Genomic DNA, 139,879 nt, shown 5'->3' with positions numbered 1-139,879 from the left:
CATTTAAAAAAAAATTTCCACCCAAAAATCTTTCTCTCACCGTCTCTTCCTCTCCCACCCAACCCCACTCCCTCTCCCCTGCCGCCGCACCCTCTCCCTCTGCCCCGCCGTCGCACCCCCTCCCTCTCCCCTGCCCCCATGGTGGGGAGGTGCCGAAGAAGAGGAAGACAGGTCGTCTTCCCTTTCCCGCGGCCGCCGCCGGCGACGACCCGTCCCAGAAAGGGGCGGTGCCGAAGAACAGGAAGAAGAAGGGGCCGAAGAAGAAGGAGGTCCCACGGTGGGAGGGGCCGAAGAATAGGAAGAAGAAGGGGGTTCCTGCGGCCGCCGGCGGTCACGACCCGCCCCCCTCCCGCATCCGCCACGGCCCGCCCGGCGCTGACGGCCTCACGGGAGGAGGGCACTTCCCACGGGGCCAGCCGCGGCCGCCGAGACTGCCGCGGGCGCCGCCGGCCGCGGCCCGGTCCTCTCCCGCGGCCGCCGCCGGCCCCGACCTGGCCCCCTCCCGCGGCCACGGCGGCCTGGCCCCCTTCCGGTGCCGCCGGCCGCGCGGGAGGAGAAGAAAGAAGAACAGGGGAGAGGAAGGAAGGAGAAGAAGAGAAGAAAAAAAGAAAAGAAAAAGAAAAGGAAAAAAAGAAGAAAAAGAAAGAAAAAAAGAAAAGAAAAGAAAATTTAAAAAATAATAAAAAAAATAAATAAATAAATATTTTTATAAATGAATGAATGAATGAATGAATGAATAAATAAGATAATAAATAAATATATTTCAACATTATTAATTATTTACACTAATAATTATAATATTTTATATCTTTATTATTATATTATACTATAAATATTATATTATATTACATTACATTATAATATATTAATATGTTATTTTAAATAATTTAATATTATGTTAGATTATGAAAAATTAATTTATACTAATAATCATAATATTTTATACCTTTATTATTGTATTATACTATAAATATAATATATATTACATTATATCATAATACATTAATATGTTATGTTAAATAATTTAATATTATGTTATATTACCAAATATTAATTTACTCTAATAATTATATTACTATTATGCTATATTATAATTACAATAATATTATACTATATCGTATATTTATGTACTAATATATGTTATATTTTATTATGTTCTGTTGTATAATACTATAAAATGTCCTTTATGGTAATTTTGTCATACAAAAGTACTTTCTTAGTTTGTTTACCAAACACAAAACAAAGTACCACAGCACTTTACGAATGTAGTTACCAAACAGCAAACAGCTTTTTATAACAGCTCTACTTCAGACAGCTCTACTTCCAACAGCTCTACTTCCAACAGCTCTACTGCCAACAGCTCCCCCAAACAGGGCCATATATAGGTTAAGCAGAGGCCTCGATTTCGTCGTCGCAAGTTATTATTATGCGGACGTTTTATAGACCGCCACGTGTAACGAAAATATTTATGCGCAAAAGGCCTGGATTGGTTCGTCAAGATTCGTACCATGAACCATGATGTCCCTACCTCCTCTCTCCCTTCTTAGTGTAGTTATGAACTTGAAAGAATCCCCACTTGCTAATAGTTTCATGGTATAATTAACGCCCACCTTACATCTTATAGACATCCCAGTATTGCAATTTAGATGACACGCCAACGAAAATGACTCAATGGGAAACATCACTAAAGTTCTAAAAAACTTAAAATTCATATATGCATGAGATCTAGCAACACTCTGTAAGTAACAAGCATATAGTGACACAATAGATGAATGATAATTTTGTATTTCATGTTGGACATATTACTTCATGTTTGGATGATGTTCATATGTATTAAAATATCCATTACTTCAAACATATTTTAGATTCAAACAGCATTTGCAACTATTATGCTTAATCCATGAGATTATCCAAATCTTGGTGATGATACGCAAGAAATTGTTTACAATAAGCAAGAAACTTGCTAGCATGTGAAACTTTTGCGCTGCTCATCATCACTTAACCGGCAATTGTTAGACAATGATGTGGCCTCAATCTAATCCGCCCATTACGGCTCGGCACGTGACGAGCATTTTGAAAAGATTTGAATATGAAAAAATGTAACTTTTTCGTAGGGTCCAAACCAGAAAGGAGATTATAGCATCTTTGAATCAAAGTAAGGAAAGAAGTCACGACAGTCCCTTGATTTTCGCCTCCAAATCATAATAGATATATGCTCCCTCCTCTATATAAATAAGGCCAAGGGACTCCAAAAGAGGGAGAGAAAGCAACGGTTAGAGGTTCCTGAGAACAAACGGCGAGAAGCTCCAAAAAAGAAGCTCTCAAGACTCATGGTAACAAGACGAGCTCTCATGGAGAGAAGCTCCCGTGGAGAGGCCTTCAAGCTCTCATAGCTACCTCTGTGCCTAACTCCTCTTCCATAACCATCCCCGCATGCTATCTCCTCTACATATGGGATATGCGTCCTTAGAGAAGGGTAAGCATCCTTAGAGGCCGCCCTTCTATATCAACCGAGATCCAAGCACCGTGCGTATGACACCCGCATCCTTGGAGATTAGGATGCGAGTTTCTAGAGGCCATGCTCTTTTGTGCCACTGGAGACATGAGCGTCATGATGCAGGATGCGCGTTCGCCGACCGAAGCCATGTCGAACTCCTAGTCTGCGCATCTTTAGAGACTAGGATGCGAGTCCCTAGAGACCGGAATGCGTGACCACCGATCAGAGCCAAGCCGAGCTCCCAATCCATACTCCCAAACTGAGCTATTAGTCTGTGCTCCCAAGCTAAGCTCCCAGTTCATGCATCCTCAAAGACCAGGATGCGAGTCCATGAAGGCCAGGTTGCGCGTCTCCCGACCAGAGCTATATCAAGCTCCTAGTTCATGCTCCTAGTCTGCACATCCTCGAAAACCAGCATGAAGTCCCTAGAGACTAGAACGCCGGACTTCCGACTAGAGCCCTGTCGAGCTCCCAATCCATGCATCTTCGAAGACCAAGACATGAGTTTTTGGAGACTAGGACATGAGTTTCTAGAGACCGGGATGCATGGCTGCCGACCAGAGCCAAACTAAGCTCCTAGTCTGCATATCCTTGGAGACCAAGATGCAAGTCCTTTGAGACTGAGACATGCATTTGCCGACCAGAGCCACGCCGAGCTCCCAATCCGCACTCCCAATCTATGCATCCTTGGAAAACTAGCACGCAAATCCCCGGAGATTGGGATAGCGACTACTGACTAGAACCATGCCGAGCTCGCAGTCCATGCTCCTAGTCTTTGTGTCCTTAAAGACTAGGATGCAAGTCCCTGGAACCGGAACACATGACCACCGACCAAAGCCATGTCGAGCTCCTAGTCTGCGCATCCTTGGAGACCAGGATGCGAGTTTATGGAGATCTGGATGCGACCGTCGACCAGAGCCAAGCCGAGCTCCCAGGCCAAGTTTCCAGTTCGTGCTCCCAGTCTGCGCATCCTCAAAGACCAGGACGCGAGTCCCTGAAGACTGAGACATGCGTCCGCCTGCCAGAGCCTTGCAGAGCTCCCAATATGTGCTCCCAAGTAGGGGTGGCAATCGGGTCAGGTCAGGCATAAACAGGTCGGGTCAAATACAGGTCGGGATAGAAAACTATAAATCTGAACCCGACCTGTTTATTAAACGGATCAGGAATTACAAACCTGAACCTGACCTGTTTATTAAACAGGTAACCCGACCCGACCCGTTTAACCTGTTTAATAAACAGGTAACCTGTTTACCCAACCCGACCCGACCTATTTAACCTGTTTGCCCAACCTGACCCGTTTAACCTGTCTAGACCTGTTTAATCTGTCCAACCCAACCTGTTTAACCTGCCCAACTCGACCTGTTTAGACCCGTTTAACATGTTTAGACCCGTTTAACCTGTTTAACCCGTTTAACCCGTTTAACCTGTTTAGACCTGTTTAACCTGCCCAACAGTTAAACGGGTTAAACGGTTTAAACGGGTCAGACATCTAAAACTCGTATCCGACCCAATTAATAAACAGGTTAAACGGGTCGACCTGTTTACGACCCGAACCTATTTAGGCCAAACCCAAACCTGTTTATGGCGGGTCAAACACGGGTCGGATTGGCGGGTCGGGTCATATTTTGCCACCCCTACTCCCAAGTCGCGCATCCTTAGAAACCACCATGCAAGTCCCTGGAGACCGGGATGCGCGACTGCTGACCATATCCATGCTAAGCTCCCAATACGTGCTCCTAGTCTGCACATCTTTGGAAATTAGGATGCGAGTTCCTGGAGACCAGAATATGTGATGCCGACTAGAGCCATGATGAGCTCCCGATCCACGTATCTTTGGAGATTAGGATGCGATTCCTTGAAGACTGGGACAAGCGACCATTGATCAGAACCATGCTAAACTCCTAGGTCAAGCTCCCAGTTCACCCGTCCTTAGAGACTAAGATGCAAGTCTCTAAATACTAGGACGTACAACTGGCGACTAGAGCCATGCCGAGCTCCTAGTTCGTGCATCTTTGGAGACCAGAACACGAGTCTCTAGAGATCCGGACGTGCAATCTCTGACCAAAGCCATGCCGAGCTCCTAGGCAAACCTCCTAGTCTGTGCTCGCAGTTTGTGCATCCACGTAGACTAGAACGTGAGTCCTTGGAGACCGAAATACGTGTCCGCCGACCAGAGCCATGCCGAGCACTCTAGGCCAAGCTCCTATACCGAGCACTCTAAGTCGAGTACTCCAAATCAGACACTCAAGGCCTAACGATCTAGGAAAATCATCCTACTCTGGTGTTTTTTATTTTCTTGCCATTTCATGCTGTTAATCCAAAGCCTGTTTGACTTAAGCATCAGAGGAGGCCCGGCCGGAGCCATCCTGATGGACCTTTCGCTTCTCTCTGTGTGCAAAACTGCGACTCTCTAAGGTAGTTGGCGCTCCGTTGTTTGCCATCGTGGATCGAGCAGGTTGTTCTGCACCCCGCACACCTCCAGATCATCAAAATATAATCGGGCATGATTTAGGCATCAACAGGCACATACACGAACCTGATCAAAGAGCATAAAAGATTGAATCCCGTTTTCTTTTATTTGTTTTTTAAAATAAAACTCCCGTTTTCCCTATTACTGGGCCCACCAATCCATCAAACAAACCAGTCCCACATCATAAGTTTTAAGATTTAGAAACATCAACCATAGTCGACTCGCAGATCTCCACCGTCGAATACACATCCCCCGATCAAACGGACGAGATGTTGTCTCTGAAGCTGGTGGACCCGGATTAACTTTCACGCGCCTCCTCTCCCAGGCTCTTTTGGATTCGGCAAAACTTGGGCCGACGGACATGAGAAGAATACGCCGCCCCCCTTCTTTGCCCATCCTTCGTCTTCTTCTCACGGCATCATTCGTCCTCCCCCCTCTTCTTCTCGATTCCCCGAAAAAAAACTGATCAAGAATCTAATCTCTAGGGTTTCGTTTTCGTCGATCAATCAATCTTGGAATCGAACGGCATCGATGGCGAAGAAGAGCAAGTCGGAGGCGACGCGGCTGGACGAGGTGGATCGGAGCGTGTACTCGACCTTCTGCGGCGCGGCGAACTCGCTGTCTCAGATCTACACGCAGGCGATGGCGCAGCAGAAGGTCGCCTTCCAGGCCGGAGAGCGCCACGCCTTGGTTTGTCTGTCCTCCCTTCTCCCTCTCACTCTTCTTGCTTTCTCTCAGCTTCTTTTGTTTGTCGATCGGCGATGAGATATGTCTGCCCCATATGCGCCTCTTTTCTTTGGCTTTCTTGTGTGGGTTTTTCGTTGATAATAATGGAATCCTTTTGTTTTTCCTTTTCCTTTAAAAGGAATTATGTTCTACTTGATGAATGGGTTTTAGTCGACGGAATAATCTATTTAGTGGGGCGTATCCTATGATTGTTGATATACTTTCAGATCCAAATCTTTTTTTCTTTTGTTTTGATTCAGTTGCTTGTTAGCTTTTATAAAAGAAAGGAAAATTTGTTGGTGTGTTGTTCGATTTTGCTTTAATCATGGGGAAATCTTCTGGTGCACGAGCTTCTCTTTGCTTAATAAATCTCAAGTGGCGATAAATTTGTCCTGCACTGTGAGGAATTTTCCCCCTCTTTAGTTACTGTGTTTATATTTGTTTCTGTCTTCTTCTTCTTTTAATGCTATCTTTCTCCTTCATTGGTGACGGTCCCTTGGAGTATTTTTCAAATGCTGCATACCGCAATTAAAGGGGTGATAGATGAGCACTATTTCTCACTTTTTATTATGAATTATAAGCATGCTCTAACTAGAACTTGTCATTCTTCTTATCATAGACGTGGAAAATTGAAGTGAGGTTACTGGTCCTTTCTTGGATTAAAGGTTTTATCTACTCCAGTAGTGAATGTATTAGGATAATGATAACAGTAGACAACTCAGAACAATGCCTTTCTTTTTATGGATATTTTGCCTTGAATCTATTGCAATTGAAATTTTTGTTTAGAGTGGATCCCAGGCTGTGCCAGTAAATTAATCAAGTGTGACTTTCATTTGCCTGTACTTTTCATATGTCAATTTTGATCTATATGGATTTTCTGTTTTATGAGAAATTCATAAGCAAGCTGCACTCACAAATTCAGATTAACTTCAGCCCTGATGAGCTCTTCACAAAGGTCTTGCCTTTTAGCTAGTAGTTATATAGTTTACTCCATTTTAATTTGGGGATGGTACTTTCAGTTTCAAGGTCTGTTTTGCTCTCCTGGGTTTTGTGCTCTCTTTGTGGTTGTTATATTGGTTATGCTGCATAAGCTTCTTACTGTTTCTGAATTTATGTTTTATGCAGGAAAAACTCTACCAGTGGATTCTGAGGCAGCATGAGGATGGGGCAAGGGTGACTGCAGCAGATGTCATGACTTATTTGCAGGTTTTATTAATTTCTTATTCTTTCAATTTGATATTTTTGTGGTTTTATGCTGTCTGATTTGACATATAGCTTTTAGTTTACCCTCTTCAATAATTACAGCTCAAGCTTCAAAAGTCTCTCTCTCTCTCTCTCTCTCTCTCTCTCTCTCTCTCTCTCTCTTCCTGTGTGTGTGTATGTTTCCCCTGCTTTAACTGGGACATATATTGTGTATTTTTTCATTGCACTTTTTTCCTTGGGTGAGCAATTAGTAGGAGCCTTTTTCAATCATGGATTTAATTGTTGATTTATAAATTGTAATATAATTTCCTTGCCTATTTTGTGGGATTTTGCTTTTTGTGGGTTGGTTGTTTCTCTAACATAATTGGCCTAAGCACTCTAGGCTGACTGTCTTGTGATGTTTAAAACTTCACATTCTTTATTTACGAAACTACAAGTTTTGTTGAAATTGGTCCTCGAATCAAGTCCCTATAAGGTATAAGGTTGTTTCTCTTGGGGGTGTTTAGGTGCCATTTAATTCTGTACAATGATTAGAAAGCTGGAGAGTTCAATCCTTTGGAATAGTTCGAGAAGAAGATGCATGAAAACAAGGTAACTGAAGATGCATAGCTTCTGTTCGAGAGTCCAGCTTTGATCCAACATGAGGTGGTTAATTCTGAGTATCTCGGGTGGATGGCATATTATTTATAGCACGACAAGGCATACAAGTAGTCGTATGGGCTTGCACATATGATGCTTGATGAGTTATTCACTTTTCTTAGTTATGCTTAGCACTATAATGGAATCATGAATGTTAAACATAATACAAACCTGACACTTGTTAGTCCTTACAGTAATTGAATTTTATGATATTGGTTGCATCTTTCTAATACATATAAACCCATCATTTTCATTTAGATTGATTTTCATTGCAGCCATATGCTAGTTTGTGCCCACTTTGCATCTGTTTGTTGGAAGCACACAGTTGTGACACACTTAAAAGAGCAAAATGTTGGTTGCTCTTTTAGTTCCTTAAAGACTCTTGGGTTTTAGTGGTTCATGGGAGAAGTCCCTATTAATATGTTGCTCGAAACCTTGTAGATTTTTAGTTGTACATGGATGATTTTGACTGCTTTTTTGAGCTATTGTCATCAGTGTCCCTGAAACCTCAAGATATCTACCTCATGCACAATTTGTCTGGTTTATTTCATGCGGTGGGAAAATGGAATAAGAAGTTGGAGCTTTTTGATGTTCAGATTCCCCATTACCTCTATCTCGTGGTGAATTAGATGGATGTAAAAGGGATGTCATTGGGTTGGGTCTAGGCAGAGCATATACAAAATTTAGAATAGGCTCAACGGAATGACATGGCTCAAAACTGTGTAAGATGAGGCCAGTGAATCTGTCTGTTGACATCCCTATGGACAACCATTTACTCTATGAGATCCAAAAATGTAATCTTGTACTACATCTATTTAAGCTGCTTGATTATTAATCTGTACCAGGAGATAGGTGTATCATCTTTAATTCCATAGCTTGTTTTATAGGACTCAGGCTTGCTTTATGGTGTGTTGATCTTTATAGCTAAAAGAACAAATGACTGTCTCTAAGTGGATGCGTAGAATCTATTGGATGTTCACTTGGTGACACTTCACTCATTTTATTAGTAGTTTTAAAATTTTAAGGGCTCCCTGGTTCCATCGTTTTCCTTCAGTAAATCTGGGCTTTAGAAGTGGACATATGTCTATCATATTTTACATGTGGCACAAGCGAAAGCACAAATAAATACTATAATGAACCTAGGAAGATGCAGCATGATGGATATGGTAATTCCTTATTAGGTGTGATGAAAAAACCAGTGTGTCACCTTGAGTCCTTGTACTTGCAGTCACCTTTGGTTTGCACAAAATATCTGCAGCGATGCTAACAACCATTCAGCCAAATGCTTGTTTACTTGGTGCCAATTCTCCCATCATCCAAAAATTATCTGTTCGTTCTTCTGAATTTCTCAATCAAATGATTAGAAACAAAATCTTTGAAGGACTGTGCAAGTCAGATTCTTGTTTCTTATTGACCGTGACATGAATACTCAATGGTAGATGTGGCATCTGCCCCTCGTTGACATGTGTCGTATTGTTTTGTTAGCATCATTGTATTGTAGTTTGCTTTGTGGTGTTTTACAAGAACACTAGTTAGTGAACTAGTATAGTGAGATGGTTTGATTTCCTTTACATTTTGAATTTCCTTGGTTGCTTTAGTGTTTCTGATGACAAACAGGTTGTTTTTTCAATATTCTTAAATAGGAAAGCTTAGAACTATCGTGTTAACTGCATATTTTCTGGTATGTAGATCATATCAGACATGTCATGTAACTTGTTATGGTCTTGCAGCACGAGATTGATTGTGGAGGGGAGGATGTGTCAATGCCTCCAAGGCTGCAATTTCCTAGCCATCCTCAACCCACAATGCACTTTACGAACACAAACATCCAGGCCTCTTCTGGTGTTTCTGGACCAACAACTGTTGGACTTGCCCCACGGATTGGGCACTCTGATCAAACGAAGAACCCAGTTTTCTCAAATGCTCTCTCTGGCCCTGTTCCTCACAGCCTTCAGCCTTATCACCTAGCCCAGGGTGGAGGATTTTATCCAAATGGTGTCTTGCTAAATGGAAGTGGAACTCGGAACAATGAAGTTGTCTTTCCTAATCAAATCCGGGGCTCTAACTCCCTCAGCTCCAGCGACTTATCTATGGATATGCATTCAGATAGCCCACCTCATGAATCCTATTAATGTTTTTCAGTAAAGTTGCACCATTTCTTTGTTGTTAGTCTCAGTAACCCTATCTGCAGTTACTTCATTAAAACTCCATCCTCAAGAACTTGGTGAATCAAGAAGGTGCTATAATAGTGAGGTCTGCAGGCTGGAGTTTTTGTGGAGGCATCCAAAGTACATGTTTCTCATGAATCTCGCTCCACCCTCACAGCCAAAGCAATCTGTTAGTTCCAAGCTTACTTTTGGCCTCCTGCCGTTGGCCTAATTCCATGTTAAAAATGGCCCCATTTTGTTTTTTTCTTTTTTGTTTTTTTAGCTGCTTGTCTTTTTGAGTTGGATCATATGGATTTGGCGGACTTGGTAGATAGTATATTTGGTTTTCATGTGATGATCCTGTGAATCAAATAGGTATCTAACAAACGCAGCTTGGTTGAAGCCTCATATTATGCACATGGATGCATGTTTGAAACAGGGAGACTTAAGCCTTTGGTTGATTGCTCAATCTGTTCAGCCTTGACAGCTTGCTGCAAGGAACAATCTGGCTGCATGTTATTCAACAAATGACGGTTTCAAGGGTTGATATGCATTTTTCTGGTTTAGTTTTTCCTATTGTGAACGCTGAAGATTTTAGTTGCTTCCTGTCGTTTAAGCGCTGCCCTCGTTCAATTTTACTCAACCGTGTGCTGTTTCCTATTGGGTCCTCTCTTGCTAGTCGCTTAGACTGGGGACTGTTTTTGGAAGCAGAATAACTAGTAAAGTCATTTAATGTCGTTATTCCTTCTTTTCATGACCACTTTTCAAGAAAGCCATAACGAGTGTTTTTACAAAGTTGTTACACAATTTTTTTTGCCTCTTTACTCAATCCAGGAATAAATTATTTTATCATGTAGAGGAGTAATTTTCCAGAATAAAGACCATCTGCTTATGTTTTAGTATTTATCTTTTTATTGCTAGGTTTATATGAGTCGGGTGCTACTTAGAGGCCTTTTTTTTTGGGTGTAATTCCAAATGCTGTTATATAAAATAAATTACTAGGTGGCTCAGTTATAAAGGAGAAATTATTAGGTGGTTCAGATCCACTGTGGATTCAGGATGAAATCATTCTAGCATGTATTACTGTTACACCTAAAGAAGAGAGAGAGAGAGAGAGAGAGAGAGAGAGAGAGATTATCCGCGTAGATTTGGTCCATTTAATAATTTCTAGACAAATGGGTCTTTTTGGCCGGTGGGCGATAGAGATTCTGGCACTCTGTCGTAGTTATTGTAGAAAGGTATACCTTTCCAATTGCAATAAAGCAGACTTTTGCTTGATGAAGGAACTGAAGCAAGGCCCTGAGCCAGTACTGAAATTGGCATACTTTTTTTTGAGTTTTTAAAAATATTTAATCGATAATCATTTTTTTAATTTTTTTAATAATTTTAAATTTAATTTTTTTTAAATTTTTTTAGTATTTTTTATATTTTTTGATGTTTCGATGATTCCGGCTTAATCTAAATGATGCATTTTATTGTTATAAAATGATACAAATCATAAAATGATTAGTAAAATGTTATATGCTACAAAAAAATAATATAAAATATTTTCAAATCAAGTAGTGACATAAAAATTATAAAATGATACAATCAATTACATGCATTTAAAGTACAACATACATACAGATATCTAAAATTAGGTCGAGTGATGATGGCTCTCGTAGATATCTAGATCATCAGCATAGTCATTAGGACATCAACCTACCCTTCTAATCAAGCAATATTATAGTCTTGTATATTCATTTCATAAGGAACGCCGAATTATAAGCACTCTCAAATCTCTCGTTGAAGCTTTAGCTCTGAGAAGTGTTTTTTGGCTAATAATACGACTATGGAGGGGCCTATCTGAATATGCCGGCAGCAAAATTCGATCTGTAAGATACTCTAGGATGCATAGGATAGTAGCTATAGGAAGATACCTCAAACGCACACATATCCATATCTGTACTCGTATGGGTTATAGACTGTCTGTGGTTGCAAATAATAGGATACGGTATATGACTTAGAACATGATATATCTATAGATTCTACTCTACGTGCGAGGTCATCTGCAGCTGCATCGTGTCCTCCTGAATGATCTTGAGAAGTTCGTCTTCTCGAACATTTCCAACAGCCACCTGATGCTTTAAAAACACCAGGTGGATCCATAGTAACAACCAGGTTTGGAACCAGGTTGACTCGGTGCGAATCGGTCGGTGCGTATTGAGTCTGCACCAAACCGATCGGTTCCAGCTAGTTCCGATCGGTAAGGGACCAGTCCGGCCGGCTTGGTATAGGTTCCGACCGATACGGGGCCGGAACTGATATTATGAGGCGAACCGACCCAGTTTCGCACCAAGTCAGCTTGGTATTGGTCGAATAGGGCAGTTCGGCTCGATTGAGGTGATGTTGTTAATCTATTTGTTTAATATCAATATTATCATGTTTCCAAGAAAAAAGAAAAAGAAAGAAAGAAGAAAACAAAAAACGGAAGCACAATCTACTGCATTGCAAGGGAAAAAAAAATACTCTTATCTACTTATTTGGAGGAGCACTCGTTTTCTGCTCAGCATTCTGCTCTTGCTCTGTTGGATATTTTTCTCGCGGGAAATTTCGTAAGTAATTGATACCCAGATATTTCCTAAGGGGCCGGTGCCGATGCTAGCCACCTGTACCTGTGTTTCTGGCAGCTGGGAAAGAAGAGAGGAGAGGAAAGCAAGCAGAAGCTGTGGTAGCTAGCAATATTACAACGTTCAGGTTTGCATTTTCTTTGCTTAAACTTTCTGAGAATGTTACTGAAACCTGGATTAAATGCTAAAAATCTTTGGATGGAGCCTCTTGAGGAGAGGGATCCTCATTCTCCAGCCATGAGGAGTAATTCAGCTGATCTCTGCTCAAGAAGGATACAATAACCGTCACCTTCAGATACAGTAACTGTCGGGTGCTGAAAAGATTCCAGAATCATCTTCGACTTTTCTATTCCTCTCAAATAATAATAATAATAATAATAAGATCGTCCGAGTCGCCTAATTTTTCTTTTTTACTTCAGCTCTTTCATCGGACCACCGGCTCTTTGGATGGCGGACCAGCCTCACTTTTGAGTGGAACACTCGAGTGAGGCTGGAGAGTATCAATTAATGCGGCAGGTGAATGTCGACCGATCCATCTGGCATTACTGTATCAGAAACAATTTCCTTCTCATACAGTGAGTGGGTTCTATGCTTTGCCTTAACCAAGCACTGAATGCGACACAAATAAAATTAGCGCACCATAAATTACAAAAAAGAATTGTGATCATCCAGTCCAGACTCGCATTAATCTCCACCTCGTATTAAAAGCCGTGTCCCATGACGGACAAGTAGCGTTACTATTATAAAATAAAAACTGATGTTCATCCTCCATTGTTCGGCAACTTTTCGTGTATTTGACAATGATGAAAATGTGTTGCTTCGCATCTGACATGAGAAAACTATGACCGTTTCTGCCTACAGGCATTCTTCAAAACAAATAAAGTTGAAAGAAGTTAATAACCGTTGACATTTGCAAGTTTAATCATGCAATGCGAAACATCATGATAGAGCGTGCAAACTAGGTTGCCAAAAGCCTCCGCAGTTTGCAATCCATTGTCATCAGACCTGCAGGTGAGTGCCAGAGATCCACGGGGATCTCAACAGGTAAGAGGGCAGCCTAATTCCTTGGCAGCAGCATCGAGGAAAGCAAGCGTCAAGCCAGTTGCGCGCCTGCTGTGAGCTTCCCATTTTATGCATTTCTCGATGTCTGCATGCCAGTTGACGATACCGACACTCAAGCATCCGTAAGAGGGATCGCGGAGGCCCTGGCTATCCCCATGCATAAAGCTAGTGGACTTGATTGGGTTACTGTACATTATATCTCGAAGAACTGATGTGCTGAGAGCACGCACATGTGCGCTTGGATGAGAGAGGCAACGGATTGTGGCTGATAGACGACACTGCAGACGATGATTTGTGAATCATATTGCTTAAAAGTGCATACCTACACAAATGCCGGTTGATTGGAATGAGTGAGATAATTACCTTCAGCAGATTTGAGAGCCCATCTGCAACTGCCAAGCCTGATTCTCCCCAGTTGGCAACAAGAAGAACTGCTCTAGCTGTTGCTTCCAAAAGCTGCTCATGTTCATATAGATGGGAGCATGATCTCAGAAATAAGAATCATAAGACACAAAGCAATAACCCATGTCTATAATGTAATTCAAGAATGTTCACAAACAGAAATACATGCTCGAGGCATTAGACATCAGTTAACCTGATAATAGCAAAAGATTTTAATGGAAAAATAAATAATCTAAAGAGAGAGACCCAATGTATCAAAAAATTTTACTGAATCAAACTTTGATGAACAATATCATATATCAATAGAAAATTGACACCAGAAAGTCAGGGCTTGACATTTGCAACATAACCATCGGGTGTCGTCCCAATGTAGTTCATATAGACTATTTGTTTAATTTTGTTGAAAAAAATAGTTCATTCAGGCATTACCTCTAGCTGTGGCAAAGTGCATGCTTCACCATCAACAAGCATTCCATCTGTAGCACGTAGAAGAAGATCTGAAGCACTCGCGAGAATTATTAGTGCTTCTGGGCTATCATGATTCCTCAGAAGTTCAGCAATCAACTTTACAATTCTCTGGTTGATTCTCCACATTCTCTGACCTTGTTCATCATCCCTTGCAATCCAGGGCTGCAAATCCTTTTCTGCCTGTCAAGAACACGAGAGTCCACAAAAGTGACTGAAAAAAATGGGACAGCAGAAATAGGGCAAATACGATTTAACTAATCTACTGACTAAGAATCTGAAGATAAACGAGTTTTGGACCTGTAGAACGATAGCAGTTGATGCTTTTGTTGGTGATGCTGAAACAACATCGCAAAGGGCATCTACTACCTATACATAATGCAAAAGATGATCAGTCTGACTAATCTTTGAACTGCAAACACAGCAGTTTGTGAGTAGATGGAGGGAGATTTAGTTGGCAAACTTCCGTACTATATATGACAAGATGAAATTCATGTTTGCAATTTCTTTATTTACTTGGACATTGGAACACTATGCTTTATTTTTGTTTCTACGTGAATCTAATAAAGATAGTATGCTACTTTAACTCAAGAAATCTACTTGGATGGGTTGCAAGCAGCTATTTTTTAAAAAGAAAAATCCACATATACATAATCACATGGTATGGAGCAAGCATATTGTTGTATACAACAACTACAAAAAAAACTATGCAAAAATTGCTCTAAGAAATTCCTCGAACAAATGAGACTAGCAGCTTGCTACAATAGATGCTAGATCCACTTATTGTAATAGAGTTGAAGGGAAAAGAAAATAGACGAAGTGGTGCATGAAGTGACATCTAATTTCTATGTGCCTTTACTGCTCATGAATAACCAGGTGCCCTTTTTTTAATTACTATCACAAACATAAGGGATCATGAAAAATGAGAGTAATGCTCAAGTTAGAAGATGTCAAGACCAGGTGACCTCCACATGCAACGCATGATAAGGGATCATGAAAAATGAGAGTAATGCTCAAGTTAGAAGATGTCAAGACCAGATGACCTCCACATGCAATGCATGATTTAGCTCATGTACATAGTCGAACTCTTAGAATTTAAGATGCAATACAATCACTTGAGGCACTGATGGATTTGCCAAACTGACTAGGAACCATAATGCTGACGTCCCAAAATCCAGACATGAATTATATGACAATACATGCATTGAACAGTGAAGATGCAAAGCACAAAGCAATGAAACATAAAAAACACCAGAGAAGACAACTGATATTGGTTATAGGATAGAAGCCTTCTAGATACAAAGCATTAGGCAGTGAATCAACGCTATAGGTGGATCAAAGAGATTAGTGCAATATATTAAGACAAATAATGCATAACAAAGATAGTTGCCAGAACAAGCAGTACAAGTACAGGGATTCTGAACCATCTAAACTCTTGCTATATTTCCACTTTCAGTCTAATCTTTTGATCCTACTGTGTTAATCTTTATCATATCAAATGATCACAGTTTTGAGATAGGAAAGAATGTACCTGTCTCCAGCCTTGATGAGCAGATGTACTTTCTGCTGTCATTTGTGTTTCTGGTGCTGCAATTAATTTTTGCCATAACAATGAAACAACAGAGAAACATAATTCCTGTTTCTCTGCAAGAACAGATCTTAGCAGAGCCTGTGCACTGCGGTTGCATCCTCCATTTCGATCCATTGTGAGAAAGTTCGCTAAATCTGTTGCATCCATTCGCAGACTTGCTATATTTTTCCCTGATCTATCTACAATAACATCATTTAATATAATTTCACATGTTAAAAATGCTCGTGAAGAACTATCCTTAGACTCTGATGACGAAGGATCCTTTAATTCAGAGATGCTGCAACTTGCAGAACTGGATTGTCCTCTGACACTGAAATGCACCAGATCATCCTTCCGTACTGGCACATGCACCAAGTGTGCCTCAAGGGGTTCTGCCTTGTCAACTATGGAGGCAACCATTTTTCCATGTATGTCAATAAGGTGATAAAGAGAAGATGCCCTAGTAGAAATCTCAGTGTCCCACTTGCAATGCATTAGAACAGAGAGAGCATTCATGCAGACTTTGGAACGTCCAAATAACTCAGAAACATGAGCAGCAACCATAGCTGCAGCCACTATCTCATTGGAACTGTAACTCCATGATGTACCAACAGATGATGGCTTCAATGAGAAAAGGGCTTCCAGAATTCCGAGGATTCTACGAGTGTGACAAACAGCAGAAAAAACACTATTCTGTAGCTCATTAAACACACCATTAGTTTTTAATGTTTTGGTCATCTTTGCAGAATTTTTAGAATCTGAATGTGTACCATTTTTCGAAACCAAAGGGCACAGTTGAAGTTCACAAGCCAGAGCACATACAGCAGCCAGCACATAGGAATCAAATGTTGCAACGGGCCCTTGTTTTCTCTTGTTTCTGTTTTTTTTAGGTGCTTTCCCGTTAATTATCTGTGGCCCCTCAAAGTTCTCATCAAGCAAAAGTCTGTCACTACCTGCTGGTCTTTTACTCCCATTGGGCAAAGCCTCGTGACTGACGCAAACGGTTAGCACGACGAACAATAGGCGGGAGGCAAGGTCCGTGGATGCACAAGATTCAAGAAATAGTGAATGAATCATTGTATGAAGCTCAGCAACAGCAAGGTTCTTCATTGTAGACCATATACTGCCATGAGCTCTTGATTTTCTTTGTTGATCACCAGAGGTTTCTGGTGGAAAGGTTCTTCGCAGTATAGCTTCTACAGTAGCCACAAAGATCCTCATGAGGCATGCTTCAGATGGGCTTCCACGTGGGAGATACTCCAATACTTTTAGAAGTGGCAAGTACAAATTCCAAGACAAGGTAGGAGGTTGCAATGGGGTTGCAACTACAATTTCTGGCAAATCAACAGCCGAGGAACTCAGAGGAAGCAGGCCATATGCAGCTTCCCATATGGTGCATATTCTCCATTCAACATCAGGACCATGGGCACATAGCATAGAAGCAATTCCTTGTGCAGTTGCCTCAACAGTGGCTTCAGATGCAGGAACTTCTAGCTGATCCAATTTCAATAAGCATGGATGGATGTTAGGCATAAAACAAGCAACATAAGCTAGCTGAGTCAGCATATTCTTAAAGCAGATTTCGGGCACATGGACAAATAAATCATGGTAGTCAATAATTCAAAAAATATGAAACTGGTAATAGTACAAATCCTTGACTCTTAAGTGAAAAAAATGCCAATAATGCAAAACGACTTAAATTACCTGTTTTTTATAGGATGATATGTAGCCACCTAGAGGTTCATGCTGGACTTGAACTCCTTCAGCATGTCTTAGTGGAGGAAAAAGCAACGCAGGCTGTGAGAGTATGCGGAAAAGTAAAGCAGCTGCAGCATCTGCTGCAATACCAGCTCTCATGGACATTGCAGTGCCAATTGCTCGCAAGAAATGCAAATGCATCCAATTTCTTGGAAGCTACAATATGAAGAACAAGAAATTCAATGACTATATACTTTGCAATCAGAAATACTTCATTGACTTAATCAGCTATAGTGATGCCACCTTTTCTCGTGGAACAGGATGCCACATTTTGGATGCTAAATGGAAAACAATATAAAATATGAAGAAAAATTTGTACTCACACTTTATTTATACATAAATAAAATTTAGAAATGTTATACATCAAAATTCATGGAGATGCTGTACAGCATACTTACCAGTTACCCCAAAATTAGAATAATTGTAAAATAATAAAGGAAGAAATAATCTTTTATCTCTGTCTCCACAGGGCAAGGGTGGAGAGAGAGAGAGAGAGATTCACCAGTGGTAATATACAAAGAAGATATATACCAAAGTACCTACATTTCCATTTGTTAAATTTGGTGGTTAACCTATTACGCAAAATATATGTACAGTGGGTTGTAAGTGATTCTTTATATTAGGGCAACAATGTAAAGTATTCCATATATAGAATATATCTAAAACCCTTCTTTAAACTTACTGGGAATCTACTACCAAAGAGTTTGCTAAGAAGGTATTGAATACGGCCAGTATTATGGGCCTTCATCAAAAAACCCATAAGCTGCATCGTAGATGATACATACAGAAGGGAGATGCGGTATGAGGATGAAACCAGCTAATGTAGTGGAAATTATCTAGATGGGCTGTGTCATTCATGGAAATAGGAATAGCCTAATCTAGGTTATATTCTGATTGTCACAATATAAGTGATTAGACCTCTAAGTTCCAGCATTCACGAAGCGATTATAGTAGGCAAATGGTCAAGGTACTTCCTGCATGGTGCCTAAATGGTATGCAGCTACTTACTGCTGATCATTATTGAATAAATGTTAGACGATATATAAATTTATAGTAATATATAATGGAATAAAAAAATAGAAATATCTCAATAGAAATCAGGAAAAAATAAGAAAAATTATAGAGTTCGAGGGATGCATATCTAGAGATTGGGCTTATACCGGCCACAAGGGTACCCACTACGCAACTTGAAAGCTACATGCAAACATAGACTAGAAACTATGCAGGGTGGTGAGGAGGCTGCACATGCATATGCAATCACATAGACTGCTTTTTAAACAGTACTAAAAATGAATGTCCACAACTTAGGATGGTGCAACCAAACAACATCCACAGTTAAGTGACATCTAGAAGTAGCGACTAGAGTGGTCAGTGGTGCTTGATAGGATGCAGGAGTACAAATGAGTCTCATCAGCCAGTTCAAATATTGCCAACTCCAAATGCAATAGAGGAGGACTACGAATCAGTCCCTGAATAGGCTTGAACTTAGGGTGAACCCATTAGTGATCATGGCACCAATAATATATTTTGGCTGCATAAGGAAAGACTGGATCCCAGAGTCAGCAGCTCATGTTGGTGTTGGAACATTAGAGCACAAAACTCTTGCATCAATTGTTCAACCAGTTATATAAAACAGAATAACTGCTGCCCACAAACCCCAATCAACACTACAAACCCCTCTCAATTGCTATAGGCAGGACAGATAGTCTGAAATCTTCTAAGCTATCAAAAAGTTGGCAAGCTGGGGACATATGGACGATCAAATGATGTCATCAAATACAACTAGATAATTTTAACTTAGAAAAGGCTTTAGATCCCAAACAACAATATAGCCCCATAAGCAACACTAAGGAAGATAGGTACAGAAGGGATAGTTATGTGAGAGAATACTGATGGGACCAAAATGCGCAACAAGATGAAAGAAAGGCAGTCAAACCTTAGCAAAAAATGATATAGGTGAAGACTGGTACTTTTCTTCCAACAAATTGGCACTTAGATCAGATATATTGACATAGACCAAGAAGGCCAAAGAGCAGCAACCATTAATAGAAATGCAACAGGTGAAGAGCACTTTTTCTCCAAATTTATACCTAGATCAAATACATCAACATAGCCTGATACGTCAGGTCCAAGAAGATGGGTCCACAAGGTAATAAACTGGCATCCAGTTGCTTGTACTAATGAGTTAAATGTCAAAGGTTAAATAGTAACTGGAATTCAGACAAGCAGTAGCCACAAGAATGAAGGAAGATAGAACCAAATGTGCTACAAGGTCGAAGAAAGGTAGCCAACCACTAGCAAAAATGCTAAAGGCGCACATTGGCATTTTTGCTTTTCCCCCAACAAATTTGATCCTGTCAGATGAGCTTTGTCACATGATTTCCTAAAGAAAAAAAACATTGATAACAGACATATCTCAAATAGAGATGGAATTCTCCTAATGATTAAAAAGATGAGAAAATTATCAAAGAACATGAGCAGTATGATGAAAACAGCACAAAGAAAGATAAAATAGGTAGTAATTTTTCCAACTCTAAACGAAGGGGAAGGGGTAAAATGCATTAGGGGACAGTGGATTATCAAATAGATATTTTCAGGTCAATAGGATGTGAGAGTTCCAGTCAGCTGCAAAAACAATGAAAACAAGGAAATTTGTCCGAAAAAAGAGTCTTTGAATCTGCACTAATAGCAGACAGGCAATGAGGTGAGAAGGAGATGGCAGAGTGCAAGACTAACTTCAGAAGGGGGAAAAACAAAAGGAGCCTCGACAGTCAAACATGCTGGAGAAGTGAAAATAATAGTTAATCCAACTCATATAAAGAAAGAAAAGGAAATCAGACCCTAAATTCAGGCTACTGAAGTGGAACCGATCCTCTGATTTGATTCAATTCCAGCAGTCAATGGCCATTGGGCCATTACTGTTTAACAGATTCTGGCAAAGTGGTTCATTGAAGTTGGCAAGGGTAGCATTACATATGTCTTAGTGCAATGATCAAATTTAATGGTAGAGATTATGTGAAGAGACTGAGTCCTGCACATGCTTCTGTCAATTCTCATGTAATAGTCCTGAGCACATATTTGAGCTATTGTACAACGAAACTTGAGTATGATCATAAATACAGAGAGAGGCATCAAATTACATTGAGACAAGGCTCTAAATGTACCATTGCAAATTACAATGTACTAAGTTGTCCAATGTGTAGTATACAGGGACAATACAAGAATGTATAATTTATACATTTGTAGAACAGTATCTCTAAAAGAAACTGATTACATACTATATGCTTTACATACCTAAGATACAACATATCTGATGAGACATTACAAGTTACTAGCATCCATCTTCCCATATGCATTCATGCCAAACTGATTTGAGAGTGTTTGTGAGGAATAATGTTTAAGCTTTACTCATCTAACTACTAAACAAATTGAAAGGAACCTTTTACCTGCTTAAATTATGTGGTGCATCTGGTCACAAATGGTGAATCTCCAGAAGCCATAAGTAAAAACAAGTCCAATCTTTTTCACGGTGTAGTACTAGCCTAAACAATAATATTTACAACTATAAAAAAAAGAAGCATGTACTATCACATATTCGTAATGGAGTAAAACCAGCAAACTTATCATTAAATTGGCATTTAAGTGGCAAAGGGAATAATTATATGAAGTACAGAAACACTGGATAGATATACCACTAGAACAGCATCATATCACATGGGCATGGTTCAATTTCATAGTTCTACACCTACCCTCATTCCACTTGCATAGTCCTCAGCTGCTCTAAGGAGTTCAACAAGTTGCACTGCAGCATCAAGTGCATCTGGAGCCCATGAGGGTGGTGCCTCAAGGAGTCCAAGAAGCAGCCTCTGTGTAGCACTTGGAGTAGCAATTGCATAGTACCTGACTCAGAAAATTTCAGTTGTATATAAAAAAAAATTCAAACATTATAACATGAAAATAAGTTAAAGGTTCAAATATCCACCTATGAAATAAACGAGCATATGGCTCAAGAGCAGGCAGCCCTGCAACTAGATGCTCATCTAAGGCAGTCGTAGGAGGAGGAAGCAAAAGTGCAGGAACAGCAGCTGCTGTTAAATTTGCAGTTTCATAGCGAGCTACTTCCTCATCACAGACACTCAATATGACTCCAGCTCCATTAGCCACAGCCCATCGAGGAGTGGATGGCATAAGTTGAGGATGCTTTCCAGACCCACGACTACAAGCTAGCATAGGCAAAAACTTAAAAATGATTACTAGTTTTACAGCATATGCTCAATTTCAGAACAAGACATGTCTTACAGACAGGATATAGTACAACTATGACAATGTAGTAAGAACTGCTAAGCCTGATATACATTGCTGGCCCTTTCCCAATTAGCTTGAGCTTTTGGGGTCAATTAGCTAGTTAACATGGCAATGGAGCTCAGATTTGCTAGAGTTCATGAGTTCAGATCCCTTGAATTCAGTTATTTATTTATCCCTAGTTATAATAGTTTATCTTCCTCAGTTATTTTTCTGTGTGTCATCCAGGCCGCATGCGAGTGGGGGAAGTTAAATTTGATATACATTGTTGACCCTTTCCCTATTAGCTTAAGCTTTTGGGGTCAATTGGTTAGTTAACAAGAACAACCAAAAGATTCAACTAATAGTCTGCAAAATCTATGAAATATTTTCTGATTATCCCATAAAAACAACTATAAATGCAATGAATATGGATCAGTAAATAGAACCAAAAAAGGTCCCAATTGCATGCAGAAATTGAAGCAGAAAACTAGAATACACAAGAATATGGAAATCTCATGTATCCATAAGATAAACAAGATGAATAAAACTTATACTGAAACATTCCAGTGATAAAAGCAACAATCAACTCCATTAACCAGCTGCAGGATAAAAACAACAAGTACGAAAAGGAAAAGCACATAAAGAGGACTTAAGTGTCAAGCTAGCAGAATAACAAAAATTAAAGGAAGATTGGACTTGCTAAAAAGGACATTGAAGAATCTATAGAAATAACATATTTTTGTTCCATTAATTCTGTCATTTACGAGTAACAAAATGAATCAAAAGCAACTAGCTAATAGGCATAATGAAGCAGTGGTTCAACTCTCAGAATGGTACTTATATACATATTTTCATAGAGAAGGATGTTGCTGTACCTGCATGCATGTATCCATATGACATTACCTTGCACGACGACAATCTAATGTAAGTTAGCATGTTGCGCAGATGAATATTATATATCAAGCAATGATCCGGACCCTTCCACAAATGATTACAGAGAGCCATTTCACTCTCTACCATAAGCTTCACTTGTTGAAGCAAACTGAATCATCTGTGGTCTCCAACCATTCATCATTGAGATTGATGCCAAAAATCTGAAGACTTATTTTTTCCTGTTAGATAATAATTATGCAAATGGACCCAATTCCATCTTGTAAGAATTGCCATGAGATATTGCTGGATATTGGAATTCAACTTACCATCCTAGACTCTGATAGGTTTCCTGTCTGTTGGCTAGCTAGTGCTTTCTCACTATGATATTAGCAACCTAATTAAAATTTTATCCAGATTTCTCAAACCTCTACCTGTTCAGATCTTGCCATGATATGCTCTCATGTTCTAAATTTCACATGCCCTGATGCTCTATCCTGTTTCTAGCTGCACCTGTTTCAGAATCTTGATCTACTCAAGCCAGTGAAGTAGGATTATTTCTCATGTCTCATGATTTATTTGAATATAATCACCAAATTCATCTATAAAGGAGAAGGATACAACCACAAATTTACTCCTCTCTTAAAATCGATGTTTTTCTGTATAGCTTTCTCTTTGTAGGAGTACCAGTTTCATGCTTTAACAATGGTTTCCCAATTGAATTTGCTCCCATATAACAATTGTCACATTTCTTGTATACATGAGCTAATTTTGAAGTTGGAGTAAGGAACCTGTACTCTAAAACACCTTAATAATTTTAATGCATTATATAGAGAGAATTAGGCTGGAATGCTTTTAGGAGCAGTAAATTCCAAATGCTTCCTAACAGAAATCAATGAAGGGTCTCTCAAAATAAAAATCAACACCATTGATCATGATCTAGGATGTATATTTAGAAAGTAGAAGTCATTTATTTTGGAGCTGCTCGCCTATACATCTAGGTAGCAAGGAAATGAACAATAGCAATATAGCTAGTAAGCAAGAACATAGTATAAATCATTTAATTTGCAATTCTAAACTATTGATCTTGATCTAAATATTTCAAAAAGTATGCAGAAAAACATCACAGCTCTTTTGGATGTTTTTAAGCTATATATGAAACTAAAACATGATATCATGCCATTAAAATAATTGATTTTGTTGTCATTTGACAAATGAGTAAAAGCCCTTAAAATCCATGACCTTTTGTTTCTAACTATTCTAGATATCATAGATCGCAATCAACGTTGCTGATTTTTATTTTTAAGGCCCGTCAATGATTTCCATTAAGAAGCATTTGCAGCCAATTTCTCTCAAAAGCACTCCAGCCTAAATATATACGCACACATGTATCCCCATAACTTTTTCTTTCTTTTCTCATGTTTGACACTTGGATACATATCATACAACAATGGAGGGGAAAAAGCTCCAATGGATATAAAAGTATAATAGGGGCCCTTATGAGCACAAACTAGTCCTTATTAGCTCATGCTCCTCCACCAAACCAGCACATTGCGGTACAAAGCCAATACAGATTGGCACCATCCAATATGCACAGGATAGTATTTTTGCACTTCGCACCATGCACATATTAGGTTGGCACAATATGTACAAACTAACATGGTTAGCTCCTGATACCTCTAATAAGATTTAGAACCATTGCGAAATTCCAAGATAGTCCATTCTAGGCATCTAAATAATCATCCCCAAGTTTCCTTTCAATTCTTGACATCCTGATGCCACTCATACAACCAAAGGAGTCCTATTTTTACTCAAGCACACACAAAAAAATTCCAATAAGCAAGGTATTTAAAGGATTATTGAATAGGTGCATAAAGGGTCTGGACTGAAACTGACTAAACTATCTGTAACTCTAAATCCTAATTAAGGTTCCCTAGGAATCAACCCCAATGCCTTATCCAATAAATCATCATAGTTCCTAGTTCCTCCTATTTTTTTATCTTAATTTATTGATTGCATAGGAATGGACTGATCATTGCTACAATCCAGAATTATTCATGAACATACTTCTCTAGATCTCATTACAGTTTAAAGACACTTCAACTATCTCTTTTCCTAAAGAATAGAATAATGAATCAGAGGGAAAATAATAATCATATAAAGGTATAGAAAAATCATTTCTAAAAGTTAACATGCATTTCAATCTCCTGTTGCTTGCAACATTAAACATCTATAAAGGCTTTCACTTGATCCAATCATCAATCAACTCTATATGCCATTCCATTTTAGTAAAATCTAACAAAAATTAGCAGCTTAAACTTGTAATAGAAATTTAAGAATTAAAATAATGTATTTGTTTATATAATAGATTTTCATAATTAAAGAAATGAGAGATCACTGTTAATCTGAAATCGAATTAGACTCCAAAAGTGAACAAATCAAAGATATTTACTCAAAATCTTCACTAACCAGTCATTGGAGGCTTTAGTTCTCCACCAGCTGCATACTTGCCCATGACCCCGCCACACCTGATTTCACAGGCATCATCCAATGATCATGATGAGCACAACATTCTGAACTTATAATTAATGCAATGCCAATATTCTAATGGGAAACAACTGCCAGTGTCTCATACTTGTTGAATAAAAGAAAATGAGTGCTGCTTTTTAGCACCACTCCAGTCCCTGCTCACAGCACCAGTCCTCCATAGCAGTTGGGGTTTGGTGTAGTACACGGGGTCAAATAATTGACAGGCAGGCCCCATGTACCAGCCTGACAATCACCGTGCATGGGTGCCGTGAGTGGGGAATAGAGTGGTGCGGTGAAGCTTTTTCCGAAGAATATTTATTGGTGCGACATTGCATACCACTTGTGGTATAACCAAACTCAAGATTTTAATGAAGGCATGGAACGTACCATTGCTCTCTTAATATCCAACAAAAACAAGAAAAAAAGAGATTTAAATTAGAACATAGTAATTTTGGCTAAACAAAATTTCCATCTTAATAAAACCATCAACATTTAAGATATCATGTTCTGTGCCTCATGCGGATGATATTCAGTTAATTGACGAGATGGCAACAGAACAGATTATTGTTTTAGAATAGAAAAAGGACTCAAACTGTTAAGGTCTAGATATTGTGACATCTAGAACAATAGTGGGAACAAAAAAGAGAACAACCCTGTGATCAAACTTGATCGACATGAGATATCCCAACATGGTTATTTTTTGATAAACGAAATGTATTACATGGTAGAAATAACGATAAGAAGAAAAATATCTATGTTACATTAAGGTGAAGTACCTAGAGAGGGCATGTGGGAGTTTAAGCAATCATTGCATTTCTTTTTTTCTGGCACACAATCATTACATATCTTTGATTTAAAGGAAAATAACATAGTAGTAACACTACCATGTTGTGTTCTTTAGGATAGGAACAACATAGATTAAGAATATTTACCAGGATATATCATAAAATTAGAAAGGATATAGTCAGTATTTAGTAAAAAATTGGAAGTTAGTTCCCTTGATAAAAGATGCCGATTGGAGAATAGTCCAAGACATTATGAAGTATATGCCAAAGTAGGATTAGAGAATAGAATTAGAATAACGATGACACCACGATAACTGTTAAAGTAAAAAACTTGAACTGACAAAAGGATGCATTTCAGCCCAAATAGTTAGAGTAAGGCTTGTTGACTTTAGTTGTGGCTCAAGCTCCTAAAAGATAGACTAAATCTGTAGGACGTCGACATTGTTTCAGCATAATCTTCAAAGTATCACTTATTAATAATTACCCCCAACTTAAAGGAACTCGAGAGAACAGAGATAGGAGTGAACATGAATAGAATGAATTTCATTGACATCTGTGGATATACAAGGAATATGTATTGTTCTAAGCTAGATATCTTTCATGGCTTTATAATGAAGAAGGATTATGCATTGAATTTTTAAACTATATTAGATTCAAAAAAATGTAATTTTGAGATCATATTATCTAATATACATGAATTCCCTAATCTTTTCAAGAGTTCCTCTTCCCTGCTCCCACAGCAGCTCCTGATTCAGGTATCTAAATTTCCATCATCGCAAATTTATGGTGAACTTTTATATTTTCCAACATAAGGGAAGCTTCTATTTTAAGTCAAAAAAAATGAAGAAAGATAATTTGGAAGAATTATGCCAGAAGATGAGTTCTGTGATTTGTCATAAAGCATGCAAAGAAGGAATTGACAGGCTTTGTCTTGATGTCTGAACCATAGACTATTAAGCAAATTATGCAAGCTCTGAAATCAAATTCTTAAATGAAATGCTACTATTGAAAGCTATTTCTGCATATACCATAATATGTCTGTGAGAAGCAATGTTCCCGACTTATCTAACTATACATGATTGAACAGCATCAAAGAAAAAAGAAAAAGGGAATTGCTCACCATCGAAAATAGTCACTTCTAATGCCCAAAGGTGCAGCAAGCAAGATATCTGTAATCCAAGGAGACAATGGCCGCAATGGTTTCCGATCATGCTCCTGCAGAAGTGAATTGGAGGCTTCTTTCTCCTTGGAGTCACTTGTGGGGGCATGATTGCTACAGCTGCTTCTATCCACTTCACTACTATGATGCTCAGACTTGTAAATTGGTCGATTATAGTGAGTAAGCACCCGAAGAATTTCCCCACATGCTAAAGCCCATTGTTCATTATAATCTTTCTGCAATTAGAAGTAACAAATATTGACGATGACATATATACAACAAAACAAATGCTCGAATGTGTTCGTTGGAACTTACAGATCATGATTTTAGAATCAAATGGTGCCACATGTAGTTAAAAAATTGAGTCTACATCAAAATACATCAGACTGTTGAAATAGAAAACCTACACAACAAATAATCAAGAATGACTTACCTCATTATTTTGGCTGAATAGAGATATAAAAGAACTAAATGGAGGATCATTCTTATCATAAACCAATGTCCCATCAATTATACGTGAAAGAATAGGATGGACAATAGCATGGCCATGCTCTGGATGATGAAGAACAAATATTGCTGGAATACAAAGTAAACAGTAAAGATCAGCAAGTTGTTTCAACACGACAGAAATAAAGGCAATATGATCAGTTTAAGCTGTTGCTACTATATCAGCTGATTAATAGGAGTGTGATTCCAGTACCTAATACATCATCCAAAAGGCGCTTTTCTTTAGATGGATAGTAATTCTGGATTAGCTGCACAGGTAAAATCAAGAAGCAGGTGAAGATAAGTTGTTTAAGCATCATTTTGTTCATTCAAATTTATGTTTTATCAGTACGAGGTCCATATAGATGAAAAGCTCATTATGGTTTCACAAGATTCCTGATTTAAGTTCATCTCATGCCAAATTCTCCTAACATGTTTTGCCAATTGACAACCACCTATACAAAACTAAAAGGTCCATACCTGAGCTACATCTTCTGGGAATTGCTCCGAGGTGAACTGACCAAAATATTCAACATAGGCCACAATTTGTGCCTTACAAAATAGCACAAAGCATATCAGTTTTTGGAGAAAAGAAGAATGAGAAAAATTTAGAAGCTGGCTTGACACAAATAATAATATATACATGCAATAGCTATAAAGGAATAGCTATTTGTTCTAAAAGCAAGTATTGTATTATGCTGCCCCAATTAATGTCAAATCATAAATTCACAATACACCTTCAGATTTCAGCAGAATTGAAGAAACTCAAAGAAGCCCGAAATAGACATAAATGACAAAAAGCAGAAGCTTTGCATGTTTGCATTTCTATCAGTTAAGGGACAATGTGCATGTCAGCATGTCAATTTAGATGTTTATAATGCAAAAGTAACTTGAGAAAAGGAAATGGAACTAATATCGATATTTTAGCATGTAATAGAACTATAAAAGTTTTTTTTCCTAAAGTGTTGTTTTCCTATGGAAGGCAAGACGGAGTTGAAGAAAGCATGCCTGAATATCACACTTATCTTTTTTTAAGAAAAAAGTGCCTCCTATAATTAAGTAATGGTGAGAAAAGTTAACTATTCAACATTCTGTAGCATCAGAAATAGCCATGATAAGTGTGGAATAAGTAAGCAAATTAAGCACCTTACTTACAGAATAATAGAGAAAAGAGACAAATATACTTCCTTGCACCAATAACAAGTAATGGCATAAAGCACCAGATTTGTTTTTCTTTTATTTGCACAAGGATTGCCATGGGTGTAACAATCAAGATTCCATCTTCAATGTAGTGCTTCGTATTAATATTGTAGGAAAAATGTGTGAAAGCTAAAATCTTGACTCCCGACTTGCATATGTATTGGTCATTTGAAGGGATGATTTAAAATAATAATAATAGACACGACATAAGAGGGTGAGCCTTGGTGCGTTGGGAAGGTTGCTCCATTGTGACCAGGAGATCATGCATGCAAAACACAGAAATAATCTTTCTGCATATGGGGGTAAGGCTGCATACATATAACCCTCCCCAATATTGAGAGCCTTATGCATTGGGCCGGCCCTTTTAACAACAGACAAGACATGAAAAGAGAGGATGAGAGTAAGATAAGGTAAAAAGAAGATGAAAGGAGGAGAATAGAGCCACAAAAGAAAGTTTACAAAGGAACAAAGAGGGGAAAGATCAAATATAAGAGTATTGAACAATTTCTCATATTATTTATTGTTATCATAAACGAACACTAGGGAGGTGGCAAACTCCAAGCTCCCAACTTTCGGTACCCAGCCACTTAAGGTTACAAAATATCAGTACTTGGGCATGCCTGCACATGCCATAATCAAGTATAGTGAGCTGTGATAATGAGTTGCAACACAGAAGCACCTGGAATATTGAAATTTATATATAGTTAAAATATTAATTGAAAACACACAAACACATACATTACAGGAATGCCAAAGAGTCCGGCATGCTTGTTGGACTATGTGATTTTCCGTTATATTTAAGGAGATGCTAGCTAGGGTTCCAAACAATCTATGATGTGACTAAGTAACCTATTATGTGAACACATTAAATTCAGCAATGAATCCTACAAATAACAATCGCAAACAACGCATTAGTGCTCCTCTCCGGCTGGCACAAAGTTGCTTCCACATGCTAGCGCCGTGGATAAAACTCAGAAGTGAATTCATTAAGAACATTTGTAAGGAAGGGAAAAATTGTTCCTTTATGAATTTCTATTTTTTCTTTTGTTTTATTTTTTTACATATGCACTACTAGGATTTCTGCAGATGTTTTTATTCACCTTTTTTTTACGTATGCAATACTAGGCCAGTTGACTGTTTTTATTCACATTTCACATGCCAAAACCCTCTAGATAAAGACATTTTGTAGCTCTGTGTTGGATTTATTTTTGGTCAACATCCCGTACTCTAGCAAGTAGGTTTTTTTCTCCAGAGCAAAAACTAAATACTGATGTAGACAGTGTAAAGCAAGGGCACTTAATCAAGTGGAAGCTTCAAGAATTATACAAAAAATTGGCTTGTATTGAAGATAGTGGTACTACAACATGGTTCAAGCCAACAAGTGATTAGATATAACTAAATTAATATACAAGTAAACATGAAATCAAGCCTTAATCCATTTTTTTGGCATATGTTAGCAGATTTTTATTTGTCTTTGGTTCCTATTCAACAGGAATGTATCTCTTCACCTCCATGGCATTCTCTGTGACCAACACTAGACATATCCAAACATTCTTTGACTTAATCTTTGTTTAACGGGAGGAAACTTAGTTAATCTAATCATTGAACCATGCTTCTGTGGAATGCCAACTTGTGATAATACCTTAGTACTTTTGCGGAACCCTTGGCCGATAATCCTAGAAGAGCTCTTCTGAGAGTTAAGATCTCCAAATCTTGGCACATTTTAAGTTTGTGTAGCAGTATTATTGACACAAATAGGAAAATCTTTTTTTTTTTTTCCGCTAACAAGATAAAAATGTCAAGATAGCTTTCTCTTTTCAAAAATGGAAGGTTTGCCAGAATAGTTGTTTATTAATGCCAAACTCATATTAAATATATACACGTGAAACAGGGTTAAAGAAAAATCCAGCAGTGCCCCAAATATCAAGATGTGAGGGTGAAACAAAGAAGGAGAAAAAAGAAGAAATATTTATAAAATATCAAATAAAAATCAAGTGAAGTCATAAGAATATCCTCCATACCTGCCTCTGCCGCTCATCTTGTGGCGGACGCCAGAGCAGAGATGAGAACTGCAGCCCATCGATCCACTTTTCATTAGAAACAGACATTCTAATCCCTTATGAAGAAGACTCAACTCCCTCCTCGCAGCGTTCCCACAAACCCACAAATTGTTCCCCTACCAAGAACCAGAGCACGTGTAACCAAAACAGCCTCCAAAACACCACTCATCTTCGCAATACAAACCAAGGAAACCTAATCCCTGCATCAGAATCGATCTCAACCCCTCGAATCAAGAACCCTCGGCCAACACAACTTTCTTTAAATCCACACAAAACAGAAATCTTCTTCCGATCATCAATCAACCCCCCTCCAAGAGTTCTATCTCCAACGCAAGACTACGAAACATCGGAACTGATCTCGGAAACATCAACGACTCTCCAATTCTCTGCATAAGAAAAAGACAAACAAGTAGGGAAAAGGAGAAAAAGGAAAAAAGAAAAAAAATCTTCTTCACTTCCGTGAGAATAAAAGATTCGAATGGGAAAATTCAAGAATGCAAAGAAAAGGAACATATCCACCCGTTTATGGAAAGAAATCCGAAAAATGCTCCAAGAACTCGAAATTCTTGTAGAAATCAGGCGGAAAATCCAAGAGCTCCACAGGGGGAAAAAAAGAGCAGCAGAAAAAATGGGGGAGAGGAGAGAAAAATAGCGGTACCTGGATGGATCGTTGCTTGGAGACGAAGCTAGGGTTTAAGAGCTGTTGTTAAGGTTGGGACTTGGGAGGAGGAGGAGGAGGAGGACGACGACGAGAAGGCTGGGGAAAGAAAAATAGATTTTTCTGGAGGCCGTGGCGTTTTATTTTTGGTAGAGAGAGAGTAAGATACTTCGCCGATCCTGCTCTGGAGGCTGGGCTTCGCCCTCCTGATCGCCCCGCTTACGTGGCACTTGATATTTTTCGCGCAGATCGGAAGGCCTTCTCATGCCATGACATGGATGCACATATCGATCTCCATTTATACATACATGAATATAGGTTACCACTAACCCCGCAAGCAAAACATCCCCCTTAGAAGAATATGAGTCCGAAATGACGAAACTGCCCTCAAACGTTCGAAAGGGACTTGCTGTCTACCTAGAAACGGGGGTTATATCTTTCGCCCGATGGAAGGATTCACCTTTCTTCGCGCGAATCCACCGTTCAAAAACTGTGCTGATGAGTTTCAGGTGCTTTGATAACTGTGCAATCTGTGATCCAATGGTTGACGCCGCAAAAAAAGATTAATCACTCTTTTGCGCAAAAGATGTAACCGAACCCAGAGAGCTAAAGCCGCGGCAGACAAAACTGGATAAGTGGGCGGTGGGAAATGCGTAAGTGGGTCCCATCAATTACATTATTGGACCTTGGCTGTTACACATAAGAAAGGCTAGATAACAAGGTTGCCGGGAATGGGATCCATGGTTTTCTTATAAGATTAGATTAGAATATTAGATTAGACGAGCAGATTGTGCCACGCAAGACAAGTGCTACATTTGAGGTAAGATGATAGGTAATTCTTTTTTTTCCGTCAATGACCTTCTATGATTGAATTCTCTCTCACTTGTTCGTTTGCGAGGCTCGCGGAGTTTTTTTTCCTAAAGATGGTAATCTATGTCTAACCCATCAATCCGACTCGCAAACGATTCACTTTAAGCATGTTTGGATTTGCCATAAATGAGCTTGGATCGTAAATAGATCAATCCGTCTAAGCATGTTTATTAAATAGGTCGAGTTCAGATTTAAACCTTGGACTTGTTTAATCTATTTTGACTCATTTAGTAATTGGGTCGGGTTATGATCCAACCCATTTAATCTAACATGTTTTTGACTGGTTTAACCTAACTTACTTAATATAATTTAATCTATTTAACCCGTAAAAAACTCCTCTAGCCCGTTTAACCTGTATGATAAATAGATTACACGGGTCGGGTCAGGTTACTTATTTAATAAATAGATTAGATTCAGAATTGAAATTTTGACCTGTTTAATAAATAGGTCGGATTTGGATTGATGAATTTTTGACTCGACCTGCTTTCGATGCTACACATATTTGATTCGACCTGATCCGATTGTCACCTAATTTTTTGGAGGCCATAGTTTGCTTGTATATGTAGCATCAGGTGGTTCCATGAAATATCTACATGCGTTGTCCTACTAGAAGATGCTTTAATAGTTGCTTTCCTGGTGCTCGATTCAATCATTTGTAATACTGGTGGGGTTCCTAGGTGGACAACATGATAAGCTGCTTTTGTGCTGCATGATCTTTTATTACATTGAAACTCTTAAAGTATTAGAGCAAGTTATGCAAGCAACTGCAAGTTTGCTCCTTGCTGTGACATGCTTGCAGTGTGTAGGTCTTTCTTTTTCAATTAACTTGCAATAGGGATACAAATTAGTGCAAACAATTGCAATGGAGCTCCTTATCATAATGCTCTTATACTGTATATGTCCTCTCTCTACTGAGCACATTACTGATTCTCATGGTATTCTATATGCATCAATTGCAATTGATAGATGCTGATCACCATCCCATCACTCCAATAGGTAGATTCTTGGTTGCCAACCTTTTTCCAAGTAGGCCTGTTTACTACATCAATTTAGATCATAATCCCCCATGATCGAGAATTTTATAGATGCTGGCCAGATCTAATTAACCCAAATCCCTGCTTTGTTTTCACCTTTGACAACATGCTTTATGATACTCAAGTAGTGATCCTCCTTACTTTCGCACATTCAATATATGGCTAAAGATCACAGAAAATCAAAAAAAAAGAGCAATCGTTGGCCGTAATTGTCAAAGATTAATGCAGCATTTTAAGATGCCATGGTTAGTTCTCTTCTTTGATGGTTGCTGGGGAGAAAAGAGGGGCCAAACTTAGTCCCACATCGGTTGAGTAGTAGAAAGGATTGTGCCTTATAAGAAGGGGCACATTTTCTTTCTTCGAGAGGCAACTTTTAAAAGGCAAAGCTGTGAGGAGAATATTATCTTCAAAGGCGGCGCATGTATGTCCTTTTGCAAAACAGACAATGCCTCGCACCGGGACGCAACCCTTTTTTCTCCTCTAACAGATGGTGCGGTGAGCGTGGACCCCTCCATAACCTCGTAAAACCTTCGGATCAACATGAATCCTTTCCACTAGAAGAGGCTAGTATTGGAGAGAAGAGAGGGCTCCGGACTTAGTCCCACATCGGTTGAGTAGTGGAAAGAATTGTGGCTTATAAGGAGGGGCACACTTTCTTTCCTTGAGAGACGTCTTTTAAAGAGCAAAGCTATGAGAAAAATATTGCGTTCAAAGGTTGTGCACATATGTCCTTTTCCAAAGCAGACAATATCTCGTATCGGGATGCAACTCTTTTTCTGCTCTAACAATAGTGATCCCTAGTAATTGTAATTTTGTAACCAAAGATAAAGGGAAATCATAAGAAGATGAAATCTTGTTCTCTTCATGTGCAGAAATAAGGTTACGGTATGTCTGACCCTCTTTAGACTCTATTCACATTATTTCCAAACTATATACCTGTTTGGCTCGAGAAAAACCCCAAGGCAGTAAAATATTTAATTTTTGCCAACATTTGAAACTTAACTTCACATAGGTATCCATGTTTCTTAACATTTGGAATTTGCCCAACAAGGTGGATAGCTTACTAATCTGTCGCACTCGCTGCAAAAACAGATAAAGTCCTTGATAGAATTATGAGAGAAGAACACCTCCACCAAGATACAAAAGGGGTGGGGCTTCCAACTTTCCTGACAAGACATTGACCTTCAATAATTGCTCTTCAATAATACTCTGCGAAATAATTAGATTTCCATCTCTAAAACAAGCCTCGGCCCACTCAGTTAATAAAGTTTAATGCTTCTTGGACTGTCCATTACGGCTAAATTCTGCACTGACGTCGGATTTTAAGTAGAATAGCTAATGTCGGTCGGAATCCAAGTGCATTAAGATCAAATAGTACCGAAGTACCCTAAGATCAGTTGAATTCGAAGTAAAAATATCCGTAGATTTTCAATAGAAAAACTTCCAATGCTTAAGTCAAAAATCTACAGCAACGATGGAAAAAAAAAAAAAAAAAAGAGAAGAGAGGAGCAGTGAATTGCTTAACCGAGGGCCTCCAAGTCCTTTCTATATATAGTATGTGTGGGGTCTGCTATCTAATTTATCGGGCAGTGTCATATCATAACTACATAATAACGGCTGATTGTATATTAACTGCATGGTAACGGCTCTTTACGATTACTATTTAGTGACAACCGTACAGATTGTGCATTATTGGTGCAACCGTCGCTAATGCAATTATTGCTATTCATACAATGATCTTTGGCATTATTTTCGTGCTGGACTGACCGGAATGGCACCTCGATCCATACCGAGCTCATTTTTCTCGACTAATATTTAGGTCAGGAAGGTCGAATCAATATGAGGTCAAGATAACCAATATTCTCTCTATCATCATCCATCTTTTGTTGCATATCTCACTTCACGTGATACATACCTAGTTTTTGTCGAGGAAGGTACACATCTATAGTACACATGTAACCAAATTTTTCACGGACAGACGGAGAGATGGTTTCACTTTCGAACGATTGGCTGCCTAATGCCACCGTCCTAGTCCTCTATGAATGCAATCAAACTTCCAATCATGCAGTTGGAGTTTTAGTCTATAAAAAAAAAATTAAAAAATAAATAAATCAGCTTTATTTTCTAAAATTTAGATGTCTTAAAAATTTTAAAATTTTTATTTTTTTTCTTCTAAAAAAAAATGTTGATTCTAATTTCTATAACAGTACAATATAATGCTTCTGAAACATCGCATTTTCGAAAATATTGTACTGTATCTGTCAAATAGAGTCTATAAATAGACTTTAATCCGGTATTTTGGATTACTCAATTCACATTACTATTTGTCTATTTCTTGAGATGAGACATAAAATCCTTCTCTCTTTTTTTTTTCTTTTCTCTTCTTTCAAGCCTCTTTTGAGTTTTCGTTTTTATATGAATATCAATCGTGCTCGTAAAGAAATGGGATCGCCACAGACTCGCATGTAGGAGGCGAATCGCATTCTTAGAGTAATGTTGTTCACATGCCTCGAACCAGACAATTTTTTTTTTAATTTTATAAATTTATTTTAATAAATTATATTTTATAATACTATTATAAAATAACGATATAGTAATTTTTAGATAATATTTTTTTCCAACAGATGCTACGTGTTTGCGTGGCCACGGCATGATTTTGCTACGGTAGACCCCCCTCCCATCCCTTCTGAACCCCACAATCGGACGTACGATGGACCTAACCATTTGCCCATCATCCAATCATGGTCGGACAGGATCGAACGGTCCAAGGAGTGGCCCCGAGGCGCGGATAATACCCTCCCTTTTCTTTCTTTTGTTATTTCCCCCTTACTGTCCTCTTCCTTCTCTCCCGCGGCGGGTGGTCCTAAGGTGGGACACGTGGCAGAAAGGAGTGATGGCGTATCTGGTGGACACCGCACCGCCTCGGCATCAGATATTTCTCTTTCGGCCCGACACCGACACGAGTATGTTTTTTGGATCGCAAGGAAGAAATAAAAAAAAAAAGGAGATGTGATGCGCTGGCCAATGGGCAGCGAGCAACGGATATGTGCGGTCGTCCTGCTGACTGCGTACGTGGCGCGACGCGGTGCGAGGAATATATCTCGATCTCCCTCCCTGCGCTTGCCCCGTGGACCCCACGCACGCCATCACCTTGGATGCATGTATGTGCATGTTGAATGGGAATGGCATCGAGAGAGCGATGATGCTTTGCGGGGCCCGCCATTTGGTGGTTTCCGCGCCACCTTGGTGGGTTTGGGTCAGCGTCAGCGCTGACCGGGGTAGTGGGTTGAGCGCCGCGACGACATTGTCCTCATCTTCTCATCTTAATTACATAATTACCCTCTCAATGACCCGTGATGTGAGACGTCGTCTGGAGCACTGGATGCCATGAACTCTCAGCCGTCTGATCAATCAAACGATGAGTCAGCTGGATCTGAACGTGCCCTCAAGAAAGGGGTTTGAGCAGTTTGACTTTTGCACGGGTCAATTAGTGGAAGATATTTTCTCTCGCAACTCCAAAGGATGTTTGACGGATTTACCAAAAGCATGTTTGTTGGGCTCTCGTTGGACAGCCGTCCATGGAACCAGGACCATCGGATCAAGACTTGACGGTTGCGGTAGGCTCGGAAACCCAACTGAGAACCCACGTAAGAAGCACTTATCATGGTTTAAAAAAAAGGAGGAGTGATGATGAAAGTCAACTGGTCGGCCGAGCATGACTCAGAAACTTGGAATAAATAAAAGAGAGACGGTGGTCAGCGGCTCCCGGCCACCTACGATAAATATATTTTATATTTAGAAAGTTTAGAATGATAAGGGACGAGCAGTGTCTCCACTTAGAATTGAAAAGCAGATGAAGGAGAACAGCATTTGTGTGGATTGGGTTGTTGCTTCTCATCCCTCTCACATCCCCTCACTACACTAATTTATTAACAAATTATACCCTACACTGTATGCACCTTTTTGGCTGTGCAAGTAGATAATCATAGCTGCTCATTTCTATAATGCTGCACTAAAATGAATGCTTGATAAATTGGACTCATAGAAACAAGTTGTCGCTTTGATGCATACATGACAGCTGATGCATGCAGTGTGGAGTATAATTTCTTTCAATTGGTACGCAAGTTAGAAAACCAAGCCCGACACATGGTGTTCTGCTACCTAAAAAAAATGCTTATCAAAATCTACAGCTTGATTGAATATGGAAGGACTTTAAAAAGATCTCGAGTGGCAGATTATATATAAGAATCAAGAGAAAGCTGCCTAAACTAAAGCCGTAAATGGGTCGAGTTGAACCGTGATCTGATTCGGCCTCAACCATTTAGACCCGATTTAAAGGATTCGTAGAACCAGATCGGGTTCTAAAATTAGATTCGTTCCATTTTCTGGGTCAGTCCTAGGTTTACAAAATTTTGACCCGACCCGATTCATTTGATTTTTGGGATAATTTTGGATTTTCTACCCCATGATCCGGCTCGACCCGAACTTAGTATACCGTAGGGCCTGCAGAGATACTTAAAGTTCTCTAACTCTCTATCCTCTAATCTCTTCTTGTGTTTGAGGCTGAGAGAACTGGATGAGACTATTTTTGTGTACTATCGAATGATATGAATTTTATATTAAAACTTAGGTCGGTTACATTAAATGAGAACACTATTTTCCTAAGGAGGAAGTTCAAACTAATGAATGCAAAATAGAGTATAACCTTGCCATGTAGAAGAAGATAGGTTCATAATGAGTCCTTTGCATATGTTGAACTTTATCATATATCATTATCAAAACTATATTCCTCATGTTGGCCCATTTATATTTTTCTAGTAGTATGTTCAGAAAAAATAGAAGTAGATTCATTCTAACAAATTCAAAAAATATCACTGTTGAGTAAAAAGGATTAGCATAGATGCAATTTTTTTCTACTCAGAAAAAAAATGGTGCATACATAAACAAAAAAAATTTCTTGCAGCTAAGAAGGTTGAACCTATCATTATTCACTTAGTTTGTAATGGCATCAATCCTTGATACTTGTGCACTTTCACCTGAATAGTCCTGCATAACCTGCTTTCTATAATTTTCACTCATTGTAAGAGAAACCAAGTATAGAGAATGACAAGTACAGGGATCCGACCTGGACCCGATCTAGAGCTGACCCAGACTCGGTTTGGACCCAAATTTTTGGGTTATGACCGGATTATAAATGGACCCAGCCCGATCCGAATGACCAATTGAATTAGAAATTTTAGTCATGGACCTGACCGACCCGATCTTCTATTGGGTTGGGTATAGGTCCAACATTAGGACCTGAACATAGAATCAGGTTGGGTCGAGGTCACTCATGACCTGGTCCAACCCGACCCATTTGCACCCTTAGCCTAAACTATGCTTTACTTGAAAACTGCTTACTAGTTCATTCCAAATTGATTTGTCACGTACGAAAGATACGTTGACCAAACTCATAAAATACCGCAAAATTTACAATGATCGGAGATGATACACCCCGAAATTTCCAAACAGGTGCACATAGATAACAAACACTAGAAAGCAGAGGACCCATCACTTCTCAATACACCATTCATGTGCTCCATAGAGCATTTTTTCCGCTATTTCCACAAATGATGATGATGAGATCAGTGCTCACTAAATAACGGGGAATTCATGCAAACATCTGTAAGAAGTTTTGATACGTACGTCAAATTTCTCCTGCTGACACACGACATTTTAGGTTAGGTGTCACAGATTGTGGCACATTCGTGGCACAACAAGGCCCTCAAGTCCAGAGTCTTTACAGTATGTGCGGTTGGGTTGGCAGTCTTATATGCGCACCTTCACCACGTTTCCTATTTCAACATGGCCTTCCCGTTGAAGCAGAATTAGGTACGTCTCGTCCAAAATGGACCAAAGTACCAAGCAGATGGAGCACGTCCTGATCGCACATCCGAGTCCAGCGAAGTCGAACATGACCGGCACCGAACTAGATATTACCGTGGAGCTGAAGACAGCTCGAGATAGAAAGAATTGGGTTCGTCTTGATGAGATTCGGTGCATTAGTGCTGGCATCAGGTGGTTGAGAATGGGTGCCCATGGTGTGCTCTAACCGCAAGATAGTTGGTCATAGGGTCGAAGCTTGCCCTGTTTAGGAGTTGAAAGTTACTACAATATGGGTCGAAAGATGGAAGGTGCTTGTGGTAATCTAACCAGCTAAGCTACCTAAATAACCTTTCTAATTAAGAAAGGGCAGTTATATCGTTTCCCAATTTTGAAACTGAGAGTGCAGAGTCACAAGCTGATGAGCTATATTTGAAGTTTAAAAACTCAGTTAAGAAAGAAAATATATAGGCCCAGATCCCGACTCTGTCTTTGCTGACCAAAGGAGTAAGTGCCACCAAAGACAAGCAAAAGAAAAGAGAGAGGGTCCGATTGGTCTTGATCTCACTTTCTTCACTAGCTTGGAATAAGCAACTGAGTCCAAGAGGGAAAAGTAGTTATGGCACCCTCTGGATTTGGGTTTGTTGTGACCGAGGGTGCAGCTCGAGGTGGATTGGGCTGGGCCTCAAGTTGATGGCATTATATCTTATTAGATTTTTGATTACCTACTCTTTGATTGGAGCTAGGTTTGGATTTAGCCCAGCCCAAGTTGAGCCCTACAATGGCAGGCCAGATCATTTTATACTTCAAACCTAATCCAGCTTTCGTAGAACGAAAACCCAAAGCCCCAAAAGAGCCTAGTTGCTTTGGTCTAGTAAATTTGGACCTAAGTAGAACCAACCTTGTTGAGCCACATTAATGGAGTCTGTAAAAATAACTAGGCAGAATTAGAGTGAATCTTCAAATACTAAACTTGATTCGAATGAAACCTATTTGGGATGGACGAAATCGGACATAAGGTGATTGGAGGAGAGCATACTGAATTTGAGAGGCCTGATGGGTGCAGAATCTGGCACATAAACCTGAAAAAGCTCTGCCTCAGGAACAAAGCAACAAAGAAGTCTACGAGCCCAAGCATGTATTAATCTCCCATTGCTGTCCTTGAGGATAGACCAACCCTGCACCAGTGACATGGTCCTTAAGAGACCTGCAAATCTGACCTTAATGACGTGGAGGGGTGGGGCCGCCACGGCACTAACAAGTCAGAAGAGGAAAGAGTCCTAAGCAACCAAGCGTAGCTCCAGTGCCCAAATTTCGAAGTTCCATTCTCAGTGTTCATCACTTGCTGCTGCTCAGCTCTAGAAAAGGAGCTGTGTCCACAATTATTGAGGAAATATGAGATTGGGATTGACAGAGATCTAAAAACATCTGGTTCTGATCCAGTACGCCCTTGTCACGAAAGAAATAATCTTGTGTGAAGTTTCCACGGCCTAACTTCCAACAGCATCTGCATGTAGGATGGAGGAATTAAAAATAGAAATGGATTGGAATAAAAATCAGAAAGGCCCTATTCTCTAGCACGTTTGGTTTGCGACTGAAATCGAAATTGGAATCGAAATGAAATTTGAATACTAGAGAAGAGTCGAAATTGGATTCTGGAGGATCGGGGTATTGCCGTTCTCTATTAAAATTGGAACAAGAATGAAACTTTCCCAACCAAACGGATGGAATGGGAGTCACTCATTCCCATTTTCATTCCAAAACTTAACTTTCTTTGACCAAACATGCCCTAAATGTAATGACCATTGAGCTACTAGGGATTTATAGGTAGAGTTGTTTGTATTGCTGCTGCAGTTCTCTCTATTTATTATGGTATAAAATTTGGTTAGGCAGAGCAACTATGCATTGCCATGTCCAATATTTGAAAGCAATAAATAAATAAATAAATTTTAATTTAATAAATAATAAATAAAGTTTCATTTGTGAAGTTTATGTAAGAATATTATTAAATTAATATTTTATTAAAGTGTCCTACATATCCTATAATAAATGATTAAGAGTTATTACTAGTCCAATTATATTTATGGGTAGAAGACCTATTAAAGGAGTCTTTTAGTTTTCTTGCTGATAGAAAACTTATTAAAAGAGTCTTTTGGTTTTCTCAGAATCTTTTGATTTTCTTGATGGTGGAAGACCTATAAAAGAAATGAGAGACTCTAGGGTTCATACATACAACATAATTTGTGCCTCTAACCATCGTGAGACACTCTTGAGGAATGTTGTTAGGATGATCTTTTTCTTTAAAAGCAAAGGCAGATTTTAGCAATAGATATAGGTATGCCTTTATAGTTTTATATTCCGTGTTATGATTGTGTTTAATATGATAATCCAAGATCTTCTTAATGTATAATTTCATATTTGAAATTATAACAGTCTATCCTTACTATGTCGGGGAGGGGATAGGAATTTCTTCCTCCAATCCTTGACCTGGATTAAAGTCATGTCTCTAAGACATCACATTATTGCAATAGACTTTGGAGGGACCTTTCCCGAATTCTTATCGAAGTTTTTAAGGGTCCTTTCTAAAAGAAAGAAAGGTAAATGGTCAAAAGAAAAGTCTCCCGGTTGCTCCTTTAGGCCTTACTGCGGTATTAGGCCTTTATAGAGTTGGACCCAGATTCAGTGGCCAGGACCAAAGCTGAAACTTTTCAGGCTTCCATCCGCTACTCCTCAGCCAGTAAATATTTCTTTTATTGGAGTCGGAGTCAGAGTCACATTACGTCGGTTAACGAATTAAACAAAAATCAAAACTAATTTCGCTGTTGGAAATGATCAAGAATTAAACAAAAAAAAAAATCCTTGTAAAAGATATGAAACAAAAGCGTAAAAAAAAAACAAAAACAAAAAAAACCATCGGAATCTGCACACCGCTCTATCTGAGGGGGAAAAAGAAAAGCAAAGCTCATGCTGCCCTACAAAAACACAACCTTGTCACACCTATATATAAAAGCGAACATGACCTAAAGGACCCTTACAATTTGGCAGCCTTTCATGCACCATCAACTATTACTTAGATCTCTCATTAAGTTCACATATTGGAAAGCGATGCAGATATAGTTCTTTCACTTGCACCACTCCCAGAAAGACTTAAGGGGACCCAGCCAAAGGCCCTCTTTATTCTCACTTACATGGGACTACCACAAATGATGCATGAAGCACAGAATGTGAGGGAAAACTACGAGCTACCAGAAGAAGCTGATCTGAGATGCAGCAGCAGCTCCGGTGTCATCTTCATCGTGGGACGGAGAATGTGCATGCCGGCCCTCATACGTCGTGATCACCATCCTCGGATCCTCGGCCAAACGCTCGACCCGCTTCTTGACCCGGCAGTTGTCCTGCGTGCATCGGTAGTAGCTCCTACACATGAAGCAACTCATCATGACTTGGCCACCTTTTACAGGAGCCTTCCATCATGAAAAATATAGTAATTATTGCATGGAATATGGCTTCGGGCCCTGGGCATTTGCTTTTCAACAGTAAGATTCGTGAGAGCATTGAGCCAACCCATCAAATTCATGGCCAACCTATGGGATCCCATCGACTTCAAAAACAACAGTGGCTGGGCCATAAAAGTTATTAGAAGGAATGATTGCAATGCCATGGGTTCTTTTCATGTCTAGTGGTGAGCCAGACCCAGGGAGGACCGACTCAGTGGAATCATGAACAAGCAGTGGTTATCAGAGAAGACTAGTTGCTGGAACTATATATGTCGCTCTCTTTGTGGGGTACTAACGGGTTGCACTCTTGCTCGTCATCATTACTTGATCACATGATCCAAGAGGAGGACTTGCTACCTCCTTGCGTCGAAGGCAGCGAACAGTGATGGATGTGGCTTGGTTTGCCATTTGTTGGCCGGCATGTAAAACCCTGGCCATATAATCCACTGAATTCTGCTTTTGAAAAAGCTCGCCGGCCAGAAAGCTAATATCATATTCTGATCATTTTCCTCGAAAAGGATATTAATTCTAATCATTATATAATCCAAGAAAACCATCATATACCTACCATTTTTAACTAGTAAAATATTTCTCTAATAGAATCTTCTCCTTCTTCTTCTTCTTTTTTGGTATATGGTGATGGTTGCAATTGTGATAGAGCTTCTCCAGACCAGCATCTCACTCTAAATACTAGAAACCAGGCATGCGCAGTGCATGCAGGAAGGAAGAGAAAACAAAGAGAAAGTAATAAGGTCCAATCTATATAGGAGTCAAATCAAGAAGTCAAAGTTTATACATAGGAGTCAAATTAAAGAAAGAGATGGAGCCTAATATGATTCGGAGTTTGAAAGGGGTCCGATTTTTCATTTGGAAAAGAAGGAGAGAGAGAGAGAGAGCACACCTGGTCGTTAACATATACAACAAATTAAGTGTGATAATAAACATACTTTTAAGATAATAAGAACAGTATTCTCAGCATAAAAAATGATAGACAGAATTAAGAAAGAATATTTTCCAACTCTGTCATTTTTATATATTATATGGATCATGTTTTTGGGGTAACATATGGCACCATCCATTGTCATCACTTCTTGATCACATGATAGAGCAGGACCTAGCTACGTTTGAGTATCCAAGACAGGAATCAACAAGGAATTAATGTAGCCAAGTAGCAGCTAGCCATGACAACCATTGGATGTACAACACAAACATTGGTAATTATATAATATAATGTTAATAGTAACAATTGTATGGGGTCTTCGATCATTCAGTTATTTACGTAGAAGTTTGATGGGTAACAAATGATGGCTCATATGATTAATTTATTGGAATTAAATATCATTATGATAGAACTTTTGCAATCTAATGATTGAAATAACTTCAGTATCTTTTTTTTTCATTTTCAAGCATGAAAACTTAATTACCAATTGATTTCGCTTTCTTAAAATAACACCTTGCCATCTTGTTCTTCATCAAAAGTATTTACCTGGAACCTTTTCATCCTTATCTTTGCACACTTCAAAATACCAAAATAGATTTATAATGAACAATGCTGTGTACCATAATAATTCCAAAACAAGAAAATATATATCAGCAACATGACTCTTTTCGTTCTAAGTTTATTGCTTATCATTAAAAGCTAAAATTCCTCCAAAATTAATTTATCGAGCACATATGGCATGGAAATCTTGAATAGAGAATTTCTAAGTTTTTTTTTGGTACAAAATTTCTAAGTATTTTACAGAATGGAAATAAAGTTACAGTTAAAACAAAAGGAAGTGGTTTCTCATTTAAAAAAAATAAATGGAGCTGATGCTGAAAGGAAAACCTATACATCAAACCACAATTGCACTAAAAAAAATACAACCCCATTTTCTGATTTTGGTGAAAACAGCACAAATGGAGAAAATCACCAAAGGAATTATTTGTATAAGTTGGAAAATATTCATTCTTATCCAGCCCTTGGTGATGCACAAAAATCGCTAATAATATTCTAAGTTTCAATAAACACAATAAATAAGCTGGGAAGGTTGCTAAATTCTTGTCCTTGCTTTTTTCTATGTAGATTTTTCTGTTTTCTTTGTATTGCAATGAAACAGATTCCACCTTTTCACTCAGACTAGATGGAATCACAGAAAATATACACTTCATGAGATAAAATACATGAAAATGATATGGCAAGGATGTGGAACACCTAACTAGAAGTATCATTCTACACTATGGTCATGCCTCCTTCAATCCTCAAGGTTCTTTAAATAATAAAAAAAAAACTTACGTATTCATGTTATTTTGCTGCGGCAAAAAATAGAGCGCACTGTTTCGGCCATTAAAACTTGTCTACTTCCAACGTTTGAAGTCTCATCCGACCTAGATTTGATCCAAGTTAGTGATAGGAAACTATTATATCAGCGTTTACTGAATCCTAGCTAGTTGAACCCAACTTAATCCTATCCTAAAGTTGACCCGTACGTAGTTAACCCATATAACTCGAACAAGCACTCCATAACTAGCGATTTTTAACAGAGCACTGCATATCGTGTTTCCGTCTGCACCAAATGTAGTGAGACCGATCCCTGGAGCCACATTCTTTTATGCACTGTAAAAAAGGATCCTCATAGCATCTGCAATATATAAAAATCTCTTGGATTTTTTTCTCCTTCATAAGAAACAAAAATGCAAGTCTTAGTATCAATGACAAAGAAATGAAATCTGGACGGGAATTTGGGTCTTATGATATATGATTATACTCATACTTATCATCAAAAAAAAAAAAAAAAGATCTTCTGTCTATCATTTCCATCAAGTGTTTGTAAAGGCAAGCAGTAGTCTAGCTTCATCCAAGAATCATTATAGGTCCATGAGTCTATACAGCTCCTCTATATAACTTTTCCATGAATCTTTTCAAGCACCAATCTTTATCTTCTGTAACCACTAGTGTACCTCCAAGCCTCTGTGATACACTCATTTAGGGATCAATCTTTTTTACTTACCTATCCATTTTAACATTTTCATATCAGTTATGTCCCTTCGTTTGGATATGGATTGGGCATTGCTAGCATTCTCTAAAAGCTGTATATTATTGATGAAACTCACTTACTTTCTCGTTTAATAGTGCGAGACTTCATAGGTAACAAAAAAGAAGTTGAGAACAAAAATTATTTCCACTCTTTTACTCCATACATCTAACTAAATTGTTTTGATAGGTATTCGTAAGTTTGTCTCATTAGAAGGTTGATTGCATTACGAAAAAAACTATAACTTAAAGTTTTCTAACTATTTGGATTAATCCCACGTTCTGAGTTTTTAATTACAGAAATGACTTTTTTTTTTCTTTTTTGTAGGTCTTGACATGGTTTCAAATTTGGAGTTCCGGGTACACCTGATAGTCTTTTAACCTGTGTTTGTTTTTCTCTTTTCTTTTATGAGTCATCCGAAGTAGCTTGACTTAGGTTCGGCTGCGGGCCACGGTGGGATATGTCCCTTCGTTTTGGTTGCTTTTATAGAAGTAGACGGTAACAAATGTTTAACTGCTAAAGAATTTTGAAATTGATATGGCATTAAAGCTTCTCATCTTTCTCAAAAAAAAAAAAAAAAAAAAAAGCTTCTCATTAGACTTTCACCTCCGTATTCTCTACTTGATTATCTGTGCTTAATTTGCAGCTTAGATCTGCCATGTAACTTTTTGATTTTTTTTTTTCAATTGATGTCTTTAGATTTTTCGGGGGTGAATGATATATTTAATTAGATTTTCAGAATTTTAAGTTTCCAATCTCGCATACTCAAAAACGCTATGCCTGCACTAAGAAAAATAGAATAAAGCGAAATCCAACTCCCACCAAACCACAAAGAAGACTTCCATATCACATGTAATGACTAAGAATAAGAGGCTGAAACTGATGGGGAAGTCTCCTTTTTCTTTTCAACCCTAACCCTAAATTCCTTCATGCAGAAAACCATAGAAAAGTAGGTTCTTGTTTGAAGATTTGTTTACCTTGGGTGCTGTGTGTTCTTCACAACCTTCTGGCCATACTTCCTCCACTTGTAGCCATCATCCAACACATCCACTTCACTCATGGTCTTAAAACAAAACCTTGGCTCCCTCACCTTCCTTCTTGCCTTCATCTTCTTCATCCTTAAGGCGCTGACTGAGAGACAGTTGATACTGCTACTAGGACCATTACTGGTGCCGCTGTTGTTCCTATTGTTACTATGATGCTCCTCTCCAACTGATGATCTCTTGTTGTTCAATGACCACTCTTCATTCCATGGCCTAAGTTCCACGAAAGAAACCCAGGTATGGAAAGTCTTATAATTTTCTCATGAATGGTAAATAAAGATCAGATAAAAAGCGATAGAAGAGAAGCTAAATATGTTGCATTCCAGATTTCAGAGTAGATTAATTGGATCGTTTGAGGGAAAATAATAATAATGGGTTTTGTGCTTCACTTGAATTAAATAAAGGGCGTTTTATGCGATCTTACCAAGGACTATTGCTGCTTGATCTTTGCACTGCAGAAGCTCCAATTTGGGGTGAGCCACCAACTCTGAGCTTTAGAGGCAAGGATGGGAGGGTTTCCCTCGGATGAGAGGCAGCATCCCCTCCCAGAGAGTGCTGGAGGCCATATGGGGAGAAGGCCAGATGAGGAAGAGGTGAGGTTTGAGGGGTGAAGCTCATGTGGGGAGTCCCCATGGTCTCTTGACTCGCCACCAACCCTTGGCTCAGCACTACTGCACTGGAGGTGGAAGGAAACATCTCTCCCAATCCTTCACTCTACCTCTCTCTTCTGTCTCATATAGGACAAAGGAATATGGTGAAGGATAATGAAAGTGAGGAAGAATGTTGTCTTTAAGTCTTGGAAGGTGGCATGTACCAGTATCAGTTTCCATCACAAAGCTAATGACCAATTAGTCCTTTGTGAGCTACACCCTTCACTGTTATTCTTTTTGGTAGTAAAAATTAATGGCAATATTCTTTTACTAAAAATCTTTGTTATATGGTGATGCTTTTATTACTCGTAAGCACTACTGTAGACCAGGGAAAGAAACAAATAATCTATACTTTGCAGTTCCACTTTAGCCCATGGATACGGATCTTAGATCCATGCAAACTCCTTTCCAATATTATTGGCATATATAAATTACACACATATCAAGGAGTGGTTTGTTGCTACAGTGTCAAGATTCATGCCTCCCGTGAGCGAGGACATAATCCGATGCTCTTCTCAGGAATTACACCTCTTTCGATTATCTCGCACAGGATGAAGACATGATTCAGGAAAGGCGTTGGCTTGCGTTCCATCTCTCATGACTCCCATTTGCATCATTAATGATGTGAACTTTACTTAAAATATATCCCAGTAACATCATTAATGACGCCAACCGGTGGTTGGCACGCCTCCCCTCAGCCCTCGCATATAGGGGAAATAAGTTCTTGGAGCGCTTACAATGGGGGGACGTTTCAACTATGACTTTGTCATTCTCTCACCATTGTTTTCAGTTTAATTGATTATCTGAATTAAAAGTCTGCTATGGTCTAGAAATGCTTGAGTTGTTCAGCAGCATGATTGGCTTGTATCATATCACATAGATAGCAATATGTATGTGACGATTTATACGGACGTATATTTTATTTTACATCAATTATTTGCCGAAAAGATATTAGATATATATATAGAACTAAGAAACTCAAAAATTACTTTCTAACTAATTTTTTGAATGAAATTTTGAATTGTTATATTGTATATTTTATGTATGAATAATACTAATTTGCTCTTTAAAAAACAAAATTGAACTGTATGCAAATGCTAATGGGAAGCATATTGAGTGGCCTCCTCTCGTAAAGAACAAAACTAAGTTTTGTAAATTATATTAATGCATCTTGAGATCATCATGCTAAATGCGTCTGCAAATGGCAAATGTAATTATATTATAACATGGAGTTAAAACCGTTAGTTGATGCCCGGACAGAGGCAGTAAAAAGACGGGGAGAAGCATGATAGATCTCTTCTACTGACAAGGACTTGTAGTCATTGGATATTAGAAAGATTCTCGTCTTTTCAGCTTGTTTTACTCTCGATTACATATAATGAATAAATAATCTGATGTATATCCATGATTTTTTTTGCAGTCTTTTGATGAGTAAGCAATAATAATAGGGCACTGATGTTTATCCATTCAGCTAGGGCTCTCTTTTCCACGGCCTACATATGAAGCAATGATGGTAAATCTTGGGCGCAGATCTCCTCTCCGGACTTGGGCGGTGAAGATCTCATGATTGTTGAAGAGCGCATTTGGTGACCACCAGTCACCCCTCCCAAAAAGCCGTAAAAAGCTCTCCATCTTTTAACTTTTCACTTGCAACTTTTACTGATTTGAAATATCAATCTATCTCAGAAAAATAGAGAATGAAAATATTTTTAAAAAATTTATTTTTTTAAAAAAATAAAATATATTTAGATAATATTTTTATAGAATTAAGAAAATTTTATAAGAATCAAAATTATAAAACTGCCGAAAGAGAAAAAAATAGCTATAATTTATTTTACTTCCTACAAAATTAAGGTTGGAAAATATTTGGTTGATAAAGCCGTCGGAAAAAAAAAAAAACGATGAAAGCCAGCTACAGTAGAATTGTAGTCAGCGGCTGAGTTAGCCTAGTCTTGCCCAACTGTTGATAATGGTATTTTGAAAAAGCTCATTCTATGGTTGGATATGCTAGTTATGATTGATTTTATGAGCGTAAGACGATCGTGTTAAGTTAAATATAATAACTTAAATATATTAAGTTCTTCTTCTTTCTATTTCTTGAAAAAAATCTATTTTACACTTAAAGAGAGAGGTTAGATGGAGAGATCAAATACGATGCCTTTTTTCGTATTTTGTGCTTTCCGCCTCGTGAAACAAGATTCGTACAAGAAGCATATGTCCCTGCTTGCATTTTGATTACCCAAACAGATTCTTAATTCATCCAAATCCAAATCCAAATCTTACCCAATCCAGCAAATTGGTAACCAAAGACTATTTTCAGACATAGATTCTAAATTAATAAGCTAAAAACATTTTAAAAAATAATTAAAGAGAAATTAAAATATTAGATAATATGTTTATATTTTTTTAATCATGAAACTGAAGATATAACCAATTTATGTCGGCCGAGATGATAATTACTAAGACTCTAGATTTATATTATATTATGCAGAATGCTCGATGAGGATCGGTATGAAAACCTGGACTCTAAAAATAAGGAAGCATAGCTATATACCGTGATCCAGATAATCATGGATGGAATTATTGGAGCCTGTTGGGACCAACCCGGTCCCCAAAGAACTGAAAAAAGATCAGCAATTAAAGCTGCATTCATGCATCAGATTATGCTCTTATAGATCTAGGAAGTACCTGCATTGGTCCAAACAAAGAAATGCGAAATGATTAGGGCCTACTAGATTGCAGATCTCTGGTAATGATAGATAAATGAAATTGCAATGAATCCAAATTTAGCTTCTCCAATGCATTCAAGCTTTGAGACTCAAGCCAATGTATCATGGGTGCAGATTATTCATTAAAATTTGAATTGGTTTGTATATGCATATACATGCATGGCCTCGTGCAAGCATGCATGCATGCATACTGACACACACATATGCATGTATGTATATATGTACATGCATACATATAAATATATACATGAATGATTGCTTGTATGTATGCCTTCTACTTATGTGCAGTTACATGTGTACGTTGCCCTTAAAAAATGAGTAGAAGGGAGGCAAGAGCCACCCAGAGTTTATTGTTGAAACAAATCATATCTACAGCTAGATGAACAGCTTTTGTTTAGGATTGTTCACCATCTAAAGGGTCTCAAATTAGAATATTCTACTAAACTGCAGGAACTGATCAGAAGATAATCCAGCCTGAGACTGCTAAAACTCTACATCTCTAAATTGTTTTCCTCGAAGCATCATGTTACCTAGTATGCATAAATAAAAACCAATACTATCTGTTGTAACAGCAAGGAAAGAACAAAGACACAGAGCATATTGAGAACTTGGACAATGATAAAGAAGTAAACTTAATAACAGAACTTGAATGAGAGCTATTTGTTTCTGAGTTTCCTTTCCAGAACTAATTAACAGCAGATGAAATGAGCTCCTTGTGACTTCATCCCAACAGATGATTCAGCTATGAGTGTAATAAAGAAGAATGCAGAGATTTTACTTTGTTCCATATTTTGCTAAAATCAGGCAGAAGGTTATGGCTGCATAAAGATGAATAATGCTCGAAAAGATTAAGACCGATGGCAGCAGTAGAAGCACAACAAAGAGAGAGTTGCAGCAACTAGATTTTATCGATAGATTAGTTGAAGTTGCCTAACCATGTTCGATAATCTAATAGTTTAAGAGCAGTTTGAGATACTGTAATGATACGGTAAAGTTGAATTAAGTTTGATATTTTTATCATTTATATTATATTGCAAGAACATTAGATGGTTAAGTATTTAAGGATGTCTTGTGAGGAAGAACTGGACAATACTCATCATTACAAAACAGCTTCGAGATATTTTCTGTTTGATTAGACTAAGCTTCCATGATCTTTATGGCTTCGTGATAAAAATTCTAGCTTTGCTTTGTGCAAATGCCAAGTGCACTACTTCTAATAAAATAAAAGGTAAATTTAAAATCTCAGTATAGCTGTGGAGGTAAATTGATTCATCTACGAGATCTAATCCAACACCCAATATAGTTTCACAAATCTATTATCGGCAGGCGTGCATATGCAGCCCTTTTCACATGCATATGCGTGCACCGATCATTGAATGTAGAGAACTCATCATCATGCCATCCACATGTACCGATCATGGAGCTTAAAAAAATGATTAATTGGATGTGTTAAAAAGAATGCTTTAGAAACATGAAAATATAGCTCAAAAAAGGTTCGAGTTGTATCGTTTGCACAAAAGAATGACTGATCTTTTTTCTCGATATCAACTGCAATATCAAAGAAACCCAAACATCTCCATCCATCCACCTGTTCAGATCTCAAAGTGGCCATCACATGATTCAATGGTGGATTCATGCAAAAGAAAGTGAATCCTTTCTCTTTTTCTTTTCTAAGTTATTGGAGGCCTCGTCGGGAACGAAAAAGACTCTCGAAAGCAAATATATTAGCTAAGTCTTGGGCACTAAGAGATGGAAGTAGACTTTGATGGCCATGCCTAGTTTTAGCTAGGCTCTAAATTATGATCAAGTCAAGCACGTGTGAGCTCATTAATTCCAAAGTCATGTTTGAATTGTTCACCAACAAACATTTAAAAATCTAGTAAGAGTTATTATTTAAAAAAATTATTAATATTTATTAGATTTTAACTTCATAGCCAGAATGCATTAGATTGTAAATAATCTATATTAATTTATATTTAATGCTTATAATATAATTATTCATATTGATTCCAACAATAATCAAAATAATATATTATATATGAATTATTTATATATTTATATTTCAAGTTAATTCAAGAGAGCTTCAACAAGCTAAATCTAGCTCTAGCCCGGCTCATTTCTTAACCAAGCAAGCTATTTTTTTAGCACAACTTGAGATAACTGACTAATAGCTTGCCTATTTTCCAGCCTTGTCTACGGTTCAAATCCTCTGTATTGCTCAAAAAATCGAAAGAGTGCAGACCATGTTTATGGAAGATGTTTTGAGAGCTGCCATCTGTGAATTATCTACAAAGTTGTCCATCCGCAAATCTCCAAGCCATTCTGCAAGTTAGATTGTGTGGCATCTGGATCATTATCTTCTTGCTCCATCCCAGAGAATGAAGTTGGGGCAACTTGGGAGGGAATTTACAAGGCTAATGAAGTGTGGTTGGAAGATTGGGTGACTCATTCCCAGTTATAAAATGCAATAATGGCTCTTTCTCTTCCTCTCCAAATCATATTCCCATCCTTCAAACAATCAACCATTTCGTAAGCAAATGAAATGTCAAGATTGATAGACATTATATGGAAATGTGTTTGCTTCTTTTAGGCGGATGCTTTTGCGATAATTAAAGAATTATGCTATGCAAACTTTTAATGTAAATTTCTTAGCATATGGTGGAAATTTTTTGGTCCCAAGGGGGGTTATTCAACAGCAAATGGCCCTCCATCACCATAATGGATGACTCGAGAGTCCATTTTGAATTCATGACATTAAGTTTTGCTGGTACTTGACCACACTCAAACATATATACACATTTAAGCATTTAAGCATAACTCACGCCAGCCCAAGCTACCCTCGGCTCAACCACCGGGACCAAGGTGTCGAAGATCTAGTAGCCACCAGCCGCAATCGCCCTGGACTTGTCCGAACCTCTGATGATAAATTCAACACCTCCCCTTCCCTCGTCAACCAGTATACAATCGTCGAAATTTACCTTGAGAAAACTCGGAAGGTGGGGGCTCTCAGGTAAAAACACCATACAAGACGTTCCAAGAGCAAAAGCAGAGCTCTAGGTATTTCAAGCTATTAAGGATCCATCCAACAGCTGCAAGTGCGCAGTTTCTGCCGCTTGAATCCGGGCCAGCTCAACAACGAATCTCGGTGAGGTATAGTTTTCACCGAACGTCTTAGTATTTTTGGATGGTCAGATCTAATAAGTCATATAGGTCGCCATATTAGCCGCCAGCCAACTGAATAATTTTTTGGCTCGGTAAACGAGGCTTAGCCATTAACCCACACACACACGCACACACACACAGAGGATATCCCTCCTTAGTGAGCCTATTAACCTATCCGGGGCTCAACTAGGCCTATTCCCTCCAAGAGGATATCTAAACTACCATATTATCCCTCTAATTTACTCTTTTATGTCTATCCACTCTCTGAATGGACTAAGAAAAGGTGATATGACATTTTTTGTCCTGAATAAAATTCAAAGTTAACGCTTACCATGAAACTCAAAGTACTTTGTTCCCATTCCTATCCCTTTTCAACTATTCCTCTTGCAGAATGCCAATAAATTCTTATTTCACAGAATAAGCCTATCACTACCGCATGCCAATCACTTCCACATTATCTAGATAACTTTTTTCTAATTCTCTTAAAATTTATTCTGCAGTCAAACATGACTTTAAGGTTCATTTACTGAAAGAAAATTTTTTGGTTATTGTAGCTGGAAAAAAAAAGTAATGGACAGCATGAAGAAAAATTAAATTAAGATATTTTCTCATATCACCAAACAGATGATAAAATATATTTTAACTATCTTCAAAATATAGCATATTATTTTCAACTACCATAAAATTACATTTGATAAATACTATTTTATTGTGCACATATCTGTATACAGTACAATAGTAAAGGGTTAAAAAATTGTTATAATTTTGAGACTTTTTTTTTTTCTTTTGTATGAAGGAACAATAGGTGTCTAATACCGAAATATGTGACAATTTAATGAAATTTTGTTGCACTGCCGCTATAACCATTGGAAGGTGCAAAAAGATTCGGACACCAAGTTGTGGAGCGGAATTATGATGCCATCCGTCAAACCATCTTACGTCAGATTTGCGTATGTGTGGCGTCACGGCAATGTGAAACCGAACCACCGAGTTCCTTTTTTGAACAAAACGGAATTCGGCAATCAAGTGATGCTTAGCCCATTGCTCGCCATGGTTATAGACGGTCTGACCCTGCGGGACCCGACCTAGCCCATTTATTTATTGCCCGAGTTTAAGCCGGGTCGGACTTTTGCTAAGGGACTGGATCCCTCGAACGAACCCAAATCGGAAGGAATCCCAACCACTGCTATTAATCACCTCTAGGTTCATATGTCATGTATTTTATAGTTTTTTTTTTTTTGCATGAATACTCTTCTAAATATTAAATTTTGCATAAATATTCTTCCAAAATGGATATTTGCAAATAGCCCTCGTAAGATACTTGTTTTGCTTTTCCACTCTTTTTTTATCCTTATTTTTAATATATGTATCCACATCATCCAACGCCGTTAAAAAATTAACAGTTTCAAATTAAAATGACTAAAATATCTTTAATGGCAGATGTATAAGAAAATATTTATAAAGTGATCGCAATGAGAGACCTAAAAAAGTAATTTTAAAATTTTATTTATTTTAAATTAAAATAAATATGATTTTTATTAACGGTGTTAGAAAAATCGTTATAATATGGGCATTTGTATAAAATAGTATTTTATGAGGGTACAAAAATAAATATAAATTTTAAGAAGATATTTACGTAAATTTAAATTTTTAGAAGAATATTCATAAAAAAAATTCTTTACTTTATTCTTAGTAACTAGGGTGGATTGAATGCTTAGTTTAAACAATAAAATCAGCAGCATTAAAGGTTTGTTTGTTGCATTACCTCGAATTGGCCTCAAGTGTCTGTATTACCTGTGTATTGGTGTTTCCAAATTTTTGGAAATTCTAACTTCAAGCTTTTGGCACCCACATTTCTTTTTAAATTTCGCATATGGGTCTGAAGAAGTTTTGAAGCCCCGGTTTGTTGCTGTTTATCGGAAAAGTGGGAGTCGTAGACAAATTTATGTTCATTTGTTCTCCATAATTTATATAATTTTAATTCAAGTGTTAATAATATCATGCCAAGACATTATTTTATTTTTCATTTCAAGAACTCCATGGCCAGAGAGGACTTGTTAAAGCTTCCTTTTATCTGGAAGAAAAAAAAGGGATAAGTTTTTTTTTTCTCCTGGATACGCAGCACCAGTAGTTGCTTAAAGTTGGACCGATCTATTTTTTGCTTCTAAGGTTGCAGTATGAGATTATATTCAAAGTTCTGCTACTTGATACTGAAACTTGGGGCTATAATCCCTCATGATGTCTCATATTATAGATCTATTCATGCTTTTTATGTTGTTGGTGTGAATCTCATGGTAACGCCGATAACAAGCGTTATTGAATTTGCTATCTTGCATGGGCAAGAATGTATAATAATCCCTTATGCTTCTTTTCCATGGTACATTGAACTTATTGCATACAGCAAAATCCTCTATTAGATTATTTCATGCACCAATGATGGGAATCTACCAGCATCACTAGCATTGTATGTGCACCTATTATTCGGGAGAACATCGATTGTAAATTTATTGAGAGCTTCTGTTTATGGTCGAAATTCTTTGGATGTAATGTGAAAAATAAAAAGGTTTGCTTTAGTCTTGAGAGTCATCAAACCAAAACTAAGCATTAGGGTTAAAATAAAGTAGTTAAAATTCATAGATACAGAGTGAGAGAAAAAAAGGAAAAGTATGTTAAAATGGTGATATATTTAGAAGGAATGCTTGACTTGATGTAGAATATTTTAGCTACTATGGGTGGGTCTAAAGAGGTCTCAAAACGAGATTTATCAAATTAGAAGCCAAATTGCATACTTAAACTTCTGCTGGCCGTAACTTTTTCTTGCAATATTTGATGAAAATGTTTTTTTTTCTCTTAAAATTGAATAACCTTTTGAGATCTACGACACCGCATTTATCCTTATAAGGTTCAACTCGTAAAGGAATTGAGGATGATTTTTCTCTTTAGGCTTAGATGGCCCAACTAAAGTAAAAGGAAAGAAAAGGTTTTGACTAGAAATACCTTACAATTCGAGAAAATTAGATGAAGCAGCAAAAAAAAAACTAATGCAGAAGTAGAAATCTGGCTCCTATAAGTTATATACTAAGTCAAGATCTAGCTTAAAGAGATTTTATTTTTTATTATTATTTTCAATAGCGATGACTATTTTCAGAAAATTATAATATCCTCAAACATGAAAAGGAATCCGACCTGGATTATATAGAAATAGATTTTATGTGGCATTGTGATCAATTTTATCATGAAATTAATGAAAGAAAAGGGAATCTAGCACCTTACTTCTGAAAATCATTTTTTTTTCTTTTGAGAAATCCAAGTTTAGAAAATTAAAAAAAATCTTTTCTTCTCTTTGATCGGATTACATGATTTACTTATATTTGGTTTTACGGGCATTAAAAGCTTAGCTATTCTTGCTGCAACAAGCATCTATGACTAAAATATGATTTACTACGTGACATCAAGGGCGGTTTTGTAAAATAGAATAGGGAGCAAGAATAATTAGCTATATCATTTACTTGTGCAAACAGCATTGTGTCTTTTATTAAACAAGTAATCCAGATATCTCAAAGCTATAAAATAAGAACCATGAAGTATTTACCAAAGGATCTATGAATTGTTTTTCGCTCCACATATTCCAGGTGAACACCTTTCTAGGATAAGCCTTAGTTAATATAATTTTTCATTCACATATTTAATAACTTGAAGCACATGACAAGTAATTATTGGGAAGTAGATGATGCCCTATACTTCTGTTTAGTTATTCTTCCTCCACATGTTGGTCAACACTAAGCCGGAAAAATGTATTACATTAGTAACTAATTGTTATGTAATAATTTATAGCAAGCTTTAAAAGAGCTCCTTGTATGATGATTACCATTGTTTTGTTGGTTTAAGTACATCATTTATTTTACTTGTGCTACATACATATGCGCGTGAAGTGAAAGTGGAAGTTAGTGATCATGTGGCAAAAACATAGATAATTTGGGATCATGTGAAAAGAAATACTAAAATATGATCATGTTTTATAATTGTATAAGAGTGCAAGCTCTCTACAATATTATTTGCAAGTAATTTCTATAATGCGACAAAATTGGATGCTAGTAATAAGAATTTTGAGATTCTGAAAAATTATATTATATCATGGACTTGTTTGGTTTGCGGAAAAAGAAGCAAAAAAAGTAAGGTCAACTTTGGTTGGAGTTTGTAAAGAAGAAAAATGGAAAAGTAGCATTTTCAGTAAAATAAGATTTCTATTTTATAAAAAAAAATTATGAAGGACATGGACAAATTACTAAAAATATGAATTTTTTTAGCCATCAAAATCTATGGATAGAGTTTTTCACGCTTTCTCTTTATTAAGGGTATAATGGACATTTCATACCACTATTTAAAAAAAAAATGTTTAATCAAATATAAGCCATTATAAAGTATATCTTTTTTTATAAATTAACTAAATATGCTAAAATAATTTTTGTAAGCATCATATTTTCATGAATTAGTTTTTTTTTAAAAAATATTTCAGGGATGAAAAATTTTAATGTGTCTCAACTGCTATTTAAGATATTGTAAGTAACGGTATCGGAGGAGATGCAAGGGAGATATCGGCTTCGTCCAAACGATATATCCTTATGTGTCGGTTATATCGTAAGTCGTAACTCGTAAGGCAACTAGATATCGGCATCACGTTATTTCCATCGAGCGGATACCGTTATTGCAGCGATAATTATATGTCGGTCACGGGCCGGCTATAAAAGGCGAAGTTAAACTCCAATGATGCGATTCGCCATGGAGCTCCTCTCGCTCCCCTTCTTACTCCTTCTGGCTCTTTCTTTTTTCTCCCGTCCGACGGTCACCATCGCGAGAGGAGGCGGTGAGTGCTCTCTATCTAACTAGGATTCTCGAATTCCTTTTTTGCCAGATTTCTTTGTTCCCCGGATTTCTTTCCTAAGTTTTCTTGTTTTCGATCCATTGATCGCTTTCTTTTTTTTCTTCTTTAAATTCTATGAATTGGATTTAGTTGTTTTGGTGGTGGGATCTGACGCGAATCTTTAGCGGGTCGAACGGATCCAAGAAAACCCATTGTTTAGGGTTTATGCGCGTTCTTGATTGTGGGCTTTTATTCCCTAAGATTTATACGTTAATTTTGTCAGTTTTGATTCCAACTAGAAACTTGGGATGTTGCTCAAATTTCGATTTCTTTCCTAACAGTTTTTGTCTTTGTTAAAACTCACTCAAAACGTCATTCAAATGTCAACAAGAATTGGATTTAGTATCTGGCTTTTAGGATCTTTAACGAATCTCAAGCGGACGAACGGATTCAAGAAAATCCGCTGATCAGGGTTTTTGTGCTCTATTCTTGGAATCGTGATCGTGGTTAACAATCTGATCACGCATCTTTCACTCATGAAAGAGTGTTGGTTTAGGTAATCTTGGTAAGAAATAAAGAAAGAGCATTGGTTTATTGATCAGTGCTAGATTTGGCATGCTACATCTTGATTCCTTTCCTGATTGATCGCCTCTATCCTGTGTTCTTTAATCCTATAAGCCGTTGTAATTCAAAATTAGTTACCATAATAGTCACAGCAGAAGTACATACGTTCAGCTGAGCGATAAAAAAAAATTCAAGAAGTTCCTATAAGAGATAGAAGCCAGTGGGTTTGAGCTGTTCCGGCACTTTGCTGGGTAGTTTGGTCGGAATGTAAAGCTCGGTTCTTTTTTCAAGAAGTTCCTATTAGAGATAGAAGCTAGTGGGATTGTGCTGTTACGGCACTTTGCTGGGTAGATTGGTCGGAATGTAATGCTCGGTCCTTTTGTCAAGGGAGGCAGCCTATTATGGAGTGATGTATGAAGACTCGTGCCTTATGGATGAATGGGCTCGAGAATTTGGCAAAAACGAGTTAAGTTCACCCCATACAAGGCAGGGATTGGTCTTCCCGCTTTGATGTGGTGGCTGACGGGAGCCAGACTCTCTTGGCTCCACAGGGTGATCGAGTGACTGAGGTTGGTTTTCTAGGGTGCTGTCTTGGGTGTTGTCATCCATCTTTTTCTTTCCTCTTGTGGATTTCCTTATTCCTATACTCCATTTCACGTTCTAATGAAAACTGTTCTGCTCAAAATAAAAAAAGGACAACGATATGATTTCGTATGTTCAACGTATTATTGCCCATGACTCCATTTTCTGATGATTGTTAACATCGACCAACAAGCGCTGGTTTTGTGATTGAAGCAACCTTAAACTGATTGTTAATTCTTTGCAGAAGAGTTATGTTGTGTGATCAATATGTGCTCTGAAAGAGGCGCATCTTTCTTCGTAAACTTGGAAAACATTATCTAACTTTCATTTTTGGGCACCCATTGTATATTTGTCAGGTCATATGGACTGTACTCATGGAGTATTTGCCCGGCATCTGTTTGAAGAGAGTCAGCCTCGGATATCGTATGTTTTGGATAAGAATTTCTTTGATTATTCTCCTGTTATCCTTTTTCTTTTTTACTGATTTCCTTTATCAGACCACATCCAAAGGTTGATGCCTGTTTGTATTACAGGGAAGCCATGACTCATGAGTATATGAGTAACTCTGAACTTGAGAAGGCCATGAAGGAATTTACTCAAAGATGTGCTAATATTTCCAGGATATACAGGTATGTTTCATTTGAACTTTGATGCTGATGTTGCCAGTTTTTTCTTAATGGGAGTCACAGGTAACTGATAAATCTTGAATGGGAACCAAATGTGAACGCTACAATGTTTTACAATGCCCCATAAACATTGGGGACATTAATGGAACTCTGCTATTCAGAAATACATCCATAATTATCAACTGTTTGTGCTAGAGTGCCAAAATAGGAGATGCCTACTGCATATTAACTTTTTTTTAATCCTCCACTGGTATGCCAGCTTTTACCTAACTATGCTGATCTCTTTTTCTTCTCTCTTTGAGGGATTGTTGGAATCTGCTACCAGCATTGGAAAGAGTGTGAAAGGGATACCATTGGTAATCTTGTTGAAAACAAAAGAGTTACTTTGTCTTTCTTTATCTGAGTGTGTAAAGCATGTAATTTTGGTGAAAATAGTAATTTCTCTTGCTTATTGCATGTAGTGGGTAGTGGAAATTTCTGACAAGCCTGGGCAGGAAGAAGCTGAACCTGCATTTAAGGTTAGTGTTTTTTAATCAACCTTTTCTCTTATCTATTTAATTATTAGTTTTTTCTCTTTTTTTTTTTAAATTTCAGATATTCATGCAAGAATATCTTTTATATGTATATGTGTGTGCATATATTTGTGTATTTCAATTTTGATGTATATTCTGTTAAAGACCAGTTGCCATCTTTACAGAGTGAAGGAGATCTTGGTAAACATGTGAATTACCAGTACTTGCTGGTGGAATTGTTTTTTCCCGTCTTCCTCTTTCAATTGTTTGGGTTAAATCTGTCAAAAATTATGTATGTGCATTCACATATTCTAATTGATAGCTTGGAAAAGAATATGGCATGGATTGGTGGTTCAATTTCAGATGCCACCTTTTAGTTTTTATACCTGACCTCAATCACTTATATGTTAATGCAGTTTCTTCACATATCCTCTTTCTTGTGATTTTTACTTTGGAAACTTCATTTTTTATATCTTTAAAATCTATTGGGATAACTGTATTTTGGGAATATTTCCACTTGCTATTAGACTCTTATCTATCCTAGATGCTGGTCATGTCACCAAAATTTTGATCATCTTGATCTTTGTATTGCTTTTCCCTGAATATTATATTAAGGGAAAGGTGAACAAGTTTGGCCCAAATCGCTATGTATTACATTCCATCACTCATATGAAAAAATATCCACAGGACACCTTATTTCTGCTTGAAAAGTTGAGGTGTCAGTTGAAAAATTATGCCAATTAGAAGTTAGTAAACTTTAAGTATAATTGATCGAGATTTGGTTAGGATTTATCAATATCCTGGATTTTTGTAGTATGGGTCAGCTTTTCAATCCTAAGCCTGACCAAAGAGTTTGAAGTGTGTAGCCCAAGTTTTGGTCCCGAGGACCAAGCAAATGGTTTTCGGGATGAACCTATTGATAATCTTAACCTTCTCATCTTTTCCTATTAGTGGTCTACTGGAGGTATGTGAAGTTGCACTGAAGTCATCTGCTGTAGTTTGTGCATAAGGGTAATTTGCGCTGTTTCTCATATTTGGTTCAGGCAACTTCATGGAAGTTAAGCATCAAGACTTCGACACCAGTTATTCTTCTTTTGTTACTATAGATTGCAATGTTGTTTGGTTCATGTAAGGATTCTTTGTCATGCCTTTTTGCACCAATAATATGTCTAAGATCTTGTTTTTGCTAACTTTGATGAATGTCGATTTATTTGTCATATTTAGGGGCTCCCCCACCCCCCATGCCCTGCCTAATTTATTAACTAAGAGAAAGACATTGCATGTAACACAAAACACCACCATCACAATTTTGCTGAAGAGATTGCTCAACAGTAAACTCTGAATATGATGGTTCATTCTTCAGGTGATTCTGGAGATTGCATTGCTATATATGTATCTATCTACATCGTCATTATGTTGTAGGTTTCTATCTGTTGACTCTGAGGGGAGTTAGTCCATCAAAATTATTGAATCAGATATGTGCTTAACCGCCACCCCTTTCCAGAATAGCTATTTTCAATGTGTTGTTAATATCCCAATTATGGAATAAATAATCCTTTTTTTTACTTGTGTGCTAGCTCTATTTAGTAATTTTGTTGATCTTAGTTTGAGAGACAGTTCTGCACATAAGTCTGCTGTCAACAAATTATGTTATCCCACAACCTTTTAAATCATATTGAGACTAATTTTTTCTATGCTTTCTATATTCTGATATATATCTTATTTTGTCATGTTTAGTTTGACTATATATGAATAATGGATATGACATAATTCTATAGTGTGGAGAGATGAGCAAATGAAGTAACATATTTGTTTGAATTTGAACCTGGGACTGCTTTGAGACTGCCAATATCATATTCTGACCGCATTTCTGTGGATTCTGTGCATTTCTTATGAGTCATCCCCATGGATTATGCTCTTTTGTACTCTGATGTCTAAAATGCACTGAAGATTACCAAATGGATATCGTAGTTCATTGGAAACGTGCACGGTGATGAACCTGTTGGGAGAGAGCTACTTATATCTCTTGCAAATTGGCTGTGTGACAACTATAGGAAGGATCCATTGGTAACTCTTTTCTCTCCCTTCTTTCTCTAGAAATCCCCCTTGCTCTCACAAGGTTTCTTTTTTTTTTCTTTTTTTTTTCAGCACGTAAGTATAAATTTTAATATTTTTGACTAGTCTTGATTATTTAATTGCTTTTTAAGGGATATTGCCATGGATATATGAAAAAAATTGGCTCTCTAGAGCCTACCCTGATAGAAGGGAGAAGGGTTGTGCATTATCACTGTTGAAGTTTTTGGTATATCGATATGCCTAATAAGCTTCATGCCAATGTGGTTCGTGGAATCTAGCATCTTGTTCTTCAGTAAGATTGTTTAGTTTTCCTGGTTCTTGTTGTGTTCTTAGTCAGGGACAGCTATCAACGTGCTGGCATTGTGTTTATATGAAAACTAATGGATAGATGGAACACATGTATGCAGCAGCCATGCAGCCATGCCTGCCAACATGCACACCTAGACACCGAAATCGTGGTCAATGATTGATTAACAATCACCATACTCACATGCGGCACATAGTTATGCTGCAATGGATGGTTGATTTGATGGTAATTGCCCATCAATAAAAAGAAAAGTTATCGAAGTTAAAATTGAGCTTTGAATTTAATTTGTAGTAAGAATATATCTTCAAAACTAGCAAGTAACTGTGAGAGAAAAGGTGGAAAAAGAAGCTAATGTGCACTCCCTCATTTTATATAATGAATCACTGTCAGTGATCAGTTTAACAATCATAGTGCTTACACCTGGAAACCTGATAACCATCACCATCAAGCCCTGTCCAAACTATTTGAGTTGGGTTCAAAGTAGCATAGATAGCAACCGTCAATGTTAAGCCACAATATTCAAACAGTATCATAGGTAGGGAGTCCTTACATACCTTCTAAGATAATTGATGTTTATCTTTTTTCGTAACTCACCATTAAGCCTTGTCCAAACTATTTGAGCTGGCTTAAAAAAGCATACACAGCAGCCACCAATTTCAAGCCACAACATTTAAAGTGTTATAGGGAGTCCTTACACTCCTTTTGAGATAATTTATTTTATCTTATTAACTAGCAGACTGTAGACGGAAGTGCATGGAAAAGAAACTAATTCATATATCTCCAGCTTATATTGAGCTTTTTGGATCTGCAAATGGCAAAGTATTCTAGAAAAAAAATTATATGCAGAAGGAAAGCTAAGAGTTATGTACAATATAAAAAAGATGAAACATTGTTAGAACATTTTGACCGGCTCTCCTAGTTCTATCACACAAAGATACATACATACGTACATATGTATGTAGGTATGTGGGTACGTGCGTACGTACGTACCTAGGTACATAGGTACGTATGTACATACCTACACACACACACACACACACACACACATATATTAATTTAGTCATATTATGTTCCATAGAAGTTATGGTCATTGGACTATTTGTCTATACCCAATTTCAAGACTTGTATATAATGTAGAATGAACTGATAATTTAATGGAGAATGAGGAGTCAAATGGATACCTCATTTAATTAGTGTTACCACTAATTTCTTTTCTGCATTATCTTTGGTGAAAAGAGGAACTAGAACTGTTTTTGGATGAAAAACAAACAGGATCAGAGGCATCACAGATCTCATCATGGATCTTATATGTTCCTGGTTTCTATTATGTGATAACTTGTGCGATCTCCAACTATTTTGCACAATACGAATGGAAGACACTTCAGAACCTTTGAATATTTGAATCCAATACTTTCGTGGTGACAGAGAGTTGAGCGGATCCTGTCTTGGCTATCTGCTACCCCAATTTCAGGGACTTTACAAGTGCAGATATTCAATGGCATTTGCAAACTCCAATATGTGAATATTCACTTAATGTATTTTTCACTACCTTGTTTATCCACTTGATGCAGCTCCTCTCTTTTTCTTCTTTCTGTTGAAATTTTTCCTTTTCCAATGGTAGATAGCTGGTCATTCTAATTGTATAAATGAATGCTCAGAAATTTTTTGTCCACATGTGCTAGAATTTATTACATACAATCTGTAGGATTATGCTGATTAGTTAGAAAATTTTAGTTTATACAACAGAAATTCATGGAGTCTCTGCTGTACTTTTCATCTTATTCTTATAAGAAGGCTAGTATCTTATCATGCAACATTTTTTAAAAACTTCGTTAAGTGACCTCTATATTCTGAATTAATGTTCTGTGTTTATAGGCAACATTGATTGTAAACAATGTTCACCTACATGTTCTTCCTACTATGAATCCTGATGGATTTGCTCTTAGGAGACGTGGGAATGCAAATAATGTGGACCTAAATCGGGATTTTCCTGATCAAGTGAGCACTTTCATATTCACAATATGTCAATATTAATGATTTTATAACATCTTCTATGGTTATTTCTTGCTCCAGTCTGCTGCTAGATTACTTTATTTACTTCCTGCAGTTTACGATTGCTAACCTTTATTTATAATATTACTGAATGAATTTGAATAGTTTTATCCTATGAATGACATTGTAAGCCTGCGACAACCTGAAACGAGAGCAATAATGAACTGGATAAAAGAGCGACACTTCACGGCCTCTGCAAGTTTACATGGGGTAAGATTTTCTTTTTTGTTCTTTGTTTTTTTTTTTTTTTTTTTTGGTGAACATTGCTTATTGTTCTTGGCTCTTGCCCTAATAGAAGAAATTTGATGATTATGGGGAACTTTTTTCCCTCCATAAAATCCATATTATTGCTGATACCTTATGGAATTGTAAATGCTAATCTGTATCCATTATTTTACAAAGTCTGGTATTCGTCACAAGCTTGGAAGGAAAATGGCATGGATGATAATTATATGATTCTGTAACCTGTCTTACCACCGAACGAAGAACAGGAGCACCATGGGCAGTGGTAATAGTGATGGCTAGAGGACCAGCGACAGTCAACTGTTGGCCCTAATTTGATTGTTTTCTAGTTCTGGAGAATGTTTTGATGCAAACATCCAATAAACAAAAAGTCTTTCTAAATTTAAAATTTGTAAAGCTGGTACCCAATTTTCTGTTAAAGTAATTCAAGCCTACTTGTTTGCAGCCAAAACATACTGTTCGTGAAACATAAGATCATATTTCTGGTCTACTGTATCATACAATCGTGGTTGCTTAAGGATGCAATAGTTGTATTTCACTGTCAAACGTTATGTATATCAATTGCATGCTATCAATTTGCATCCCCAAATATTTTGAAGTTTGGTTTCTAACCTTGATTTAAATTGATCAATGAAACCATGGAAGCGGTGAGAGGCAATCAAGTTTATTAAACTGCCTTTGCAGTCGCAGTCAGTAAACCTTCTGAAGGCTTAGATGGAACTTTTAGGAAACCAAGCTGGCACATAAAGTTAAAAGTTGCCTATTAATTCATCAGACTTAATTAAATATTGTAATGTGACATACGATATATAAATCTTAAAGGCATAGCTTTGAGATGAGGGTGAGGTGGAAAAGAGATGGAGTATTTGATGTAATTCTTTGGTCTCATTAATTAATTCATTCAGTGTTGATAAGTTGATAATATTTTAAATTTGTTAGTTTTGCTTCTCTCCCTAAAACATTGTTTGGAAAAGTCAAGAGGGTGATTACCCGTCTGCCCATAAGTAGTGGCAGAGCACCGGGCAACCTTTAGGGTCAAATTGAACATGGCAAATCCATGAAAGGTGTGTATGTGGTGGTTGAGCTGGAAAGCAAGCAATGGTTTCATTGTAGATCATAATTCAAAGTAGCATCTGGAAGAGAACTAGAGAGGGACCAGGAGCATGGATGTGGGAATAGGCACACTTAACAACCCCCGCTTCTCTTGGGAATTGTTTCTTCTGTTGGATGCACAGGAAAGAATCCCTTGTGGGCTTTGAGTGACAAAGGTCATAGTATTTGTCTGAATTTTATCATGTTTATGTACCACTGTGCCTTCATGACGTAACTCATTTTCTGTGGAAAAAGGCTGAATGGTAAGGGCCATGAGTCTTGGATTTCCTTTCTTGGAGATTTAAGCAGTAATGATATTTGATGAATAAACATCACCTAACCTTGCCTGTTAATACTTTTTTTTTGATGTTATTATCATATTTCATTTATCTTTTTTGGATGACATGGTGATTATGAGCACTTCTTTGAGTGAAGCAAAAGATTTCTCCCCTGGTGTACATTAAAACCTCATATATTTTCTTTGATTTATGGAAACTTCCTTTGTGCTTACATGGCATATTGTTCCCCCTAAAATAATGAGAGTCCATTTGGAAACTTTTGTGATGAGTTCTCTATAACATATATTATTGGTTTTCCCAATAAGTTTCTTTCAAACTGACCAGTTAATATCCCTTTTTCTCTCTCACTACCTGCTTGTGATGTAAATCTAGCAGTTCTGGTTATTTTTCGATCAATATATAGCCACAGAACTAATGTAAGGACTTATGAATGAAAATCATTTCCAAATTACTTTTTTTTATATGAATATTGAACTTATTTGATTTCATTTGAGTCTTGAAAATTAAGTTTTCGCTTGGTTAAAATGACAAAGGTGTTTCCTGATAGGGGGTAGGAATTATTTTGGTGGTTGTGTAATCATAAGAAAGGTGTAACAAACAAAGTCATATGATTTGTTGTGTTTTTCTTACCTGAATGACATATCACCCTGGAAAGTATTGAACTCTTGCTGTGTAATATGTAAAACATTCATAAAATTCTTTCACTTACTTTATAAAGTAAATTGGTTTTGGTTATGGTTAATCATGGTGAGTGTTTGAAGCCAGCTGATCTAGTTATACCTCATCTTTGCTTATGGAATAGCACAGCCAATATCTGCTTCATTAAGCAGGTATTGGCAGGTGCTTTCTATCGTGTGAAATTGTTATATTAAACTACTTTTTACAGGGTGCACTTGTTGCAAATTATCCTTGGGATGGCTCTCAAGATACAAGGTAATATATTTTATGAGCATTCTGTATCTATTACTTGATTTATACTGCCACTGTAATATAGGTTGCTTTCTAAGTTTGATGTTGGACTTTGTTAGCAACAAGAGCATATGAATTTTTTTTCTAGCCTTATAAAATATAAATGAACATACATCTGATACTGCTCTATGGTTATTATCTCCTTGCCGCACCCTTATGGGCTTCTTCAACTAATCCAGTTGTTTGACATGATTTATATTTATGTTAGTTTGGTGAGATCCTGTGGTATAGTAAATTTCATAGTTCATTTTTTTTAGCAGAATGTAATCATCCTGCAATTCTCAGATGGATGTTTTTGTCATTTTTTTCTACCAGTTTTATTTTGCAATTGGTATTTGTATGATATTCAGTTTTTCCTTTCTTCTTCTTCCCTAACGTTTTCCTTTTGAATCTCTCTTCCACTACGCACTGAGCGACTTAGGCTAGGAATAAGCATAGTCTGATGGAGGGATGCCACAAGGTTGATGGTGGCCACAAAATGTCGTTTACTCTCTTTTGAAAGTTTTCTGCCACCACTTGAAGTCTACAAGCAACTCTTCTTTTGTTATAAATTTCTGTTATGTTGTTGGCATTATATTTTATGCTATAACTCTGTAGATTATCACAGGTGCGCATCCTAGTCTGCTCACTTTCATTTGCACCTTTTTGTTTTTATTTGGCCACAAATTGACTTGAAGAAAGCAGTCATGTCACACAATTTCTTCCTTGTGTGCCTGTATGGCATGCTAGTGCTGTCAATTTGTTATTCACTTTGTGAATCAATTTTTAGCTTGGTAAGACATGCAACTTATTCTTAGGCTTTCAGTTTCAGTTCTACTAGCATATGACCCATGTATGTGTGGGGTACATTTTTCTCTTTTATTCTTAGTATGTTTGTCTCATACAGACATGACCATAACAATTTATTTTCTAACTTAGTTGGATATAAATCATTTCGATTCAAATACTCTTTTTCAAACAAAGTGCATACCGTGGAAGTCGGTTGTTTAAGCTAACAAGTGTCCGATGTCATCAGACTTATAGATCAAAAGGCAACATGACATAGAAAACTATTCAATTCATATGATATAAAACTATTAGAAACTTTATTTGAATAACAAAATAAGCCATAATTAGAACCAAGTAATCCTAATTGGAACACAGTCGAACTGGACAGGGCTGTCCTAGCCATCCAGTGAGATCACGACACGTGGGATGGGTGCAGGACAACCCCGAAACACACTTCCGTCTCCCTTCTTGGCCATCCCGCCTTCATCTTTGCCGGATCACGTGCTGAAATGGCCGACGTGCCCTTGTTTTTTTTGCGACGTTGCTTCGGCCTTCAGCTCGTTGTCGGGAAGTCAGCGTTGTTGCTGGGAGGAAGGAGGGAGGAAGCTCGGTTCATGGGCTCATCTTTCTTTTGTGTTTTTTCCATGATGAGCGGAGCATGAGATCAGTGCCTTGAATCGCTCAGAAACCCCGCCTTTCGCGTTTTACATGCTCGAACCGCTCGGAAACCGCTCCTCCCATGTTTTTCCCATGATGAGCAGAGCACGGACCTCTCGGGAGGGAGGAGGGAGGAGGGAGGAGTCATGGGGTGCTTAGAAGTTACGGGGCGCTTAGGAGCTACAAGGCATGCCTTTATTATTATTTTTTGCTTTTTTCCTTCTTGATGCGCACACTGAGTAGATGCGGTCCACGTGAATTTGTGCGAAAGTCTCCTTCGCATGAATTTATCCTTTGATCACCAGCCACATCGTTCTCAAATTGTCCAAAACTCCATCATTTACTTATCTGCATAGATCTCAAAGCGAATAGCTGATGATTGAGTGGTGCAGAACTGCAGATGTTGACCGAGAGCTAAGAAATCGTCCTTTAGTTCACGTGTACTCACCTCTTTTTATTTTTTTAAAATTTTATTAGTGATTGAGAAATCGTCCTAGACACGTACCAGGATGCTTGATCGGGACAACCACCGGGATGGGGCGGGACATGGGCGCCTTGTTCCATGGGAAAACCGAGACACCCCTTTCCATGGGATTTAAAACCTTGGTTGAATTGTCATAAGACAAATCCAAAAAAAATCATTATATTTGAACAAAGCATTCAGAAGGTAAAATTTCCTGATGCAATTACATAAAAAATATGTGAAGTCTTTTGTTTTCATGATCTGTTGTAATGCAAGCAATATCCTTGTTCATAAATTGTTTATTTTTTCCTTTTGCCCCTATGTAGATGCTAGTGTCTGAAGACATCTTGATGTATCTTATTTTAAATCTTTTTTTTTTGCAAAATAAATTATATAGTTTTCTATGCAAATTCACTCCGCTAAAAGAAAATAACCCCCCCTAAAATATAGTTTTTATTAATTGCATAACTTTTCAGGAAATAACACCTTTATGTTCCGGTTCATCTAACTATAATGATTTTAGCCCCTCGCAATGAAATAAAACCATTATTGAAACTTTCATGTCAAGGAGGATTTTCACTATTATCCACTTCTCGCTCGTATTTCAATCAATAACTTCAAATTTTACATTGTGATGATGGTTACTTTCTTGAGATCTTTTTGGTGGGGTTGGCCGCAATATTTTTGTGGGGCAGGATGAAGGTAGATTAACAGAGCTTTCTGATATAATTTTCTAACTTGCTTTTGGTTTGGAGGATTACAATCTAAGAAGGCCTTGTGGAATAGTACACAAACAGGCATAGTTATTGGCCAGTTGACGGGGCCCAATGAAGCAAAAGAAGAAAGCATGGTAGGAGTTGGCAACAATATATCATTACCATGCCCCATGATCGGCAGTGCTAGATGTTGACCATCATATGGTTACTATGAAAACGGGCTACTTATTACAGGCCAGGCTACTCTATTTGTGCTGATTCGTCTTGTTGTTATTGTCATGCCTAAAGTCTTCTGTATCTTAGGAAAACCAGGACATTTAATTTGCAAATGTTTGAGAGTTTTGAAAATTTAAATGGAGTATGTGTTTAGCAGTGTTAGAAAAGTAATTTCCATATTGATAATTCGATAAAATATTATGATCTAGCAGTTGCTGATTTTAAGAGAACATTTGATAATTATGTCAAATAAGTAATAACGATATTGTAGCTAGAGCTATAAATGTATGGTATAAATTTGCCTAGATCTTTGTTGGGCTTGTTTGAATTGTATCAAGATATTGAAATTGAAACATAAATTAAAATATAACTCCCAACTTTCATAATCGCTGCTGGGCAGTGGGGCCCCAAAACCCACTAAACCAAGTCTGGGTAATGGTGGCTACCGCCTTATTTTGGGATTGACTGGTTTTCCTTCCCATTTCCATGACAGTTTTATCTATCTTCACCTTGAAAAACGTCCACTACAACACCCTCTACTTAACACAGTGGCAACAAACTCTCAGTCTTTTTGTTGGTTACAGGGTTTCAATCTTGGATTCGAGAAAGCTCGGGCCTCTTTTACTTTGAAATGTTTTGTGATTTTAACTTTTGGTGGATCAGTATTCCGTGAGTACCATAACAACATAATATTTTATGTCCCAAACGATGCATGTATGCATGGTCTGTGTGGCTCATGGCATTAATATTTGCAACTGTAACTGAAAATAGTATAGTACAAGGTAAAATCTGAAGTCTATCTCTTCCTGGAATGCCCTTTTTATTGCTGAAGCATTCATACCGAAGCATTTGTTGCCCTTCGTGGTGGATCCCAGGCGCACTTGCAAGCTGTGGAATTAAATGCCACTTGTACATGTGGCAAATGGAGAGCTCTACTCAAGCAGAGCCTTCATGTTAGTGTATATATATATTAGATGAGCAACTATCCAATGTTGTCTTTTGGAAGCAATATGGTACGCATGCATATGATGTGTTTAAGACTGTAATTTTGCTTATTGTAAATTATTCTTATCTCTATTCTCTTCTTTGATGATAAATGATGAGAGGATATGGATTCTTTATCACGCGATTAGCTTTTTCATGATTCCATCTTCTATGTTTATTGAGCTTTCTTGTTTGATGTGTATACATTTCAGAAAACAGTATGTTGCATGCCCTGATGACAAGACATTTCGCTCTATGGCAAGTTTGTATAGTCGTTCACATTACAACATGTCTTTGAGCAAAGAATTTGAAGGGGGGATTACTAATGGGGCTCTTTGGTATGGTGGAGTTGCATTGATTTTGAATTTCTTTTTTTCTTTATTTTTAACACTTCATGTTACATGCCTCTCCTATAATTATTTTTGAAAAACTTGCTCTTGTTCTTGTGTTACTTCTCTGAACTTGTTCTCAGAAAATGTTATTTTAGGTATCCTATCTATGGCGGTATGCAAGATTGGAACTACATACATGGGGGCTGTTTCGAATTAACCTTGGAAATTAGTGATGACAAATGGCCTAAAGCAAATGAGGTTTGATTGTTAATGAAATCTTCTGCTATTGCAGCGCTTGCTACATTTTCATCATCAATGACATACTTTTCTGGACCATTTTCATGATATCTGTTAAACCTGTGTGACATTCTTTCTCATGCTTTATATCTTCTTGTGAATATTCAAAGTCTTGGCAATATTTATTTTCCTTCATTAGCTAACTTCAACTTTTTTCACTATCATTTACAACCAAAAGAACTTGTATTTGCATGCATATAAAATAGTCCTACCTTGTTTATAGAAAAGAACTAGGATAAAGAATTGATAACATCAAGTTACAGATAAAATTGGATGGTATTGGCAGTTATTGATTCAATTACATGATATATTGATCTTTTTCTCATCAATAAAATAATATTATCAATGAGACTGGATTTTACTTCAGTGTCTTTGTAAATACATGTTATCTATCATGGAGTTAAAATCTCAACCTTCAATGTAGGAAAGGGTAAATTTGGCATGTTCACTTTTATCAATTCAACTGGTTAAGAATTTTAAAAAACTTAAGGGATTCTCATTAGTGCTGTACACTTTCAAGAAATTAGATTTGCTTTGATTCATGATAATATTATTCACTATTCCTTACTATATGGTAATACTCTGGACATACCATGAAAGAGGAGCAAATGAAGCTTCAAATTCCTCCCTTTCAGGTAGAGATCCACCTACCTTTTGTTCTCTCCCTCTTCCCCCCCCCCCCCCCCTCCTTTCTCCCTTCCCCTTTCCAATCTCTAGTTCTGAAGCCCAATTTTTTTCTCTCTCTCCATCCTTCGAAATGGAGGACATTAAATCCCTTGGTCTATAAAATGATATGATACCAATGTTCTGAAACTTGCCCGGCTATCGGCTCGTTTTGGTGTTCAAGACCCGTTAACCCATGACCAAGGATTCAAGTCCCAGCGGGATGTCTCGCGGGACACTAGGGCGGGGTACCATCCCATGTGTCGGGACAAGACCGTCCGCCCATTGTCCTCGTAACTTGATCGGCACATCTTGGGACATTCCTTATCCCAATTGTCGGAACGGGGCGGGATGGCAGTACATCCTATCCCATGGAAAAACTGAGATAGCCCCGTCCCATGGAATTTAAAACCTGCATGTGACATCATAAATAAATAATTAAGTAAATACTAAAAATAGTAGAAATATTTAAAAATCTAAATATATAAATAATAATATATATACACATATATACGTAATGATAATTATGGTACATGGTTAACATTAATACCATAAATGAAGAGATGCTTAATTCTTACAGGTTACTCCTCAAAGAATAATACAAAAGATGTATATATTAGCACCTAATAATGATACCCTATAAGTTTTTCATTCTTCGAAGAAGAGTAAAAATATAATTTACAAAATAATGTCTAGAATCTTCAATATAATCCATCACATCAATCAAACAAGAAGTCTTTGAATAGCGGATGGAATTGGCAGGTGAATACCGGGTCAACTAGGAGAGACGATACTGGGTCGTTTGAGAGAGTCAATAGTGGGTCGCATGGGTTTTTAGGAAATGCAGATCTAAGGTTTATACCCGAGTTGTGTAGGCTTACGGTTCATGGATCAAGCAGGTTGACCCAGTCAACCCAGTCGGGTATTAGAACATTGCATGATACAGACATGGCTAGCAAAGGCTATCACCTTCTTGTGTGTAGAAAGAGAGAAGAGGGGGAGGTAGGGAGGTCTGTGGGCTTGCAAGCTTATAGACAGGATGAAAAAAGGAAAGCTAGCAAAAGCTCCTAGATGGGGGAGGAAGAGAAACGTCACGAACTATACTGGAGGGGCTCCAAATTGTTTGATATTCTATTAGTAAATGGGGGACCTTGCACAAGTGCTAACCCCCCCCCCCCCCCCCCCCCCGCCGCGATCCTCAGCAAGTTCCAGCTGTTGAAAATTTAAATCTGGACCATCTAACTATAGAACATTGACAGCTTAGGAAAAAATGGAAGGCACCAAAGGATCACCTTGAGAAATTTTATCCCAATCAATGTTGATGCTTTGCTAGTTAAAATTCCTAATATGTACTATATTAGATAGCAGCAATATTAATTGTATATCTTTCTCATTTTTGTTCCAAAGCCTCATGAACTAGATATGGCTGTCTTTGACAATGTCTGTGGAAGGTTCAAATGGAAATTGTTGGGTAATGTCCTCTTGCATGTTTTGTGGATTTTATATGTCTTACCTAAGCATTTACAAATGCAACATGTTACTGTGAATTCATGCTTGATTTATCTAGGTTATTATTAAAGAAAATTAAGGAGCAAGTTTTGTGGTGCTACCTATTAGGACATTATACAACCAAAACTCATGCTCTTAAAGGAAACCACCTTCAGGGTGCATTAAACTCCAACTCGTATCTATGTATAAGAGATAGTTTATCCAAAAGACAGCATGCTAAAAATGTCACGCTATGATGTATATGCAAAATTATAGGCTACCAAGTTACTTTCTTTATCATCTTCTCATGTTCTCACTAAACCATTTGTCATTAGTTTGCCATGAGAATGATGGACTGTTAGTTTGTAGTCATGATGACAATTTCCATCCACTAGGATGATTTTTTGAGACATTTTCTACTTCATTGAGAAAAAGGGACCTGACTACATAAGTTTGCCCATAGTCTGACTGGTTCTGAAAGGATTCAATTTATTGTTGTTTGACATGAGCAAAATTTAACCCAGGTTGTACCTATCAATATTTTCATTAATTAACTGATAGGTGCTGTTACCACTTATTATCATGTAAATAGTCAAAGGCGAAAATCTATTTCAGCATATAGTGATTTGAGTAGGGAAACAATGGTTCATATCCTAGCATGTCTCTAGATATATAGCATATGAACTCGAATCCTTATTTGTGTGTTTTAGATGATCCAAATCTGGTTGTTTCTTCATTATATACAATTTGTTTGGTTGCCAAGGCCCAAGGCAGTGAGGAATGGAGGAAAAGTGTGAGGTGATGTTTATGGTAGGTGGGAGTAGAGGAAGAAGAAGCTTCAAGAGAAGAGGGTGTAAGAAAATGGAGGTTTGAACTTAGGAGGACAGGAGTGGAGCCAACAGATGTGAAGAAACAAAGATTTTATTTCTTCAGATTGAAAACTTCTGCCTCAACAAGGGTAAGGGCATCCCTTTATATACACAAAAACTATTAGTGGTTTCCAGTTGATTTTGGAGTCCGATGGTTAGTGGCCGGCTGAGAAAAAAATAAAGTTAGATGTGACTAAAGCAATTTGCTTTTATAAAGTAAGCAATTTGCTTTTACAAAGTAGCTTTTGAAAAGAGGATTCTTTTTTCCTTCGTCTTCTTCTGGGCTGGAGAAATAAGATGCTTTCTTCCTCCTGAAGTAAAGTTGATGTAGACATTGATGTTGATTAAAGTAGCTTTATTAAAGCTGAGGTGTCCCAAAGTAGGCTCCGAAAGTAGCCGAAAGTGGATTCCTTCTGGATGAGGTTGCCGAAAGTAGATTCCTTCTGTCGAAAGTAGCTGGTAACTCAGGAATTGATTTGACGAGTCACATGTCTTGGTCGGTCGACTCTAAGAGGATTAGTTTGAGTGTGCTGGCTCTTTGCCTTTATCTAGTCTTGATTTGACTGTTCCTTTGCGGAGTCCAGTGGTAAGGATTTCCAGATTTTTTCTGTCTTGTCTTTTGCATGGAGAGACTGTGTTTCTTCTTCATAAGGGTCTTGGAATTCTCCTGCTAAGCATCTGTACTTATTGTGGTCTTCTGAAGTGGACAATGATGATGTCCTTGATTCAGTAGATTTTATGGAGGCAGTTGAAGGTGCCTCGAATATGCAGTAGCATTGCTGCTTCATATGGTCAAGACATTTGACCATGATCTCTTTGTCGATGTAGTTGGGGTGGTTCTGAGAGCTTTTGCTTTAATTTAATAAAATAATTATTATTAAAGTTAGCTGATTATTGAGTTATGGCATGTTTATTCATGCTCTTATAAGAAATTAAATTAGTTTTAATAGTGATGATGATATCTTGATATTTTTCTCTAGACATGCCCAGCCACCACTTATATAAATTTTTTTTTTCAGCATAGGAAGATTTTTCTTGGTTTCAAATTCTGCGGATAGGATCCATTTCCATATCCAAGGAATTTTGTTCTCGATGATGAAAATCATTGGACATAATTTTGAGGAGATTTGATCATCCGTCATTTTGTTGATGGTGGGATACTTGTCCACCCATTCTTCAAAATATTCGAATATTTCTTTGGGCAATATGTTGAGGTCTAGCCCAAAGTAAGTCCACCATTCTTCAAAAGTGCTTTTTCTTGGGGTTCTCATCAAAGAACATGTTAGTAAAAGCTTGGACATAGTCCCAGTAATTTGCTAGGACTATTTACCCATTTACTTGGAATGGTTTGCCTTGATTCGGGTCAAGTCTCCATTCATTTGGTCTAATCACCTTGTGAATAGTGCATTTGCTGAAGTTGATGATGTTGCTCCTCATAGTATTATTATGAAAATTATGATTAATTTCAACAGAACTAGTTAGGAGTAAAATTACCTCCATAACTACTCTATTTTTCCCTTCGCATGAAGGATAATTGATGAAGCACCAGTGCGGGGAAAGAGGAGAAGAAGGAAGAACAAGAGAAGGAGAAGGAAGAGGTTGTAGAGACGCAGGAAGAATAGAGGAGAGGAGAAGAAGAGAAGAAAGAACGTAGGGGAAGAAAATTCCAAATCACTTCATTAAACCCTAATCATGAAAATAGTTTCCTATATATAGGGCCCAACTGCACCACTTGCATAAACCCCCCTTACACAGAAATAAATCCTAATAAATCCACAAATAACACAAATAAGCCCTAAAATGCAAATAAGCCCAGAAATAACATAAACTACAAATAAACCCTAGAATGCAAACAAGCCCCTGATACCAAGTTGATGAAGCACCAGTGCGGGGAAAGAGGAGAAGAAGGAAGAACAAGAGAAGGAGAAGGAAGAAGAGGTTGTAGAGACGCAGGAAGAATATAGGAGAGGAGAAGAAGAGAAGAAAGAACGTAGGGGAAGAAAATTCCAAATTACTTCATTAAACCCTAATCATGAAAATAGTTCCCTATATATAGGGCCCAAATACACAACTTGCATAAACCCCCCTTACACAGAAATAAATCCTAATAAACCCACAAATAACACAAATAAGCCCTAAAATGCAAATAAGCCCAGAAATAACATAAACTACAAATAAACCCTAGAATGCAAACAAGCCCAGAAATAAAATAATAAAATAAATATGCAAATAAACGGGTCTGACTCAATCCGGGGGCTCAGGATCATCTGGATGAAGGGCTCTGATGTCCCCATCAACTCCTCCCAGGTGAGAAAAACTCGACCCCGTCGAGTACAGCTCTGGCTGGCCGTCGTACTGCTCCAGAAGATCGGGGTCAAGGCGCTGCAACTGTGCTCTGAAAATCCACGTCACATCAGACTTTGGTCGACCTTTCCACCAAATAAGGTAACGTTGGTAACCACCATTCCTGGTTGAAATAACCTGCTCATCCAATATATGTTCTATTTGTTCTCTGCGTGCATGAAATTTGGGAGGTGGTGGCTCAACAGCAGGTAATAGGTCAGGGTGTCCAACATGGGCAGGTATATCAATAAAGGGGTCAAAAGTCATGAATATTGTCTTTTTGTATGGGACTAAATCTTCAATATTAAATGTCGCACTAATCCCATAGTCATCAGGAAGATCCACAACATATGCATTCGAACTGATTTTCTTTAAGATTTTGAACGGTTCTGCACTACAAGTTTGCAATTTCTTAAACGTATTTGAAGAAAATCGTTCAAGCCTAATTCTTATCATGAAGTAATCTTTTTCACTTAACTCTTTATAACGTCTGTGTAAATCAGCAAGGGATTTATATTTTAAGTTATTTAAGTGACTACAATTGCTGATTTCTTGATGCAATGAATATGGATGTGATGCAATTGATTGTGCAGACTCAACGACTCTATACTGATGAGACATGAAAAACAAGTCTATGGGTTGCCTAGGTTTGTAATCATGCACCACTTCGAATGAACTCATACTTATGGACTTGTTAACCGAACTATGATATGTAAACTCAACAGTCGATAATATTAAATCCCAGGTCCTAGCATATGCATTTGGGTTGAGCCTATGATGTGGAAGGTTGGGCAGAAATATCTCGGGAACTAGATCAATTGCGTGTTGGATATCACGCATTGGAGAAAGTGCATCCGGAAGATCATCAGGGACTACATCATTAAACTCCTCTAGAAGAGAAACTACTATAGGAGAATGTTCAAGATTGGACTCCACATGGGTATCTTTAGCTACAAGTGCCAATTCAGGTGACTGGCTCTCAATATCTGTCACTACCTCTTCCACAGTAGTGATGTGAAGTGGCTTGGTTGTACTTAGATAAATAGTCTCCCTTTGGGAATCATTTTGAACAAAATCTAATTCTATAGGTTCGTCTTCAAAGTCTTCTTCATAGTCTTCTATATTTGGTTCATAGACTTCTTCGACATATTCGACCTCTTGGCTCCTAGCTTCTGGTTCAGTAATCAGGTAGGTCCTAATGGAACATTGGGATGCTATGGGGTCGAATTGTTGACATCTTGAGCATTGGGTTTGGTGCCCAAGAAAATGGGGAAGGATTACAGGTGGTGCAACCAAACCGATTTTAGGTTGGGCTGCAACAGGGGTTGGCAGTGTAGGGGTCCTAGAATTTTGCATGAGCTCACGGATCTCTTGTGTGAATTCCTTGTATCCAGCCCGTATGGCAACGATCTGTTCCTTGATAGACCTCAAAATGTCGGAATTCATGGTAGCTACAGGGGTTTTAGGTTGACTGAGATAGTACTCCATATCACTACAGGTTGGCATGCAATGATGACACTGGGTGATGATGTGAAAGGCAGTGTCACTAATGAAACCCTAATAACTATAATGTAGGACCAAATTTGATGCAGGACAACCTACTAATGCAATCTATTATGATTTCAGAAATCAACAAGTCTTCACAATAATAACTTAAAATTTAAATGTTGCTGATTTTTTACTTCGGTTATTCAGAATTAAGGATTAAGATTATTCAATTTAAGAAATTAGATTGCAATCAAGTAGTTCAGTTGTTCTGATCCTAAAGTAATTTGAACGAATAATGTTGAGAAACGTCCCGTTGCTAGGGTGTGCTAATTTAATATCAAGATTTAATGGGTAATAGGACGGGTTCGAAAGTGAAATGTTTAATGTTCTAAATTTTGACAGCAATATAAGTTTTCAAAATGTGGCTATCATGCAAGAGAACCAGAACATAATTAAATGAACAAGCCAGAAAAAGTAGAAACCTATCACCTGTGGCGGATGCAGTCAACCGGAAGCGTCCGTTGTGAAGTCTCGAACACGAAGTTGGCGCCGGGCAGAGCTAGCTGGAGTTGTAGACCTGGATCTACAGCACAATGATTCCTGGGCTGTCGAAATGGGCTGAAGAACACTCTGGATCGGGCCTGAAACAGGGCCTGCAGCCAAGGGCCTTGGGCCGCGCTTCAGCAAACGGCACACGGGCCTGGACCAAGCCCGTTTTGAAACTGCCTGGACCTGGGCTGCGCTCAAGGAAGGTTGGCGCGCGGGCCGGGTGGGGGAGCTGGGCTTGCGGCCTGCTGACCTCGGGCTAGGGTCAGGCTGGTGGAGCTCGGGTGTGGCGTGATGGCACTGCTAGGATGTCTCCTAGTCTCGGGTGAGAAGAGAAGGCCGGATGGAGCTCGGCGAAGGGACGCTGCAGGTGACCCGCTCGGAGGAGACGGCGCTCGGAGGAGGCTCGGACGAGGGCTCGGGCGGCGGGAGGCACTCAGGCGGTGGAACTCGGACGGCGGAGACGACGACAGCTCGGTCACCGGAGGTCGAGCGGCGATGGCTCGGGGTGCTCGGACGAGGTGGCGGAGCCGGAGGGGCGCTCGGCGATGGGGCGGCGACGGGCAACGGCGGTTGCACTCAGACGGTGGGGAGGCACCGTGGACGAACGGCGGCTCGGCGAAGACGGCGTCGGTGGCGATGGCGGCGGAAACCCCTAGGGTTTCCCCTTCGTCAGGAATAGAGGTAAGCAGGTTTTTTTTTTTTTTTTTTTTGTACGCACATGCGGTCACGTGCGGGCCTTTTGGACCCGGGTTTCGGGTTATCGGGTTTGACCCGACCCGATACTCGTTACGGAGTTGTCACGTGTAAATCACGTGCCGAACCCTTTTTTTTTGTGGAACCGGGCTAATGGGTTGCGGGTTAACGGGTTTGGATCTTACCCGCTACGCTGGCCGTCTTCAATCTCCGACGGATTCGTTGGGGATGCGCCGGATTTCGTGGCGGTGGCTGCGAGGCGGGGCGGAGATCGCGGCAGCGGCTGCGGGCTTGCAGCGACCGACGGCTACCAACCGCGGGACTCCACGGCGGCGGTCCCCTCTGCGGACACAACGCAGGCGGCCGGTCTCAGGCTTCCGCGGGCGGCAACAGGGTGCCCGATGGTGGCGGAGTGCTCGGGGCGCGCGGCGACACTTCGGAGGGGGCGGCGCTCGGCCTGGCGGTGGCGTGATGCAGCGGGGGTGGAGCGTGGGAGTGGTGGCCGCGGGCTTGGCGGCCGGCGGGACGGGGCCGACGAACAGGGGTCTTCCCCTCTTTTTTTTTTTTTTCTCTGATGAGAACCGAGAGGGAGGGAGGGACCTTCTCTCTTTTCCTTCTTTTTTTTTTAAGTGTGTGTTCGTTCTTCTGGTGAGCACCGAGGGGAAGAGACAGATGAAGTCTCGGGTGGGATTTTGGTGGAGTGGATGACTAGGGCGGTGGAAAGGGGTTTCCTTTTTCCTCTGGTTTGAACCGAGAGAGAGAGAGAGATTCTTTTTTTTTTTTTTCCTCTCGGTTTGGAAGAAGTAGCCGGGAGATGGATCGGGGCTTTGGCAGCAGGGGCAAAACCCGCCAAAGCTCTGATACCAAGTTGATGAAGCACCAGTGCAGGGAAAGAGGAGAAGGAAGAACAAGAGAAGGAGAAGGAAGAAGAGGTTGTAGAGATGCAGGAAGAATAGAGGAGGAGAGGAGAAGAAGAGAAGAAAGAACGTAGGGGAAGAAAATTCCAAATCACTTCATTAAACCCTAATCATGAAAATAGTTCCCTATATATAGGGCCCAAATACACAACTTGCATAAACCCCCCTTACACAGAAATAAATCCTAATAAACCCACAAATAACACAAATAAGCCCTAAAATGCAAATAAGCCCAGAAATAACATAAACTACAAATAAACCCTAGAATGCAAACAAGCCCAGAAATAAAATAATAAAATAAATATGCAAATAAACGGGTCTGACTCAATTCGGGGGCTCAGGATCATCTGGATGAAGGGCTCTGATGTCCCCATCAATAATCCTATTCGTCAAAATATTTTTGACGCATAAACCATGGATCATTCAGATTATTAACATCATTATGATCAAGGTACATAATCACCTGTTCGGATTGCTTCTCCGAATAAGTACTGTCCAGGATATTTTTCTGTAGTACTTCCTTCATCGTAGGGTTGGATGATGAAGTTGGCTGGAAAAGCATTCCTTCCTTTATAGCATCAATTTGTTGTTGTTAGTCAACCTTCTTGTCCCCTTTTAGATAGGTTGCCAGATCCACCATTTGCAGATATCTTATGGAAAGTGCATTGGCACTGCGTCCCCTGCTCAAATGAGACAGAACATTCTTTGAACTCATGAAAAGTGCATTGACACTGCATCTCCTGTCATATCGAGCAGAATTTCTGCCTCGATTATAATATGTTCATCTGTGAGGAATCATCCCTGCAAAAATTCTCTAGTCAGAAAATCAGAAAGAGATTTTTTTTTTCAAATTTAGTATATTCTATTTCAAAATAAAAAACATACAATTGTGCTTGCCATCCAGCAAATATTTGCTTAGATACTAAATTCTTAACATCTTTTTGGATAATTTGTTTGAATGCACTGCAGTCTATTCTCAGCAGAAATTGCTGATTTAGCAGATCACTCATAGAGAAACATATTATAATCGAGACAGAAATTTTGCTCGATATGGCAGAGAATGCAGTGCCAATGCACTTTCCATAAGATATCCGCAAATGGTGGATCTTGGCAACCTATGATCTATGGTTCATACGTCAAAAATATTTTGACGAATTGGGTTATCCTTCATGCGAGAGAAGAACAAAGTAGTTATGGAGGCAATTTTACTCCTAATTAGTTCTGTTGGAATTAATCATACTTTTCATAATAATACTATGAGGAGCAACATCATCAACTTCAGCAAATGCACTATTCATAAGGTGATTAGACCAAATGAATGGGGACTTGACCCGAATCAGGGCAAACTATTCCAGGTAAATGGGCAGACAGTCCTAGCAAATTACTGGGACTATGTCCAAGCTTTTACTAACATGTTCTTTTATGAGAACTCCAAGAGAAAGCACTCTTAGTTTTTGCAGGTCAATCTAGACGTGTTACAGAAGCCTCTTCTAAGCTGGTTCTATAAATGGTGGTCTTACTTTGGGCTAGACCTCAACATATTGCTCAAAGAAATATTCAAATATTTCGAAGAATGGGTGGAAAATCATCCCATTATCAACAAAATGACGGATGATCAAACCTCCTCAGAATTATGTCCAATGATTTTCATCATCAAAAACAAAATCCCTTGGATATGGAAATGGATCCTATCCGCAGAATTTGAAGCCAGGAAAAATCTTCCTGTGCTGAAAAGAAAGTTTTTATATAAGTGGTGGTTGTGCATGCCTAGAAAAAAATATCAAGATATCATCACCACTATTAAAACTAATTTAATTTCTTATAAGAGCATGAATAAACATGCCATAACTCAGCAATCAGCTAACTTTAATGATAATTATTTTCTTAAATTAAAACAAAAGTTCTCTCGGAAGCACTCCAACTGCACCGACGAAGAGATCATGGTCAAATGCCTTAACCATATGAAATGGCAATTCTACTGCATATTCGAGGCACCTTCAACTGCCTTCATGAAATCGACTGAATCAAGGACATCATCATCGTCTACTCCAGAAGATCACAATAAATACAGATGTTTAGCAGGAGAATTTCAAGACCCCTACGAAGAAGAAGCACAGTGCACCAATGCAGAAGACAAGATAGGAGAAATCTGGCAAAGAATCCTTGCCACAAGATCCGTAAAGGAGTAGTCAAATCAAGACCAGATAAAGCAAAGAGCCAGCACACTCAGACTAATCCGCTCAGAGTCGACTGACCAAGACATGTGACTTGTCAAATCAATTTCTGAGTCACTAGCTACTTTCGGCAACCTCATCCAGAAGGAATCCACTTTCGGCTACTTTTGGCGCCTACTTTGGGACACCTCAGCTTTAATAAAGCTACTTTAGTCAATGTCAATGTCTACATCAACTTTACTTTGGGAGGAAGAAGCATCTTATTTCTCTAGCCCGGAAGAAGACGAAGGAAAAGAGAATCCTCTTTTCAAAAGCTACTTTGTAAAAGCAAATTGCTTACCTTATAAAAGCAAATTATTTTAGTCATATCTAACTTTATTTCTTTTCTTAGTCGGCCGCTAACCATCGGACTCCAAAATCAATTGGAATCCACTTATAGTTTTTGTGTATATAAAAGGATCTCTCTCTCTCTTGTTGAGGCAGAAGTTTTCATTTTGAAGAAATAAAATCTTTGTTTCTTCACATCTGTTGACTCCACTCCTCTAGAGGGTGGCAAGCGTCATGAACAAAAGGGAAGGGGTTAAAAGATGGTCTAAAGGCAGTGCATGCTGTCATAGGTGGAAGACGATGGAGGATAACAGGGCTTGGATGGTGGTGTGCTTGGAGGGACAAGTCAATTAGTGAAGCAAGTGCATATATTGGCATTTGGTGAAAGGTGTTTTGGAGTAAAAGGGTACTATCTTGGGTTGGGATTGGGATTTCGTAGCCCACTAACCCTGACTTGAAGCCTAGGCTTTTGGTATGAAAATTAGGCCTACTAACCTATTGGGTGTTGGGTTTGGGTTTCAAAATCAAGACTGATCTTTTTCCTGGTCCCTTTGGGTGCAGGTTGAGCCGCACCCTTAATGTGAAACCGGCGACAATCATTTATGCATAGTTTTATGTATAAATATTCTACTGTTTTTCTTTTTATTCAGTCATCTTAACAACTAGATGGTTCCCCTCTCTGTCTCTCTCTTGCAAGCTTCCTGAGGTTCCTTCCTTCTATAATGAAGGTGGCAATTGAAGTGCTGACAAGCATCGATGCAATGGATAACGAGACAAAAAATTAGTTCACTCTCTTGTTCGCCTTGCCTCTCTACTTGTCCACCCTTGACCTTGCCCTCCTCTTGTCTTATGACCACGATAAGGCTCAGAATAACCTAACAATTATCCAACACAAATGTTGAAGATTGGTCAATAATCAAGTAGTCTTGGTTTAGATTTGTGTTTTTATATAATTTGGTTTGGGTATGGATATGAGAAATCGGAGCCGAACTCATTGGATTATTATCCCTTACTGCATTTTGGTGTTGGGGGTGGGTGAGAGTTTGGATGGGGGTGTGTTTAGAGGTAGAGGGGGGTGTTGTAAATTATTTTTTTGGTTAGTTCAAGGCTATTTTGTTGCCCTATGGCATGCAATTTCCGTTGGGAATAGGCTTGATGGGATTGTTGTGTAAGACTTTGATAATAACATTCAAATGCTGTAAATTATCTTTTTGCTAGTACGACGCATTAACTGTTAACCTGACAACTGGTGATACTCTTCTACCAAAAAAATAAAAGGCCAGTGCGATGCCATCATGTTAAACCTAGCGGTAAATTTGATGAGATTTAAACCTCTTGTGGGGACGCACAAGGAAAACAAACTGCCTTATCTATTTGGAAAATGCTTCAGATGCCCGCATGAAGCTCCCAGAGCTTACGGCAGCTGAGCTGGCAACTCCATAATTAATTGGCATGTTATTTATATAACTCAGCAAGAAAATAATTTGTGCGCACATAAATGGAGCCGCATGCATTACTCTATCTATTTAGGGGTTTGGAGGGAGGTATGTTGGACGAAGAGGATGAAGGTGTCAAGGGGTGGGGTAGGGTGGGGTGGAGTGTACTACTACCACCCATTGCTGTTCACCACTTGATAAAATACCTTCTACTGGTGCATAATTTGTTGTTGCAGCCCCAAAATATTGACAAAAGGAAGCATGCAAGAGCGACTTAAGCTTTACATAGGGGTGGAAATTGGATGAGTCGGGCAAGGTTAGAGAACAAACTAGAATCAACATGAGATCCCAAAACCTGTCCAGAATTTGATTGATTGGGCCAAGATGGATCAAATCAAATTGATTGCGTTAAGCTGGATTTTTGAGTTTAAGAAATCACATTTTTCACTTCAGCATTTCATTGAATAGCTTCCGGGTCTCAACCAGGGACCCTATTTCACAAATCTACTGATGATCATCATGCATAAAGAGCATGCAAGGTACTTGGGGATTATTTTTTCTTCTTTTTTGTTAAATTATTTTGAGGAAATATGACCAACATTGGGGAATGGTGTTTTCATTAATTGCTCCTTGGTCGATAAATTTGGAGAGTGAAAGTAGAGATGTTTAATTGCTCGATCAAAAGAAAAGAAAAGAAAAGAAACAGAACCTAGGTGATTCACACTCTCATGTATGGTATACTATCTCGGTACCAGGCTTTGTATTGGTGCCATCCTATCATTATAGCGATACTTCTGATATGGGGCCGGTTTGGCGTACCGAGTATCGATACCGAATCGGTGCGGTACGGTACGATATGTTCTGTACCGCCCGATTTGGTATGGTATGGCATACCATGCTCTCATGCATAATAGGCTGGCCTAGTTCAATGTAGCTAATCGAGCCCAAGCCTGTAACAACCCACCAAAACATCCTTTACAAGGTTTTCTAGACTAGTCACAACTCTAGAGAAAAGTATATAATTGATTGTGATGGTTCTTTGTTATCCTATGACCAATAGGAGATTGGCTAGCCTTTGGGCAATATTATTAATGTGGAATTGCCTTTCTTCCTCTTCGGTGTTTTTCTTCCCTTTTGATTGCTAGAGTAGAAAGGAATCTTCTTGTTGACATGATCTACTCTACAAAGTTGTTTTCTTGGAAGAGAGCAGAAGAGAAAATATAGACAGCCCATATAACTATTTAAAGAGAGATTAGATGAAGCTAGAGGTATAACCATGGTTAGCCGAACCGATCCGTACCGGCCGATTTGGCCCAGTATAGACCGGTCCGGCCTGAAACCGGTACCCGGACAGCGTGGACACCGGTTCCAGCTATTTTCGGACTGGTACCGATCGATATGCATACGTACCGGCTGCGTACCTGTCTCGTACCGGCCCGTACCGGTGCAAACCGATACCCTTTTTTTTAACTCCAGCGCACATGTTGTGGATTTTAAACCCCAGCACACGTGCGCTATGGTGCAGAGCACGTGGCTCGTCTCTCGAGACAGAGCGCCCTGCATGCGGTTCCTCCGGCGCGTTTCCGCATGCAGTGCGGCGTGATTCCCTGCACTGAAAATCGCCTCATGTGCGGTTCCCTCACCCGCGCGGGGCATAAATGCCACAGAGTCATAAATGCCCCACGCGGGCAGCAGACGCGCGCGGACGAGAACTGAAAAAAAAAAAAGGAAACCGGCCGGTCCGATAGGCGACTGGTACGCCTACCGGTACCGGTTCAGCGTACCTTGGGTACAACTATGTGAAACCAAAGGACAAACCAATGATGAGCCTTCAATGAAGCAGGTTGCAAGTTTGTTGCATGGATCTGGTCAATCGCACCAAATATCTAATTGGCCCTATGTGAATTGTGGCAAAAAATTAGTGGAGTTGAAGATTTAACCTCCATGTCGATAGGGCTTTATGACATATAGGTAGCCTATATATATTTTGAAGATTTGTGCTAGTCAGTAATATTTTGAATGTTCTCATAGATGCATTGTAGCAAGCCAAGGTTATGTGAAATTTCACTAGATTGAACATAGCTATTTTTCACTTACTACCACTCCTTGAATGTTAAGAGTCTATCATAGCCAAGATGTAGTTGTAGGCTTGGTAAGTATTAGTGATCTTAAAGTTTTTTTTTTTTAAAATTTGTTGTTCATAGAGTGGTTTATGCTTAATGTTTATTCACATTATGGCGCTTATAAAAAGAATTTCTATTAATGGCAAAAAATCATGCATGCTGCACTTGATTTGGTACATAGGCACGGGAATGGTGTTTAACCTTTGAAGTAATCTGCAATGTAGAAGATCTTCCTCTTATTTTTGCCCCAAGAAGGTTTTGGAGATGTATCATATTACTCAATTAGCACTAGCACCCCCTCCATCCTAATTAGTGAAGAAGGAAAAATTAAAAAAATGATTTTGAAGGAGAAAGAGAGGGAGAGGGAGACCGATGAGGTATTACCTAGTAATGGGAATGATCCAAAATGGGGAAGAAAGTACAGGTGCTAGCTCACTCTCCATCATCTCTCATCAACCATGAGAATGAGCGATAGAGAGAGATAAAGATCAAGGGGGTCAGGTGGTCTAGCGCCCCCGCGGCCTCCGCTGCGCCCCCGCGGTTACTTGTCCCTCCTGCCCCTGCTCGCTCGCTGTTTCTCCCTTTCTTCCCTGGCTCCGGTGCGTACCGGTTTCCACGGCGGAACCGTACTGGTAGGCCACCGGACCGGTCCAGTAAGGGCTAAACCGCCCGGTACATACCATACTGAGAAGATGGAGTATGGATTTGGAGAGGAAGATTGGGGGATATGAAGGCCCTTCCTTGGAAAAGAGGATTTCATCCACCTATACCATAAGTCAGTCATTCTCTTACATGCAAATACTTAGAACTTAGTGGATTTATATAAGGAAGAAGGTCAAATAAAAGCAAAACTTTTATCTCCTTGAGAACTCACTACTAACTAATGTCTCCTTCGCTTCTAGCTTTGGTAAATGACAATAGCTAATTTATAGCACCCATCTTAAGAATTACGAAAACTTGCAATACCGTAGCTAGTATGGGGGAATCTGTGGCACCAACATAAAGATGACTCCACCTCCACTTTTATAAAACATTTAGATAATGTTATATATTTGTTCACACTTGAGTATATGGGTTCATGTTGTGTTGGTTGCCAAATGCTTTAGCCCAAGCTTGGCTGGAATTCAAGTCTGCTTGGCCCTAAGCCTGACACAAGCTAGGGATCAAACTGCCAAAATGTGAGCCAAGTTCAGGGCTTCCTGCCTAATTTCCTCCCCTAGCTTTACCTTTCACCCATATGTTCATTTAGATTTGCCTTCATTGAAATTGGACCAAATATTTTTTGGCGCCAATTTTTTGGTATCCCTGCCTGAAATTTTAAAATTCAAGGTTTTGCATTACCAGTCCTTATTGGTCCCTATTGGCGTTCTGTACCGTACTGGTACGGAATTGGTATAGTCCAAAGGCTTGATCTAGTACCATAGGAAAACATGGTATAGGTGCTGTTCCAACTTAGCGCAACTTTATTGTGTCAGTATAGGTGCATGCCATGCCATGTCGTACTGTGTCGGTATGGTACGATACAGGACTTGGTAGCGAGATGGTAGATCTTTGTTCCATATTGAAATAAAATTTGATTAGTAGGTCATCAAACTCTATTCCTGTTCTTTGATTAGAACAAGAGGTATAATTCCATTTTCCAATCTTTCATGAAGATGATTGAAAACACCAACCAGGTTAGTTTAAGCTTTTAGTAGCAGAGAACTTCCACTTAAGGTGTGTACAAGCTTCAGAAACTTGCCCCTGCATTCACTGCCTGAGTGTTTATTCTTTTTTTGGTTTAGAGAGCGATTGAGAGAGAGAGAGAGAGAGAGATCTACTTCCTTGTTTTTTGAGAAGATTATTATTCATTCAATAACTTTATTCTTTGATGACATTGCATAGACCTAGATATGGAGGTTTTACACTGGACTTAGCTATTGAAACACTCTAAACCATTCTCTCAAATAAAGCACATTTCATCATGTACAATGCGCTAAATCAAATCAGAAAAGAAAGATATGAGCTACATGATAACTTTAGTTCGATAAGTTTTAAGTTTGAAGATTTCCCTCATTAAGCTACAAACAAAAACATATGCCATAATATGGAAATGAGGCGGGGAAGTTTTTAAAGTAGAGTATAATTAAATCCGAAAATATTCTCCTAAGATTAAATCTGCTAATGCCCACGCCATGAATTTTTTTTTTTTAAAGGAAAAAGTCTAATTGAGCCCTAACATAACTCTAGATCAAAATATATCAAACTAAAATCAAACTACTGATGCAATAAAGACAACCTCAATATTAATTGATCTCTTAAAATCTAGCTACCAAAATGAGACATGGTGACAAATCAAAAGTTTGATACTTTTCTTTTTCCAAAAAAAAAGGAGAGCTGTAAGGATATAATCTAAGGCCTTGGTCCTCTCTTCTTGATCTCAAATTCAACGTTTTATCTTGTTCTTGAGTTGAGCAAGACCTTGTTGAAAGCCTATCGAACTGTTTCGAGATTCTGCATGTATGTTTGTATTTGCATGAACATGTGTCTTTTATTGTGTGATAGTATCACCTAAATCATTCTTCCTTATTTTTTGTTAATATTATACTTGCAGCTTCCTGTCATCTGGGAGTACAACAGAATGAGCATGTTAAATCTTGTTGCTAGTCTTGTGAAGGTAAAATATTTGTTCTAACTTTACTGGATTCTCTTTTATAGATGACATTTCCACCATGATGTCATCATAAGGCTGTTATTACGTGGTACCAAAAACTGAAACTCTGCTTTTGTGTATTGTAGCCTCAAAGTGCTGTTGGAATTGGAATGTTTATTAGTGGTAAAGATATTTGAAAAACTGACCCATGCACCAATGCACCAGTGGGCCATATAATCCTTTACAGTTTTGAAATGTCAAAATTTTTTCACATTATATATTGAACATATTAATAGCTGTTCACCTGTTTAGGCAACATTTTGTCACTAGTGTATAAGACAAGTGTTGGGAGAGGATGATTATGGCCTGTTGCAGTGCTGTTATCCTTAACTCAGCTTAAATTTCCAGTATACTGCTGATTAGATGAAGCAAAGCACATCTGTCTTTGAAATTTCAAACTCTTTGATTTGAAGTAGTTTTCACAGAAGTTGTCCGACAGGACTTATGCCATAAATAGTGATAGCTATTATAACAGTTTCGGCCAATGTCCTTTGTGATATTAACAAATACAACAGCATAAGAAATAATAACTGCTATCTCTGCACGACATTCATTTTGCTAGGTTTGTGATGACCATTATTTGTACATCAATACTGTGATATTAAAATTGATCCTATAAAATAAATAACAATGTTATTTTGTATATGCAACAGTATTTTATTTGACTACAAAATATTCATAGTAAACATTGTAGTATGTTAAAATGTTATGGTTCATAGTGATCGATTACAAGGTTTAAATTCTTCATACTTCAAGTACAGCATGGTACGGCTAGTACATGCCAGTATGGTACGGTAATTCAATCCATAATCTGCTATAACTGGTATGATAGTCCTTAGTGGCTTTGAGGCATATCCAATACATGCAGATAGCAGTGTTATTGAAACAGTCATTGTCAATAAGACACTCTTAATTCCAAATCTTTCTATAACATGTAATGGAGAGATGGAAGGGTTTTATCCTTATTATGTTACTGGGTGGTAAATTGGCAGCTTAGCAGGGCAACTGGATTCTTCATTGACTGGAAAATATAAAATATGTGTGTGGGTAGGCTTCTGAAGGAGAAGCCAGAAACCTGCAAAATACTAAATAATAAACTATGCTGGGATATACTTAAAACAGCATGATTCATGATAAAGTTTAAATGTTCTTTTTTCAATTTCATGTATATTTACTTGGTGCCATTTTTTGTGTTTCAGTTAGTATTGTTTTGTGTTGGGCTGTCAGATTTTTCGTTTTGAATTATGTTAATCTTTCAGACAGGAGTTCATGGAAGGATATTCTCATCAGACAAAGGGCGTCCTTTACCAGCCTCTGTAGTGATCCAGGGAATTGATATTAGAGTATGTCTCCTCTTATACTAAAGAAGAATTTGTGTTAATATGTTTTTCATTAATTTTAGTCAACTGGATCATTTTGGTCCAAATTGTTCATGATAATGGTTTTTAATTCTTCTAATCATTGTGTATTACATCTAAGCACTTGGGCTATCTTATCATGTGGATCGTCGGTTCTGTAGCTTAAAAGCTTTGTCTACAGTCAACCATGACTGGAGCTAAACAGTTTCAAGATACTGCATATTTTTGATAGGGTTCTCTTGTCCTCAGGGGTTGCGATTTTTGTAGAATACATAGAAGATGGAAGAAGTGTTCTAGATTAATCTAGTAGAATATTAATGAATGTCAGAACATTTTGTGGTTTCCAACCACTTGACCCATTTCTTTTCTGAAGGTGAATGCTAGCAGGACATACGGTGATTACCATCGCATGCTTGCCCCTGGGGAGAGGTATGAAGGTAAAATCTCCATGTAAAAGGTTCTTGTTTCATGCTAGTCTGTTTTTCCTTGATATTGCAACATGTATCATCTTGGCAATCACCACAAAGATCACTGTCAATAATTTGATAATTGAAAGAGATATTTTTTAAGTTTTAGGGACTTACTAAGTAGTTTTCCTCAACTGCTTTAAGCCTTTAACCAGCATTGCTCGTCTCTTTTAGTGATGAGAAATTTGAGCAACTTACCTTGTTGCTTAAGTTCTAATGGGGTTGAAAGTCCTGTTTTCACTTTCACATGCTGAATACTCAAATACTGGATAACACATACTGATCTATCCAAATGCCTAGATGGTTTTATGTCTTTTGCCTATGATCAACAAAATATCACCAGATGGATCAACCGTCATGTACTCTGTGGAGCAGTGGACTGTCTTGTTCCCATGTTCGGGCTCCTTCCAGAGCTCTAGATGAAAGAGTTATGCCTTTTTTGGTTAATTCTAATTTCGTAAACATTCGCCTGCCTCTTTGCAGTGTTGATGCTTATCATTCTCTTACTGCATGGTAGATTACCTTGTCAATGTGACCTGAATGGTTATGCAGAGAACATGTGGTGTACCATACGAAAGAATGGCTTGGCATGTTCCAGAAATACCTGCATATATGGACACCCTAGAAACTGCTGGGAGCTCTTGAATTTTCAATTGAGATATTTGTATATTTGACATGTGATGCTTAGGACCATATTTGATGTGTTCTCCAAATTAGATAAAGCCAATGATTTTCAAATTAGAACTCCAGCTATGAAACTCTTGATTTGCTCTATCTATATAACTTAGCAGCAGGAAGTGTTTGGTTATCGTGGAAACCTAATGAGATTGTGTAAACTTTTCTTGCAGTTACGGCATCTATGCCTGGCTTCCAATCTAAAACTACACATATATTGCTGGAAGATGAGGCTATGAACTTGGATTTCATTCTGAGTCCAGAAGATTCAAGCAAACATGAGGAAGTCAGGAACGAATGTGATTGCACCTGTGATGGCAAGGACAAGCTTGAGGTGGTTGAGTTTCTAAGGGGGATTAATTTGGGGATATACCTTCTGCTTTCTGTGATGTTCCTCATTTTCTGCTGTCTGTTGAGGAGGAAAACAATGTTTAAGTTTCTAAACCGGAGACAGTTTAATGGGTATAAAAGGTCAATTGTTGTGTAAGGCTTTGACAGAAACACGCGCATGTTGTAAATTATTTTTTTGGCTAGTTCAAGGCTATTTTGTTGCCCTATGGCATGCAATTTCCGTTGGGAATAGGCTTGATGGGATTCTTGTGTAAGACTTTGATAATAACATTCAAATGCTGTAAATTATCTTTTTGCTAACGCATTAACTGTTAACTTGACAACTGGTGATACTCTTCTACCAAAAAAATAAAAGGCCAGTGCGATGCCATCACGTTAAACCTAGCGGTAAATTTGATGAGATTTAAACCTCTTGTGGGGACGCACAAGGAAAACAAACTGCCTTATCTATTTGGAAAATGCTTCAGATGCCCGCATGAAGCTCCCAGAGCTTACGGCAGCTGAGCTGGCAACTCCATAATTAATTGGCATGTTATTTATATAACTCAGCAAGAAAATAATTTGTGCGCACATAAATGGAGCCGCATGCATTACTCTATCTATTTTGTGAAAAATTACTTGTCATTTAACTTGTTTTACCCCATCTGATGAGATCAAGTTAGGTTGCCACCCTGTTTGTTTATTAAAATTTTGTTGTCATTTCACTTTTTTTGCCATCAGATTAGATCAAGTTGGTTGCTTCTCTCCAATTAACAGCCAGCACATTGCTTGCGGGGAAAAACGAAGGGCAAACAGCCAATGCAACTGAGTCACGGTTCATGCTGCATTATTTTTTTATTTATTTGGTCCGCTAACATTATAAAATTTGCTGCTGCTTTCCCTAACAAATTTCAACAGCTTTATTTTCTTGAATGATCCCAAATTAAGCGTTCTTCTCACATATTTCTGGCTTTTTCCTTGGTGACCAAAGCACCCATCCGTTGCATCAACAAATCGAAGTCATCCTGCGACCTGATGAGGCTCAGACGAGTGTAGCGGTTATCCGCTCCAAATTTGTACCCTGCGCGGGAGATTATTCCTCCAGCTCTCAATACAGCATGGCAGTTCCTGTCTTCCTCCTTCTCGCACTTCAACCAGGCGTAAGCTGCCGAAAAGCCGTCAACCAGAATGACAAGAGAAATCATTAATACATGCTTTGGCAATGCTCGGGTCTAATTTCCATGAAAGCTATTAGCTATGATCGATGAAACATAAACATGCCGTGCAGGATGTTAGCTCAAGAATTTCAAAGGCGGATCGGAAAAAAGAGGGGGAGAGCAAAGATAGGATCGATCGGATAGACGCCTTCGAGTGAAGGGAGGTAATTAAGAGTCACCTGGAGAAGGGTCCCTGATATTTCCAAAGTAGTTGCAGTACTCAGGACGCATTTGTTGGAGGGAGAACCGGTCAGACGACGACACAAGCTTGTTCAATTTGTGCCACCTTTCCCTCATGGTACTAAATGCAAACCCAAAGATGCTCCCTGCCGCCCCTCTCTCTTCAGCCAGCATCGCTTTCAAGAGCTTCAGACTTCTTAGATGAGTATCCCTGGAAACACCCATCGTGTTGATTCCCAGGTAGCTCAGCATTCTCCTGTACACTCCTTCATCCTTCACGATCGCCCACCTGCATGCCGAACAAATAAAGCATGAGACCACCTCCTGAAACTCATACACAGTCCTAGAGCAGAGTCTCCGATGCTTTTACCCGAATCTGCTGCCGGCGTGACCTGTGAGCTTGGAGATGGTGAAGAGCATGAGATCGCCATCAGCCGGAGCTTTGACTGCCGAGAAGTGAGGCCAGTAGTAGGCGTGGTCGTAGATGACGGATGAACCTTGAAGAACTGGTTGCTGCAGGCGCCCATCTGGGTTGTTGGGAGATGTCACAAATTCGATAAAATTTGCCGCAACTTCTCCACCCATCTTTGACGTGACTCCTTTCCATTCATACGCTCGGGAGTTGAAGAACTCGGTCTGCGTCCTATAAACCTGAACGTCGAAGACAAGACCCAAGCAGCCATGCCATTAGGAAGGAACTTGGCGACATCGTTAACAGTCATACTGGAAGGTGATTAAGATGGAGAGGCGACCGTATAGTAGGGAACGGATGCAACAACGCTGGCAGGTGATGATGCCGAGCTGTTGGGAGAAAGAGCATGGACTGCTGCATTGATCAGCTGCGTGGATCCGGCCCCAAAGACGATGAATCTCCCATCGGTGATTGCATTTCCTACATGCGAATGCAGTCTTCGAATGTGTCTCTCGAGTTCGATGGAGATGAAGTAGTCACCATCTGTTTGGTAGCTCATGCGGTGCCAACCGGCCACAACAACTGCACTGCTCGCTGCATGCTGCCTCCAGTATGGCTCCAGGAACAGGGGATCGCCACTGCAGCAGTCAAATAAATAGCGTTTATGAGAAATGAACAATGCGAAGAATGGCAAGGCCAACAATGATAGAAAGATGATGATGAATCTTCTATTGTAGACTAGGATCATCTCTCTCTTCCTCTCTGCACACACACACACACACACACACACACACACCATATATATTGCTTTCATCAAAGCAAGTTGCAAAAAGCCTAGGTGCTCTTTTGATCGCTAACTAGGAAGAGAATTACATTACATCTAAATCAGGAGAGGCTCTATATCATTATTTCTTCTGAATCTGTGCAAACTGATATAATTGCACGCCAAGAAAAAAAAATGCATGTTGTTATTGTTAACTTTGAATGTCAAACTTTTTGCGTGCATGACTGATATGAAACATGTTTGCTTCTTATTTAACACCGTTTCCTGTAAGCCTAAACAATAAGATATCAATCCTACTTGGTTTCCTCTTTAACATTGAAAAACTAGTGCAAGATTTTTCTTGAGATAAATCGGTCGATAGATAGGTAGAGAGAGAGAGAGAGACTTAGTTTATAGGCAAGACTATAAATTAAAGATATTCTATTGATATGTGTAGTGATGTAAACTCGAAAAACTAATGCGAGAAATTTATATAGACATGACTATAAATTAAAAGATATCTTACTGATATGCTTATTGATACAAATTCACCAGTTTGCGACCGAATTCAAGAGCATAATTTGAGATTCTGAAATGTTTTAGGGTGCACACGGCACTGAAATGAATTTTCCCTAGTTGATATTGAAAACCAGGAAAATTCTATCCATCTAATTCAACACCAAGAGCCCCACCTTTCAGCATCAGCAGCACAACCCTGCACAAACTCCGAGCAATCTTGGCCTCTATAGCATGCATTACACTCGCAGACATGTTTGCCATCGACGAGAATCCCGTCCACAAAGGCTGATCCATGCCCGGAACACGAGAGAGCTGCAACAGCTTCAGCCTCTGTGGCTGCTCTGCTGCTCCAGCTTAGCTCAGGCGATTGGAAGAGGGCTCTAGAGATGAAGAAGAAATTCAAACATGGAGAACATAAAAGCAAGAATAGACAGAAGAGGTATTTGGAGCTGTAGGCCTTGGTATTATTGGACTCTTTGGGCCCTTCTATCAGTTTAGAGAGGTGGGATGAATCCATATTTATTTGTTTTATTTCCATTAGTTTTCGAGTTCTATGAGGTCCTTTTATGTTCGAAGCTTTAGCTTGCGTGGAACAAACACCAATCTGCAAAGAAACCATTCAACACCCGGAAACTTTGAGCAGGTGCCCATTTTGAATACTAGATTAGGAATGACCACTTTGATGAAGCACCAGATCAGGATCGTTGACTGGACCCAATAATCTTCAGATCAAGGCGGAGGAAATGACGGCCAATAAGCTAAAGCAAAAGTCAGCATCGGCACCATTGAGGCCGTCATCTGCTTCGTTTCAGGAGGCACAGATGATAATAATATGATTCGCTTCTTGGTGCGGTTTCTTTGACCAATCTTTCTGGTTTACGTTCTCAAATTGTGTTCGCAGGTCATGAATGACGATAACCATTAGTATTTCAAAATAGACTGCAGTTCAACCCATTGCTTCCAACTTGTTGCATCTTACGGGAAATTGTAAGCTTTGAAAAGTAGTCTATGAAGACGCTAAAAATAATCAATTGCAATGTAAGAACAACCTGGAATTGAGTGGAGATGGCAATTTGTTTTCTTCTGCTGCTGCTGCTTTTTTTTTTGTGGGTGTAGAAAATTGTAAGTTTTGAAAAGCATTGATGCAGGACAACCTACCAATGCAACTTATTATGATTTCAGAAATCAGTAAGCGTTCACAAGAGTAACTTAAAATTTACTGGTTGCTCATTTTTATTTGGAGTTAAGGTACGAGATTAATCAATATAAGAGATTAGATTACAAACAAGTATTATAGTTGTTCTGATCCTAAAGTAATCTGATCATGGAATGTTGAGAAACTTTCCGTTGCTAGAATGTACTAATTGAATAACAAAGATTTTTAAAAGGGTTGGTAGGATGGGTGTGGAAATGAATGAATCTAAGTTTTGAAATTTCAGCAGCAAGGTAAGTTTTCAACGGTATAGATTTCATGCAAGAGAACTTAGAACATAAATCGGTGAGCAAATCCAGGAGGAGGAACCTATTACCTGTAGGGAAGAAGAGGATCAGAACCTTTCATTGGTGGATCCTCAAGCAATGACGAAGATGAAGGTTGCTGCGCAGAAAAATTAGCAAGTTGATTTGCTGAATCTGGATCGTTGCGCATTGGGGATGAATGCCAATGAGATGATGGACGGCTGGATGACGACCCGCGGAGGAGGGGCTGCTGCTGATGCACGAGCTGATGTTAGATTTGAAGATGGAAGGCTCAGATCAGAAGGAAGAAAGGATCATGTGCAGGCAAATGAAGGAGGAATCCTTTAGAGACTAGGGCTCCTAGTTTGACGTGGATTGGGTTGGCGTGAGGACTTCCTTCCTAAACAAAGGGTCCTTCTTAGATGGTTCATGAGATGAAACCATGGGAGAGGCGTCGTGGAGAATGAAGTACTTATTGTTCAAGGAAAGAGGCGCTTGGAGAAAGATCCTATTCCTATTTGGATTAGGATTGCTTGTTAATGGAACGCCTTTGATGCAGAAAAATTTGATTCTTTGTTAGAGCAGGAAGACACCAAAATAAGAAAGAAGGTTGAGAGGTGTGGGAGAAGAGAAGAAAGAGGGGATCACCACACAGCATGAAGAGAAGGAGAAGAGAAGCCACGCACGGCTGAAGAAGGGAGAAGAGAAGAGAGAAGGAGGCGGCCAAAGAGAAAGGAGTTTTCATTCAATCATCAATTGCCCAAAGAGAAAAGCCTTACATCAAGTCAAATAATTGATAATAATCACATAATAAAGTAACAACAGGTTGTTCATGCAAAAACTTGCTTTTACCTTAAAAAAAAAAAAAAAAGAAATATAAAGGAAAGGATGCAACTATGCAGATAAGCCTATTAGACCAAAAGAGCCCATGGAGCAGGAATCATTGGCTTGAATTTCAGAAGCAAAACTAAGCCCCAACAGAACAGGGAGTGGTGTAAACAGATGATAACACCAAGTTCCGACCCTCAGCAATGATAAATTTAAACAAAGCACCAGCAAATATTGGTAGCTTCCAAAGTACAAGGAAAAACCACATTATTTAATTGCCAGTCGCAAGAAAGCATTGATCAGCTAAATGATCTTTGTTGTTCAGTATCCCCAGTTGTCATTACGGATTTCATCATCAAACTTCTTCTTGAGCTCAGGGTGCTTCTCGAAATACTCATCAGCCGTCATGGTGCTAATCTTCTTCTGCACAGGATATGAGGTTTATGAGAATCAATCACATCACAAAGAGCACTGCAAAAAACTGATTATAATCCAAAAAAGAAAGTGGTTGGTGTAACATGGATTCAAGCTATTCTTACCTTCATCTCTTGAACCTCAACAATTTCCTTCTCCAACCTTTCTGACTCCTTCAGAGATTTCTGTTCTGCTTCTTTCAACTCCACCAACTGAAGATTAAAAATATATATATATTTTTGTTGTCTCTTTTTTCAGAGATATAGATTGGGAGAAAAAAAAAAAAAGGACAGTAAGGTAGACTATCTCACCAAAGCATCAAACTTGGGCTTGTATTCTGGAGTCACAGTGTCAACATACTTGGGGATCTCTATGCCTACAAAAGGATGGCATTTGCATGAACTCATTAGTGCAATAAAAGATGAATCACCAATAAAACTGCAGATATGCATGAGACAAGAATAAATTAGTAAATTGTGATATGAGTCTAAATAGAAATGCTTGGCGATTCATAAAGCCAAGCCAAATAGTCGGGACAATGCTTCAAGTTTAATCAATTATGGTTGTGGTAAATTTCCACTAACATATAGAGTGAAATCTTATGGCACATCCATCATATTACTGAAATGAACCTCCAAAAATGAAGGGTACATTAAAGAACTTCTTAGTTGGTGGGTTCAGACCATCAAACCCATGAGTTCACATCCAAGAATCAAGCCATTGATCAGACAGATAAAATCTGAACAGATACTTCTTGGTTATTTTATCTTGACCCAAAATATGTTAGGCTTTTAGTACAGTAAATTCTAGAAAGATGGCATAACTCTTGGCATTAACTTCCAGACAAACGAAATGTTTAGGAATCTAATTTCCTCAAATTGCTGAAGAAAACTAGAATATGAATCTTTGAGACCAGATCAGCAGTAGGATCAATCAATCAAATCCCGTTCAGCATCCAGTATGGAGTGAAAAAACTGCTCTTAAATATTCTGATGGGATAAGCAGCAGACCAACTTGATGGTTGCCCATCTAGACATAGAAGATTGTATGCAGTTTATGGATAATAATGAAATTTTCCAGCTCATAAAATGTGAAATAAAAATTAACTAAAATCTGTATATTATAGATGATCCAAGCACTACTAATACTTACTAACATGATAGTTAAACGTTAGAGGCAAATAATATTCATCCTCCAAGCACTACTAATACCTACTAGGGCTTCCATCTCTGAGACGGAAAGAGAGAGGGGAAATACAACAAAGAAGCAGATGAAAGTGGAGCCATACTGTAAAACAGGTGGGTGGCCAGATTTCTTCTCTGACAGAATTATTGTTTTCCCCTTCCAGACCAATCAAAAATTTGTTGCACACCATAAGTTTCCAAATGTGACCTTCCAGCTGAATTGACTAACTAATAACACTTTCTTCTACAATTAGGCCTCTATGCATTTCTAAAATTAGAATTTCCCCATTCACTTCCACATAAAGGCCTGTAACTACTTCTAAAACATGTCAAGTTCTGACTGTACGGCGACTATCACTTTCAACCCAAACACATTACATGCTCAGAAGATGCTCCACTTGCCAAACCTGCCAAAAAGAAATCAAGAAGAGTATTAGGCATATCTCTCCCCTTTCTTCGTCAAGATATTATGTCGTCCTCTCCTGAGCCTCCCTGAAGACTAGAGGACAATGATGTGCCTTCCTCCGCAAGATTCATAACAACCTCCGACAAATCATCTTCTCAGACAACCTACCAGTTCTGGAATGAATAATCACCACCATCTACTATGCACTGAGGTTCCTAAGACAGCATATACCAATCTTAACAAGTCAATTCCAGACAAGTTAAAGCTAAAGCCCTTTTCAAATGAAGTATTTTGATGTCCACATTGGTCAATTCTTTAAAGAACTTATAACACATTCACAACATTTGTTTTCCAAGATATGCCAGATATGCCTATATCCCAAATAAAACCAGTGAGCAGGTTGCCAACTAGTCCCTAAACTGGGTTGAGGCAGGCCCTCTATCCTAATGAAAGTGATTTTAGACAGTAAGACTAGTGGGTTGACGTTATCCTCAATGTGGCATTCTCATAAGCATTGTCAGAACATTTGGCATCATACCAAACATAAAACCATTATAAGTATCCATCAAGACAAACTACTTAAAACCTTAAAGGACATTTTTACATATGCATGGAGGGACAAAAGACAAATGATTACAGAAACTGAATTTGAAATAACTTTGACATATTTAGTCATGGATAAGTGATTGATAATTGCAAAGTTTTAAGCTTCATATTCAACATCTTATCAAGATTTTCACATGTAAGGCAGATGAAATACATGTAGAATAAGACATTTCTTCAATTTCATAGTTCTTTATAATCTAAATATTTTCTCTTTACCAGGGTTATTATGAGAAAAATATAATTGTATGTGTGTGCATGTGTTTCTCATTCATGCAGAGGTGCCATTTATTTCATTTCCATAACTTGCTTTTCTCATATATGACCTATCATTGTGGGCTTATATATTGTCAAGTTATACATACATGCATACATAGAGAGCCAAGGTTTCTGATGCTATGTCATAAACCATTATAGTGTCTAGAAAAATCGACACTTCTAGACATGACTTTTAATATTCAAGTTCTTCATAACCCACCATTTAATATACTCATCTTGAACTTCAAATTTTTAGCATAATTTTCCATTTGCAAACTCAATTTATATTATTTACTGGCTGCTATAAGCATTACTGTCCTCTTATTTGTGATTTGGAATCTTGAAGTTCCCATTGCCAGTTCTGCAGACACCATCTTTTGGTGCCAAAGCCCATGCACAGAAATGTCCTTTAATTGAATTCATGCCATTGTTATTTCACCTCAAGATACTCTTATATATCCACTGAAGCTGAATTATCTCCCACATCATTTATGCAATGACTGTACCTACTTTTGTCTTCATAAATTTTACTGTATAAAGAGAAACTGAATAACAATTTAGTGACCTTAATTCTGTACTTTAAGCACAAAAATATAAGCTGAATGAATTGCATCTATATCCAGATATTATCAGATATTATCAGATATCCATCCAAATTTGTTTCTGTAATTGAATATATCCATATACAAATACAAATTACAACATCTGAACTGATATCTATGTCCATATTTTGTACCCAGCAAAGAAAAGCAAATATGGATATGGATATACCAACATCCAATCCATATCCAAATATCTAATTCCATCTACAATTCTATTTAGTTTCATTGAGCTGTTATAAACTTCCAGTGAAAATAAGTGATAGTATCAACAGATCTTTGGTTTAATCCTCTTTTCGTGCAGTAACATTTTTGATTTAGTGGACAGCATCCTCAATAATAATCCGTTTTTCACTTCAAAACATGCTAAGTAACTTTGGAGAATTATTAGGATCCATAGAAAAAGTCAGATGACTAGATGAAGGCAATTATATCTTCAAATATTTATCTTAGGAATAATAAAAAAGGGAGGCTTACATACTTAAAAATAGTTAAAATAAAGTAGAACAATAGTTTTATCCATAAAATTTAAAATCCAATTTATATCAATATTTTTCAGTACCTGATTCATATCTGAACCTATCTATGGTTACAAATTTTAGCATCCATCTAATATTCATACCCGGATTCATATTCGATAAACAAAGCAGATAGAGATATGGGTCTACCAATATTCTATCCGTTTTCAATATGTTTGCAGCCCTACTTGCATCCATATTGTATGTAAGCTTAAATATACATATAGATCTTCATAAAATGCCAAGTTTATAATGTAACAACCAGATTTCTTGGTTACAACATGAAAACCATAAGTCTATCTCATGAAATGAGAATATATCCTCTAATCAGATACCAGTAACGAGAAACTAATTTTCCGATGTTCCATGAAGATTATAAGTATGAAGAAAACATACTCTCATAAGCCTCTTTATACATATCCACCAAGCGAGATCCAATTCCTTTTCTATAATATTCCCAGTCGATGGGTTCAGGTTCCTACATGAGTAACAAGAGAATAACAAGTAATAGTTGTCAGCGTATTATAACATGCGAGCTAGAAATTAATATACATGAAGCAAAGAGGACAATGCCCTGTTTCTAGAGTTGGGGGGAGAGAGAGAGAGAAAATCACATCTACATTTCAAAAAGTAACCTTACTACTTGTCAAACTAGTTATATAATCAATGAACTAATTAAAATAAAGGGAATATATGTGCCTGAGTAACACTGATGCGTATGGATACACCATCATTGAACTATAGATGGCAAAAGAAGCATAGTATCATCTTCAGCATCCAGCTGATATTCTTGAGAAATATTGGACCCTTGAAAAAAACTAAGATGAGTATGTTTGTGTGAGATCTCATGAGCCTGTATACTTCACATAAAATAATGTTAATATTTACATGCTGGCATACATAAGCCTGAAGCTCATGGTCAAAGGTCTCTCTCTCTCTCTCTCTCTCTCTCTCTCTGTGACTGTAAAGAATATATGGATGCAAATTTAGTAGGAAAATTACAGGAAAAAAAAAACAAAATATTGCACTGGTAGAAAAAATAAATGACTGACTAAAAAAACTGTTTTTGTTTGCTCTCTCAAAAAGCAGAAAGAAAAACAAATGAAGACACTCCAGTGAAACAAGAATCAAAAATATGGCTTATTTCCCCTGGAGTATTCTTCAGAAAAGCACAAGCACGGAGGCCAACCATGGATAGAAAATCAGGACTTGTGGGAAGACCCGGTTTGCAAAAGGCATGATTTGCTTTTCTTTTTTCTGTCAGTATACGAGTGAATCAATATATATATATATATATATATATATATATAGGTTTCGATCGTGATGGTTAATACAAGTAAGCCAACAGTGGACCAGGTTGGCAAGGACCTTTTTCCTCTACTTTTAAGAGATTTGAATACGGCATGATTCGGTGTCGAAAAAAATCACTTTTTTTTATCCTTGAACACAAAACATCACAGCATCTCGAAAGCATACTTTCGCAAGTTTGTATTAAAATTAAGTTCTCGGACCAGATCATCCGAGCACAAGCCTCTCAACTGGGCACGATCGGAACACCATTTCAAGAAATACATCGGAAACAAGAAACGGAAGCCCTATGGAAGAATACAGCGAATCTAGGAAAGAAACCCTAGATCCCAAAGCATTCATGGAATTGAAAAGAAGCAAAGAAGGACGCGACCGGATGAGATTACCTGGCTGAACTTGGTCCGTAGGGAGTGGTTGACCTCGTCGAAGGCGCGGCGGAGGTTGGCGAACTCCTTGCGGGCCTCCTCGGAGACGAGAAGCTTCGCCATGCCCTCCCAATCGATCGACTTGGTGGCCTTCGCGGCCGTCTCCACCACCTTCTTCGTCCCGCTCCCGCTCATCCTCGCTTCCTCTTGTTTTAGTGGGGAAGGCGGCGTTCCTTCTCCGCTTCCGCGATCGCTTCTTCCAATCTTGAGGGCAGGGGGAGCCCGAGGACATGGCAAGGGAATGAATGCGGCTAAAAGAAGGCTCAAATGGGCCGGACTGGGGTCTCGGCCTGGTCAATATACTCTGTTGACCCCGAGAGCCAGCCCGACACTGGCCGGCCCACAAAACGAAGGGCAGCATGGGCTTGCAAGACAGTGCGAAAGGGCTTATCGGTCGATTTGACCTGTAATTAATATTGGAATCCATATAACTCGGTGCAAGTTTGATACTTTGAGAAGAATTGATCAAATTCCCTCCCGTCCTCCTCCTGATTAAAAAAATGCAGTGAATCTATGAGTCCTCCATCGACATTAGAGAAATTGGTTGACTCGACTAAATCCAGCTAAAATGATCCACGTATTCCTGCTCACTTTAGGTTTGATTAGCTATAATTCTGACTCAATGTAAGAAATTTGCAAAGTCCAGCAAACAAATCTGATAGCCAAGGAATCATTTCTGCAATCCTATTGTCCTTGAATGGCTCTCCATGCAAGTTTAATGAATCTTTCAAGTGCAATCCTGTCTTGCTCGCTAACTTAATCAAATCTGCTGTAGCATAATTTTGTGCAAGTCTATAGTGGATCGATCTTGTCTCGATCTATCCTTTGTACATGCGTCATTGAACCTTTTGATCATAATGGCTACCCATTTCCTCCCATTCCCTCTGGCCTCTCGTACCTATGCCCCATATTAGCGCATATCCCTTATTGCTTTTAGATAAAGTCCCTCTGCTCGACGCTTTCTCATCTTCGTAGAATTTATCAACCTGAGATAAAATGAGAGCTAATGACATATATGATACATACCATGGGCATGTAGACTCTTGTCATGTAGCCAACTCTTTTTCTCTGACTTTCTTCATGCATCAGAGGGCATTTTTGTTTTGTTTGTATGCATAGTTGTGCATGTATTTCTTTCTTTTAATACATGAGCTGGGTAAATTGAGTTTTCAAATTTGGCCTGAGTTCCCTCTGTAATGGAATACTCTTTTGCTGTGCTTTGCTGTAGCATCATGTACTATTCAATTTTGACACCATATAGGAAAAATTGCATCCTACAAAACTGTACATGGTAAAAACCACTACCATTATTACTCCGTAACAATTTCAAGAATCCAAATCTACTTTACTCATCATTAGGGTTCTTCCTTGTTAGAGGATATTTATCATACTTTGTTTTTTGTGCAGCATGCTTAATCTGCTATTTGATCTATGATTGTAACTAACGTCGGTAGAACCGGTACTGGGCACCGTATCGGTTGCCCGGCGGAACGAGTCGGTACACACCCATACCATGCCATGCCATTCCAGGCCAGTACCGACACAGTAGAAGGCCGGCCTCGGCCGGCCTCTCTCTTCCTCCCTCTCCCTCTTCTTCTCTTCCTCGCTTTCTCTCTCTCTCTTTTTCTTTTTTCTTCTCCTCTCCGGCGGCACTATCTCGATTTCAATATCGGAGACGTTCCGGTCCGTCACCGGTATGGCCTGGGATGCCCCAAATCAAGGGGTTCGGGATGATTTCGCAGGCTTTGATTATAACATTTACTCTATGAGAGTTTTGTGCATGATCCTGTGCAAATGTTATTTGGCCTGAGTCAGCTTTTTAAGGTAATCCAATAGCTGATGCTAGAAATAAGGCTCTTGTTAAACTTGGTATAAACACAAAGTTGTTTTTTTTTTTTTTTTTGTACAATGGCGGCTCACACACGATGGGTGTGGATGCGGCCAACAAAATCAGAAAATAAAAAACTATGTAAGGGCTCCGGCACAGGCTACGATCCATCTAGATGAAACCTTCAGAGTGGTGAGCCGCAAAGGAAGCAACCAAGCCGGCGGCACCATTTGCCTCCCTATAGATATGGGTAGCCTAGTGAAAGCTACACTATTCCAGTAATCTGTGAATGTTGTGGAGCAACGGCCGGTCCTCGCCTGCGCGTCCTCGACCCTGGATCCACTCGATTACCATGGCCAAATCCTCCTCGTGAAGGAAGCGGTCTGCGCCCAATATCCACTTAGCATAAAGAATACCCTCTCAAGCGGCTCTAAACTTAGTGCACACGACAGACGAGTCGAAGATCCGTTGACCCTCCACTGCCGCTAGTCTAGTGTTGTGATTCCTGATGACGAAGCCTACACCTCCATATCTCCCGTTCTCAGCCATACTGCCATCAAAGTTCATCTTAAAGAAGCTAGGGAGGGGGCATCTAGGATACGAGCACAATCCTGGACCACAAAGTTGTTTTCAATGATATTAGTACATGCTGCACGCGTATCAGACTGCTTGCTGGTAGGAGATGGCATCATTAGCGGCTGCAAGTGCAAGTGCAACTGGACTGTCTGGTCTGAGTCTGATCTAAATAATCCAATCATATCTGCATCCAAAATTCAGATGCATCATGTGGACCTCCCCCCAGTGCGCGACCTACATGACTTCAATCTGTACCCACACAGAAATCCAGCTTGTGAATGCTCGTAAGTCGTGGACATTTCAAGCACGCAAATTCCAACAATCATCAGACCAAACAGCCAGCATGCAGCATTTTGCTGAGCAGATAGGAAGGTACACTGGCATTGAGATTTGATAAACATCGGATCATGCAGAGTCAAACGTCACCCATAAAAACTGAGAAAAGTCAGGTTATAGCTAAAACCAAAATGGCATTAATCGACTACCTTGGCCTTTTATCTCCAGAATTTTGACTATGAAATTTGGTGGATATTTTTACCTTGCTATTCATCAACACGTCCCTAATGTTCTGTGACTGAACTTTGCTCCCAAGGGTGTTCCTCGCAGAATTTCACACTCCCAATAAAGTGAAATACCAACTACCATTACCAGACAACGAAATATCAATTACAACAGTCAGCTTGTCTGAAACAGTAGGAATTTATGCAGTGGTCTCAGATATAAACAAGACAATTACATTCACAGGGAAACCTAGAGAGCAACAGAGAAACACATCCTAACAGTCAGCAAATAACAAATACAGTTCAAACATATGTGTTTGTCAACACGTGCCAAAATGAGAGCAAATGTGTAATCCATAACCCTACTTGAGCAGAACACCCTTTGCTCCATTTACCAACAAAACTGGACTAATAATATACTGGTCACCATCTTCAGTTGCAAATAAGTTTTGCTCAGGGAAGTCTTGGACTTACAGAGTTTCAATTGCAAATATAGGCTTCAGATCTGATTGTGACTACAGGTTATAGAAGAAAACAATATGACTGATGGCCTATTTTTATTCCTAATTGAATTGTTTAAATAACAATTTTGTCACATAACATCCCCTGCCGCTGAAACAGTAAATCATCTCCAAAGGGAAGAAAACCCGCATCATCCAATACCGTGGTTGTGGCTAAGGACATCCTTTTTTGGCATCACTGCTGTTTTGATGGATCAGATTTTGTATCCTCAGTGGAACCCCACTGGGAGGCTAGCCGCTTTGTCCTCTCTAGAACACTGAAGAAAATTGAACCGCCAATACCAATCCATAAAACTCTTGGTCCAATACCCTGTCAAAGAAATCAAATCATATGAACGTAAAAGAAGTTCAATCCTTTTTTACCTTCTGAAGTATTCATCTTTTTTTGATAGTAGCATCCTTATTTGGTACATATACAACATGTCTACTTCATATAGCATAAATCTTCCAATTGGCACAAAACTGAATGATGGATTATGGAATAATGGGTCAGAAACCATATTAATCTATCAACAAAAAGGATGATTTAACCTAGCCTGATGTTAGTTATCAGATGCCTAGATCATTGTGTATAGCATTCAGTCTGTTAATACCACATGTACAAATGGTTTGATTTAATTACTTCAATTGCAGAAATTACGTTAGTATAATTAACATAAGCAGTCTTTGGTACAACAAAAAAATGCACAAGACAATGGCTCCGGATCATTCCCAATTTTACATCCTAGAGACAAGATTATCATGATGAAGCCTCCTAACAACCTTGCTATACTGGCAATTTGTGTTAACCAAGATTAAAAAGTACGTGCCAGTTCAATAGGTAATGGGTACCCAAGATAGCTGCTTTTGTGGTGATAAGAAGCATGGTATATTGCCACATAATATACTACTGGGGGTATATATGGGTTTCTAGATTGACTAAAGGCAGAAAAGCACAAGATAATGCGATCAGACCTTCAAGAAAGCAGCTGGACCTTCTTCTCTGATAATAGTCTGAGCACAATTAAGCAGCCCATTGTATTGGTTTGCCGAGCCCTGCGACACAAGCCCGATGAACAACTAAATTTCAACAAGGTTATTACACATAGCAAAATTTAAAAGAACAAACAATTCTACCTGAACCATCAATCTTGTCTTCATTACATCAAGCGGCGTAGTTACAGCTCCAGTTATTGCACCTGTAAACATGAGAAATTCTATCAACAGAGGCAAAAAAGATAGAATTTTGACACACTACCTAGAAATTTATTGGTGCAATTTTTAAGTGGATGCACATGACTAATATTGTAATTGTGCATGTACATGCAAGCGTTAGTTGTTTCCGGAATGATGTGACTTGATAAGTGATATAATAGTTAGCTGCGTAAACCAACGGTCTACTTGCACTTTGCTGAAGATGGCCAACTACCCGATGGGTCATCTTCCACAGTACATCCAAGTAAAACCATGATGACTCATGCAGAAGTCATTTTCATGACAGTGAAAGTCATAGTTAGGAAAAAAAAATGCCACAAGTAACCTTCAGGTTTAAGACTTTTTGGTACTAATTTTTGGATAGGCGCCCTGAATCTGAGAATAGAATCCATGTGTACAAAACATGTCTGGCATTAAGAACACGAAGTTGATAACGGAATTTATGAGGTGTAGTGTAGACGAGTTATATACATCTAGGTAACAGCGCACAAGGCACTAGAAACAAGACCATCGAAAGGATTTGGGTGTACCAGCAAAGGCACCAATTACAGCATTCTCTGGATCATTTAACTCTCTCCTTGCCTGCATGAACAAGAAAAATAAAAGAGGAAAGAAGAGGGCATTAGTTTTTAGGTTACATCTTCCCTGGCGCCATTCCCCATCTTCTCAACACAAAGTTCCTGTACAGGAATACAAGTCAAACAAGAAACATTGGAAACAAACTAGTCTATCTAGCTTCTTTCAAACCATATGATACAGCATCATATATTATACTTTCTTTTTTTTTCTGGGATAGAGATGAAGGCAACATACTTTATTGACTTATGGTACGAAGAAATCTCATGGATTCAACAAGAACCTTTTTCCTTTGAAAACTCATATGCCTAAAAACATGAGCACCTTTAAACCCCAAGATACATATCCTTGTCTGCAGACAGGACACATGGTAAAACTCCAAAAGATTAAATGTAAAAGATCATCACACTTTCCATGTAAATGCATTACATGGACTATCCTAATGAACAAATTCATCTAAGACAATTTCTTGTGCGCTTGTACATCTATTCCATAAAGAAAAGAAGCAATTAGGCTTAATTTGCAAGATGAACTTCAAAAGTTCATAATAGTGAGGTCTGGAATTGCCTTAAGCTTTCATCAGCATCATAATCATTGGAGGAAGATTGGATCAAGCAGCTAAATGACTATTTCATGGTATTGTTCCTTAACTTTCAGATTAAACTTAGGAGAGGTAAGGCCTTTCACCTTATGCTCTTCACAATTGCACCAAAAGCTTTGAGAGAGACAAATGCTTAGTCCGCTTGCACGATAGATCCTTCTAGATAATTTGTCGCAACTCCCAAATTTCTTCACTAACAAATCCCTTGTAAGAAGAAGACTTAAGAGGAATTCCCAAATATCTGATGGGAAGGGAAACAATCATTGAACTCAAAGCTTCCACCAGAATCTTAACTCTCCCCCGATGCCCATTCAACCTCCCTACAAATTTCGAAGTCACATCAAACAATGAAGCACAAACTTGAGACTTCAAAAAATTGTTCAAATTTTTCTTTTAGGTAGCTCAGCCTCCACTGAGATCCAAATTCTCAAATCTTGTTCACGCCCTAAAAAAGGAAAGTACTATTTCCAACATTGGACAGGTGGCGTGCAAAGCCAACCAGTTGCTTCATGAGCACCTTGAAACCATTCGATGATGTTGTCAGTTGGAAATTAGATGTTTTCAAATCTAGTGTGTGTCAAGAATTTTAAGAACAGGAAATAAATAATTGACTAGGATCAACTGAATATAATTATATGAATGGCATGAATACTCTTTCTACACCATGTAAGAAGCACTAGCTTCATTACAAAGATATCTTGAGGCAGATAATAAATCATCTCCAACAAATGAGTACAAATGCAGTATGTCATCTTACAAAAATTAGTTAGTATGAAGCATACCGCAATCTTATATCCAATTCGAAGCTGCTCATATATACAAAATTGGATGGCATCAAATGGTAGATCTCGCAACAGAAAGGAACTGTATCCCTACAAACACAAAAAGGAACAATGCCAAGCATCAGATACATTTAAAATCATCACATGGCCTCAAATGCTGTTATAGTTGTTAAGTATCTATAATGACATGAAATTAGCAACAATATAAGAGGTCACAAACTCAATTAAATAAAAGCATAAGGACATCATAAAATTTAAGTTAGGCTGAACACAATACATACAGCATAAAGACCTCTGAAACCTTCTTTAGCAATGATAAGACGAACAGCATCAGGCGCAGAGGCAAACTGCCCAGTCTGCATCCTTTGTTTGACTACCTGAAACATGGCAACAGCAAGAGTGAACTTAGAGAAATCTTAGAAACTCTACCAAAAAAATATGTACTTACCTCTGTAGGAACACGAATAAGTGAAGAAGCAGCTCCTCCAATGGCACCTGCAGTCTGAGTGGAATTTTTCATCTTAGCGAAACTAACAGAAAAGTAACATAATTCCAATAACATCTTAATGCTGGTCAACTAAATCTAAAATAACAATGTCATCTATATCTAGTTTAAGGGATATGTTGCATTTAATTGTCAGCAAGCCATGAAAAAGCACTGATAAGCCTATTTATTGTGAAAAATGCCTGTCAGCCAGACTCAGGAGTTTAAAGCCCTACCAAGCTTTGAACAACAACCCAAAAATATAAGCCACTTTACAAAATTTAATTACTAACAGAGTTGCACCCATGGTTTGCCGTACCGGCCTGAACCAGACGGTACGGGGCGTACCGTACTGTACGGTACTGGTTCAGTACCAATACCTAGTATGTGTGGCATACCGACACTCGGTACACCAAAAAAATTCCGTTCTGTAGTACCGACACAGTACTAGTGTGATACCAATGCGAGGTCTGGTACCAAGACGGTAAACCTTGGTTGCACCGATGTATAATATGTACTATACACATAACAGATTTTATACTATAAATGGATCAGAATTCAATTTCTGAATTCAACAGTGCTAACACTGTAAGGACATCTATACTAAATGAACATCTCGCTCACATATGGAAGGAAATTTGGTGGGCTATAGAAGTCTGCAGTATCATGGATGACTAAAGTAGACAAGTATTTCCATAGGTATCAAAACTTCCAAACTAATAGATAGTGCTCGTTCTAGGGATGGAAGATCCAGTCCTGAATATGGGTACAAACGCAGTCGACAGAGCAGTAATCATCATGTGACATCAAAATAATCTCCCCAAGTAACAAGTCAGAGAGATCATTGGAGAAAGAGATTGCTTCTATTGAGTTATGCAATTAAGATTCTTTAAAGTAGAAAATGCTAATCGATTGCTCGAGCATCCTTCTTCCCAAATTACAAGAATAGAAGGACAGGCACAAATATGAAACAATAATGGAGTTGGCAAACAAACAACTATTTAATTATAATAGATACTGATTGAATAAAGATAATGATAAATGAATATGATACTTATGGAGGAGTTGCATGGACTTATTCCGAAGTAGCGAATTACCAGGATTATTAGTTGTGCAAATACTTGCAACTTCTCATAAGTAACTAGTTCGCAAAATGCTTGGAACCTTTGATCAACTTGGGGAACGCATGTAATGAAGGTTGAGAAATAATAACCGGAAAGGTGCTGTGTCAGACATAACGATGGGTTATAGCAAGATCATAATTACAGTACTAGGGATAAGAAACAAGAATGAGTGGTGAAGGTGGGAGTTTTACAGAAGTGGTGGACCAAGGGCTGGTCTTTTTGCCATGTCCTCCTTACACTTGTCATAGTAGTCCGGGCGGTTCATATTGCAGAATCCCCATGTCTCATGCTATACATTGCTGCTATTCATGTGGGTGGTGCTGCTAATTCTTGAAGCATTAACATAATCCAATGCATATAAGAATGTATAAATACAAGTTGAGTAGGCGTGTAATAAGCTACAGAATGATTCAAATCTTGCATGACGGGGAAACTCCTGGTTTCCCCACAGAACTGGACATGCCACGTCCAACATAGTCATAGTAGCCATCTTGATCAAGTGTTCTAATACTTTCTTGGGCCGCCCTTTTATCTATCTTTTATTTTTTATTTATCTTAGAAGTTTTATTGTTTTATTTGTTAAAAAATTATTGGACTCTTCAAGTAGCATATTTAGTTTTATCAAAAAAAGTAGCATATTTAGTTTTATCAAAAAAGGTAGCATATTTAGGGTGAATTGGCCTTATTTATTGTACTCTAAGGCTAATATTTGCTATGGTCAAAACCTATGTAACTCTGCTTGTATCTATTTTCTTTTCATTGTTATTAGTAAGTACCTAAAACTAGCTTCAAGTCGCTACGCTTGTTCCCACTAAATTAAATTTAAAATATTTTTTTATAATTTTCACATAATTTTTATTCACACCCCCCAATGGGTACTTCATATGTTTTTTCCAACCTGAGAGTAGTATCTTGGTCAGAATAGTTTTAAATTAATTTTGATATTTGGGTGTAGATTTGGGTATTGCCAAACACATCCAAAATTTATCCATAAGAAACACTGGCCTTGCATATGTGGTGAGCAGATAGTTTTTGTAAATCTTTAATTCTTTTAGATAAACAGAGATTAATGCATATGATACTTTCTCTTTACAATTTAATCTTATAAACTAATTCTACCTAACAAGAAAATATATTATGCTATAATGACGTCATATACTATCCATTCTGTTGGAACAAGAATTTACATTCATGGACATAATTAGCAATAACTAATAAATGAGAAAACATTATACAAATGCAAGTTACCTTCCATCAAGCACATAACAGAATATTTCTAAGACAATTGCTGGAAAATTTCATGAAAAACATAAAAAGCATGAAATAAATGAAATTAGTATGCACTTACCAGATGAGCAAAAGCGCTAAGATTTGCAGGAAAAACCTCTAGTAATTTTCGCTTAGTAGGTTCATATATACCCACAAATACAGCAGATGCTCTGTTCGATAAAAAGGAATATTAATTTGCAAATTGCAGAATTTCAAAGCAATAATAGAATATGAATAATGCCATATCTGAACATAAGAAAGAATTCTCCTAGCTCTCAATAAAAAATAACAGCAAATGAAGCTATAAGATGGGCAGCAAACATTTGGAAGAACTCAACCAGAAAAGACTAAAGAGAAACCACACAAACTAGGGTTTCTTTAATATTATCCAAGAACAATGTTTCCACAGAAATATCAATGACAATGCCTTTATATAGGACAGATAACTCTGTAAGTATTTCCACATATGCAAAGAGTGATGAGAAGAAGAAATCAAGACAGCTAATAGTGATCCAGCTGCAACATAGAATTTGAAACAAAATGACTGTATACGCAAAAGCGCAAGAAAGAAAGAGGTTATTAGAAAAACGGCCCAATGGATAACACTTCTATTTAGATAAATTCATGAAGAAGTAAATCTATATTATCCAGCTTAGCATGAGAAACCTATAACTTGCGTTTAAGATACTCACGGTAACACCCCAGCAAGATTGCCTGCCAATCCTGAATAAAGACCTTTCCAATAAATTTTGCTTCCACCATGAGCAGCCTGGGAGGGAAAGAGATTCCCCGTTTAAAAGGACTTTACCATATTGTTTCAACAAAATGTTATCTCAAGTGGAACAACCATAAAAGCCCAGACTTGATATTATACCAAAAACAAAATTAAATATAACCTTAAGGCAAGCTAATGACCAGCACAGGCATGGAGTTATAACATATGGAAAACAAATGGAAAGTGAAGCAGAACATAAGGTAGATCAATAGAAATGAACATTATAGTTTACAAGATTTAAAGATCATATGATGCCGCATAAGCTTCTTTCATATTTTCTATGTGAGGATATCAAATGGGCAAGCAGAAGCTATCGTGATACAAAGACAAAAGCATGTCAAAGTTTTGCTTGTAGACAGGACAGTGGTGGTTGATTTGTCAGCTGCACATGCAAAAAGAAAATTATTTTTATCTCACATCTAGAACATGACTAGCATCAGGAAATTTGGAGTTCACACTTGTATACAGCAAATTCTAAGTAAATCCAGCAAATCATGGAAGGAGTTGTTCGAAAATGAAACCACCAAATACAACACATCCAGCTTGTCCAGTTATAGTGCATCCTGCATATCAAGATGGATCTGGCAATAAACCCAGAAATGCAAAAATTTATTCACTCAAGCAAGAACCAAAATTACAACCAAAAAAATCCTCCTTGCCACAGATAAGGAAAAGCTTGATATTAATTAAACAGTATCTTTTCATTTCTCCATGGGGTTCATCACAATGTTAGCACAATCCTCCCAAATGGGGCTTGGACAATAAATACTTACAGGAGCTATAGCACTCTTGAAGGATCTAAGCAAGGTTTAATTTTACAACCAGATGAATATTTTGGAAAAACCATTTCAATTCTTGAGGATTTAAAGGAAGAAGTGATGCCAAAACAGGTATTAGCCAATGTTGAAAATCTGTCCTTCTTAGACAAAAAATCTATGGTTTTGTCTGGAATGCTGTATTTTTGGATGGAACTGTTTGTCTGAAACAATGGAACGTCAGCATTCACAACCTACCTTTCATATTACAGAAACTCGTTCAGAAAATAATAACTGAATGGTCGCTACTATAAAGTGTAAGGTCAAGAATCCATCAAAATTAGTCTTGCATCTATCAGCAACACAACTTGGCACATGGAGGGCTAATGTATATAAATGCAGTATGCAATCCAATAAGACATTTACCTCTGGCATAGAAATATCTACTGACATTCATGATTTTATCAAACATTACAGATTGTAACATCACGTCCAAAACCGTTAAGAGCCATAACATTTCTGCAGGCAGGCTAAGAACAGTGATATAATAGTAAAAGAAAAAACAATAACAAATGCTTTCTGGATGATTAGCCTGCCTGAAGCCGAGTCTTTATCGTATCAATTGGATATAAAACTGTTTCGACAACAACACCAGCAGTACCTCCAGCTATAATACCCTCTGAAAAAAACACAGATATCTACTTTAAACAAAAATAAGTGATATGTAATGTAAAAGATATTTACGGTGAGATATGGTTCCACCGCAAAAGCATACTATAATACTAATATACTCATGAGAGGATTGCTCAGATGGTCCTCTCATCTTTGAAGTCAATGATAGGCCATCTAAATTCAAGATTCAGACTGTGTTTCCCATGTCGGACCATGCCGGGTGCACTATACCATACCACAAAACAACCCGTACTAATATTGTACTAGAATGGTACTGGTATGGGTACTACAACCCGTAGTGTGAACCTTGATTTAAACCGTTGAACATGATATAGCGTTACAAAAAAAATATATCTAGAAACTAAACTTCATATATTTTGATGGTCTATGACCTAATCATCAAGAAAGTATCAAAATGAACATCTTTAATGGCATGATACCATATTTTACTATGATCTAATCATCAAAACATAGTGAACCTAAATCTGTCTATGGTTTAAATGGGTAAATTATGAAGGGAGGGAGGATCTGCATTCTACTTTCACCCATGCCAAAAAAGGCAGACTGATAACCCGATGCACTGCCAAGGTCAGGGAAGCTCACCAGAAACATTTTTACCATGCTTCCACTAAAAAGAAAAAGTACTCTTCACGGGATCTCTTGTGGAAAATTCAACTCTTCCAAGGATGAGGACAATTTATGTGCCCTATCTTGTATTTTACCATACTAATGCAGTTGATATAGTTCATTTTCGTACCTGATTTGATGCATAGGTTAGAGACCACCAAAACATATGAAGTTTGGTTTCTACACATTTTGTGTGGTATAGGTCATGCTCAACAATTTGGATGGCATATCATTGATTTTGAAGGTGGGAGGAGCATCTCAACCATCCTCTTGCGAGTAAGCATCGATACATTCACACATACATATGTTCTTCTCCCTTATCTCATGAATCGACATGCACTTCTAATTGAATAACAAAAGGTTATAGAACCAGAGTGCTTTGTTGCATGTTCTACTTTTCCATGTGTGGATGTGTGAGAATAAATATCATTACATCCATGTGTGAAATATTTGAAACTTCAATAATGGGTATAGATCTATGACTTAATAAAAGTATAATGCATCATTAAATACCAATCATATATTCACTGTAATGTACATTTTCTTTTCTTAAGGTAATCTGATTGCAACACCACGATCTCATGATTCCAAACAAAGAAAGACCAACATGTTAACCTAGAAGTTGAACCTTTGCATCATATTTGCTATTGGATTATTGTACAATTTATTTAGAATTTTGAAAAGCAATTCTTAAGCCTGATAATGTTATTTTACTTCAGATGGTGACATGTCTATGCAAATCTTTTATTGATGTATATGGTTTGACCTCCTTAAAGCAAGGCAGACAGTTCAACAAGCCAATTTCATTGTTTCATTTTAAAACATTGTAGTACAAGTCTTGAGCAGTCAGACAGGAATTATTATAAACAAATTTATAAGATGCAGAATTTACCACAGAATACGCGAAGAAAATTCAATGGCTTTTCTCCTCCCACAGTAACTGATGAAAAGGGCATTGGTGTCTCCATTATAGGGTGATGGAACTTACTTGAGGATGCATCTACAAAACCAAAAAATGAAAAATAAATAGCCTGCTTTGGGGGGAAAATGGTGAGAATAAGCATGATCTTTTTGATAACACATGAATATAATGGCACCAACTTCAGCTACTAAAATTTATTATTTGATCAGGTTCTGTAACACATACAATGTCTACATGGGTACAAAGACTACATGCATCAAAGACTAGGCATGCATTAATGAATCCCGAGGACTCCTATCTGCAAAATGGAGGATATTCGTTATAGAAAATGAAGAGAATATTTGTTAAGGTTCATAGCAGATGATTAATCTGTTGTGTCAAGGGCCAGGAAGAGTTTTAGCATTCCTCAGAGGAGTACAGAGAAATGTTATGCCTTATTGATGACAAGTAGGTTTCTTTATGAAGAAAATATAAAATAATGGCACAACAGATAACAACGGAAGGACACAAAAGTATCAAAAGAAATCAAGCTTTTATGCTAATATATTACCAGGTATATTAAAGTGTTTAGTTGTGTTGTTTTACGCTTCCACTCTATATACCATCATATCAGTAAAAAATTTTATCACCAAGAAAGAAAGGGAAAAAACCAGATAAGACAAGAGCTTAATCCAAAATACAAAGCCTCTACCAGTCATGCATCACAATTAAAATCATCCCAGAAATGCTACTTATAACACTCCAACCAAAGTATCATTTGTAGATTATATCTTCCTTTATGTGATTACTATGCAAAACAGCAGAAGCTACCTGATGAAACTGCAGAACTTGTAGTATCGACAGCCAATATTGGAGGGCCCATCAAGTTCCAACTATCTGCACCTGGGGTCAACAAAAGATAATTTTCAACTTGAACCATCACGCATCATCAAACTCTTCATAAAATGTGAGACTTCAGTTTCATTATCAAAGGCGGAAAATTCTATGCACATAAATCAAAAGGAAGATTATAGTGATTGGTTACAAAGCTAGGAATTGAATAATTTCAGGGAGAAATCCTGCTCTAATAATTGTTAGATAAGGCATATTTTTGTCAAATTTATGACTCTGAATTAATAAGCATGAATGTACTGTCATAGATGTCAGCAAGAAAAGAAAGAAAGAGAGAGCGAAGAAAAGAATAGCATTCCCATCGGTACTATGTCAAAAAAAAAAAAATGTCATACATTATATAGCATGACCATGCAATCCTTAAAGACTGAATACATCCGTCAGAAGCATTATTTATTAAAAACTAACCAGATTAGCATTTTAAATTAATGCCTACAGATAGAGAATTGGAGATGAAGAAAAAACAGCATGATCCACATCTGTCTGAAAACTAAATTGAAAGACACTGTTTGAGAGCAATTTGTACTACCAAATATACCCATTATAGGAAAAAGGAAACGAAAGAAAAAAAAAATGATGACCAGGAATCTTTCCCCTTTGCAGTCCACCAAAAATGACATTCTTGGTTCTATCATCACAGAAACTTCACGAAAATCAAATACCAAAGAAAACGAAAATAAAAGAATTTGTCGCGAAACGCAACCTCTGTAGATGCAGTTCAAAACCATGCCCACGAAACTAAATTTCAAAGAAATCCCTTTACTCAGTAACGCCTGGAAATTAATCTATAAATTAAAAAAGATACAGCTTATAATCAAATCGTGTCACCAAACATAGACATCAAAGATCAAGAAAGGAAGAAAGAAGAAAGACAAAGAAAATGCGCCCCAGGTTCTTCCCCGATTACATGGTGATGGTGTTCTTCGTCATATCGCTCCATAAAGCTCGGAAAAAAAAAAGCATCGATTACAGAATTCGAAGAGAAGATAACAAGAATTTTGCCACGAAATGTAAAATCTTGCAGATATCGCCGCATAAAAATAACGTAAGTTTACCTTTTTGGAAGACCGGCTTTCTTGGAAGAACGGCCTTCTTGGGAGGACTGCAGGAAGAGGGAGGGACAGAGCGAGCGAGCTGTGGATGTGAATCGGTGAGATGGGGTGTTAAGAGGGGATTTCTTGAGGGTTTTGGTTGGCGGCGGCTCAGGTCAGGTCTGACTTCCGACCCAGCGACCGGGCCGAACCCGGCCCGTTCCGTCCCGGCCAGATTCACCTCTCAGGCCCATGCATAGATCGGACCGGAACCGTCGCTGGTTGGGCAGCCCATTTATAGAGCAAGGCGCTGGGCGCCACCCCTCGTGTGTCAAACGCCAACTGTTTTAAAGGAAATTTTTGTTGCAGGAAAAATATAAACATAATAAAATAAGAATAAAAAAACAAAATCTTTTTCATGTAAAAGAAAAAGTATTTCTGGAGACGTAGGAAAAGACATGCTAAAATTATCAACTTTCTGTTGAAACAAACGATTTAAGACTAGATTTTTCAAGGAAAACAACTTTCCAATTCAGATTTTCCTTGCAGCCAAGCATGTCCCCAACAGAAAACGGTTTCCTCCTACCTTCCTCTCCCGCCATTGTTAAGAGACTCCATCGAACATCATCAACAAGGGACCTCTTCTCAAATCTTCCTCCTCCCAGCAGCTCCCAATGGAGCCTCCTCGCCGAAGAACCATGATATGGGTCCTGTGCGCTGCCCTGGTGGCCTCGGCCGCATCCACGGAAGCCATCGGCGTGAACTGGGGGACCCAGACGTCGCACCCGATGCCCCCAAAGATCGTCGTCCAGATGCTCAAGGACAACGGGATCCAGAAGGTCAAGCTGTTCGACGCGGAGTCGTCGGTGATGAGCGCCCTGGCCAACACAGGGATCGAGGTCATGGTTGCCATCCCGAACGATCAGCTCGAGCAGATGGGCACCTACTCGAACGCAAAAGCCTGGGTTCACGAGAACGTCACAGGTTACCGAGATGTCAATATCAAGTATGATGAATTAAATTATAGTTGGCCATCTTTGCATCATCTCTTAGCTTCTTTTATATAATAATATTACATAAACATGCATTTCTGGTCAGGTATGTTGCCGTGGGGAACGAACCCTTCCTCAAGAGCTACAATGGCACGTTCTTGAAAGCCACGTTCCCTGCACTCAAGAACATTCAGAAGGCCCTGGATGAGATGGGAAGCAAGCAGATCAAGGCCACCGTCCCCATGAATGCCGACATCTACAGCTCCCCGGAGGACAACTCCGTGCCTTCTGCAGGGGACTTCCGCTCCGATATTCGTGATCTCATGGTCGAAATCGCGCGGTTCCTCAGCTCCAACGGCTCGCCCTTCGTCATCAACATCTACCCCTTCCTCAGCCTCTACGAAAATCCCAACTTTCCGGCGGACTTCGCCTTCTTCGATGGCGGCGGCCGGTCGATCAACGACAAGGGCACCAAGTACACCAACGTGTTCGACGCCAACTTCGACACACTCGTGTGGGCCTTGAAGAAGGCTGGCATCTCCAGCATGAAGATCATAGTCGGCGAAGTCGGCTGGCCGACGGATGGCAGCAAGAATGCGGACGTAGCAGGTGCGAAGAGATTCTACGATGGGTTGATGAAGAAGATGGCGAGCAATACTGGCACGCCGGTGAGGCCCGGGCCGATGGACGTCTACCTCTTCGCCTTCATCGACGAGGACATGAAGAGCATCCAGCCGGGCTACTTTGAGCGGCACTGGGGGATCTTCACGTACGACGGGAAGCCCAAGTTCCCGATGGACCTCTCGGGCAAGGGAAATGGTAAGTACTTGGCAGGCGCATCCGGGGTGGAGTATCTATCGGATGAGTGGTGCGTCTACGATCCGAGTGCGAGGAATCAGGAGGCAGTGCCACGGAGCATGGATTTTGCGTGCTCCAACGGGGACTGCACGGCATTGATGGGCTCATCGCCGTGCAGCAAGTTGGATCGCAGCGGCAGGGTATCGTATGCCTTCAACATGTATTTCCAGATGAAGGACCAGGACGTCAGGGCATGCGACTTCCAAGGCTTGGCGAAGATCACCAGCAGGAATGCGTCCCGAGATGGCTGCTTGTTCCCCATACAAATTGTGAATGCCGCTGGAAGAAGCCCGGCGGAGTTGGGATTACTGATGCTGCCATGGATTGCTGTATTATTATTTCTATGAGAGAGAGGACTCACTCGGAAGGGTACTGGTGGGGGCTGCTTGTACAGTAGATTTGGTGAATGTCTGGGGCCAACTAATACATATTAGTTTATCATGAATTCAAATTCATATAAATCTAATCATAAATATTACGATCGATCATGGTTGGTCAATTCTAATAGGTTCGTACTGCAGTGTCTCCTAGTTCACATAGATTATAAGCCAGATCCGCTCTGATATCATTAGATTGTGGTCTGCACGGCTCTTGAAGCAGCCGTTGCATAATTCGAATGGTGGATACGTGCGAGGGATCCAACCCCTATTCTATAATCACAGCCTATTTTTAGCAAGCACAATCGTACATTCTCAGTCTCAAGTTTCAAATGCCTGGGTGAAGAAAAAGACCAAAAAGATGATTGAAAATACGAAGTATTTTCAACCATCCATTCTTTTATCTTAAATAAGTTACATACATTACACTTGCTAGTTACTCCTTAAAAATATGCTAACACATTAAACTAACAATACCAAAAAATGACGAAAAGCACTTGAATTACATTAAGGAGTGAGGGTCACATGCTAAATGAAAGGCTATCTCATAAGTAGGTATTTCAGGACATGGCATAGTTTGTACGTTCATGCGAACATGCGAATGCTTCACAATTTTGGGATGGTTCATGTGGACTACTATAAATCTCATTAACCTTGAACTGCATGGCCCAATACAAATCCCAAACAGAGAGAGAAACCTACACCATGACCTATAGAGTTTTTGAGATTCACGAGAAGTTGCAAAATAGATTGCAACCAAAATCTGATACCAAGTTAACTTCATTCTTATTTTCTTTTCTAGGTTGGCGTTGCCATGTTTTTTGCGAGGTTTGTTTATTTAAAAACTTCTAAATCTTTTCAACCCTTGAAAGGAGAAGGGTCGACATCAAGTCATCTATATATCTATATATAATCATGGGGAGATCTAGATGGAATGAAACTATTTACTATGAAGAATGGCAAATGTTAGTGAGCATCTCATGCCTAGACTCGAGACTAGAGCATTTGAAAAACCCTTAATGTGTGTTATTTGAAAAATAATCTTGCAAAGCAATAGTTAAGTGGCTTTTTTGTTCAAGGTTTATATATATATATATATATATTGCGTGCACGTATGTATAAATTGCAAGGCTAATAAAATTTCTTTCCTGATCATAGCACAGCACACGAATATTGCAAATGTAAAATATTTGGTGGCCATGTGCATTTCTTGGAATCAATGATTCTTTGAATGCAATTTATTTTTAACTTAAAAAGCATCAGTTGGAGAGAGTATTCTTATGACATGATCTTTATCTAGTTAAAATGATGCCTTATTTTTCCTTGATTGTACTGAATAACTGATTCCATGGGTTCACTAGAAAAATGAGAATTTTAAGAAAATCAAAACCCTAGATTTATAAATTCATACACTGGAATAACATGAAAACCATAAGCACTCAAAATTCAATATAATTGAAAATGAGGATGATAGATATCTCTAAATTTCGTTGTAGATAATAAATGTTTTTAAAACCAATTGGAAACCAGTCGCCTATCTGTTCAGGTTCAAAAGATCATTTAAAGAAGGTCAAAATTCGATCGAACCCAGGAGAACGGGATAAACAAGTCATACCAGTTGGTTCGATCTAGTTTGGACTTTTTTTTGAAAAAATCAACTCAAAAATAGCTGCGGATGAAATAGATTTTTTTTTTCTTCTTCTCTAGCTAGAACTTAAGCATCCGAGGCTCTCCCTTTATTCTCTGGTCTCCGATGGCCCTCTCTCTCCTATTGTCTTCTCTTTGATGCTGTTGATGAATATGATGACCATATGTGGATGGTCATTGGTGCTGTGGTGCAACATGCACGTCTTCAGCGCATTGATGAAAAACTTCAGATTTCAAATTTGTGTGGATCCCCCACGATCCCATATGTCGACGATTTTAACGAGGGATAGGGCTAATGTGGTCCATGATCAGGAGCACATCAAGGACGTCATCACAGCCATCAAGGTGTTGATCCCCAACTCCAAGGACCCCATGATTGCCCCTTTCGTCCACGATCTCCAGTCCCGGGTCTATAGTTCTCCCGACATTCTTCGTCAGATAGTGATTGCGAATTTCTTTCTTCTTTTGGATTTATTATTTGTAATCTACTCTGAAAATCTGATCTTTGTTGTGGTTTTTGGCTTATTTGGTCGGGACAAAAGATACTATGCCTAGATTGCTAGTTTTTTCTTCTGGATTTATAATCACTAAATTCTAGTAATAATTTAGAAAAATGCAACAGATTTGAATGCTTTTGGTTTCATAGTTATGGTCTTTGTGTTATCATTGTTTCTATGTTAGCTTTTATGTTTTGTTGCTGTTGAGAATTGACTGGCCTCAGGCATCATGGCGAAAGGCGTGACGACATTGGAGAGCTCAGTGGTCGGCTGTTTTTGTCAGATTTGAGGAAGGCGAATAGTGCTCTATCGTTGCGAATAAGATCCTCGTCAGATAGCAGCACCTCCAACCTGAAACAGCACAGAGCAAAGAAGTCCATTGATTGGAATGTATCCAGCAAAGGATAGAAGTCCACTAGCCGGAATGTATACAACAGAGACTATCTGATGCCTAAGTCAATAAAGTTATCAAGGAATAGAAGGAGGCACTCTCTCAAGTTGTAAGAGTGATCTCTCTTTTTTTTTTTACCTCTTTTTTTTGGTGTATATTGGGTGGAAAAGTTTACTTGCCACTAGAAAATGTGGGTACGTGGGTCGACCAAAAGTGATTGGTTTGAGTATGGCCTGGATATCGGACGTGAATGCTTTGTAAGCGAATGATATCCTGTCTATCATATCGGTGGGATTGCGATAATCACTAGGTTCCCCAATAAAAATACAAGCAATTGTAGAAAGTTCTCGATAGTAAGCTCGGTGGTATGGCGTTGGGCCCGCCCAGTAATCACTCTTAATCCACCACATATTGGAGCTGTAGTATGGTTTGATTGGCTAGTCCTCTTGGAAAGAAGTAGCCAATTTGGAGGCGTATTATGTTTTATGTCTAACTTGGAAGCTGGTTGGGGAAGAAAAAATTTTTGAATTCTTTATATCTTAAACAAAGAAGAGGCATCTCGTATGTCGACCCAGCCTTTTCTTTTTTTTTTGGGGCGGGGGGTGGGTGAGCATCATACATTAAGTTTTGATTAATCACTGAGATACAAATTCTCATTTATAACTAGAGAAATAATATTGTACTAATTTATCTTGCTAGGAATTGGATCAGAGAGGATTACTAATTGAATTAGGGATACAGTTTTCCTTTTTTATTATTTTTTAAAATAAAAATATAATTGTGATGCCATGATGACATCTTGCCGATATTACCGACTGGATCAGCTAACTCGGGAACCAGTTTGCTAGTTTGATGTCCTATCCAATTTTAAAAATGTTGTGGATAACAAGACACATTCCTTCCGAATTCTTAGGATAAAATGAATTCATCTGATAATTTTACTTTAAAATGAAATGAATCCATGTAGAATAGTTTCCCCTTCAGTTGCATGGGGACACGATCCACCCAAGAATTAGTACTTGGTTGCGGCGGAGTCCGCACAGGAAACGCGTAGCACCGAGAGGCCGCACCCAGTGGGAAAAACACTGTTCCCGCCGCCGTTGCGATACCAAATAGGAAGCGCAGCTGCGACGCGCTTCGCTCGCTGCAACGCCTCCCAGCTCCACGCCTCCGACTGCCCACCGCGGCGTCGACCGAACACGCGTCTCCATCCCACTCGTCCGTTTTTTCTATTTTTGTCTTTCTTGGCCGTTATCGACGCCGTTTCCACCGGCATCTATTTATAGGTCTCTATGCTTCCTCCTTTCCCTCATTCGTCTCTCTCCCGTTCTTTTTTCTCTTCTTCCCAGGGCTAGGGTTTCCAGCGAAAGGAAAGAAGAAGAAGAAGAAGAAGAAGAAGAAGTTTCAGCAAAAAAAAAGGAAAGAAGAAGCCGTTCCTGGGTTTTATCTGTTTCTTCTTCTTCTTCTTCTTTTCTCTTGATCCATTCTGATCCGAGAAAAAATGGTGGCGCTCGAGGTGGGCAGCGCAAATGACGCCGTGGAGAGGATCCCCAAGGAGGCGATGAGGATTCTTGACAGATTGGCGTCGGAATGGAGCGACGTGGCCGACTCCAAGGCCTTGGAGGTGGTGCACCTCAAGGGGGCGATGACCAACCAGGTCTACCAGATCAACTGGCCAACCATGGGGAAGGACGGCGTCTCTCGGAAGGTGCTCGTCCGGATCTACGGCGACGGGGTGGATGTCTTCTTCGACCGAGAGGACGAGATCCGGACGTTCGAGTGCATGTCTAGGCACGGGCAGGGGCCGCGCCTTCTTGGGCGGTTTCCCAATGGCCGGGTCGAGGAGTTCATCAACGCCAGGGTATGCCCAATTTCGCAAGAAATTTTCTTTCTTTCTTTCTTTCTTTCTTTTTTGTTTAGTTAATCTTTTAATTTCTAGGTGCGTGCCGATTCTTTGATTGCTCTGTTTGCTATTAGTTGTTTTAACATATTACTAGATGAGGTATGTAGAATTTGTTATTTGTTTTATCATTGTAATTGTTTTTTTTTCCATTTTCTTCCATGGTTGATGAGAACGATTTGAATTCATGAATGTTTTCAAGCTGAAATTTTCTTTCTTCCTTCTTTCTTTCTTCCCCCCCAAGCCGGATCTTTTGATATTTATTATTTTCCTTATTAAGATCGGTGTGCTGTCACTAACATATACTTGAGATTTGATATGGAGAAGGATGGATGCATATGGTGTGTATTTTGGGCTCTTTGTGTGGGAAGACTAGGTCTTTTATTCGCTTACTATTTAGTCCAAAAGTGCTTGTGGGGTCAAGAAGCTTTATGCTTTGCTACTTTATGATTTATGCTGTTACTGTTGCTGTTGTTGCCGGTAGTTTATCCGCATAAGATTCTAACATGTGAAAAGGCATTCTTTAGGACCTCAGCACATGCTAAACTGTAAGTGAATAATGGTAGCCTAGCACCAAATAGTCAGAAACCTTGTTTACAACTGTGAGTAGAGAGAAGTCCTGGTAAATTTACATCTAAAGGTGGAATATACCTTCATATATGAAGAGAGCTGGAATCAGGTGCATTCATCTTTTATTGAATAGACAACCTTAGGGTCTGTAGGATCGACCTCAGCTTAAGTGCTTTAATTTTTTAAAGATTAAATGGTGCTTACTTTAAAACAGAAGAGGATTATGACAGCCCACGGTATCTAGGTTGCTTAGGTAGCAACATACCTGGACTTACAAGTTACTCCTTACATTTCCCCTGGCTTGTGAATTTGGATTCATGTAGCATCATGCCTCGTGGCTTTTGTTCAGATCGTGCTTGTTAGGACAATGGTGCCTCTGGTCCCACTTAGAATGTGTTCTGAAAAAGTGTTTCCTCTCAAAACCAGATAAATGGTGTTCTTGGAATCATCTTCATAATGAAGGTGCCAGTGAGACAGTGATGATGGGAGCAAGATATTTCTTACTCTGATGTCAAGTCCTCCATTTCTTTGAAAAATCTTTTGGCAATAGATTTTAGAAAGATGCAATGAAAATAATCTCATGGCTTCTTGTTAGCCATACCACTATCATCCACACAGGTTTCATACAGGATTTTTTTAATTGAAGTTTAACATCAGTTGGGTGACAAGCATCAAGGATGGAGAGAGATAATTGTGGGAGTGTTATTTGCTACAGGTCAGCTTCTTCGTTGCTGTTATGCAAAGATGGAAAATGATGTAGTTATGGTTCTTAGGTTTTGATTGGGGTCGCTTGACTCCATACCTGGATTATCTATCTGAAGTATACACTTTATGTCCTCATCTAAATGGCTGTGGCTGTCCGGTAAGATGATTTTTTCCCCTTTTGCCAGATGATCTGACTTCCTCATGATCATTCTCGGTTGCATGAAGAATGAACCAAACATTTGCTAAGATACGTGCTGTGATGTTGGTACGTGAATGCTGTTTGATTTCATCAAGTTGTAATTGCTGCTTAAGAGCTCCTAAATCACCTGGTCATCCCATGATTTTATTAGTTACTTATGCATGGAAAGCTCTGTGGTTTTTCTTGTGTAATCTACTCATGGTAATCTTTAAACAGCAATGGTGGCATTACTTGTTAAATTTTCACAGTTTGTGTATCAATGTTCTGAATTGGTCATGCTGCTTTTGCTATTTTAGACACTTTCTGCAGCTGATCTGCGGGACCCAGAAATGTCTGCTCTTGTAGCATCAAAATTAAAGGAGTTTCATGACCTTGACATGCCCAGTCCAAGGAATGTATTCTTATGGGAAAGATTGAGGTATATTTTAATTATCTATCAAACTTTGGGCGTAACTTTGATCAGTGATGTGCCTGATAGCTTATATTATCTCTCTTTATCTCAGAAAATGGCTGAAAACAGCTCGAAATTTGTGCTTACCTGAAGAATCTAAAGAATTTCGCTTGGATACCCTAGCGGAGGAGATAGCTGCTTTAGAAAGTTTTTTCTCTGGGAAAGATCAGAGAATAGGATTCTGTCATAATGATCTCCAGTATGGGAATATCATGGTTGACGAGGAGACCAGACAAGTAACTATAATAGTAAGTTGCTTTCTCTAATACACTTAATCTACGGGCTCTTTTAGTCAATTTCTTAAAAGTTAACTTTTCAAACTTCCGTTTCTGCTAAGTGAGATGGAAAACGTTATAGTTTTGGTTGAATGGTTAGAGTGCTAGTTCCTTTAGGAGTCCTATCTTGTATTGTTTTAAATTTGGTTTCCCAACCAAATTGTTTTTCTCCAGGGAGGATTCCATCTCATATGGAATTGTTGCTGCAGCTTGGTCATGAAGTTCTGATAGTAGCTGTGAGATCTTAAGCCATGAAAAGCATAAACTAAGCACTGCATTGCCAATGATGAGTCTTTTTCTTGTCCTTTTCAATTTGTTCTTTTTCCCTATCAACTTTAGGGAGAGTGATGCGGGCCAAGGAACATTAGATCTTAGGATTTCAGTATATTTCATTTCATACCATAACTTCAAAAGTTCAAAGATATCATAAGGAGTAAAATGGTTTGCTTTGTAGAGAATGGCACAATTAATGACTCCATAAGATATGCAGGAAGTTCTGATATTAGCTGTGAATGTTTTAAGAAAGGTTCATAGTACTACTTCTGGTGCCTATACTAGTACCATTTTGGTATAGTGTCTGTGCAGTCGGTTCGTGGTACGAACACTTTGTACGCTTCCCATACTTAGTATTGGTTCACTACCAGTACGGTTTGGTATTGTCCGATACAAGGTATTACGGTTTGGTATGGCAAGTCATGGTTTTAAGCCATGAAAAATATGGTGGGTATTGGCCCTACTCTTGTGGTGTATGCTCCCAAACTAAGTACTACACTACCAATGACGAGTCAAATCTTTTTTTTTTTCCATTTTAATTTGTTTGCTTTTTAGAGAATAGTACAGTTAACAACTTGAGATTCCTAATTACATAGATTAATCACGTTAATCTTTAGTTGGTGAGAAGTTTATCTCTTAATAGGGCCAAATATGGTATCTTGAGAAGTCATATTTGAATCACATTGTCCCAACAGTCAATTTTTTGGAGTAAATTTTGGTGCATGGCCATAGGTAAGCATATAATGGAGCTGTCTTGTATTATATGTTGTCTGAGAATGTAAACGGTTACTTTGTTAACTGTCATTCTTTATGTGAAAACTTATCTGCATAGGTAATGTATTGGTAGTTTCCTGTATGCGTGTTGTGTGAGAATATGAATGAATGAAAATTTCAGCACTCTTTGATCTGCGTTAGAAGCAAAGTGATTGAACTTTGCAAATGGTGTTCCATTCGTGCCAATGATAATCATCCTTTTTTTTTGTGGGTTGGGGTTGGGGGGCTGTGTTCTAGCAATTGCTAGTTATTTATGCTGAGGAATGCCTCGAGTGTTCTATCTCTTTAGTTGCTGGAAACAGGAGCAGGTGTGGAGGTGGGTGTGGGTGTGGGTAAGGGGAAATTGGTCTGTCACATCATAAAAGAAAAATAGGGAAATGCTTAAGAAACAGGTGCAAGGATGTCCTGACTGCCTCTTTAGTTTCTAGAGCGGGTATGCTCCACTAAATAGAAGTGGTCAGCTAAGGTCTGCTCGTGGAATGGTATGACTTGGCATGTCAAATGATTATATGTTGTTCTAGCGATTGTAACATCATGCCTGTTGTTGTAGAGTTGTATATCCAGACACTCTGCATATCCATACTCTGGTGTTTACTTATCTTTTTAGTTATGCACTAAGACATTTCTGTGACTTCTGGATGGAGATATAAATCATATCTCTTATTCTTTAATTTATTGATCAATTTTAAGCCTGCTTCTTGATGCATCAATGATATAATCGGAGCCAATCTCTGGCATAGCCAGCATTCTGTTTTAATTTTTTTTCTCGACCTCTCAACACCAGACTGAATGCAGAAATATATGAAATTATGTAGGATGTCCATGGTGTCCACTTCTCATTATTCTTTATTTTTACAATTTCTAGGACTATGAGTATGCAAGTTTCAACCCCATTGCATATGATCTTGCCAATCACTTTTGTGAGATGGCTGCTGATTACCATACAGAGACTCCTCACATTTTGGATTTCAATAAATACCCAGGTTTGTTATTCTTGGTTTTCAGTTTGCTGACATTGAAATGGACACTCCTATGCTGGTGTTAATGCTCTGTTTCTGATCTTTTTGGAAGCAGATTATGAGGAGCGCAAGAGATTTGTGCAGGCATATCTGAGTTCGTCAGGTAATCTGTTCAAAGGCTGCATAAAAAACACATAAAGAGAACTGATCTTTTTGGTTCAACTTGTACCTCAACAACAGATTGAAATAACTTATCACGATCTTAAGCAGTCTTAGACATTCCATACGTGCATCTATAAGTGCAGTGGTGTAAATGCATACATGATATTAGAACTGATAGGTGTAAGTTTCATACAGATTCTACTTCTTTTCCACACTATGAAGGTTGAATTACAGAACTAAGTGGTTATTTTGACATCGAGATAATGAGTTAGGAAACTATAAATTTCTTGCCTTTTTTAATGTGTTCGTGTGTCGCTATAGCTCACTAAACCTGGTAGATTGATGAGTTACAGTTTTTCAATTGTATATCAAGTAGGAAGCATTAAGCATGATGACCGTCAGGAGTTTATCAGATTATGTGGTCGCCATAGGATTGCACATACAATGAGATATATTGGACCACATTAATAGTTTGATAGCATCAATGTGAATTTAGATCATCTTTCAATAAGAAAGACAAATAAAAACTCTTCTTGTCCTGGAAGCAATTTAATCATCTTAATATGTGTAATGCTGGGTCATTTTTCAAGATACAGATGCTAGAGGTTGTTAGTCAAAATTTTCGGCACTATCAGATTTGAATTTTATTTCTGTTCCCCAAGGTGGTTATTCAAAATTTTTGGAACTACCAATCTCAATTTTATTTCTGCTCCCCACACCCCTTCTCCTTTTTAAAATTTTCGATGTTATTTTATCTATAGGTGAAACAGGCAATCTCGTGGAAATTGACAATTTACTGGAGCTTATTGAGAAGTATACTCTTGCAAGTCATCTTGTTTGGGGCCTATGGGGAATAATATCAGTAAGGCACTTCGGTTTGTTTTCTTGTTCGGTCGGGCTCTTGTTGCTTGGAAGTTGGTTTCAACCTTTTCAATTCATTTATCCATTTGTCTGCAGGAACATGTCAATGATATTGACTTCAATTACATGGAGTATGCAAAGCAGAGGTTTCAGCAGTACTGGTTGAGGAAGTCTGCCACATAGGGAGCTGGGTGGGTGAATTGAATGGTTTACGTGCCTTTGTACTTACTTGTCAGCGTTAGAAGCCACTATGAATACATGGCATGGGTTCTTCAATACTGAAATTAGATTTTTTGAGTGTTGCAAAATAATACAGCTATGTTCAATAAACCGAAGGCAGCCCCTGGTGTTTTTGTTTTGGTTTTAGGATTACAGTTAATACGAGAAAAATTTCACGTTGGTCGTTAGCATTCATAAAAAAAAAAGAAATATGCTTTAATGAAAGCATTTTGTAATGTTTTGTTGTTCAATATTTAGTAGTAGTATTAGCTTCCCATTTAACAAGGGCATCGTGTGTGCTTGAGCATCTTTTGTTTTTGTCCTTTCATTTCTTTTCTTCTTTGCTTTTGGCTCCAAGTCAATCAAGGAATTGAAAGTAAAGAGAGACAAAAATACGTATTAAGATTCTCTCTTTTTTTTTTTTGGTCAAAAATAGGAGGGGAGGGGGAGGGACCAGCCCACCCGTATAGCAGCCCTACTACTGGGCCCCTCTTCTATCAGGGAATGTTCGATACGGGTCGTAGGTTTCGCGTGTCTTTTCCGATCCGTGGGCTTACCCTACTGGGCTCGCCGTCTCATGTGTAGGTACGTCATTCCAGCGCCATCTCGGTATAGATGAAAGGAAAGCATATCCACCGATATGGGATGGGTGGGAAAGAGTTTGTGTGCTGATATGGGATGGGATGGGTGGGGTTTAGAAGGTTGGATAATTATGGTTTGTCTCATTTGACAGCGAGGCAATATCAATTTAATGTGCAATATCAACTTTGGTGGACCATGGCTACGGGTTCAATCACCTTGCTATTTGCAATTAGCTGCCTTTGCCTGAGAAATATTGGTCAAATGGTTTTGTGGTGCGTGCAATGGGCCTTCAAAATGGCTGTGAAGGCATTGATGGTTGGGATTAATCTCAACTGATATAAATGCAATTCTTGGCTCCATATATCCAGGAACGAATTGGGATTCCATGCCCATGAAGGAAGATAGTGTCAGCTGTCACTTTTATGGTTGTTATTTAACATCAATCATTCTGATGAGTCCTGTGTGCAGCATCTCCCTCTCCCCGGAAACCCTAACTGATTTCAGATGGCATTTTGGTTTTATGCGAGATGGTGCATTTGGCCAAGTCAGAGTGAGGATTTTTCAGGAATCTAGGCAAGCTCAGCGCCCATAATACTCGACGGGTTCCAAAGAAGGATTCACTTTCCTTAGCATGAAACAACAGTTGGATCGCACAGGAATGAATGAAGTCAGAGCTGGTCTTCTACTAGACCAATGAACCCCCTTCCTTTCCTTTCCCTCGTGAGAGATTCTGAGTTGGCCTGTCCTGATTAAACTCGGCTGCGGTTGCCCCCCGACATCCCTGTCTCTCATGCATGCCGCTCTCTGCGCCCGCCACCTAATAGTATCCCTAAGCCATTGATGGTGATAACAGGAAGGTTCTCCCATCTTTGGCTTATTATCGGTAGACCATATCAGGTATATAAAAGGCAATTCAGTAATGCAACGCTGTATGGGACATGAAACCTCTTCTCTGCTCCTCTGCCTTATCACCCTCTTAAAAGTTAGTCTGAAAATGAAAGTTAGTCTGAAAGTAGAACATTAAAGGTTTTTAGAAACAGTATTAAAATGTTATTTTTTTAGGAATGTGTGATACAACTGAGTACATGGGTGCTGCATACAGGAGCATTGAAGCTGCATTTGCTGCAAAACCATACAAAAGTAAGCCATTAAAACACGCCATTGTTAATTCTTTTAATCAATATCGAAATGAGGGAGAAAATACTCATTATCCCAACCGTTAGAAGTAAGCTGCCTCCGATTTTTTATGAGCCTACGAAGAGAGATGATTCAGCTGATGTTGCCTGAGATTGGTTTAGACTATGCAAGGACTATTTATAATGGTCACAGCTCAGAGTGAGCAACTTCTTTTTCAGTACAGTGGACAGGTAAAATGGGAGTACTTGGCTGTATTTTCTTGACATGGGTAGCCAGCAAGAGAATATTGCTTCATGCTGTGGATGTGAGCAGCCCTTCTAAATTGTCAGGCAATTTTTGCTATTTTCTTTTCTTATGTTTAGGCCTGTTAACGAGACGAGCTGAGCCTGAGCCTGAGCCTGGAGGCTTGGGCTCGGCTCGTTTTACAGAAGCTCGGGCTCGGGCTCGGTATCGAGCTTAGTATTGGGCTCGAGCTCGGACTTGCTTGGCAAAGTAAAGGCTCAAGCTTGAGCTTATAAAGCTCGTTTCAATTACGAGCTCAAGCCCGAGCCCGAGCTCAGACTCTGGCTCAGGCTCGATAATAAGCTACCGGGTGTTCGTGTCGGGGATGTTCACCCTGCTCTTTCTGGCGGCCCTCTCGGTGCTGCTCTCCACCAACCCCTCCTTCCCCGTTGCCACCTCCATCGCGGGCGACCCTTCTGTCGCTGGCGACGCCCTCCGGCCCTACCTCGGCCGCACCTTCCTGGCCCTCAAGTCCGACCCCCTCCGCACTCGCCTCCACCTCCTCCTCCGCTAGGCGGCCGACCACTCCGCCCTCGTCCATGCCTACGCCACCTCAAGCTCGATAACTCCCGCCAGCTCTACACATTCAAAGACCTCACCGCCTCCCTCTCCTCCCTCACCGCCCGCCTCGACTCTGACCTCCCCTCCGACAAGGACTCCCTCCGCCCTCTCGAGAAGGCGGCTAAAGACTGCATCAAGTTCGTCCATGCCCTCATCTCCGAATCCAAGGAGTCCTTCGACACCCAGCTCAAGATCCAGAAGCTGCGTGACACCATCTTCACGGTCTAGGAGCAGCTCCACTCTCGCCAAGAAGCTCGACGCTCTTACCAACCGCATCGCCGCCGGATCTACCCCCAAAAGCCTCCACCACCTCGCCATGCGCCTCATGGAGGACCGCATCGCCCACCTGGACTCTTATCGCCGCCCCGGCCCCGACCCGCCGGAGCTCGCTTATCCGAATCTCTACCACTCCATTCTCATCTCCAACAACATCATCGCCGTCTCCACCGTCATCAACTCCGCTATCTGCAATGCGGCCGACCTGAATCTTTACCACCGTCATGAGCTCGTTTGGGCTCGTGAGCTGCTCGCCTCGAGCTCGGGCTCGGACTCGGATTTAAACGGGCCTCATTTTGAGCTTGGGCTCGGGCTCATTTGACTAACGGGCCGAGCCCGAGCCGAGCTTTTATCGAGCCGAGTCCGAGTATCTCAGCCCGTTAACAGCCTTACTCATGTTCTGCAACTGCCATCACCTTCCTTAATTTCTTATGTTTTGTAATTGCCACCACTTTAATTCTGTCTAAAATAAATAACCCAGTCTTTCTATAAATAACCTACTTTTTCTATAAGCAAGGAATGCTCCATATGCATGCATCTTATAAACGTCTTCGTGGTAGCTGCTCCTGTCAAAGGCAATATTTGATATGTTTTCAAGTGCTGAAACCAAGATAATTATAGGGTGAATGTGTGGTCTTCTCTCTCTCTCAAAAGAAAAATTGATTAAATCTTGAAAAGCTATAAGAAGCGGATTTTCTAGCGAAACCAATTATCGATAGTTCTCTACTACTACTTCGTAGCTTCTAAATTATCAGGAATTTCTTGCAATTTTCCTCTCTCAAGTTTTGCAGCTGCCAGCACCTTTCTTTCTTATGTTTTGTAACTGTTTTAGACGGAATTAAAGTGGCAGCAGTTACAAAACATAAGAAAGGAAGGTGGTGGTTACATGAATTTTATAGTATAATATTATATACTATAGCATGATAATTTAATATAATATTAAGTTATTTAACATAACATATCAATATATTATGTTATTATGATATAATGTAATACAATATTATATTTATAGTATAATACAATAATAAAGATATAAAATATTATAATTATTAGCATAAATTAATTTTTTATAATATAACAAATTTTTTATCTAGATGATAAAATTGGCTAAACAATTATTAAAGGAACATTTTGTGTAATTGTTATATTTTATCACAGGTATTTTGGTCAAAAAATAGCTTTTCGACTGGGTCTAAAAGTGTTTTTCCGAAAAGCTCCAAAATGGAGCTTCTCCTAAAAAGTTGTTTTTAATTTTTTGGAAAAGCTAAAACAGCTTCTCGAAATTTTTACCAAATATCATTATTTTCATCTAAAAATGCTTTTGGAAGACCATAAGCTCTTCCAAACGAAGACTAAGTGATTTTCCCCAAGCCAAAAGGAATCCAGAAGAGGTAAATGACGAAAGAAGGGCCGATGGTGGCGGAATGTAGAAGTCAGTCAATGCTAGATGGCAGGACATAGAAGTCAGTCAACACTAGATGGCAGTCAGAAAATTCTAGGAGGAATGGACAAAATTGTGAGTGGGTAGGATAAGAAAGAAAGCATGACCATTGGAAAATGTGAGGCTCCAGTTCTGCCCCCAACTCTCGTTCGTTATAAAAGCCTGAGCTTGGTAGTAAGGATCATCGCATTTCAGGAGAACGAGGCAATAGAGCAGATAAAAGGAAAATGCTTCCAAAGACATTCCTCCTACTCTATCTGCTTCTCCTTTCCACTTCATTCATTCCACCGGGGACGACTGCTAGGGAGCTTGTTAAACCAAGTGAGCCTGACTTATATTCCCTCCCAAGAAGTAAATTTAATCTATCATGTTCTTTCTTACTCTTTTGTACTTGACCTCGATCCCTACTGCACCAAGACATGGGCCATGTAGTTGAATGTTTTTTTTTTTTCTTTAAAAGGCCGCTAAAAAATCATTTATATTTGCTTTAATGCCATGCTATCGAATCTATCTCATGATCAGAATCCATCACATTTCTTAGCTCAACTGGTTGGCATCCATCTCGATCTCGAAGAGATCCCAGGCTCAAACCAAGGCGGTGTCAGCTAGATATATATCCTACCCCCTAGATGTTCTCACCCTTGCCAGAATCAGCTAAGCTTAGGTTTTAGTGTGTTTCCCCCCGTAAGGAATCATAAAAATCTTTTCTGCTGCAAAGAAAACATTTCAAACCTAATTATTTCTTGCTTGTTGGTTAAATCTGAATACGGATATATATAACTTGCAGGAACTGGTGGCCAGACGCCCGTGGATGCCGCGCGCCACTTTGCATATCGTGCCCTGTCACCAGGGTCTGTCCTGCCATCAAGGCGTGGCCATTCATATACTCCCAAGTGCAACAGCTATTACCGTTGTGCACCCCCGGTCCCATAGCTGCAGAGTAAAATCGCAGGTGTACTACTAGTAATGGCGGCAGCGGGTGCTCCATCCTCGCGTATACTGCCTTGAAATTGGCATATGAACTAAATAAGCAGTCGTATCATGATGCCATTTTCGCTTTGTTGTACGCGTACTGTGTACCTAATGGTAGTTGGGAATTTCAAAGCTGCCGCGTTGTTTCTGTTGCTGTTGTATTGAGTTACGGGCTCTCTCTTATCTACTTCTTTTTCACTATTTTTTGCAATCCTCGTTGCTCGGATGGGAATTTTGACATCCTCTACTCCTTGCATTAATTATTAAATGGCCGATTGCCCGAGTTGTTTCCAACACCGGTGGACTCGTCAAACTACGGACCAACACAAACAAAGATGCATGCATCGCATTCTTTTGGACCAACACATACAAAAGATGCACGCCCACCACAACCAATAATCACTTCTGGCAGAGAACTTTGGCGGCTGCGTTGGAACTTTGGTACGTAGCTGCGCTTTCTGCGTACGATGATGCACCCTGAAATAGTTGACCACGTCCTCCTATCTTGTTCTTCTGTCTCTCGGTTTTGGTCATTCCACAGTGATGTCACGGATTCTCCAGTTCCTCCTCATAACTTGCCGCATCTCGCGCACCGAGAATTTTCCTCCGTTCTTGCAATCAGCTATTCTCATGCTTTTAGTGCCATTTGATTGGATCTGTTCTTGGACTGAGATGAAATCTCTCGCAACGTCCTTCACTAGAGGTCTCCCTTTGGGCCCCCATAAAGAACTCTACAGCTTCTCTAGGCTGGCAGGAGAGCTTAAGGAGAATCACTCGCAGGTTCTGTCGCGCCCCAAACCCGTCATCCGGGTAGCCACGAGATACTGCTGCACACTTTCTAGAGTAAGACCTTAGAGAATATGCTAGGCGTGAAATTTTATTACAACTTCAAAAATCCATAAACAAAAATCATGTCATTTTATAATAAGAAGAAACCTGGATAGGATGCATGGCCCAGGCTCTAATACAAAGCTTGGTGTGGTGGATTATAGGATGCATGCCCAGGATCTGACGCTGGTGGTGCTCTCGGGTGCAGCGTTGCTACACTACTACGACGCCAAGCATGCCATCGATGACGACGAAAAACTTCAGTCCTTAAATTGTAGCGAGTGCATATCCAGCCTCCACCTTAGCTTTCATTGCAGATCTGCATTCGAAATGAACGACCTCTTCGTCTCTACGGCCTCCTTCAAAAAGCACACCGACCTGAAGCAGCTGGTCCACCTGGACGAGATGGAAGTCCGGCATGACGGGCGGAATGGGGGAGGCCGGCAAGGAGAGCGTCAACCTGCACAAGTTCTTCGAGGACGTCGAGACCGTGAAGGACGACCTCCGTGGCCTCGAGAAGCTGTACCGCCGCCTCCAGGGGGCCAACGAGGCTCTAGAGCAAGAAGAAGACGACGAAAGAACTCCGGGCGCGCATGGATGCCGACATCAATCGAGCAGGTCCTCCGCCGCGCCGAGGCCATGAAGGGAACCTCCGCCGCCGCCCTCAAATCTTGAGGCCACTAAATTTTATCAGCCTTTTAGTCTATATAAAGGTTGCTCATGTATATTGTAAAGACAAGGTAGAAATACATTTTTCTTGGCTCTTTTTCTTCTTTCAACATATAGTATCAGAGCTACCGATCATGTAACCTGTTGCCGTCCTCTCTTCCGCTTTCTTGTGGTCGTCGTCGTCGCTCATAGATCCTCTGTATCTTCTGCGGGGGTAGCCGGAGCTCTGGCCTCCGCAGCTTTCATTTTTTTTTTTTTTCGTTGAAATCCTCATGACATCATAGACTTTTTTTCTTTCTTTTTTTTTTAAAAAAATTATTTTTTGTTTGTCTTTCGTTCAAAAAAGAAAAAATGCCGCTGACGGTGTGCTTCACGTGAAGGGGGGAGGCTTGCTTCACGTGGGGAGGCATCAGAGGGTTGTGCGTGTTCTCTCATCATGAGTTATACCAGCAGATTGAGTTGTTGGGTCAGAATTTGTTTGGAAGTATTTGGGGCTGCGAGCCCATGACTTCTATCATGCAGTGCGTCACCTAATGGAACCTTGATTTCACAGAGATGAGGGAGTTAATCTCCCTTAGCAACCGCTTCCAGTGCTCATATTCCTCCATGTCGGTAAAATCTAAACTCCAGCAGCAGCGCGTTAAATCGTACTGTCAGAGCTTGGCGAGTAAATTTAGCAGGCGCAATCTCGTTCCAAATTCTAGCAGCGGCGTGTCAAACCGTACCGTCAAAAGCTTGGCGGATAATTTTGGCAGGCATGATCTCGTTCCAAATTCCAGCAGCGGCGCGTCAAACCGTATTGTCAGAAATTGGACGGATAAATTTGGCAGGTGTAATCTCGCTCTCGATCATGGAGGCATACATTTACATGGCATCACCTCAGTTCTCAATCTTCGGCTTTATTTGCTGCCTCCGGCTCCTTCATCATCCAATTCGAGGTCTCATGCTCTTCTTCTATGGTGCTTTCGTCTACGAGCATCGTTAAGCTTCAGTTACCTTCTCTCGGACGTCTTCACCAAAGCTTATCCTTATGGCATCTTTCGATTTTTTGCTTCCAAACTCAAGTTGGTGTCCATATTACCACCTTGAGTTTAAGGGGGGCTGTTAAAATCATATGATTAATTAGGTCCATTGATTGATTGATTATGCCAAACTTAGTTGGTCTTACTAAACTTCACCTTGATTGATTTGTGATTGATTGTGTCAAACTTAGTCGGCCTTATCAAATTTCGTTATTTTTCTAGTCTATATAAAGGTTGCTCATGTACATTGTAAAGACAAGGCAGAAATACAATTCTCTTCTCCCTTTCTCTTCTTTCAACAATTTTAATCAATATCAAAATGAGAGATAAAATACCCATTATTCCAACAGTTAGAAGTAAGCTGCCTCCCATTTTTCTATGAGCCTAGGAAGAGAGATGATTCAGCTGATGTTGCCTGGTCACAGCTCGAGTGAGCAACTTCTTTTTCAGTACAGTGGACTGGTAAAATGGGAGTACTTGGCTGTATTTTCTTGACACGGGCAGCCAGCAAGAGAATATTGCTTCATGCTGTGGATGTGAGCCGCCCTTCTACATTGTCAGGCAATTCTTGCTATTTTCCTTTCTCATGTTCTGCAACTGCCACCACCTTCCTTTCTTATGTTTTGTAATTGCCACCACTTTAATTCTGTCTAAAATAAATAACCTAGTATTTCTATAAATAACCTAGTTTTTCTATAAGCAAGGAATGCTCCTATGCATGTATCTTATAAACGCCTTCACGGTATCTGCTCCTGTCAGAGGCAATATTTGATATGTTTCCGAGTACTGAAACCTAGATAATTATAGGGCTCGTTTGGTTTGCAGGAAAAGAAGGGAAAAAAGTATACTCAATGGAAAAGTAATGAGATGCCTCTTATTTGGTTGGAGTTTTAAAATGAGAGAGACGAGAAAATTGTATTCCAGGGGAATATGATTCCCACGTCTCATGAAAAAGTTTTTTCCATGAGAAACATGAAAAAGTTACTTTTCCGTGATCCAGAAATCGAAATATTTTTTCCTCAAAAAGTCCCTTCAGCATCAAATCAAGGATCCTTATTTGATCCAAAGCATGAAAAACCTAATTTTTATTAAAGGTATAATTGGAATTACATATAACTTTTCCAGAAAAGT

The 139,879-nt window shown here is 38.8% G+C and overlaps 9 protein-coding genes and 1 long non-coding RNA gene across 13 annotated transcripts; 5 read left to right on the top strand and 5 right to left on the bottom strand.

Moving 5' to 3' along the window:
• Positions 1-5,297: 5,297 nt before the first annotated feature.
• LOC103709793 (uncharacterized) lies at positions 5,298-10,120 on the top strand. The gene is made up of 3 exons (XM_039129230.3): positions 5,298-5,657; positions 6,819-6,899; positions 9,266-10,120. The coding sequence occupies exons 1-3, from the start codon at positions 5,499-5,501 to the stop codon at positions 9,665-9,667; spliced, it is 642 nt and encodes a 213-aa protein (XP_038985158.1). The 5' UTR covers positions 5,298-5,498; the 3' UTR covers positions 9,668-10,120.
• Positions 10,121-12,990: 2,870 nt separating this feature from the next.
• LOC103709749 (protein GIGANTEA-like) lies at positions 12,991-31,901 on the bottom strand. 2 transcript variants are annotated; one of them, XM_008795242.6, is made up of 15 exons: positions 31,580-31,901; positions 30,883-31,307; positions 28,142-28,213; positions 27,876-27,930; positions 27,609-27,751; positions 27,137-27,411; positions 25,172-25,230; positions 21,531-21,771; positions 21,298-21,448; positions 17,495-17,704; positions 15,752-17,284; positions 14,521-14,589; positions 14,185-14,403; positions 13,717-13,809; positions 12,991-13,631 (listed from the first exon to the last, which is right to left on the bottom strand). In XM_008795242.6, the coding sequence occupies exons 2-15, from the start codon at positions 30,967-30,969 to the stop codon at positions 13,329-13,331; spliced, it is 3,510 nt and encodes a 1,169-aa protein (XP_008793464.3). In that variant the 5' UTR covers positions 30,970-31,307; positions 31,580-31,901; the 3' UTR covers positions 12,991-13,328. The 2 variants fall into 2 exon arrangements, with proteins under 2 accessions (XP_008793464.3, XP_088578882.2); XM_088722756.2 differs by having other exon boundaries at positions 27,491-27,751; positions 31,580-31,877.
• Positions 31,902-42,322: 10,421 nt separating this feature from the next.
• LOC103709750 (uncharacterized) lies at positions 42,323-47,660 on the bottom strand. Of its 2 annotated transcripts, none has more exons than XM_008795243.6 (3): positions 47,324-47,660; positions 46,834-47,112; positions 42,323-42,762 (listed from the first exon to the last, which is right to left on the bottom strand). In XM_008795243.6, the coding sequence occupies exons 1-3, from the start codon at positions 47,593-47,595 to the stop codon at positions 42,588-42,590; spliced, it is 726 nt and encodes a 241-aa protein (XP_008793465.1). In that variant the 5' UTR covers positions 47,596-47,660; the 3' UTR covers positions 42,323-42,587. The 2 variants fall into 2 exon arrangements, with proteins under 2 accessions (XP_008793465.1, XP_088578881.2); XM_088722755.2 differs by lacking the exon at positions 42,323-42,762 and adding an exon at positions 44,379-45,463.
• Positions 47,661-58,188: 10,528 nt separating this feature from the next.
• Positions 58,189-92,969, top strand: SOL1 (carboxypeptidase D). Of its 2 annotated transcripts, XM_008795246.5 has the most exons (15): positions 58,189-58,304; positions 59,804-59,870; positions 59,981-60,076; positions 60,399-60,429; positions 60,535-60,591; positions 62,557-62,652; positions 64,844-64,966; positions 65,126-65,230; positions 67,541-67,587; positions 71,640-71,765; positions 71,915-72,017; positions 89,720-89,782; positions 91,078-91,161; positions 91,550-91,613; positions 92,492-92,969. In XM_008795246.5, the coding sequence occupies exons 1-15, from the start codon at positions 58,205-58,207 to the stop codon at positions 92,803-92,805; spliced, it is 1,476 nt and encodes a 491-aa protein (XP_008793468.5). In that variant the 5' UTR covers positions 58,189-58,204; the 3' UTR covers positions 92,806-92,969. The 2 variants fall into 2 exon arrangements, with proteins under 2 accessions (XP_008793468.5, XP_088578880.2); XM_088722754.2 differs by lacking the exon at positions 71,640-71,765.
• Positions 92,970-93,002: 33 nt separating this feature from the next.
• On the bottom strand, positions 93,003-97,987 carry LOC103709751 (tryptophan aminotransferase-related protein 4-like). Its single transcript, XM_026805680.4, has 5 exons — positions 95,913-97,987; positions 94,798-95,095; positions 94,416-94,696; positions 94,045-94,334; positions 93,003-93,813 (listed from the first exon to the last, which is right to left on the bottom strand). Exons 1-5 carry the CDS (start codon positions 96,356-96,358, stop codon positions 93,605-93,607), a joined length of 1,524 nt encoding a protein of 507 aa, XP_026661481.4. The 5' UTR covers positions 96,359-97,987; the 3' UTR covers positions 93,003-93,604.
• A 141-nt stretch (positions 97,988-98,128) lies between these two features.
• On the bottom strand, positions 98,129-103,984 carry LOC103709753 (ATP synthase subunit d, mitochondrial). Its single transcript, XM_008795250.6, has 5 exons — positions 103,702-103,984; positions 102,404-102,485; positions 98,751-98,815; positions 98,565-98,651; positions 98,129-98,448 (listed from the first exon to the last, which is right to left on the bottom strand). Exons 1-5 carry the CDS (start codon positions 103,873-103,875, stop codon positions 98,347-98,349), a joined length of 510 nt encoding a protein of 169 aa, XP_008793472.3. The 5' UTR covers positions 103,876-103,984; the 3' UTR covers positions 98,129-98,346.
• A 2,840-nt stretch (positions 103,985-106,824) lies between these two features.
• On the bottom strand, positions 106,825-118,997 carry LOC103709754 (S-adenosylmethionine carrier 1, chloroplastic/mitochondrial-like). Its single transcript, XM_008795251.6, has 13 exons — positions 118,893-118,997; positions 117,757-117,828; positions 116,917-117,024; positions 115,322-115,404; positions 113,888-113,964; positions 113,275-113,365; positions 110,767-110,820; positions 110,600-110,695; positions 110,319-110,408; positions 108,890-108,941; positions 108,282-108,343; positions 108,120-108,200; positions 106,825-107,475 (listed from the first exon to the last, which is right to left on the bottom strand). The coding sequence occupies exons 2-13, from the start codon at positions 117,806-117,808 to the stop codon at positions 107,341-107,343; spliced, it is 981 nt and encodes a 326-aa protein (XP_008793473.4). The 5' UTR covers positions 117,809-117,828; positions 118,893-118,997; the 3' UTR covers positions 106,825-107,340.
• A 458-nt stretch (positions 118,998-119,455) lies between these two features.
• On the top strand, positions 119,456-121,092 carry LOC103709755 (glucan endo-1,3-beta-glucosidase 8-like). The gene is made up of 2 exons (XM_008795252.6): positions 119,456-119,874; positions 119,967-121,092. The coding sequence occupies exons 1-2, from the start codon at positions 119,543-119,545 to the stop codon at positions 121,063-121,065; spliced, it is 1,431 nt and encodes a 476-aa protein (XP_008793474.4). The 5' UTR covers positions 119,456-119,542; the 3' UTR covers positions 121,066-121,092.
• Positions 121,093-124,682: 3,590 nt separating this feature from the next.
• On the top strand, positions 124,683-131,263 carry LOC103709756 (putative choline kinase 2). Its single transcript, XM_008795253.6, has 8 exons — positions 124,683-124,848; positions 124,980-125,491; positions 127,301-127,422; positions 127,508-127,703; positions 129,643-129,760; positions 129,852-129,899; positions 130,660-130,760; positions 130,856-131,263. The coding sequence occupies exons 2-8, from the start codon at positions 125,132-125,134 to the stop codon at positions 130,940-130,942; spliced, it is 1,032 nt and encodes a 343-aa protein (XP_008793475.4). The 5' UTR covers positions 124,683-124,848; positions 124,980-125,131; the 3' UTR covers positions 130,943-131,263.
• A 4,177-nt stretch (positions 131,264-135,440) lies between these two features.
• LOC149753574 (uncharacterized) lies at positions 135,441-138,052 on the top strand. Its single transcript, XR_016413390.1, has 3 exons — positions 135,441-135,578; positions 136,045-137,072; positions 137,222-138,052. It is a non-coding gene; the product is annotated as an uncharacterized LOC149753574 (long non-coding RNA).
• Positions 138,053-139,879: the final 1,827 nt, after the last annotated feature.

The sequence above is a fragment of the Phoenix dactylifera genome, chromosome 5, assembly GCF_051530095.1.
Source record: "Phoenix dactylifera cultivar Ajwa chromosome 5, Ajwa_hap1_PhDact_Kaust_v1.1, whole genome shotgun sequence".
Lineage (NCBI taxonomy): Eukaryota > Viridiplantae > Streptophyta > Magnoliopsida > Arecales > Arecaceae > Phoenix > Phoenix dactylifera.
Note: the sequence above shows the minus strand (reverse complement) of the source record. Positions and strands in the feature narration are given on the sequence as shown.

Excerpts from the sequence above, each read along its gene's own strand:
- LOC103709751 (XM_026805680.4), bottom strand. The coding sequence starts at position 96,358 with ATGGTTTCTTTGCAGATTGGTGTTTGTTCCACGCAAGCTAAAGCTTCG. Across the intron at positions 95,096-95,912 it reads TGTGCTGCTGATGCTGAAAG|TGGCGATCCCCTGTTCCTGG; the intron begins GTGGGGCTCTTG and ends TGACTGCTGCAG. Across the intron at positions 93,814-94,044 it reads TATCAGGGACCCTTCTCCAG|CTTACGCCTGGTTGAAGTGC; the intron begins GTGACTCTTAAT and ends GCTTTTCGGCAG.
- LOC103709754 (XM_008795251.6), bottom strand. The coding sequence starts at position 117,808 with ATGGGCCCTCCAATATTGGCTGTCGATACTACAAGTTCTGCAGTTTCA. Across the intron at positions 110,409-110,599 it reads GTTTCAGAGGTCTTTATGCT|GGATACAGTTCCTTTCTGTT; the intron begins GTATGTATTGTG and ends TTGTGTTTGTAG. Across the intron at positions 108,942-110,318 it reads GAATTGGATATAAGATTGCG|GCAAGGAGAGAGTTAAATGA; the intron begins GTATGCTTCATA and ends TTGTTCATGCAG.
- LOC103709755 (XM_008795252.6), top strand. The coding sequence starts at position 119,543 with ATGGAGCCTCCTCGCCGAAGAACCATGATATGGGTCCTGTGCGCTGCC. Across the intron at positions 119,875-119,966 it reads TACCGAGATGTCAATATCAA|GTATGTTGCCGTGGGGAACG; the intron begins GTATGATGAATT and ends ATTTCTGGTCAG.
- LOC103709793 (XM_039129230.3), top strand. The coding sequence starts at position 5,499 with ATGGCGAAGAAGAGCAAGTCGGAGGCGACGCGGCTGGACGAGGTGGAT. Across the intron at positions 5,658-6,818 it reads CCGGAGAGCGCCACGCCTTG|GAAAAACTCTACCAGTGGAT; the intron begins GTTTGTCTGTCC and ends TGTTTTATGCAG. Across the intron at positions 6,900-9,265 it reads ATGTCATGACTTATTTGCAG|CACGAGATTGATTGTGGAGG; the intron begins GTTTTATTAATT and ends ATGGTCTTGCAG.
- LOC103709756 (XM_008795253.6), top strand. The coding sequence starts at position 125,132 with ATGGTGGCGCTCGAGGTGGGCAGCGCAAATGACGCCGTGGAGAGGATC. Across the intron at positions 127,704-129,642 it reads CCAGACAAGTAACTATAATA|GACTATGAGTATGCAAGTTT; the intron begins GTAAGTTGCTTT and ends TACAATTTCTAG. Across the intron at positions 129,900-130,659 it reads GGCATATCTGAGTTCGTCAG|GTGAAACAGGCAATCTCGTG; the intron begins GTAATCTGTTCA and ends TTTTATCTATAG.
- LOC103709750 (XM_008795243.6), bottom strand. The coding sequence starts at position 47,595 with ATGTTTCCTTCCACCTCCAGTGCAGTAGTGCTGAGCCAAGGGTTGGTG. Across the intron at positions 47,113-47,323 it reads TCAAGCAGCAATAGTCCTTG|GCCATGGAATGAAGAGTGGT; the intron begins GTAAGATCGCAT and ends CGTGGAACTTAG. Across the intron at positions 42,763-46,833 it reads AAGAACACACAGCACCCAAG|GAGCTACTACCGATGCACGC; the intron begins GTAAACAAATCT and ends CTTCATGTGTAG.
- LOC103709749 (XM_008795242.6), bottom strand. The coding sequence starts at position 30,969 with ATGTCTGTTTCTAATGAAAAGTGGATCGATGGGCTGCAGTTCTCATCT. Across the intron at positions 17,705-21,297 it reads ACTATGCAAGTGGAATGAGG|CTTCCAAGAAATTGGATGCA; the intron begins GTAGGTGTAGAA and ends TTCATATTGTAG. Across the intron at positions 14,590-15,751 it reads CTCATCAAGGCTGGAGACAG|GTAGTAGATGCCCTTTGCGA; the intron begins GTACATTCTTTC and ends CATTATGTATAG.
- LOC103709753 (XM_008795250.6), bottom strand. The coding sequence starts at position 103,875 with ATGAGCGGGAGCGGGACGAAGAAGGTGGTGGAGACGGCCGCGAAGGCC. Across the intron at positions 98,816-102,403 it reads GTATAAAGAGGCTTATGAGA|GCATAGAGATCCCCAAGTAT; the intron begins GTATGTTTTCTT and ends ATCCTTTTGTAG. Across the intron at positions 98,652-98,750 it reads AGCCCAAGTTTGATGCTTTG|TTGGTGGAGTTGAAAGAAGC; the intron begins GTGAGATAGTCT and ends TTTAATCTTCAG.
- SOL1 (XM_008795246.5), top strand. The coding sequence starts at position 58,205 with ATGATGCGATTCGCCATGGAGCTCCTCTCGCTCCCCTTCTTACTCCTT. Across the intron at positions 60,077-60,398 it reads AATATTTCCAGGATATACAG|CATTGGAAAGAGTGTGAAAG; the intron begins GTATGTTTCATT and ends ATCTGCTACCAG. Across the intron at positions 71,766-71,914 it reads ATTACTAATGGGGCTCTTTG|GTATCCTATCTATGGCGGTA; the intron begins GTATGGTGGAGT and ends ATGTTATTTTAG.